The sequence below is a fragment of the Dendrobates tinctorius genome, unplaced genomic scaffold (assembly GCF_039654945.1).
Source record: "Dendrobates tinctorius isolate UK_male_01 unplaced genomic scaffold, ASM3965494v1 ptg000017l, whole genome shotgun sequence".
Classification (NCBI taxonomy): Eukaryota; Metazoa; Chordata; class Amphibia; order Anura; family Dendrobatidae; genus Dendrobates; species Dendrobates tinctorius.
In genome coordinates, this window is record NW_027361685.1 from 775,041 (window position 1) to 919,219 (window position 144,179).

Below are 144,179 nucleotides of genomic sequence, written 5' to 3' on the forward strand. Positions count from 1 at the left end.
AAATTCTTGTGGTCAGTGAGGACCACAACTTGATGTCTCGCTCCCTCCACCCAATGTCTCCACTCTTGAAATGCCCATTTCATGGCCAACAATTCCCGATTCCCCACGTCATAGTTATGTTCAGATGGGGAGAATTTTTGAGAAAAGAAGGCACAGGGATTCATCTTAGAACTCACCGGATCTCTTTGGGACAAAACGGCTCCTGCACCAATCTCAGAAGCATCTACCTCCACCTGAAATGGGAGTGAGGCATCAGGTTGCCGTAGAACCGGAGCCGAAGTGAATCTCCGCTTAAGCTTCTGAAATGCCAAAACTGCCTCTGGAGACCAATTCACCACATCAGCGCCCTTTTTGGTCAAATCAGTCAGTGGTTTAACAATACCAGAAAAAATACTTATAAATTTACGGTAGAAATTAGCAAAACCCAAAAACTTCAGGAGAGCCTTCAAAGAAGTAGGCTGAACCCAATCATAAATGGCCTGTATCTTGGCCGGGTCCATTTCAATAGCCGACGGGTACAAAATGAATCCCAAAAATGAAATCCTCTGTACACCAAAGAGGCACTTCGATCCCTTAACATACAGAGAATTTTCCCTCAAAACCGGAACACCATCAGGTCATGTTCCACATGAGAATCCCAATCACTGGAAAAGATCAAAATATCATCCAGACAAATGATCAAAAACTTATCCACAAGGTCCCGGAATATATCGTTCATAAAAGACGAAGACAGAAGTGGCATTAGCCTAAAAGCATCACCAGGTACTCAAAATGTCCCTCCTGAGTATTAAATGCTGTCTTCCATTCATCCCCGTGTTTTATGCGAATAAGATTATACGCCCCCCTGAGGTCAAGCTTGGCAAACCAACAGGCACTTTAACTCTGGAAAATAAATCAGAAATCAGGGGTAACGGGTACTGATATTTAACAGTGATTTTGTTAAGGGAATGATAGTCCATACATGGCCTTAGTGAACCATCTTTCTTGGCCACAAAAAAAAGCCAGCACCTAAAGGTGAAGAGGATGGTCTAATATGACCATTCTCCAACGACTCCTTGATATAGGATCGCATAGCATAATGTTCGGGTACCGATAAGTTGAAAAGCCGACCTTTGGGAAATTTACGCCCGGGCATTAACTCAATTGCACAGTCATAACTCCTGTGAGGAGGCAAACACGCAGACTTACTCTCACTGAATACATCAGAAAAATCAGCCAAATAGGAATATCATGAGACTGGGGAGAGCTGGAGAAAACAGGAGTGTCACTAAGAACACATTGACAACCCCAACTCACCACAGACACAGATTTCCAATGTAAAACAGGATTATGAGTTTGCAACCAAGGGAAACCCAGAACAATAGTATCATGCAAATTGTGCAACACCAAAAATTTACAATTTTCTTGGTGGTCTGGGACGACCCACATTATCACCTGGGTCCAAAACTGGGGTTTATTCTCCGCCAAAGGAGTAGCATCAATACCCCTCAAAGGGATAGGAGTCCACAGGGGTATCATGGGAAAACCACAACGTTTAGCAAAGTCTAAATCCAGCAGATTCAAAGCTGCTCCTGAATCTACAAAAGCCTTAGCGGAAAATGTAGACAAGGAGCAGATCAGGGTAATCGCCAAAAGGAACTTAGGTTGTACACTGCCTACCACAAATGTGTGAGCAAAACGCTTTTCTCGTTTAGGGCAGACAGCAATAGTACGAGAGGCGTCCCCGCAGAAAAAACACAACTTATTACGCCTTCTAAACTCCTGACATTGCGCCCTAGACAAAACCCTATCACATTGCATGGGTTCAGAAGTTCGTTCGAAAGGCGGCAACGCCTCTCGTGTAGTTTTACGCTCACGTAAACGTCGATCAATTTGAATGGCCAATGACATGGAGTTAAGACCAGAGGGGACAGGAAATCCCACCATAACATATTTTACGGTTTCTGCCCAACCCTTCCGAAAGAGAGCCGCTAGGGCATCGTCATTCCATTTAGTAAGGACCGCCCACTTTCAGAATTTTTGACAATATAACTCTGCAGAATCCTGACCCTGGTTCAATGCCAATAAGGTTTTCTCAGCTTGATCAACAGTATTAGGTTCATCATACAACAACTCCAAGGCTTGAAAAAACGTATCCACATTAGCCAGAATAGGATCTCCAGGTGTCAGAGAAAAAGCCCAATCCTAGGGATCGCCGCGCAGCAGGGAGATGACAATTTTAACCTGCTGCACCGAGCTCCCCGAGGAGTTAGGCTTCAAGGCAAGAAATAATTTACAATTATTCTTAAAATTCAGAAATTTAGACCGATCCCCAGAAAACACATCAGGAGTAGGGATTTTTGGTTCAACAGCAGAAGATTGAGCGAGATAGGCAGAAATTCCCCACACTTCAGCAGCGAGCTGCTCAACACGATAGGACAATTGCTTAGTCTCCATTTAGACAAAAAATATCCTCCTACGGCCCCAGAAAAAAAAGGAAAAAATATATGGAAAAAAAATTGACACTTAGAGTACCCTAGAGTCTACAGTTAGGCTGGTGATTCTGTTATGAATGGGTCACCGAGGAGGATAGCAGGCCCAGGCTAAGCCACAGAAAACCAGAGAGGTTGGTAACTAAGCGGATTGCAGACCCCTGATCCTATCCACACAACTAGCAGTAGCCATGGAGCATGCCTACGATGATCCTAGACGCCTCGGCACAGCCGGAGAGCTAACAGCCTAAAGAAAGAAAGGGGAAATCTAAACTGCCCTGGAGCAGACCCCAAAGGAATAGCGAGCCCCCAAACATATATTGTTGATGAAAACACAAACGCAGGCAGAAAAATAGACTGTGCAACGATGGGGCCCACTGTTATGAATGAGTCACCGAGGAGGAAGAAACAAAAAGCAAGCTAAGCCCAGAAAACCGGAGAGGTTGGTAACTAACGGATTGCAGACCCCTGATCCTATCCACACAACTAGCAGTAGCCGTGGAGCATGCCTACGGTGGTCCTAGACGCCTCATCACAGCCGGAGAACTAAATAAGCCTAAAGAAAGAAAGGGAAAATCTAAACTGCCCCAGAGCAGACCCCAAAGCAATAGACAGCCCCCAACATGTATTGACGGTGAAACAAGATGAAAGCACAAACATCAGGTGACAAGCCTCTGTCAATCAGATCAGCTCCACTACCTCCAGTAACCACCAGAGGGAGTCCAGAAAGAGAACTCGCAACCCCTTTGTCAATCTGACCAGCTCCACTATCTTCAGTAATCACCAGAGGGAAGCCAGAGAGAGAATTCACAACAGGTCCTCTTCCCTTTACCCATGCTCGTGTCCTATAGTGGATTCAACGAGAGAGGAATTTTGTGTTAAGTACCTCAATACATTTTTTTGCAGCTAAAGAACAGGGGACTTTGGTACAAAATGTTTTTTTTTTTTTTCTCATTAATCTCTAATGTGCCTTAACCCCTTTCCTACATTAGATGTACTATTCCGTCCATCTGACCTGGGACTTACAGTAAGTCCCAAGGATGGAATAGTAAATCTAACGCGATCAGCAGCACTCACTGGGGGAGCGCCGCTTATGGCAGCCGGGTGTCAGCTGATTATCACAGCTGACACTCTGCACTGTGTCAGGGGTGGTCACGGACCGCCCCTGGCACATTAACCCCTGGCACACTGCGATTAAACATGATCGCAGTGTACTGGGACATTGGAGAGAAGCATGCAGGGAGAGGGTTCCATCCGTGCTTCCCTGATACCCCCGGAGCGATGCGATGTGCTGTGTCGCTCTGAGGGTCCTCCTCCCTGCAGGCCTCCAGATCCGATATGGCCGCGGGGGCCTGCAGGGAGGCGGCTTCCTCAGTGCCTGCAGAGTGCAGGCACGGAGGAAGCCAGCAGTGCCTGTCAGATTGCTGATCTGACAGTGCTGTGCAACCTGTCAGATCAGCGATCAGACATATGACAGTGATGTCCCCCCCTGGGACAATGTAATAAAGTTAAAAAAAAAAAAAAAAAAAGTGTAAAATTAATTTATAAAAAAAAAAAATCCCTAATTCATTTTTTGGAAAAAAAAAGCAATAAAAATACACACATTTAGTATCGCTGCATCCGTAACGACCCGCCCTATAAAACTGTCCCACTAGTTAACCCCCTTGGTAAACCCCTTTAAAAAAAAAACCAATGCTTTATCATCATACCGCTGAACAAACAGTTCAATAATGCGCGATAAAAAAAGGATATGAATAAACATGGTACCGCTGAAAACGTCATCTTGTCCTGCAAAAAACGAGCCGCCATACGGCATCATCAGCGAAAAAATAATAAAATTATAGCTCGCAGAATAAAGCGATGCAAAAATAATTATTTTTTATATAAAATTGGTTTTATTACAGAAAAGCGCCAAAACATAAAAAAAGACAATTGAGGAATCGCTGTAATCGTACTGACCCGAAGAAAAAAACGCTTTATCAATTTTACCACACGTGGAACGGTGTAAACGCACCCCCCAAAAGAAATTCATGAAATGCTGGTTTTTATTCATTCTGGGTCCCAAAAATCAGAATAAAAATCAATCAAAAGACGTCACGTGCCCAAAAATGGTACCAATAAAAACGTCAACTCGTCCCGCAAAAAATAATACCTCACATGACTCGGTGGGTCAAAATATGGAAAATTATAGCTCTCAATATGTGGTGATGCAAAAACTATTTTTACAATAAAAAGCGTCCTTTAGCGTGTGACAGCTGCCAAACATAAAAACCACCATAAATAGTAAATCAAACCCCCGTTATCACCCCCTTAGTTAGGGAAAAATAAAATTTAAAAAAATGTATTTATTTCCATTTTCCGGTTAGGGCTGAGATTAGGGTTAGGGCTGAGATTAGGGGTGTGTTGGGGTTAGGGTTGGAGTTATAATTGGGGGGTTTCCACTGTTTGGGCACATCAGGTGCTCTCCAAACACAATATGGCGTCTGATCTCAATTCCAGCCAATTCTTCGCTGAAAAAGTCAAATGGTGCTCCTTCCCTTCCGAGCTCTGCCATGCGCCCAAACAGTGGTTCACCCCTACATATGGGGTACCAGTCTACTCGGGACAAATTGGACAACAACCTTTGGGGTCCAATTTCTCCTGGTACCCTTGGAAAAATAAAAATAGTGGGGACTAAAAGATCATGTTTGTGGAAAAAATATAATTTTTTTATTTTCACGCCTGGGCGTTATAAACTTCTGTGAAGCACTTGGGGGTTCAAAGGGCTCACCAGACATCTAAATAAGTTCCTTGGGGGGTCTAGTTTCCAAAATAGTGACATTTGTGGGGGTTTCCACTGTTTAGGCACAAAAGAGGCTCTCCAAATGCAACATGGGGTCCGATCTCCATTCCAGCCAAAAAGTCAAATGGAGCTGCTTCCCTTCTGAGCTCTGCCATGCGCCCAAATAGTTGTTTACCCCCACATATGGGGCATCAGCATACTCAGGGAAAATTGCACAATAACTTTTGGTGTCCTGTTTCCTTTGGAAAAATAAAAATTGGGGGTGAAAAGAATTTTAGTTTATGGCTGTACGTTATAAACTTATGTGAAGCCCTTGGGGGTTCAAAGTTCTCACCAGACATCTAGATAAGTTCCTTGGGGGGGGGGGTCTAGTTTCCAAAATGGGATCACTTGTGGGGAGTTTGCACTGTTTAGGCACATCAGGGGCTCTCCAAATGCGACATGGCGCCCCATCTCAATTCCATCCAATTTTGCGTTGAGAAAGAGTTCTGTCATGCGCCGAAACAGTGGTTCCCCCCACATCAGGTATCAGCGTACTCAGGACAAATTGCCCAATAACTTTTGCAGTCCAATTTCTCCTGTTACCCTTGGGAAAATAAAAAAATTGGACCTAAAGTAATTTTTTTGTGAAAAAGTTAAATGTTTTTTTTTTTAAACATTCAAAAAATTCCTGTGAAGCACCTGAAGGGTTAATGATCTTCTTGAATGTGGTTTTGAGCACCTTGATGGGTGCAGTTTTTAGAAAATACCCAAAAGTGACACCATTCTATCATATAGACCCCTCAAAGTGACATCAAATGTGATGTGGTCCCTAAAAATAAAATGGTGTTGTAAAAGTGAAAAATCGCTGGTCAACTTTTAACCCTTATAACTTCCTAACAAAAAAACATTTTTGGTTTCAAAATTGTGCTGATGTAAAGTAAACATGTGGGAAATGTTACTTATTAAGAAAATTCCAAGTTGGAAAATTGCAACATTTTCAAAATTTTCACCAAATTTCATATCAAAGAAATTTTACCACTAACATGAAGTACAATATGTCACGAGAAAACAATGTCAGAATCACCGGGATCCATGGAAGCGTTCCAGAGTTATGACCTCATAAAGGGACAGTGGTCATAATTGTAAAAACTGGCCCGGGCATTAACATGCAAACCACCCTTGGGGGTAAAGGGGTTAATTAATTGTTTTGATTTCTAAAACTCATTATCATTCATTTGTATGTATGCATAGATTTATATATTTTAGTTCTAACTATTTGACTTGTAATAAAATAGTGTGACAGATACGAGTTGAATTTTCATTTCTAGAATGATAAAGCTCGGTGTGACATTAGTCTTGGTAAGACGCACTTTTTTCCCCCAAAATTTGGGGGGAAAATGGGGGTGCGTCTTACAAAGCGTACATGCCTTACCGATGCTGTGGGTGTTGGCCGCAGGCTGGGATGAGGGGGGGTGTCCGGGTGCCTGGTGGTTGCTGGCTGCTGCTGCGGGTGTCTCCGGTGCCTAGCGGTACTGCGTGGGTGTCCGGCGCTGGCCGGGGTTCTGCCAACATTTTGCGACATGCCAGAGCCCCAGTACTTCCATGTTTCCCTGTGCGTGTGCTGTAGACTCCGGGAATATGGCCGGCGGCGGCGCATGCGTAGAAAATGATCTCGGGACCAAGATCTCGAGAGATGAGATCTCAGCGCTGAAATCTCTCTCAAGATATTGATCCCGAGATCACCGTCTGTGCATGCGCCGCAGCTGTGGCGGCGGCGTACAAATTATCGGAGTCCACTGCCCACGCACAGGGAAACGTGGAAGTATCGGGGCTCTGGCATGTCGCAAAGTGTTGGCAGAGCTCCGGGCAGCGCTGGACTCCCACGCAGCACCGCTGTGCATCGGAGACACCAGCAGCAGCGGCCAGCAACCACCGGAGACCCCCGCACCAGCGCCGCACATCGGAGCACCCCCTCATCCCTGCCTGCGATCTGCAGAATCACCCCACTCCTGCCTCCTCCAGCAGCGACCCTGGGACACCGCTTCACCGCAGCCACCACCCCCCGATAAGCAATAAAGACGCATGGATTTTAAGAAGCACCACCATTTTATTAAAAAATATTTTTTCCTTATTTTTCTCCGAAAAATCCAGTAACCGCAGTTGGATCTGTATCGGGCTGTGTCCACACCGTGCGGTTTATTGGGGGAACTACCTGCCGGGAAGTCCTCACCAGTAGATCAGACCCGCACTTCCGTGGAGCCCGTACAGCCGGACCAGCTGTATGTTTTGTATTTTTTTGTCCATAATTGTTTTTTCTTTCTTAAGCTGCTCCTCGCTGAGGGTCTGACTGCTGCTGTCACCACTGATGGGACAGGCGATGGTAGATTTTCCAGAGGAAAAATATCTTTGTAATGTTAGGCAATATTCACGGTTTATTTTTTGGATACTAATGGCTTACAAAATTCTGACGACCTGTGACAGAGCTGGAATGAATGTGTCACGTGGATTTATGTCTTGCTACATCAATGAAGGAATGTGCTCCTCAGACCTCCTGAAGACCACAACCCTGGATCAGACCTAAAATCACAGGACAACAAGGGGATGTGCACACGTTGCGGAATTTTCCGTGGGGAATCTACATCTTTTGACAGAATCCGCAGGTCAAAATCCTTGCGTTTTTTATGCGGATTTAGTGTGGATTTGGCCTGCGTTTTTACAGCTGTGGATTCCTATAATGGAATGGGTGTAAAAACGCTGCGGAATCCGCACAAAGAATTGACATCCTGCGGTTCCGCGCAGATTTTTCCGCAGCATGTGCACAGCGGGTTTTTTTCTCCGTAGAACAACATTGTACTGTAAACCACTTGCGGATCCGCAGGAAATCCGCAACGTGTGCACAGACCCTAAAACCTCCCCCTCCTTATCTATGAACTGCCCCAATATGGCCACAGCTGTGTATCACTCTCCCATATTGATAGTTCTGCTTCCCTTATTTCCTGCCTGTTCTGTAGAATATGTGACTCTTCACATCCTGAGTCTCGCGCATGCTGGCATAATAATCAGCAGAGTGCGATCCTCTGCATATTGGCCTGCACTCGGAGCAATGTTCTTCTATCCGGCCGGGCAGATCGGGGGGGTTTTCTCATCTGGACTCGCAATGTGACTGAACTCAGATGGGTCTGAGCAGAAAACATTGGCTGCCATCCGGCCCATCAGTGCGACATTTATAAAGATACAATTCTGTAATATGGAAAATGGTTCTGTAAAAGATTAATAGCTCATGATTAACAAAAACTGGGCTAGCACAATAATGAGAAGTGAGAACAAATCCTCCCTGTGGAGATCTGAGGTTGTGGGGTGTAATAATCACCGAGGCAGGTCACCTATGCAACTATTCTTATTCCATAAATCCAGGGTTGTACAACAAATCCATGGAGATGGCCAACATGTAATGTCCTCAGTCCACAATGTCCCCATCTTACATCTCCAAAACTCCATAGTCCATGGGGTCCATTAAACGATGGTCCGTCTTCTGGTGGCAGCGGTCGGTCTCCGGCACCTTCCGCTGAGCCTCTAGTCCGTAAACAGATGCAGCCGAAACAAAACCGCAGCGCTCCCAGAGTGAAGCGTAAATGGCCGTGCATCAACTGGCAGGGAGGCCGCAAGCGTATGTCCGGTGCTCGGCTTTCTCTGCTCTGTCTGTGTGTGGTACTCACAGTCACAGTGTGCACAGCACCTTTCTCTGTTTCTGTCATGGGGCGCAAGGCACCTTTATCTCCCGTGGTCCCGCTGTGGACAGCGAACGCAGCCTGCCGCAGCGCCGATGCTCGGTGGACGGAGCGAGCTGCTCTCTCAGCTGTGCGCTGTTGCTGGTTATCGCCAAACTGACTGCTGCAGCGCACGCTTTTCCTTTTATCCTGGGTCATGAGGTCAGTCCAGCTCCTCATTACGGCCCCATGCAACATGGGAGGCAGCCTCAACAGTTCTGGACCAGGCTCGGTACAGGTACCTGCAGCCCGGTCTTCGTCCTTACAACAGCACCACCACCAGCAGTGTCACCGAGCATCTGCACCCCGTCCCATGGAAGTGTTCAGCTCTCAGTCACCCAAACCCTAGACAGAAAGAGGAAACTACTCGCCCACTGGCCCTGGTCCTGAATAACTTCATGTACACATTCCTGGCCTTTGAAATGCTGCCATTCCATCTAATGGAGAAAAACAGTTTTAAAGAAGTGATTGTGGTGGCTGTTGTGCAGTACGTGGTTCCCATCCACCACTAATTTTTCAAGCGGGGCCACCACTGTCCAGCACACACATGTTGCAGCCAAAATCAGGTGTGCACCACCATCAGTGGCAAGGTCCAGATAACTACCGATAGGCGGAACAGTAAGCACGGGCAGGGACGTTACTGCGCAGGAGCTGTGGACAGTGACTAAACAAGAGACCGATGAGTGGTTGGGGCCGCTGAACATAAGTCTTGGCCTGGTGGGGTGCGATAAGGGCTCATGCTCACTTGCGGTGAAATCGGACAAATTCAATCTGATAAAAAAAAATCAAATTGAATTTCTACCAATGTTAATCTATGATGGTGTGCTCATCTGCGGTTTTTTTCCAGCTCAGATCGGATCAAGATCAGGCTGGAGAAAAAAATCGCAGCATGTTGCGATTGTAATCACAAATCGGATCGCATCCTGCAATAGAAGTCAATGGGTGCGATAGATAAATCGGACAGCACTCGGACCATGCGTATCCTGTCCGATTTATACGCACCGCTGTCCTTTGAAAAGCCGGCAATTCATGTCCAGCTATTGTAAAATCACACTGACAGCTCAGAAAAGAATAGATAGATATGTACACATAGAATACATAAATATATATACATGTCAGTGACACAAACACAGTGCCTTGCGAAAGTATTCGGCCCTCCGGAACTTTTCAACCTTTTCCCACATATCATGCTTCAAACATAAAGATACCAAATGTACATTTTTGGTGAAGAATCAACAAGTGGGACACAATTGTGAAGTTGAATGAAATTTATTGGTTATTTTAAATTTTTGTGGAAAGTCAAAAACTGAAAAGTGGGGCGTGCAATATTATTCGGCCCCTTTAGCTTAATACTTTGTCGCGCCACCTTTTGCTGCGATTACAGCTGCAAGTCACTTGGGGTATGTCTGTCAGTTTTGTACATGGAGAGACTGAAATTCTTACCCATTCTTCCTTGGCAAACAGCTCGAGCTCAGTGAGGTTGGATGGAGATCGTTTGTGAACAGCAGTTTTCAGCTCTTTCCACAGGATGCCGTCAATCACCACTGGGAGGACCGGTCGCCCTCCAACATACTTGGCTCGCCAGTTCTTTGGGCCTTGTGGTCCTACTCCTGGGGGGTTGGCCCTCTGCCCCAGGGGTTGCTCATTTAAATAACAGAATCTTACGATGTGGCCTGCCTTGCATCAGTGACGACAGATGGGACGTCCATCCTGGTCATAGCGATCGTTGTCACTCCCCTCGGAGTGGCAGGATCCTCTTCTTCCGTAGCCACGGGACATCCTCTGGACTGGAGGCCAGCTGGATCTTCTCCTTTGAGGACATCTGCATGGACTGCACAGTTTTGGCGAGTGCAGCCATATTTTTGGTCAGCTCTTGGACCTGAAGGCGCAGTTCTGTAGATGGATCATTATCCAAAGTCTGTGCGTCAGCCTCCGAGGGAAAGATGCTGCTTCTTGGTGGTATGTGATTGCTGGGCGCCTAGGGGGTGCTGGACGGCTGACATTTGGTTCATTCAGCACCCGGTTAGCCCTGTCTTTAAAGTCTGCAAAGTCTAGGTCAGGGTTTTGTAGGGCTATGATGCGCAGCTGTGCTCTGGGTACTGGATAGGAGTCCCTCAGTAAATTGCTCCTTTAACAACCTGTCTCCATCTTTCACACTGTCTGAGTCAATCTGCTTTATGGCTCTCAGCGCCTCCTGCAAGTTAAGAGCATAGTCCCATATACTGTCCTGCACTCTTTGCTTACACCCAAAGAATCTCATTTTTATTTCAGCTGCAGTGTGGGTGTCAAAGGTGCTTAGCTTAGCCAGAATCTTTTTAACAGTCTCTTTATCAGTGTCCTGCCAGGACTTTACTTCTCTTTGCGCTGCACCAGTTAGCTGCCCAATAAGGATGTTCACTTTTTGGTTTTCAGACAGAGGATACACCTCAAACAAGCTGCACAGTCTCTCTTTGAATTCACTCAGGGTATGTGACTCCCCTGAGTACTGCGGTAACCAGGCCACTCCCGGTATATAGGGCATGGACAGCGGCATTATGGGGACTGCTGCGCTGGTTCTTGAGGTGCTCTGGAGGTGGCGCTGGCTGCTGGATTCTGCGGTGCCATTGGAGCCGCAGCTGCGCTGGCCCCTGCATCTTGCAGCGCTGTGGGGGGTGTGGTGGCGTCCACCGCTGCATCTTCTCTTGCCTCAGACATTCTCTTCCCCCCTAGTTAACGTTTGCCAGGCCCCGTGTTTCACTGACTTACCGGTTGCCGCTCCAGAGGCTGGATGATCGGGGATACCACGACTGCAGGCCTCAGTTCCTCACTTCCCGCCCGCTGGTCTCTTCCCGCGCAGCACTTCACTTTTCGCGCTCTCTTGCAGGTTCCACCCATGAAGGCACACCCCTTTGGCTTCCCGCACGCGCCAAATGGCGGGGTAATGGCGGCAATTGCAAAATAAGTCTATGGCACACAATACAGTCTCTGGCACACAGGACCCGGTAGCACCGGGCTTCGTAAATCCTGTTTGTGACGCCAAAATGGATCGCCTGCCAGGGCAGTGGGGTTACTCAGTACCGGGCCGGTGTCTCAGAGGTACGTGTCACGGTGGCGGTGACCCGGTCTGTGGCCCTAGGAGTCCATCCAAAGGGGTGAAATGTGGCTGAATAAAGTTTATAGGTGGATGATACGTGACGCCACCTGTGGTGCTCGGCAATGAAGGGGTTAAGCCGACACTGCAGGCAGATCCTCTGGGACAGATGGTATAAGGCAGCAAGGTGTAAGAGCTCCCCACAGGTAGAGCTATAGTCCCAGGGCAGTGGTAATAGGTGTTGAGGGAGAGGGTGCAGTGTTACGCACAGAGATGTAGCAGTGCGGAAGAGGTTGCAGGAAGGAGGCAATGGCACAACAGGGTGCAGTTTCCTTTACCTTTACTTTGCTTTGTAAGTGCAGTCGAGGATCCAGATTACAGATGGAACAGGAGTTAATCAGCCTGGAAGCAACTTAGGAATCTCTTTATGCAGATGGGTTGTGTAGTCTCCTTCCTAGCGCTTATCTGAGGTACTTGCAGTACTGAGTTACACTGAAGTTCCCCTTGCTTGCTCTCTTTTAGAACTCCCCTTGTATGGCAGACAGCCGTAGCCTCCTTCTTCTCTGGCTCACATTCGTTGCTGCTGTGCCTCCGAGTCTTATGTGGGAACAGAGCATTTACAGCCTCCTGTTCCTCCGGTTTCTGTTTCCGGAACATCAGCATCCATACAACCTTGGAGACCAGAATCCCGTCCATGCGCTACAGCTAGAAGTGAGCCTGAATTCCGCTCAATCCTCCAGCTCATCTCTCCCACATCCACACACTTCGCCTTCTCCACACGAACTCACTAACTTCCCTTTCCTGGCCACAGAGAGCAGCTCCTCAGCAGTTTGGGTTCAGAGCTCACTCTGCTGGCCTGGAGTGGGAACTGTGCTGTGTGCTGGATTTACCTGACAGAGAGTTCCTTCATTGCTTCCAAGCAAGACATCACACTCCCTAGGAAGAAGGTAATGCCACTGTGGCGACCATACTCCTGGGGGTGCCACATAAGCACTCGGCTGAGTGGTTCTGTTCTGAATTTAGACGTTGGGCAGCTGAGATTTCTTGGAGTGATGCCGCCCTTTGGGGGTTCCGTAGAGGCCTGTGTGAACGTCTGAAGGATGCCCTGGCACTTCATCCTCCACCTGACTCCCTGGAGGATGCATGACCCAAGCGGTTTGTATGGATCGCAGACTGCGGTCAAGAGGCGTTATACAACTCAAAACATCGTTATTCTCCAGTCGAGGTGATACCTGGACTCCTCCTGTGGCTATGGAGGTGAGCGCTGTCACCTGTGAGGAGAAGGAAAGAAGACGCCGCCAGGAGAAGCAGTTGTGCTTCTATTGTGGGGAATCTGGATATTGGAAGAAGGACTGCCCTTCCTGTCCGTCGTCCTCCAAGGTGGCGGGAAATGACTAAGTCTGGGTAGTAGTCGAGGAGGCTACAAAGACAATCAGGTACACTTTTCCTCACTTGCAAAAATTGTGCTTCAGTTGGAACTGGAACTTGATGATGGTCCTGTTCAGACTACCGCCTTTGTTGACTGTGGTTCTGTTGTTAACCTGATTGATACCCATATTATGACTCTTAATAAGATAGGGACAGTCAGCAGGATCCTGTTAAACTTGTTACAATTGACTCGTCCCTTCTTACCCAGGATGGTATCTGTTTCAGGTCTGAACTTTTTTCTCTGAAAGTGGGTCCCACTCATGTGGAAAAACTAAGTTGTCTTGTGTTAGATAACTTGCCTGTGGGACTGGTACTGGGGATGCCTTTGCTTCAACGCCATAATCCTACCATTGATTGGGTAATGGGGGAGCTCACTCAATGGGGATGCAAGGATAAATGTTGTAACCTGAGACCTCTTGTTAACTCTGTTAAATCCGTATCTGTGTCATCTGTCGGTCTGGAAGGTATTACGGAATACCTGAAGGATTTCGAAGATGTGTTTTCCGAAAGCAAGGCTGAGGTGCTGTCACCACATAGACCATACGATTGTGCCATTGATTTACTACCTGGAGCCAAGTTACCTAAGGCTCGGTTGTTCAATTTGTCTGGGCCAGAGTGCCAAGCCGTGAAGGAGTACATAGCTGAGAGTCTCCGCAAAGGGCATATCAGGCCTTCTGTTTCACCCGTGGCAGCAGGGTTCTTCTTCTTTGAAGAAGAAAGATGGTGGTTTGCGGCCGTGCCTTGACTTTCGGGAACTTAACAAGATAACGGTTCGGAACACTTACCCGCTTCCCCTCATCCCTGACTTAAGGCCCCGTCACACACAGCGATCTTGCTAGCGAGATCGCTGATTTTGTGACACATCAGCGATCTCTCCAGCAAGATCGCTGTGTGTGACGGGGATCAGCGACCGACCCCCCTGCTGGTTATCGCTGATCGTCGTTGAATGTCCCGGGCCATTTTTTGAACGCTGGTTTCTAATGTAAACGTCAGGTAACTAGGAGCCCCGCGGCTCTTGGATACCCGCTGTTTACCTTGGAAATGAGCGTGCACGCTGGTTTCCAGGGTAAACAGCGGGTATCTAGGAGCCGTGGGGCTACTAAAAAGAGAAGCAAAATGGATTTTGGATTGTGATGCACAAGTTCCCCTTGGCCTCAATGATAGATTTAATATGTGTGGCTTTGATCTATGTTATATTTCTTTTAATCTTATATATTAATCATCTCACTGTACTCACTTTACATGTTTTGCACTTCTCAGTTAACCATTCCCTAACCCTTGTTAAAACGAAGTGGTGTATCCACCTGACAAGCATGGACCGGCAGAAGTGCTAAGCAAGTGCGAAACGGCCATAGTCCGTCAGGCTCTCTCCTCTGTATAGCTCCCTGCTACCTGCACGCCGCACTCTAATATGGTTTGATGTCACGTTTCACCATTGAATAAAATTGTAAGAAGGATCAGGGTGACAATTCTTTCAATTCCTTATGATTACTCTTATACGTATACACAATGGTGATGAATGGAAGCCCGCATTCAATACACGGGAGGGTCATATTGAAAATTTGGTGATGCCATTCAGATTAAACAATGCTCCGGCAGTCTTTAAATATTTCATTTTTTTTCTCCCCGATGGGTAGATTTGCGGTAGTTTACCTGGATTATATATTGAGTTACTCACGTCCTCTGCAGGAGCATCATGAGCATGTCAGACAGCTGGAATGGGAAAAACATTACCCAGCAATCCCTTTTTGACATTTTGAAGACTTCCATCGTTGAAAAATGTCCTAGCACCAAGAAACATAGAAGAGAAGAAGGAAGATTTGCTAAAAATCGCCTGTCTCCCGAATAAAATCATTACATGCAATCTGAAAACTTGCCTCTGTTGTGACTCGATCTGCCATGGTCTCTCTGAATTCACCATTATTTCTACTGGTGAAATTTTCCCGACCAAAACTCCCATGTCATGTTCCACCAGTTATGTTATATATGTGATTATATGCTCATACCAGAAATTATATGTGGGAAGGACGACCCAACCCCTCCACAAAAGGCTGAACTCACACCGTTCCAATACTCCATAGGGTTTTCTCCAACATGGGCTTTCACGTCACTGCACCATCAAACACAAGAAAGATTCCACACAACTGAGAATATTCCCCACAGAGGAGATTCCCCCACAGGGTCAGACTCGCATTGGACAACTACATCGGGAAGAAATCTTCTGGATTTATAAACTAAACCCCCTTACTCCAAATGGCCACAGTGAGATTACAGATGTTACAGAGCCTCCTGCTGCACCAGCCTGGGATAAGTCAGATCATCGCCGGATCCCCGAACACCTGTGACCCGGCTCCACCAGCGCTGCCGATTCCCCCCCTCCCGGGTTTACTGAATTCAGACTGTGGCACAGACCCCCATTTGACACATTAACTTTTGCCTTATTTTCCTCCTGAAACTTTGGGGTGCGTCTTATGGCCCGGTGCGGCTTATAGTCCGAAAGATACAGTATATCTTTATTCATTCTTTTAGGTGACCTCACTTCATTCATAGGCACTTTATAATATAATTATTGTATGTAATGTGTTCTGTTTTCTCATGAACTATAATTTATCTGTGTGTGACGGACTTTCTCATGAACTTTGACATTTTGTGATTTGTTGGCGTTTTTTCATTCCAAAGACATAATGATAGGGAATTTAGATTGTGAGCCCCATCGGGGACAGCGATGATAATGTGTGCAAACTGTAAAGTGCTGCGGAATATAAGTAAATAAACGTTTTTAATGAAAATCTCCATCTCCGATCGTCTCCATCAGCAGCGCAGGTACAGACACATTATACCCGGATCAGCTCTTCTGCTCGGTCTTTGGCCCCGGGTCCGGCAGCAGCTGATTTATGCATTGAGCATGGTGTAAAGGCGCCGCTCCATCAGGTGAGTGTAACACTCCCCTACTCTCATTACATCTGGTTATCAGGTAAGACCCTATTTTTCACTTGTTTGTTCCTCAGTTTCTCGACTACAAGAAATCTCTGTAACACTTTCAGGTCACTTGGCTAAAACCAATGAAGGGACTGCTGGGATCGTAACGGGGTCCATCTGAAACCCCAATGCAGAAGCCACATGTCCTGAGAACTGGACCTGCTGGACCACAAATTGTCATTTCTCCAGGTTACCAAATAAATAGTTGTCACGTAGAACCTGGAGACCCTGTCTGACATGCTCAGCATGCTCCTCCAGAGGACGGGAGGAACTCACTATATCATCCAGGAGAATTACCACAAATCTACCAATCAGTGAGAAAAATATAATTACTGACATTGTCACAGACTGCCGGAGCATTGGTTACCCCGAATGGCGGCATCAGGTTGGGTTTTCTTACAGCGAATATTGGATTTATGTTGGGGCCCCCCATCCCTGACAGCCGGTGTCGTTTCCCCTACAGAGGCTAATCCACAAGGGCACTGAGGAGCGAGACTCGGGCGAGTTTCTCCCAAGTGTGACCCCGGCCTCAGCCGGACTCTGGAAGGGGGGAAATAACCGAGATTTGGGCATTTTAGCTCCTGGTGTGGAGTCGATAGCACAATCATATGCCGCCATATAGTAGACGGCCGGTAACTGGGGAGAATTCCCTCCTGTGTGGGGTCTATTTCCCTCCAGAGAAATCACACGTTACATTCCACACATAACACTGTGTAGAGAAGGCGGCGCAGGGTAATTGTGCCAGTAGTGAGGGGCGAATAATGGCGGGAATGTCACTGAGGAGAAGGCTCCATGGAGCGTCTTCACTCCGGAGATCATGTGACCCCTGACTCCTCCCCTCCTGTGACCTCATCACAGGTCCTGTGCACAGAGCAGCCATATATGTGGAGTACGGCTCTGCAGGTTAGTGATGGGCAGTCCGGCTCTTCTGGCTCCTTTCCCCACTTTTCTCCCTCCTGTCCCTTCACTATAAAGCTTGGGCCTCATTATACAGCTGTACAGGGGTCTAGTGAAGGCTTTTTAGCCCTTTCCTCAGACTGTAGCTCCTGAGAACAGGCCCTCACTCCTGTCCCTTCACTATAAAGCCTGGGCCTCATTATACAGCTGTACAGGGGTCTAGTGAAGGCTTTTTAGCCCTTTCCTCAGACTGTAGCTCCTGAGAACAGACCCTCACTCCTGTCCCTTCACTATAAAGCCTGGGCCTCATTATACAGCTGTACAGGGGTCTAGTGAAGGCTTTTTAGCCCTTTCCTCAGACTGTAGCTCCTGGGAAGAGGCCCTCACTCCTGTCCCTTCACTATAAAGCCTGGGCCTCATTATACAGCTGTACAGGGGTCTAGTGAAGGCATTTTAGCCCTTTCCTCAGACTGTAGCTCCTGGGAAGAGGCCCTCACTCCTGTCCCTTCACTATAAAGCCTGGGCCTCATTATACAGCTGTACAGGGGTCTAGTGAAGGCTTTTTAGCCCTTTCCTCAGACTGTAGCTCCTGGACACAGGCCCTCACTCCTGTCCCTTCACTATACAGCCTGGGCCTCATTATACAGCTGTACAGGGGTCTAGTGAAGGCTTTTTAGCCCTTTCCTCAGACTGTAGCTCCTGGGAACAGGCCCTCACTCCTGTCCCTTCACTATAAAGCCTGGGCCTCATTATACAGCTGTACAGGGGTCTAGTGAAGGCTTTTTAACCCTTTCCTCACACTGTAGCTCCTGGGGACCCTCACTCCTGTCCCTTCACTATAAAGCCTGGGCCTCATTATACAGCTGTACAGGGGTCTAGTGAAGGCTTTTTAACCCTTTCCTCACACTGTAGCTCCTGTAAACAGACCCTCACTCCTGTCCCTTCACTATAAAGCCTGGGCCTCATTATACAGCTGAACAGGGGTGTAGTGAAGGCTTTTTAGCCCTTTCCTCAGACTGTAGCTCCTGGAAACACCCTCACTCCTGTCCCTTCACTATAAAGCCTGGGCCTCATTATACAGCTGAACAGGGGTGTAGTGAAGGCTTTTTAGCCCTTTCCTCAGACTGTAGCTCCTGAGAACAGACCCTCACTCCTGTCCCTTCACTATAAAGCCTGGGCCTCATTATACAGCTGTACAGGGATCTAGTGAAGGCTTTTTAGCCCTTTCCTCAGACTGTAGCACCTGGGATCAGGCCCTCACTCCTGTCCCTTCACTATAAAGCCTGGGCCTCATTATACAGCTGTACAGGGGTCTAGTGAAGGCTTTTTAGCCCTTTCCTCAGACTGTAGCTCCTGAGAACAGACCCTCACTCCTGTCCCTTCACTATAAAGCCTGGGCCTCATTATACAGCTGTACAGGGGTCTAGTGAAGGCTTTTTAGCCCTTTCCTCAGTCTGTAGCTCCTGGGAACAAGCCCTCACTCCTGTCCCTTCACTATAAAGCCTGGGCCTCATTATACTGCTGTACAGGGGTGTAGTGAAGGCGTTTTAGCCCTTTCCTCAGACTAGCTCCTGGGCACAGGCCCTCACTCCTGTCCTTTCACTATAAAGCCTGGGCCTCATTATACAGCTGTACAGGGGTCTAGTGAAGGCTTTTTAGCCCTTTCCTCAGACTGTAGCTCCTGGAAACAGACCCTCACTCCTGTCCCTTCACTATAAAGCCTGGGCCTCATTATACAGCTGAACAGGGGTGTAGTGAAGGCTTTTTAGCCCTTTCTTCAGACTGTAGCTCCTGGAAACAGACCCTCACTCCTGTCCCTTCACTATAAAGCCTGGGCCTCATTATACAGCTGAACAGGGGTGTAGTGAAGGCTTTTTAGCCCTTTCCTCAGACTGTAGCTCCTGAGAACAGACCCTCACTCCTGTCCCTTCACTATAAAGCCTGGGCCTCATTATACAACTGTACAGGGGTCTAGTGAAGGCTTTTTAGCCCTTTCCTCAGTCTGTAGCTCCTGGGAACAGGCCCTCACTCCTGTCCCTTCACTATAAAGCCTGGGCCTCATTATACAGCAGTACAGGGGTCTAGTGAAGGCTTTTTAGGCCTTTCCTCAGACTGTAGCTCCTGGGAACAGGCCCTCACTCCTGTCCCTTCACTATAAAGCCTGGGCCTCATTATACAGCTGTACAGGGGTCTAGTGAAGGCTTTTTAGGCCTTTCCTCAGACTGTAGCTCCTGGGAACAGGCCCTCACTCCTGTCCCTTCACTATAAAGCCTGGGCCTCATTATACAGCTGTACAGGGGTCTAATGAAGGCTTTTTAGCCCTTTCCTCAGACTGTAGCTCCTGGGAACAGGCCCTCACTCCTGTCCCTTCACTATAAAGCCTGGGCCTCATTATACAGCTGTACAGGGGTCTAGTGAAGGCTTTTTAGCCCTTTCCTCAGACTGTAGCTCCTGGTCACCATGTGATCTCACCATAACCGTAACAAGCTAATTAAGGTGTGAAATCTTGGTCAAAATTATCTCAGTACACAAATCTCCAAGGGTGCCCAAAGTTTTGCATCGCCTCTTTTTCCAGTTATGAAATTGTAAAAAAGTCTCTATATATATTTTATAATTATTACTTTTGCCTAAAATGCAAAGGCCATGTGTCATCTTAGAGGTTCGGCCTTTTAGAGATCATTTCATCTTCATCTTACTACTGCTCACAATAACGGTCATTTTGACCCGGGGCGCCGACACTTTTACATGCCGCTGTCAATGCTTCGTCCCGCTGGTGCTCAATATTTAATAGGGTCTCGCTATTAAACTTAATGAAAAGTTTGGTGAATTTCTTTGAGCTGTTATTACTAGAGATGAGCGAATATCGTCGGAGAAGTTGTTATTGGCTAATATCGCTTACCGAATAGCTGCATCGGGACCCCGGATCCCTGGAGCGCTCCCGATAATCAGCTGCATGTGTCGTCCTCCATGCAGGTGCTGTGACTATCACACAGCGCGACACACGCAGCTGATTATCGGGAGCGCTCCAGCACACTGAGTCCTGCACACACGGAGGCCCCTGATCATGTGACCCCTGACTCCTCCCCTCCTGTGACCTCATCACAGGTCCTGTGCACAGAGCAGTCATATATGTGGCAGACACTCCTGGATCTTCTGCTTTCTGGGCCGGTTCCTCCTGTGAGTCCTATTAACCCTTTCGCTCCCTGTATTCTCCTTTCTGACAGGACAATATCTGAATTCGGACAGTGTGACAGGAATATAAGCAATGTGGAAGGAAAAAATGACAATTTTACTTTATTTCCTCACAAAAATGTGACTTTAGCCCCAAAATTGTCAGCGTAACAAATCCTTATTTCCCCACTGTAGTTTGTAGACTCCATATACAGATCCCTTAAGTGTGAAAAGAGCTGAATTCCCCACTTAAGTTATTGCATTTTGGAAATTGCCCCCACTGGGAATTTATCTCCAGGTAAAGGCACAATTGTGTCTCCATGAGGGTTGTGCTCACAGCCCAACATCGTGTGGCCCTCCAAAGAAATGCCACCCCGCACCATTACTGACCACTGCCAAACCGGTCATGCTGAAGGATGTTGCAGGCAGCAGATCGCTCTCCACGGCGTCTCCAGACTCTGTCACATCTGTCACATGTGCTCAGTGTGAACCTGCTTCCATCTGTGAAGAGCACAGGGCGCCAGTGGTGAATTTGCCAATCCTGGTATTTTGTGGCAAATGCCAAGCGTCCTGTACGGTGTTGGGCTGTGAGCACAACTCCCATCTGTGGAGGTCGGGCCCTCAGACCATCCTCATGGAGTAGGTTTCTAACGGTTTGTGCAGACACATGAACATTTGTGGCCTGCTGAAGATCATTTTGCAGGGCTCTGGCAGTGCTCCTCCTGTTCCTCCTTGCACAAAGGTGGAGGTAGCGGTCCTGCTGCTGGGTTGTTGCCCTCCTACGACCCCCTCCACATCTCCTGGTGTACTGGCCCGTCTCCTGGTAGCACCTCCAGCCTCTAGACACTACGCTGACAGACACAGTAAACCTTGCCACAGCTCACATTGATGTGCCATCCTGGATGAGCTGCACTACCTGAGCCACTTGTGTGGGTTGTAGAGTCCGTCTAATGCTACCACGAGTGTGAAAGCACAACCAACATTCAAAAGTGACCAAAACATCAGCCAGAAACATTGGTACTGAGATGTGGTCTGTGGTCCCCACCTGCAGAACCACTCCTTTATTGAGGGTGTATTGATAATTGCCAATAATTTCCATCTGTTGCCTATTCCATTTGTACAACAGCATGTGAAATTGATTGTCAGTCAGTGTTGCTTCCTAAGTGGACAGTTTGATTTCACAGAAGTTTGATTTACTTGGAGTTATATTCTGTTGTTTAAGTGTTTCCTTTATTTTTTTGAACAGTGTATATAGATAGATAGTTTTTCTTTACGTTGGAGGGCCCAATTCCAGCTATTGCTGTGGGACCTGTGATTTCTATCTACTCCACTGTGTACAGGATAATAGAGTATAATAAAGTAGTTATGGATGTGACGTAACTAACATTGTGCAGTGACTCTGCTTTCCATATAGTGATGGATATTTCTTGTTGCTGAAACTGTGATATTTTTTCCACTTTAAACCTTTTTAAACCCCTCTGATCAGTGCGATCATACAACATTCAAGCCTCTGATGGCTCCGGTGATGCCCTGTACTACTGTAGTGCCGTGTATCATCACTGCCTGTCAGTGTAATACTAACGGCCCCATACACATGAGATCAGAGTTGGCTGAACGGACATTTGGCAGACGGCGATCTCTCCCGACTCCCCCATACACACAAATATTCCAGCTTTCCTGTGGTCTGTATGACAGAGTCGCCTCCAGACTCCTCTAGAGGAGGATTATCTACTGCAGGGGTGGGGGACATCCGGCCTGCGGGCCGTATACGGCCCGCCATATCATTTTGTGCAGCCCAGAGCCGCTTTCCCCACTTTCCCTATTTTTTGGCCGCGGGTCCTTTAAGAATTGCGCGCGGTATCTTGCCGTGCTTTTCCCATCAGTGGGGACTCGGGAGACTCCTGCTGTGCGGCTCCAGGAGAGGGAGAGTTATAATCCTGCTGCAGCAATAGACGAGGGGGCTGCATTGTCAGCGAGCCTGCACCAGGGAGACGCCGGACTCCGTGCACAGGCTCCATCCACTGCTGAGCAAGATAGCAGAGCTGAAAGTGTCACGTCCTCCTGTGCGGCTGCAGTGTGCAAGGTAATCACGATACCTCAGGCCCCATGTACCCCCATGTGCTGTATACCTCAGGCTCCATGTACCTCCATGTACTGTATACTTCAGGCCCCATGTACTACCCATGTACTGTATACCTCAGGCTCCATGTACCCCCCCTGTGCTGTATACCTCAGGCTCCATGTACCCCCCATGTGCTGTATACCTCAGGCACCATGTACCCCCCATGTGCTGTATACCTCAGGCTCCATGTACCACCCATGTGCTGTATACCTCAGTCTCCATGTACCTCCCATGTGCTGTATTCCTCAGGCTCCATGTACCCCCCCATGTGCTGTATACCTCAGTCTCCATGTACCTCCCATGTGCTGTATTCCTCAGGCTCCATGTACCCCCCCATGTGCTGTATACCTCAGGCTCCATTTACCACCCATGTGCTGTATACCTCAGGCTCCATGTACCCCCCATGTGCTATATACCTCAGGCTCCATGTATCCCCCATGTGCTGTATACCTCAGGCTCCATGTACCACCCATGTGCTGTATACCTCAGGCTCCATGTACCCCCATGTGCTGTATACATCAGGCTCCATGTACCCCCTGTGCTGTATATCTCAGGCTCCATGTACCCCCCATGTGCTGTATACCTCAGGCTCCATGTACCACCCATGTGCTGTATACCTCAGTCTCCATGTACCCCCCATGTGCTGTATACCTCAGGCTCCATGTACCACCCATGTGCTGTATACCTCAGGCTCCATGTACCACCCATGTGCTGTATACCTCAGGCTCCATGTACCACCCATGTGCTGTATACCTCAGGCTCCATGTACCCCCCATGTGCTGTATACCTCAGGCTCCATGTACCCCCCATGTGCTGTATACCTCAGGCTCCATGTACCACCCATGTGCTGTATACCCCAGGCTCCATGTACCCCCCTGTGCTGTATACCTCAGGCTCCATTTACCACCCATGTGCTGTATACCTCAGGCTCCATGTACCCCCCATGTGCTGTATACCTCAGGCTCCATGTACCCCCCTGTGCTGTATACCTCAGGCTCCATGTACCCCCCTGTGCTGTATACCTCAGGCTCCATTTACCACCCATGTGCTGTATACCTCAGGCTCCATGTACCCCCCATGTGCTGTATACCTCAGGCTCCATGTACCCACCTGTGCTGTATACCTCAGGCTCCATTTACCACCCATGTGCTGTATACCTCAGGCTCCATGTACCACCCATGTGCTGTATACCTCAGTCTCCATGTACCCCCCCATGTGCTGTATACCTCAGGCTCAATGTACCCTCCATGTGCTGTATACCTCAGGCTCCATGTACCCCCATGTGCTGTATACGTCAGGCTCCATGTACCACCCATGTGCTGTATACCTCAGGCTCCATGTACCCCCCATGAGCTGTATACCTCAGGCTCCATGTACCCCCATGTGCTGTATACGTCAGGCTCCATGTACCCCCCATGTGCTGTATACCTCAGGCTCCATGTACCCCCCATGTGCTGTATAACTCATGCTCCATGTGCTGTATACCCCAGGCTCCATGTACCCCCCTGTGCTGTATACCTCAGGCTCCATTTACCACCCATGTGCTGTATACCTCAGGCTCCATGTACCCCCCATGTGCTGTATACCTCAGGCTCCATGTACCCCCTGTGCTGTATACCTCAGGCTCCATGTACCCCCCTGTGCTGTATACCTCAGGCTCCATTTACCACCCATGTGCTGTATACCTCAGGCTCCATGTACCCCCCATGTGCTGTATACCTCAGGCTCCATGTACCCCCCTGTGCTGTATACCTCAGGCTCCATGTACCCCCCTGTGCTGTATACCTCAGGCTCCATTTACCACCCATGTGCTGTATACCTCAGGCTCCATGTACCCCCCATGTGCTGTATACCTCAGGCTCCATGTACCCCCCTGTGCTGTATACCTCAGGCTCCATTTACCACCCATGTGCTGTATACCTCAGGCTCCATGTACCACCCATGTGCTGTATACCTCAGGCTCAATGTACCCCCCCATGTGCTGTATACCTCAGGCACCATGTACCCTCCATGTGCTGTATACTTCAGGCTCCATTTACCACCCATGTGCTGTATACCTCAGGCTCCATGTACCCCCCATGTGCTGTATACCCCAGGCCCCATGTACCACCCATGTTCTGTATACCTCAAGCCCCATAAATGGGGTTACCGTAATGAGCAGGTTAGTAGCGCTCTGAACCTGCCTGGCTCCTGCATATAAAACCCCACTGCTGGGAGGAAATGAACTCTAAAGGCCCCGTCACACTCAGCGAGATCGCTGATTTTGTGACGCCACAGAGATCTCGCCAGCGACATCGCTGTGTGTGACATGCATCAGCGACCAGCCCCCCCGCCGGGTATCGCTGATTGTGCTCGAATGTCCTGGGCCATTTTTTGATCATTGGTCTCCCACTGGCCAGCGCGCATCGCTGCATGTGACAGCGAGAGACCAACGATCAACGACGCTGGGAGCTGGTATCCAAGATATATAGATACCCGCTGTTTACCTTGGATACCAGCTTACTAATGTTTAAGACAGTTATTAATGAGTGATGAGCGAGTATAGTCGTTGCTCGGGCTTTCCTGAGCATGCTCGGGTGTCCGAGTATTTTGACATGCTCGGAGATTTTAGTTTTCGTCGCCTCAGCTGCATGATTTATGGCTGCTGGACAGCCTGAATACATGTGAGGAATGCCTGTTTGTTAAGGAATCCCCACATGTATTCAGCCTGTCCAGCAGCCGCAAATCATGCAAATGTGTCGACAGAAACTAAATTTCCGAGCACGCCAAAAAACTCAGAGGACACCCGAGCATGCTCGGGAAAACCCAAGCAACAAGTATACTCGCTCATCATTATTAATGAATTTATACGACCCCGAACGCTATTATAAAATTCCAAATGGCCCTTGGCACAAAAAAGGTTCCCCACCCCGATCTACAGGAAGAACAAACGGATTATCCTCTGAAATTCAGGATGCCGGATCCTTCTCTGCCCTGACATCACCTGTCGGGAGGCCCCCAAATACATTTTATTGTCGGTCAAACGCTCCGAAATCAGTGCTTTCATGGAACTTTAGTCTAATGTGTATGTGTCAGGGGTGCTTCAGTGGCACCGCCACCTCAAGTAACAAGGACACAGATAGCGTGCACGTGAAGGACTCTTACCCGCAGCCACAGGAGTCCTGGCGTCTAACGTGGGTAGGAGCAGAGTAGCTTGAGGACCTGTGGGAGGTGGAGCAACGATGAAGAGCTAGGTTGTGACCGCAGGGAGCGGGGCTTAGCGTCCTACTGCTGCAGATGATGTAGTATACTCGCTACAGGAATACTGAAGTAGAGGAGAGGGGAACTCAGGTCAGGCAAGCCAGGAGGTCATACACAGGGCGGGCAGCGAGGTACAGGAGGGATAATCACAGAAAGGTCAATACGTAGCCGGGGTCATACACAGAGCGGGCAGCGAGGTACAGGAGGGATAATCACAGAAAGGTCAATACGTAGCCGGGGTCATACACAAAGCGGGCAGCGAGGTACAGGAGGGATAATCACAGAAAGGTCAATACGTAGCCAGGGGTCATACACAGGGCGGGCATAGAGGTACAGGAGGGATAATCACAGAAAGGTCAATACGTAGCCAGGGGTCATACACAGGGCGGGCAGCGAGGTACAGGAGGGATAATCACAGAAAGGTCAATACGTAGCCAGGGGTCATACACAGAGCGGGCAGCGAGGTACAGGAGGGATAATCACAGAAAGGTCAATACGTAGCCGGGGTCATACACAGAGCGGGCAGCGAGGTACAGGAGGGATAATCACAGAAAGGTCAATACGTAGCCGGGGTCATACACAGAGCGGGCAGCGAGGTACAGGAGGGATAATCACAGAAAGGTCAATACGTAGCCGGGGTCATACACAGGGCGGGCAGCACGGTACAGGAGGGATAATCACAGAAAGTTCAATACGTAGCCGGGGTCATACACAGAGCGGGCAGCGAGGTACAGGAGGGATAATCACAGAAAGGTCAATACGTAGCCCGGGTCATACACAGAGCGGGCAGCGAGGTACAGGAGGGATAATCACAGAAAGGTCAATACGTAGCCGGGGTCATACACAGAGCGGGCAGCGAGGTACAGGAGGTATAATCACAGAAAGGTCAATGCGTAGCCGGGGTCATACACAGAGCGGGCAGCGAGGTACAGGAGGGATAATCACAGAAAGGTCAATACGTAGCCGGGGGTCATACACAGAGCGGGCAGCGAGGTACAGGAGGGATAATCACAGAAAGGTCAATGCGTAGCCAGGGGTCATACACAGAGCGGGCAGCGAGGTACAGGAGGGATAATCACAGAAAGGTCAATACGTAGCCAGGGGTCATACACAGAGCGGGCATAGAGGTACAGGAGGGATAATCACAGAAAGGTCAATGCGTAGCCGGGGTCATACACAGAGCGGGCAGCGAGGTACAGGAGGGATAATCACAGAAAGGTCAATACGTAGCCAGGGGTCATACACAGAGCGGGCAGCGAGGTACAGGAGGGATAATCACAGAAAGGTCAATACGTAGCCAGGGGTCATACACAGAGCGGGCAGCGAGGTACAGGAGGGATAATCACAGAAAGGTCAATACGTAGCCGGGGTCATACACAGAGCGGGCAGCGAGGTACAGGAGGGATAATCACAGAAAGGTCAATGCGTAGCCAGGGGTCATTCACAGAGCGGGCAGCGAGGTACAGGAGGGATAATCACAGAAAGGTCAATACGTAGCCAGGGGTCATACACAGAGCGGGCATAGAGGTACAGGAGGGATAATCACAGAAAGGTCAATGCGTAGCCGGGGTCATACACAGAGCGGGCAGCGAGGTACAGGAGGGATAATCACAGAAAGGTCAATACGTAGCCAGGGGTCATACACAGAGCGGGCAGCGAGGTACAGGAGGGATAATCACAGAAAGGTCAATACGTAGCCAGGGGTCATACACAGAGCGGGCATAGAGGTACAGGAGGGATAATCACAGAAAGGTCAATACGTAGCCGGGGTCATACACAGGGCGTGCAGCGAGGTACAGGAGGGATAATCACAGAAAGGTCAATACGTAGCCAGGGGTCATACACAGAGCGGGCAGCAAGGTACAGAGTCAGAATACAAGAGACGTTAACCGTGACAGGACCAAGTCAAACACCAAGCAAGCATACGAAGACAGGCATGAAGCACAGACAGAACAGGGTCAGACACACTCAGCCAGGAGTATAAAGGACAGGGGACGGCTCCTCCATGAGGCTATAAGAACCCTCCCCAGATCCGCAGTATCGGAGTAACTAGGCCGCCCCATACTATCGAGTACTTGGAGGCGGGGGGCATTCAGCCAAACTCTGTCACACCTTCTTAGATGCCATGTTTGCTTCTCACAGCAGCAAGTGGTTAAACTGTCAGGGTTTTTGTTGCAGCCTCACCTGTGCCGTCCCTGCGGTGTATATCTATGTTCTGGGGCACAAAAAGATTCATTTCTTTTTAATAAATGTTTAACATGTGAAAAAGTATAAAATGTGTCTTCTGCTTTTTTCTTAATTTTTTCTTCTTACAAGAATTGTTGGAGCCAATTTTCTTTAGAAACATTTTAATATCGGCTTTTTCTGGTGTTTTTCTTGTAATATAGGAAAGCCTAAGGCCAGAAATAATCCCCATAAATCACTGTACATGGAGACTTTGGGATCAGATCATTTCTGTCCGTTGTGTTTGTGGAAACAAAAAGTCTTTTCTAAAAGCCTCAAACTTCTGTGTGTGACTCAGAGCTGAGATCTAACGGGATAGAAGATTCCAGTGCGGGGAAGACGGGAAACCTTCATATAGACGGCCGGTGGGGATGGAGGCAGTGACCGACTCTGGCCAAATCTGTCTCTAGAGCCGTAGTAGAAGATGAAGATGTCGTCCTCATCATGAAGGAGTTATTTCTCATGTCGCGTGTAATGAATCTCTCCTGCAGTATTGCTAATGCCGATTCCAGTGTCGGTAATGAGAGGAGAATTAGCGTTATGGAAGATGAGTCTATGAGGAACGTGTTCAGCTGCCGACTCCGAGGAGGAAACTGCTTGTTGTCTGTGGCCTAAATATATAGGTTTTATTAGTAGATGTCAGGGAAGAAAACTAAACCCTGTAAGATAATAAATCTCCTCATATGTTTCCCTTATTATCTCCAGTAATTGTATTATTACACAGGATTCTTATGATGTTACATCGGATCATCTTCTTCTCATTCAGGTCTCTACAATATCGGATCCTCTCAGTGAAGATCTTCTATAGAAGAGAATTTTCCTGATTTACCCATCAAGGATGGATATGGACAGAGACAAGATGGCGGAGAGGATGTTACACCTCACCCTAGAGATCCTCTTCCGTCTCACTGGAGAGGTGAGAGATTCTGATGACGTCACATTACATCATTCTTATCTATGGGAATAACAGATGGACAGAACTGGAGAGGTGAGGACTCTGGGAATGTCTGTAGTGAGATTTATTAATGTGTCTCTCCATAACCAGGATTACACAGTGGTGAAGAAGACCTCTAGTGATCGCTGTCAGGACCCTGTGTCTGAGGGATGGGGAAGACCCCTGAGCCCAATCACGGGGCCTCCACCTCACCCCCTGATCCATGAGGACATCAATGACCAGAAGATCCTAGAACTCACCTACAAGATGATTGAGCTGCTGACTGGAGAGGTGACACTGCTGGGAATGCTGGGACATTATACAGTAACGCTATGAAGGGATCGGGGGGATGACGGTATCATTGTATGTGTCAGGTTCCTATAAGGTGTCAGGATGTCGCTGTCTATTTCTCCATGGAGGAGTGGGAGTATTTAGAAGGACACAAAGATCTGTACAAGAACGTCATAATGGAGGTTCCCCAGCCCCTCACATCACCAGGTAATAGACAGGACTAAATACACACGGCCTATAATTATCTGTATGTAGAGAATGAATTCAGTCCCTGTATGTGTTTCCTCCAGATCTATCCAGTAAGAGGACAACACCAGAGAGATGTCCCCGTCCTCTTCTTCCACAGGACTGTAACCAAGAAGATCCCAGTGCTCCTCAGGGTCATCAGGTAGATGGAGAGAAGGTGTCAGGAGATCTCCCCTATGATGTGTAGACGGCTGTGAAGGTCTTGTGCTCAGTCTTGCTTTATCCACCAGTATTATATGTTTTATACTTGTGTAATGAGAGCGGTGGAGATGGCAGAATTAGAGCTGACACCAGTTACCGGAGGTAAACTTTTTACCTCCGATCACAAGTGAGTGGTCACGCTATCTTCTGACAGCGCAGGAACCCCGACTCTGTGACCGGCGGGGATGATTTTACCGCCGATCAGAAGTGCTACGTTGGTGTTTACCACACTGTCACACAGCGTGGGAAACCCCAGCTTTTGTGCTGTGCATGGTTGGCTATGTTCTGCGATTAAATCGGTGAATATTGCAAATTCAGCAAACGTGAGCCAAACCCAACATTGAAATATTCGCTCATCTCTCGCCATAGTACTGTGTGAGGAGCTGTGGGGTCGTCATACTGTGTGGGAGACCTCATACTGAGCTACATGGCCACACAGGAGAACAATGTCCTTGTGATGAGTCAGATAGAAAGTGAGAAATCCAGGCCTTTGGTCAATCTGATTGCCGTCCTCCTGAATTGATATGGTGTTGTGTGCCAGGAGGGAGACATCGGATAGTACGTTCTGAGGGAAAGCAAAGATATAATGGCAGTAAAGGTACTGTCACACTTAGCGATGCACCAGCGATCCCAACCAGCGATATGACGCGGTCAGGATCGCTGGTACATCGCTAAGTGGTCGCTAGTGAGCTGCCACACAGGCAGATCTCACCAGCGACATCGCTAGGGACGGGGGTCGCTACTTACCTGTCAGACGCGGTGGTCCTGCGTCCTCCCGCCCGGCTCCACGCTCGTCGCTCGTCTCTCCACAGGAAGCTGACGACGAGAAACAATCCAGGACGTTCTCGCGCGATCAGCGATAACCAGCGGGGGAGCGGTCGGAGGTAAGTATCAGACACAGTGATATCGCTAGCAATATCGCTATAACGTCACAAGTTATAGCGATATTGCTAGCGATATCGCTTAGTGTGACAGTACCTTAAGAATTCGGATTCCAGGCAGGGAGCATAGCGGAGACACAGAGCAGGAAGAGGTCATTAGCTCAGTTTTGCTGCACTATTGTGGCTTATAACAAAAGTTATGTACTGCCGCATGTCACCGGAAAGTTCCTGACTGCATAATGCAGAAGAAGCATTCATAAAGTGTTGTGCCTGCCGTCTGATGTATATACTTCTCATCAAGGTCTTGTTAAGTGAAGGAAAGTCTAGTTTTGAACTTTGGTCTCCCTCATTCGTCTCCATACCATCTGGTCTGGGCCTGCAACGACAGCAGCAATCTGCGGAGTCGGGAGATTGGACTCTGCCAAATATATATATATAAGTTGAAGAGCCTGGTGTTGCCCCGCCATAGTAACTAACTATGGTTAGTTATAGCAAATTATAATGATTATCCTCCATCCCATAGTCCAGTGCCCATATACCCATCACACATCCTCCATCCCATAGTCCAGTTCCCATATACCCATCACACATCCTCCATCCCATAGTCCAGTTCCCATATACCCGTCATACATATCCTCCATCCCATAGTCCAGTGCCCATATACCCGTCATACATATCCTCCATCCCATAGTCCAGTGCCCATATACCCATCACACATCCTCCATCCCATAGTCCAGTTCCCATATACCCATCATACATATCCTCCATCCCATAGTCCAGTTCCCATATACCCATCACACATCCTCCATCCCATAGTCCAGTGCCCATATACCCATCATACATATCCTCCATCCCATAGTCCAGTGCCCATATACCCATCACACATCCTCCATCCCATAGTCCAGTTCCCATATACCCATCATACATATCCTCCATCCCATAGTCCAGTGCCCATATACCCATCACACATCCTCCATCCCATAGTCCAGTGCCCATATACCCATCACACATCCTCCATCCCATAGTCCAGTGCCCATATACCCATCACACATCCTCCATCCCATAGTCCCGTGTCCATATACCCATTACACATAGACTCCATCTCATAGTCCAGTGCCCCTATACCCATCACACATGCTCCATCTTTTAGTCCTGTGCCCATACACCGATCACACATCCTCCATCCCAGAGTCCAATGTCCATATACCCATCATACATATCATCCATCCTATAGTCCAGTGCCCAAATACCCATCACACATCCTCCATCCCATAGTCCCGTGCCCATATACCCATCATACACATCCTCCATCCCATAGTCCAATGCCCATATACCCATCATACATTTCCTCCTGCCCATAGCCCCATGCCCATATACCCATCATACATAGTCCAGTGCCCATATGCCCATCATACATATCCTCCATCCAATAGTTCAGTGCCCATATACCCATCACACATCCTCCATCCCATAGGCCCGTGCCCATATACCCATCACACATCCTCCATCCCATAGGCCCGTGCCCATATACCCATCACACATCCTCCATCCCATAGTCCCAAGCTGGGTGGCGCTGAGCAGGGAGTTCCTGGAGATGTGCTGTTGTGTAACCTGGCAGTGTTGCTCTGTGTGCGGCCGCTGATGAAACGATTTTCTACGCCGCTAACAATAGAGTGTGGCAGGAATAGAGGAGGTGTTGATTCATTTCTGTTATGTGCTCTCTGCTCCTTTCTGGGGCCAGACAATGGCTGGGAGCTCATGTTCCCGGGGATGCTAGATTTCTCCCACCCGGTCAGTGTCTGCTGAGGTGTTGTGGAGTGGGAAAATTGTTGCTCATAGCAACCAATCACAGCTCAGCTTCTTTTAAACAGCTCTGGTGAAATGAAAGATGCTTAGTGATTGGTTGCTATATGGAGTGGGCGTGGCTTGATACACACACATACATACATACATACATACACTCAGCTTTATATATAGATAAAGGTTTTTTTCTTTACGTTGGAGGACCCAATTCCAGCTATTGCTGTGGGATCTGTGATTTCTATCTACTCCACTGTGTACAGGATAATAGAGTATAATAAAGTAGTTATGGACGTGACGTAACTAACATTGTGCAGTGACTCTGCTTTCCATATAGTGACGGATATTTCTTGTTGCTGAAACTGTGATATTTTTTTCCACTTTAAACCTTTTTTAAACCCCTCTGATCAGTGCGATCATACAACATACAAGCCTCTGATGGCTCCGGTGATGCCCTGTACTACTGTAGTGCCGTGTATCATCACTGCCTGTCAGTGTAATACTAACGGCCCCATACACATGAGATCAGAGTTGGCTGAACGGTCATTTGGCAGACGGCGATCTCTCCCGACTCCCCCATACACACAAATATTCCAGCTTTCCTGTGGTCTGTATGAGAGAGTCGCCTCCAGACTCCTCTAGAGGAGGATTATCTACAGGAAGAACAAACGGATTATCCTCTGAAATTCAGGATGCCGGATCCTTCTCTGCCCTGACATCATCTGTCGGGAGGCCCCCAAATACATTATATGGTCGGCCAAACCCCCCCGAAATCAGTGCTTTCATGGAACTTTAGTCTGCTGTATATGGGGGCGTTATAAGGTAACTTATTGGACGCTGCCTCTGGCCCGGCCTAATAGACCTTCATACATTGCAGCCCAGACCCCATTATTAGGCATGTAAGTATCGGAGTAACTAGGCCGCCCCATACTATCGAGTACTTGGGGGCGGGGGGCATTCAGCCAAACTCTGTCACAGCAGCAAGTGGTGAAACTGTCAGGGTTTTTGTTGCAGCCTCATCTGTGCCGTCCCTGCGGTGTACATCTATGTTCTGGGTCCCAAAAAGATTCATTTCTTTTTAATAAATGTTCAGGGTTTTTGTTGAAGCCTCAGGCTATGTGCACACGCTGCGGTTTTTGCTGCGGTTTTTGCTGCGGTTTTGGCCGCTGCGGATCTGCAGCAGTTCTGCAGACAGTGTACAGTAGCATGTTATCCTATGGGATTTACATTCTGCTGTGCAGATGCTACGGATTTTTAACTGCGGAAAAGCTGCGGTTTTGAATCCGCAGAAAGAATTGACATGTCAATGGTTTCTGCGGACTCTGCTGCGGTTTGCCGCCTATTCCATTGTCCAGGTGGCAAAACCGCAGGTAAGAATCCGCAGACCAATCCGCAGTGTGTGCACATGTGTCTTCTGCTTTTTGCTTATTTTTTTCTTCTTACAAGAATTGTTGGAGCCAATTTTTCTTTAGAAACATTTTAACCCCTTATCCCCCAAGGGTGGTTTGCACGTTCATGACCAGGCCAATTTTTACAATTCTGACCACTGTCCCTTTATGAGGTCATAACTCTGGAACGCTTCCATGGATCCCGGTGATTCTGACACTGTTTTCTCGTGACATATTGTACTTCATATTTGTGGTAAAATTTTATTCATATAACTTGTGTTTATTTGTGAAAAAAGCGGAAATTTGGCGAAAATTTTGAAAATTTCGCAATTTTCTAACTTTGAATTTTTATGCTCTTAAATCACAGAGATACGGCACACAAAAAACTTGATAAATAACATTTCCCACATGTTTACTTTACATCAGCACAATTTGGGAATCAAAATTTTTTTTAGTTAGGAAGTTATAAGGGTTAAATTTGACCAGCGATTTCTCATTTTCTACAACACCATTTTATTTTTACGGACCACATCACATCTGAAGCCACTTTGAGGGGTCTATATGATAGAAAATACCCAAAAGTGACACCATTCTAAAAACTGCACCCCTCAAGGTGCTCAAAACCACATTCAAGAAGTTTATTAACCCTTCAGGTGTTTCACAGGAATTTATTAAATATTTTTTAAAAAAAAAGAACATTTAACTTTTTTTCACAAAAAAATTACTTCAGGTCCATTTTTTTTTTATTTTACCAAGGGTAACAGGAGAAATTGGACTGCAAAAGTTATTGTGCAATTTGTCCTGAGTACGCTGATACCTGATATGTGGGGGGTACCACTGTTTCGGCACATGGCAGAACTCAGAAGGGAAGGAGCGCCGTTTGACTTTTTCAATGCAAAATTGGCTGGAATTCAGATCGGACGCAGTGTCACGTTTGGAGAGCCCCTGATGTACCTAAACAGTGGAAACCCCCCTATTCTAACTTCATCCCTAACCCCAACACACCCCTAACCATAACCCTAGCCCTAATGGGAAAATGGAAATATTTTTTTTTTATTTTATTATTTTTCCCTAAGTAAGGTGGTGATAACGGGGGGTTTGATTTACTATTTATGGCGGTTTTTATGTTTGGCGGCTGTCACACGCTAAAAGACCCTTTTTATTGTAAAAATAGTTTTTGCATCACCACATATTGAGAGCTATAATTTTTCCATATTTTGACCCACAGAGTCATGTGAGGTCTTATGTTTTGCGGGACGAGTTGACGTTTTTATTGGTACCATTTTCGGGCATGTGACATTTTTTGATCGCTTTTTATTCCGATTTTTGGGACACAGAATGAACAAAAACCAGCGTTTCCTGAATTTCTTTTGGGGGGTGCGTTTGCACCGTTCCGCGTGCGGTAAAATTGATAAAGCAGTTTTATTCTTCGGGTCAGTACAGTTACAGCGATACCTCATTTATCTCTTTTTTTATGTTTTGGCGCTTTTATGCACTGAAAACAATTTTATATAAAAAATAATTATTCTGTGAGCTATAACTTTTATAACTTTTATATTTTTTTGCTGATGATGCTGTATGGCGGCTCGTTTTTTGCGGGACAAGATGACGTTTTCAGCGGTACCATGGTTATTTATATCCGTCTTTTTGATCGCGCGTTATTGCACTTCTTGTTCGGCGGTATGATGATAAAGCATTATTTTTTGCTTCGTTTTTTATTTTTATTTTTTAAGAGGTTCAACAAAGGGGTTAATTAGTGGGACAGTTTTATAGGGCGGGTAGTTACGGATGCAGAGCTACCAAATATGTGTACTTTTATTTATTTTTTTTTTTAAAAAATGAATTTATTAGGGAATATATATATATATATATATATATATATATATATATATATATATATATATATATATATATATATATATATATATATATATTTTTTTTTTTTTTTTTTTTTTTTTTTTTAAATTTATTTAGTGATTTTTTTATAAATTATTTTTAAACTTTTTTTTTAACTTTATTACATTGTCCCAGGGGGGACATGAATGTCATGTGACAGATCGCTGATCTGTCACATCACAGATCGTTGTGAGAGATCAGCGATCTGTCACAGACAGTGCTGCAGTCTTCCTCATGCTGGCGCTTTGCAGGCATGAGGAAGCCGCCTCCCTGCAGGCCCCGAAGGTCCCCGCCGCCATTTTGGATTCGGGGACCTGCAGGGAAGGAGGCCCCCGCAGCAGTGATGCACATCGCGCTGCTGTGGGGGTCTCAGGGAAGCACGGAGGGAGCCTCCTTGCCGATGCATCCCTAAACCCCCGTTACACTGCGAACGTGTTTGATCGCAGTGTGCCAGGAGTTAACGTGTCGGGGCAGTTCGTGACCGCCCCTGATACATAGTGTCGGGTGTCAGCTGTGATAATCAGCTGACACCCGGCCGCGATCAGCTGCATTCCCCCCGTGAGTGCAGCTGATCGCGCTAGACGTACTATCCCGTCCTTGGGACTTAGGTCCCAGGTCACATGGACGGAATAGTACGTCTAATGTAGGAAAGGTGTTAATATCGGCTTTTTCTGGAGTTTTTCATGTAATATAGGAAAGACTAAGGGAGAAATAAACCCCATAAATCACTGTACATGGAGACTTTGGGATCAGATCATTTCTGTCCGTTGTGTTTGTGGAAACTAAAAATCTTTTCTAAAAGCCTCAAACTTCTGTGTGTGACTCAGAGCTGAGATCTAACGTGATGGAAGATTCCAGTGCGGGGAAGACGGGAAACCTTCATATAGACGGCCGGTGGGGATGGAGGCAGTGACCGACTCTGGCTACATCTGTCTCTAGAGCCGCAGTAGAAGATGAAGATGTCGTCCTCATCATGAAGGAGTTATTTCTCATGTCGCGTGTAATGAATATCTCCTGCAGTATTGCTAATGCCGATTCCAGTGTCGGTAATGAGACGAGAATTAGCGTTATGGAAGATGAGTCTATGAGGAACGTGTTCAGCTGCCGACTCCGAGGAGGAAACTGCTTGTTGTCTGTGGCCTAAATATATAGGTTTTATTAGTAGATGTCAGGGAAGAAAACTAAACCCTGTAAGATAATAAATCTCCTCATATGTTTCCCTTATTATCTCCAGTAATTGTATTATTACACAGGATTCTTATGGTGTTACATCGGATCATCTTCTTCTCATTCAGGTCTCTACAATATCGGATCCTCTCAGTGAAAATCTTCTACAGAAGAGAATTTTCCTGATTTACCCATCAAGGATGGATATGGACAGAGACAAGATGGCGGAGAGGATGTTACACCTCACCCTAGAGATCCTCTTCCGTCTCACTGGAGAGGTGAGAGATTCTGATGACGTCACATTACATCATTCTTATCTATGGGAATAACAGATGGACAGAACTGGAGAGGTGAGGACTCTGGGAATGTCTGTAGTGAGATTTATTAATGTGTCTCTCCATAACCAGGATTACACAGTGGTGAAGAAGACCTCTAGTGATCGCTGTCAGGACCCTGTGTCTGAGGAATGGGGAAGACTCCTGAGCCCAATCACGGGGCCTCCACCTCACGCCCTGATCCATGAGGACATCAATGACCAGAAGATCCTAGAACTCACCTACAAGATGATTGAGCTGCTGACTGGAGAGGTGACACTGCTGAGAATGCTGGGACATTATACAGTAACACTATGAAGGGATCGGGGGGATGACGGTATCATTGTGTGTGTCAGGTTCCTATAAGGTGTCAGGATGTCGCTGTCTATTTCTCCATGGAGGAGTGGGAGTATTTAGAAGGACACAGAGATCTGTACAAGGACGTCATAATGGAGGTTCCCCAGCCCCTCACATCTCCAGGTAATAGACAGGACTAAATACACACGGCCTATAATTATCTGTATGTAGAGAATGAATTCAGTCCCTGTATGTGTTTCCTCCAGATCTATCCAGTAAGAGGACAACACCAGAGAGATGTCCCCGTCCTCTTCTTCCACAGGACTGTAACCAAGAAGATCCCAGTGCTCCTCAGGATCATCAGGTAGATGGAGAGAAGGTGTCAGGAGATCTCCCCTGTGATGTGTAGACGGCTGTGAAGGTCTTGTGCTCAGTCTTGTTTTATCCACCAGTATTATATGTTTTATACTTGTGTAATGAGAACGGTGGAGATGGCAGGATTAGAGCTGATCATAGATGGGACTTCTCCATCTGTCTGTGACTTTTACAATATTTGTTTCAGGGTGAAGATCTGACCCATATTAATACTACAGAGACAGATGTGAGAGATGATGAGTGGTGTAAAGAGGAGATTCCCACATATGACTACCCAGGTGAGTAGTAACCATTGAATGCAGAGAAGTCACAGATTCCTCTCAGTCACCGGCTGTGGCTGCTTTATCGGTGGTGTAGTCCGGCCGTATTACCATGATCACCATTTTGCCTCTAGACCACAACATTCTCCTCCACCCAAAACTGTTCAAATGACTTTGGGCATTGAAAGCCCTTTTCTATAGAACTTACAACCAATTACATTGTTTTTGGTCCTAAGGAATTCAGATTACTGCACAATCTCTCCTGAAATGGGGAGCAATATTATTTCCTCTAATCTTCTGCTCAGGATTCATAGTAGCTCCAATGGTCCACCATAAATGAGGGCAACTCTGGTTTACTGTTGTGTAATCTGTATTTGTAGTTTTCAGTTAATGAGATTCTCATTCTCTGGGGCGGGGCTGTGGGCGGGGCTTTATGTGGTGCTCTGATTACATACTCATCTGTATTGGCTTATGACAGGTCGCTGACCCCTCACTGACCTGCCCCCATTATTACATAATGCATATAATAGCATTGATATTATTGGTGATAATGCCTATAATATTGTGGCTATTGTGAGGCTTAGAAAAAAATTACATCCAGCAAAATGTCACCGGCGATGGCGGCACCTGCGCAGTAGCATCTATATCAACTATATCAATTTTTATTGTTAGGAAGTTATAAGGGTTAAAAGTTGACCAGCGATTTCTCATTTTTACAACAAAATTTACAAAACCATTTTTTAGGGACCACCTCACATTTGATGTGAGTTTGGGGGGTCAATATGACAGAAAATACCTAAAAGTGACACCATTCTAAAGAGTGCACCCCTCAAGGGGCTCAAAACCACATTCAAGAAGTTTATTAACCCTTCAGGTGCTTCACAGGAATGAATGGAATGTGGAAGGAAAAAATAAACATTTACTTTTCTTTCACGCAAATTTTCCTTTACACCTAATTTTTTTTACTTTCACAAGGGTAACAGGAGAAAATGGACAATACATTTTGTTTTGCAATTTCTCCTGAGCATGCCGATACCCCATATGTGGGGGAAATCTACTGTTTGGGCGCACGGCAGGGCTCGGAAGGGAAGGCGCAGCATTTGACTTTTTGAATGTAAAATATGCTGTAATAATTAGCAGTTGCCATGTCGTGTTTGGAGAGCCCCTGATGTGCCTAAACAGTGGAAACTCCCAAAAAGGGACCCCATTTTTTAAACTAGACCCCTTAGGGAACTTATCCAGATGTGTATTGAGCACCTTGAACCCACAGGTGCTTCACAGACGTTTATAACATGGCGCCATGCAAATAAAAGAAAAAAAAAAAAAGATTTTTCACAAATCTTTTTGGCTCCATATTTTGCATTTTCATAAGGGTAACAGGAGAAATTGCTCCATACAGTTTGTTGTGCAATTTCTCCTGAGCACGCCGATACCCCATATGTGGGGGTAAACCACTGCTTGGGCGCATGGCAGAGCTTGGAAGGGAAGGAGCGCCATATTGGAGAGCAGATTTTGCTGGAATTGTTTGTGGGTGACATGTCACATTGTCAGAGCCCCTGAGGTGCCAGAACAGCATAAGCCCCCAAAAGTGACTGCATTTTACCAAATACTTCCCTGAATGAATTCTTCTAGTGGTGCAGTGAGCATACTGACACCACAGCTGTTCCATAGAAAATTATACCATTGGGCAGTGAAGAAGAAATAATTACATTTTTACCACTAAAATGTTGTTTTAACCCCAGATTTTACATTGGAAAATAGGTAGATAGGTAAAGGGTCACTACACCCAGAGATGAATTCCCTCCTGAAGTGACCCCATTTTGGAAATGACACCCCTCTGGGAATTCATCTATGGATATAGTGACCATTTTCCCTACATGGATGATTTCCAGAAACTCATAGTAGAAGTTTCACAGCAAAAATGTCATTGTAGTGCCCAATATATTGTGCCCAGCTTGTGTCTCTGGAGACCTCCCCCCACCTACCCCCGGAAATTGTTACGTCAGCTCTACTCAAATGTGTCTGTCACTAAATAAACCAAATGCTTGAATGTCAAAACAGTTCAAAAACGTGGTTCTGTGTGGAAGATTGTAAAGCCGTCATGGAGGCATAAGGCTGGCAATGATGGGCATTGTGGGTAATAATAGCGGGGATCATGCCTCATTCCTCTCTAGGAACATACACGACATCTTCTCTGGGGGTTCTTTCTTGTTTCAGTTACTGGGATGAGTGCAATAAAATGTCGCTCAGTGAGTCTTCTGACATCTTCACATTCTAAAGGACTGGCGGGGACAAAATTATCAAAAACAAGATTTTCAGTGACCTTTTCCTGATAATGAAGGAAAGTATCTGCATTTCCGGCTTTTTTGTATAACACAAAAGAATTATATGTGGCCACCTGAAACAAATACATGACTAACTTTTTATACCAGATATATGATTTTCTTGATACCTGGTATGGCTGTAGAACCTGATCTGCAAGGTCCACACCCCCATATATTTGTTGTAGTCAGTGACAGACACAGGTTTTGGAGTAGTGGATCCCTGTTGGTCTGCAGTGGCCCTTGTGGCATCTGTGTGGATCGAGCTCAGGATAAAAATATCTTTATCCTTATACTTAAGGACAAGCAGCTCTCCATTGTGTAAAGCCCCTGACTGCCCCTTTCAGAACTTTTTGCTGACCAATGATTGTGGAAACCCCTGACGGTCTTTGTGAATGGTCCCACAAGCCCCTATGTTATGTTCAACCAGACTTTTAAATAGGGGTATGCTGGTGTAGTAGTTGTCAACATACAGATTGTAGCCTTTTTGTAAAAATGGAGTTATCAGCTCCCCAACCATTTTTCCAGATGTCCCCAGATAAGTAGGGCATCCTGGTGGGTTTACTTGGCTATCTTTCCCCTCATAAATGTGAAAAGCTGATGTGTATCCGGTTGAACTCTCGCACATTTTATAGAGCTTTATTCCGAACCTTGCCCTCTTAGAAGGAATAAATTGCTTGAGGTGCAGTCTTCCTTTCAATTTTACAAGGGACTCATCAATGGAAATGTTTTCTGTTGGGGTGTAGAGCTTTAAGAACTTTTCTGTCAAGTCTTTGATGATGGGTCTGATTTTGAATAGTCTGTCATGTTCTGGGGCATCTCTGGGCAGGCATTGACTATTGTCATTAAAATGCCAAAATCTCATGAGCATTTCATAATGGGTCCTAGGAGAACGGCAGGAAACATAAGGGTGGCTTGAACAGGGCGGTTGGACCAATAGGACCGAATGCTCGTTTTTTTAACAAGCCTCATAATGAATGTAAGTCCTAAAAATGTTTTCATTTCTAGGACATTAGTTGGTGTCCATAAATTTGACCTAGCATAATCGGATCGTGGATTCTGGCTGATGAATTTGGACGCATATAAATTTGTAGGACAATATGCTCTAGCAAGCTATCTGTCAGAAAGAAATTTAAAAAAATAATTGGTCCAAAATTTTCCACCTCCACATTTATACCAAGAATGGCATTAAAATTAGGGATGAATGGAGTAGCCGAATCTGAAGCCTCCCATCTGGGAAATGCTACATCAAGAGGCAAAGCCCCTTGGACATTGGTGTGCGGCAATTCCCGAGCACTAGGGACAGCGCTAGTACTGGGCATTGTTCCCTGAGTTGGAGACATTTCTCCAGAAGCGCTATTTGTCCTTCTTGTTGTACTGGTCCTTGTGTGTGAGGATGGACCAGAATCACTGCTCATTTCTGAGCTATCACTGTCGCTGCTACTAAAGCCCTTGAAATCCACATCGCCATCTGACACTGCACTTTCTTCACTGTCAGAACATAAAAGTGCATAAGCCTCCTCTGTACTATAATACTGACGGACCATTTTATTCATTTTTATTTTTTTACCGAAAATTGAAAACTACGACGTGACCAAATAATTGGGGAAGCATTTGAGTAAAGCCTAATTCTTTAGCCTAACCCTAACTTTAGAAGAAACCCTAGCTTTAGTCCCAACACTAACCCTAACTATAGCACTAACCCTAACCTGCCTTATCTGTTTTTTACTTTATAGCACAATCGCTGACTGACACAGCTGTTGGCAGCAGCACTTGTAACACTGCTTCTCCTCTAATCTCTCACTGACAGGAGATCTGAGGAGAAACAGCGTTTTTGTGGGGCAGATCGCTCGGGAAAGTTGATTGCTGCAACAAACTTTCCTAGTGATTTGACTCATTGGCTGGTGTGACGCTGACGTCATCAGGACCTGAACAAATCAGGTCTCGATGAGGTCATGGATCACAAGAAGCGTTGTGCGGTGAAATCCCCTAGTTATAAGGTACGTGGGGTCCCGATGAGCACAAAACTGCCGACCGTAGACAAACGTCCACGCTGCACAAAGTCCTGCTAGCGCCGATGTTTATCTAACGTTGGTGGTCATGAAGCGGTTAAGTTAAGGGTACCATCATTTCTGTCCAGGCCTATTTCATGATTTTTATTTTTTTTTTAATTCTGTGGAAGCATGGTTGAAAAGCAATGTCTGACTTTCATTTGCTCATTTTCATTTTTATTTATTATTACTTTTGTCAGATTCAAGTTATTTCTGTGACCATTGTGGGTTTTTCTGTCATTAAACGAGGGGTACCAACAATTTTGACCAGTTGTGTAGGAGGAGTGAATATTTTGACTCCACAGCCACTTTCTGGAAATTAACACACAGTGGATGTTGGAGAGTGAATTACACATTTGCCATTTTATTATCCAGCACATAGTGCCCAGATTGTGCTCCAGGAGACACACACCACAAATTAAGTGGATTCTTCTCACTATAATATTGCTAAATACAGGGATCCTAAATGTTGTTTGCGCACACTGCAAGACTCCGAAGTGAGAGCGGATTTTGCCGGATTGGTTTATAGAAACCTTGCTGCTTTTCAACAGCCTTTGAGCCACTAATAGTGCGGGAACCTCTGTTTTTCCATTGACAGATGATGGACCTGAGTGGGGACTTGTTTTTTGTGAGATGAGAATTGGTATTATTTTCACCTACATAACATTGATTGGTTTCTTTATATTTGATATTTGGGAGGCAGAATGAACAAACAGTTGAACACCACACACTACTGGCTCATCCAGCAAGGTTTTCTATTAGACTGTGAACTGTCATTGTCTTGGTAAATAATTAAAGTTTTTACATAGCTTGCCGTTTTTATGGACAGTTTAAGTAGAAATGTTCAAAAATATTAAACTCAAGGATATTTTATTAAAAATAATTGATTTTTTTATCTTAGCAGATGACTGTACCAGGAGATCAGAGGGACAGCTGACATCTTCAAGTTTTAAATCTGATGATCTTGAGATCCTACAAGATACAACTGAAGTGAATGCCATTACTCCAGATATACCATCATCCATTCACAGCAAAGATCTGTCATCTGATCCTATGAAACAGGTCCCATCTTCTGATTCATTACTGACTACTAAGGAGAATCAAAGTCACAAAAGAGGCAATGAAAAACAAACTGCTCCTAAGGCAAAGAAGCTTTTTTCATGTTCAGAATGTGGGAAATGTTTTGCACGTAAATCACTGCTTGTTGCTCACCATAGAACTCACACAGGGGAGAAGCCTTTTTCATGTTCAGAATGTGGGAAGTATTTTGCACGTAAATCACTGCTTGTTACTCACCATAGAACTCACACAGGTGAGAAGCCTTTTTCATGTTCAGAATGTGGGAAATGTTTTGCACGTAAATCAAATTTTGTTATTCACCATAGAACGCACACAGGGGAGAAGCCTTTTTCCTGTTCAGAATGTGGGAAATGTTTTAATGAGAAATCTAATTTTGTTACACACCACAGAATGCACACAGGGGAGAAGCCTTTTTCCTGTTCAGAATGTGGGAAATGTTTTGCACGTAAATCGCTGCTTGTTGCTCACCATAGAACTCACACAGGGGAGAAGCCTTTTTCCTGTTCAGAATGTGGGAAATGTTTTAATCAGAAATCGGTTCTTGATAGACACCGGAGAGCTCACACAGGAAAGAAGCCTTTTTCCTGTTCAGAATGTGGGAAATGTTTTACACATAAATCAGATTTTGTTACACACCATAGAACGCACACAGGAGAGAAGCCTTTTTCATGTTCAGAATGTGGGAAATGTTTTCACAAAAAATCACTTTTTCTTATTCACCATAGAACTCACACAGGAGAGAAGCCTTTTTCCTGTTCAGAATGTGGGAAATGTTTTAACAAGAAATGGCATCTTGTTAGTCACCAGAGAACTCACACGGGGGAGAAGCCATTTTCCTGTTCAGAATGTGGGAAATGTTTTAACCAGAAAAGGAATCTTAATGAACACCAAAGAACTCACACAGGAGAGAAGCCTTTTTCCTGTTCAGAATGTGGGAAATGTTTTAACCAGAAATGGCATCTTGTTAGTCACCATAGAACTCACACGGGGGAGAAGCCATTTTCCTGTTCAGAATGTGAGAAATGTTTTAACCAGAAATGGCATCTTGATCGCCATCAGAGCAGTCACACAGGGGAGAAACCTTTTTCCTGTTCAAAATGTGGGAAATGTTTTAACCAGAAAGGTAATCTTAATGAACACCAAAGAACTCACACAGGAGAGAAGACTTTTTCATGTTCAGAATGTGGGAAATGTTTTAACCAGAAAGGGAATCTTGATATACACCAAAGAACTCACACAGGGGAGAAGCCTTTTTCCTGTTCAAAATGTGGGAAATGTTTTAACTAGAAAGGGAATCTTAATGAACACCAAAGAACTCACACAGGAGAGAAACCTTTTTCCTGTTCAGAATGTGGGAAATGTTTTAACAAGAAATGGCATCTTGTTAGTCACCAGAGAACTCACACGGGGGAGAAGCCATTTTCCTGTTCAGAATGTGGGAAATGTTTTAACCAGAAAAGGAATCTTAATGAACACCAAAGAACTCACACAGGAGAGAAGCCTTTTTCCTGTTCAGAATGTGGGAAATGTTTTAACCAGAAATGGCATCTTGTTAGTCACCAAAGAACTCACACGGGGGAGAAGCCATTTTCCTGTTCAGAATGTGGGAAATGTTTTAACCAGAAATGGCATCTTGATAGCCATCAGAGCAGTCACACAGGGGAGAAACCTTTTTCCTGTTCAAAATGTGGGAAATGTTTTAACCAGAAAGGGAACCTTAATGAACACCAAAGAAGTCACACAGGAGAGAAGACTTTTTCATGTTCAGAATGTGGGAAATGTTTTGCACATAAATCACTGCTTGTTACTCACCATAGAACTCACACAGGAGAGAAGCCTTTTTCCTGTTCAGATTGAGGGAAATATTTTATCCGGAAAGAGAATCTTGTTAGACATCAGAGCAGTCACACAGGGGAGAAGCCTTTTTCCTGTTCAGAATGTGGGAAATGTTTTGCACGTAAATCACTGCTTGTTACTCACCATAGAACTCACACAGGGGAGAAGCCTTTTTCCTGTTCAGATTGTGGGAAATATTTTAACCGGAAAGGGAATCTTGTTAGACATCAGAGCAGTCACACAGAGAAGCCTTTTTCATTTTCTTATTGTGGGAAATATTTTACTTGGAAATCAACTGTTAATAAACATCAGAGATGTCACATAAGGGAGAAGCCTTTTTTATGTTCATAATGGTGAAATAGTTTTAACGGCGAGTACTCCAGCAGCTGTGCTCTGCTTGTGAGCAACGCATTATGTCCCTGCCATGTGCTGCTTCCAAGCATAAAGCAGTTGCTGGTATCAGAGCAGGATTCAGCAAGGGAGCGCCGGGTAGGTAAGTGTAATGCTTTTTTCTTAATGTTTTGTGATGGGGCCATGGATACCAGGATGGGGGCCAATTATAAGGATTGGGCTATGCATAGCAGGACTGGAATGGGGTGCCAGTCATACCCCAAATAGTGATGGTGCCCTGCATACTAGGAAGAGATGGGGGCCCTGCATACCAGGATAAGGATGGGGGCCATGCATACTACGATGAGATGGGGCACTGCATACCAGGAGCGGGATGGGGCCAATCATGCCACAATAGGATGGGACCCTGCATACTAGGATAAGGATGGGGCCATGCATACTACGATGAGATGGGGCACTGCATACCATGAGTGGGATGGGGCCAATCATGCCACAATAGGATGGGACCCTGCATACTAGGATAAGGATGGGCCCATGCATACTAGGATAGGGATGAGGGATCTATGTATACCAGGGTAGGGATGAGGGGGCCATGTGTATCAGAATAGGGATGAGGGGACCATATATACCAGGATAAGGGATATTAAGTACAGAATTAACCACATTTTTTGCTTCAATTTTTTTTTTCCTAATTTCCTCAAAACCTAGGTGTGTCTTATAGTCCAAAAAACACGGTATATATATTTTTTTTTCTCAGTGAACTCATTCCTTATGTTTGGCCTCATTAAAATAAAAACACTCATACTCCGCTGGCGTGCCGGCTCCACTTCAGCGGTGTTGAGACTCACTGTCCCGGGGCTTATGTGAGGTTCTCACATCACACGAGCCCTGCACCCAATCAGCGGCAGCTTCACTGCTCCTTCCTTCGGACATATTGAACATCAACATGAAGCCAGGGCTGCGGCTGCTCTCTGACGGCTTCATGATGCTTGATTTGTCCGAAGGTGGGGACAGTGACATCAGCGCTGATTGGGCACAGGGCTCACATGATGTAAAAATCTCAAGAGACCCAAGAAAGCAGGTACCGACAACCTTTTTAAACATCAAAAATCCCACACAGGGAAAAGTCATTATTATACCTAGAGTGTGAGAAATGAATTACAGGAAAATCGTATTTTGTTGACCTTCAAAAATAACTCAGACGAGGAGAACCTATATATATTATTCACAAATTGTACAAAAACATGATGCACGCGGCGTGCGTTCAAGATGGAATATTATATGGGAGTTTTATAGAATAAATTCAAGGTGAGATCATTATATGGGAGTTTTATAGAATAAATTCAAGGTGAGAATATTATATGGGAGTTTTATAGAATAAATTCAAGGTGAGATTATTATATGGGAGTTTTATAGAATAAATTCAAGGTGAGAATATTATATGGGAGTTTTATAGGATAAATTCAAGGTGAGAATATTATATGGGAGTTTTATAGGATAAATTCAAGGTGAGAATATTATATGGGAGTTTTATAGGATAAATTCAAGGTGAGAATATTATATGGGAGTTTGTTAGGATAAATTCAAGGTGAGAATATTATATGGGAGTTTTATAGGATAAATTCAAGGTGAGAATATTATATGGGAGTTTTATAGGATAAATTCAAGGTGAGAATATTATATGGGAGTTTTATAGGATAAACCAAATACCAACAGAAAATAAACGACCCAAAACAAATATCAGTAAAAATAACTCCTCTTCATTAGGTAAAGTATGAAAGAATTGCTCCATATTCCGATACCCGTCGCATCTTCATTTTTCATGATCTTGCGTTGGGTGAAGGCTTATTTTTTTGTGGGCCGAGCTGACGTTTTTAATGATACCATTTTGGTGCAGATACGATCTTCTGATCGCCTGTTATTGTATTTTAATGCAATAGTGTGGCAACCAAAAAAACTTAATTCTGGCATTTTTTTACGTTTTTTCTCATTACGTCGTTTAGTGATCGGGTTAATTCATTTTTTATGTTGATAGATCGGGTGATTCTGAATGCAGCAATACCAAATATGTATATTTTTTTATTGTTTTATTTTAAATGGGGCAAAAGGGTGAATTTGAACTTTTATATTTTTTTTACATTTTTTAATATTTTTAAAAACATTTTTTTTTTACTTTTGGCATGCAGCATTGTTCCTTAATTAACCAGACAACTATTTTTTAGCAAACGAAGAATAATAGAATGTTATCTGTATATTGGCTTTAAATTTAAGTGTTGATTTCTGGTTGGTCAAGAAAACAGACTTTTGTGTGTGTAAGCCGGTGATATTGACTTTTATTGTGCGCTTATCCTTGATCACTAGTGATGTTTGCTGATATGCTAATTATGCCTTGTGTTATGGAGCCAGTTTGTTGACTTCTGTAGCAGAGAGGGAAAACTGATGCAAATAGTTTAAGTAATTAAGTAATCCTACTTGTTCTCATCTCCATTCTTACCCTTTATGTAAATACTGAATGAGGGACACTTGTTAAGTGTGCAAATAGGTTACATGCCTCTGTATAAAGAGACAAAGAGAGAAACAGCCAGAGAGATTCTGCCAAGACATCCATACATCCCAAAAGGACCAGAGACAGGACAGCAGCCATTTACATCATGGCTCCATCACGAAGGTCACGGATCTATCATTCCATAGGAAACAACCTAGGGGTTTTCAGCCTTGGTTGGAAGAATACAGATCTGCTCCATTGACCATCGCTGAACCATGGATATGTTTGGAGAAGCCAGGTTGTGTTCCTCAGATCAACTGGCCTTGCACCTTGTATGGACTCAATGGACTGTCATCTTCCTACACTTGTTGTTACCCCGTCTCTGTGTTCGTGCCACAGGTGGAGTAGTTGACAGCTGACATGTGCCGAAAAAGATGTGGGCTCAGCGACGGAGCCCACATCAATGGAAGGGAGTCCGACATTGGCGTACATTTATGCCCAATGTCGGAAAGGGATTAAAGGGGATTGTTTTTACAGAGACAGAAGTGGTAATCAATCATGTATACATACAGATAATTACAAAACTACACAGCTTCTAATGGTAAATAGTATAGAGTTAAGACAAGAAAATATCATTTGTGTAAACCATGTGTAGATATAAAAATTCAGGCAAATGTCAAATGTTGTAGCTCCACAAATAATTAAGAGTGGTGTAAGGTATGAAAGTGTGGTGTACTTAATTATTTGTACCAACTGGGGGTCTGTATGTGGGAGAGACAGGGCAAAAACTTAGAACAAGGATGAATTCTCACAACTACACAATAAGAGAAAAAAGAATAGATCTACCTGTGGCAAAATATTTTTGTAGCCCTGATCACAGCACCATGGACATGAAATTACTTGTATTAAAAAGGTAACTTCAATTCTCAGAGAAACAGAAGGATCTGGGAGTATAAACTCATGACAGCCTTTGACACTCTCAATGCAGGAATGAATGTGTCGCATGGATTCATGTCTTTTTATATCAATTAAGGAATTTTCTCCTCAGACCTTGTTGGGTATCACAACACAGAACCAGACCCCTATCAGGGGACAATAAAACTTTCACACTCCTAATATATGAACTGTTCAAATATTTATGGCCACCACTGTTTATCCCTCTCCCATAATGATAGTTCTACTTCACGTCATTTGTCTTACCTATTGCATTATGTCTGTGCTATGTGATTCTTCAGATTTTGTATTATTCTATGCCTGAAGAGACCTGAGTAGTCTGGAAAGCTTGCAATGTGTTACCATCTTTTCAGTTAGCCATTAACCCCTTTACCCCCAAGGGTGGTTTGCACGTTAATGCCCGGGCCAATTTTTACAATTCTGACCACTGTCCCTTTATGGGGTAATAACTCTGGAACGCTTCCATGGATCCCGGTGATTCTGACATTGTTTTCTCATTATATATTTTACTTCATGTTAGTGGTAAAATTTCTTTGACATGACTTGCATTTATTTGTGAAAAAAATGGAAATTTGGTGGAAAATTTTAGCGTTTTCCAATTTTGAATTTTCATGCCCATTAACCCCTTCACGACCAATGATGCCACATAGGCGTCATGAAACCTGGTTCAAATCTGACCAGTGATGCCTATGTGGCGTCATGACTTCAAAGCCCCCCTGCGGGTCGGGTGACCGGGGTCACTGAAAGGTCACCCGACCCGCAGATACAGGGGGCTTTGTAATTCACCACAGGGGGCGTGGCTTCGCCCCCACGTGGCTACGATCGCTCTGATTGGCTGTTAAAAGTGAAACAGCCAATCAGAGCGATAGTAATATTTCATCAATGAAAATTGATGAAATATTACAATCCAGCCATGTCCGACGCTGCTGTAGCATCGGACATGGCTGGAGACACCGATTCCACCCCCCCCACTGGCGATCGCCCCCCCGCAACTGAATGACTGCGGCGATCTGCCGCCGCTGTCATCATCTGCCCCCCTCCCATTCCCTCTGCTCCCCGCCAGCCTCTGATCCCTCCTCACCCCCCCGGTACCTCCTGAGTCCCCCCGTCCCTCCCGGTGTCCCTCGGGTCCGGATGATGGGCGCCGCCATCTTTGAAAATGGCGGGCGCATGCGCAGTGCGCCCCCCCGAATCTGCCGGCTGCAGATTCCATTCTTTCATTTTGATCACTCTCACAGTGATCAAAATGAAAGAAAAAGTAAATAAACCCCCTGATTATCACCCCCATAGGTAGGCAGAACTAATAAAATAAAGAAAATATTTTTATTTTTATTTTTCCATTAGGGTTAGGGTTAGGGTTGAAAAGAGGGTTAGGGTTAGGGTTGAAAAGAGGGTTAGGGTTAGGGTTAAAAAGAGGGTTAGGGTTAAAAAGAGGGTTAGGGTTAGGGTTGGAAAGAGGGCTGGGTTGGAAAGAGGGTTAGGGTTGGAAAGAGGGTTAGGGTTAGGATTGGAAAGAGGGTTAGGGTTGGAAAGAGGGTTAGGGTTGGAAAGGGTTAGGGTTGGAATTAGGGTTAGGGTTGGAATTAGGGTTAGGGTTGTGGTTAGGGTTATGGTTAGGGTTGGGATTAGGGTTCGGGGTCTGTTGGGGTTAGGGTTATGGTTAGGGTTGGAATTAGGGTTAGGGATGTGTTGGGGTTAGGGCTGTGTTTAGGGGTGTGTTGGGGTTAGGGCTGGAGTTAGAATTGAGGGGTTTCCACTGTTTAGGCACATCAGGGGGTCACCAAACGCGACATGGTGCAACCATTGATTCCAGCCAATTTTGCGTTCAAAAAGTTAAACGGTGCTTCCTCCCTTCCAAGCCCCGATGTGTGCCCAAACAGTGGTTTACCCCAACATATGGGGTATCAGCGTACTCAGGAAAAATTGCACAACAACTTTGGGTGTCTAATTTCTCCTGGTACCCTTGGGAAAATAAAAAATTGGGGGCTAAAAAAATATTTTTGTGGAAAAAATTTTTTTTTTAATTTTCACGTATCTGCGTTATAAACTTCTGTGAAGCACTTGGGGGTCCAAAGTTCTCACCAGGCATCTAGATAAGTTACTTGGGAGGTCTAGTTTCCAAAATGGGGTCACTTGTGGGGGGTTTCTATTGTTTAGGCACATCAGGGGCTCTGCAAACATAATGACGACCGCAGACCATTCCATCAAAGTCTGCATTTCAAAACGCCACTATTTCCATTCCGAGCCCTTACGTGTGCCCAAACAATAGTTCCCCCCCATATATGGGGCACCAGCGTACTCAGGACAAACTGTACAACAACTTTTGGGGTCCAATTTATCCTGCTACCCTTGTGGAAAAAAAAATTGCTGGCTAAAAATCATTTTTTTTGAGGAAAAAAAAATATTTTTTATTTTCACGGCTCTGCGTTATAAACTTCTGTGAAGCGCTTGGGGGTTCAAGGTGCTCACCACACATCTAGATAAGTTCCTTGGGGGGTCTAGTCTCCAAAATGGGGTCACTTGTGGGGGGGGTTCCACAGTTTAGGTACATCTGTTAGGTGGATTCATAACTGGCTTAGTGATCAGACCCAAAGAGTGGTCGTAAATGGCTGCACATCCAGTTGGAAGAATGTCTCAAGTGGGGTACCACAGGGCTCTGTCCTGGGCCCTGTATTGTTCAACATCTTTATCAACGATTTAGATGAAGGAATTGAGGGTAAACTGATTAAATTTGCTGATGACACAAAGCTAGGAGGGATAGCTAATACTAGAGAAGAGAGAGAGAGGATTCAAAAAGATTTAAATAAACTGGAGAAGTGGGCAGCAACTAACAGAATGGTTTTTAACAGGGAGAAATGCAAAGTACTACATCTGGGCAATAAAAATGGAAAAAGCATATATAGAATGGGAGGAATAGGGCTAAGTGACAGCACATGTGAAAAAGACTTGGGTATACTAATAGATCACAGACTGAATATGAGTCAACAGTGTGATGCAGCAGCAAAAAAGGCAAATGCAATTCTAGGATGTATTAACAGAAGCATACAGTCTAGATCACGTGAAGTCATTATTGCCCTCTACTCCTCTTTGGTCAGACCTCATCTGGAATATTGTGTCCAGTTTTGGGCACCACATTTTAAAAAAGACATCAACAAACTGGAGCAAGTTCAGAAAAGAGCGACCAGAATGGTGACCGGTCTGCAAACCCTGTCTTATGAGGAAAGGTTGCAGGATTTGGGAATGTTTAGTTTGCAAAAGAGAAGACTGAGAGGAGACTTAATAGCTGTCTACAAATATCTAAAGGGCTGTCACATTGTAGAAGGATCAACTTTATTCTCATTTGCACAAGGAAAGACTAGAAGCAATGGGATGAAACTGAATGGGAGGAGACACAGATTAGATATTAGAAAAAACTTTTTGACAGTTAGAGTGATCAATGAGTGGAACAGGCTGCCACGAGAAGTGGTGAGTTCTCCTTCAATGGAAGTCTTCAAACAGAGGCTGGACAGACATCTGACTGGGATGATTTAGCGAATCCTGCTTTGAACAGGGGGTTGGACCAGATGGCCCAGGAGGTCCCTTCCAACTCTACGATTCTATGATTCTATGATCAGGGGCTCTGCAAATGTAACATGACACCCGCAGACCATTCTATCAAAGTCAGCATTTCAAAATGTCACTACTTCCCTTCCGAGCCCCGACGTGTGCCCAAACAGTGGTTCCCCCCACATGTGGGGTACCAGCGTACTCAGGACAAACTGGACAACAAATTTTGGGGTCTAATTTATCCTGGTACCCTTGTGAAAATAAAAAATTGCGCACTAAAAAATAATTTTTTGAGGGAAAATTTTTTTTTTTTATTTTCACGGCTCTGCGTCATAAACTTTTGTGAAGCACTTGAGGGTTCCAGGTGCTCACTACACATCTAGATAAGTTCCTTAGGGGGTCTAGTTTCCAAAATGGGGTCATTTGTGGGGGAGCTCCAATGTTTAGGCACACAGGGGCTCTCCAAACACAACATGGTGTCCGCTAACGATTGGAAGTAATTTGCATTTCAAAAAGTCAAATGGCGCTCCTTCCCTTCTGAGCCCTGCCGTGTGCCCAAACAGTGGTTTCCCCCCACATATGGGGTACCAGCGTACTCAGGACAATCTGGACAACAACTTTTGTGGTCCAATTTCTCCTGTTAGCCTTGTGAAAATTAAAAATAGTGTGCTAAAAATCATTTTTGAGGAAAAAAAATTATTTTTTATTTTCACTGCTCTGTGTTATAAACTTTTGTGAAGCACTTGGGGGTTCAAAGTGCTCCCTACATGTCTACATAAGTTCCTTAGGGGGTCTAGTTTCCAAAATGGGGTCACTTGTGGGGGAGCTCCAATGTTTAGGTGCACAGGGGCTCTCCAAATGCGACATGGTGTCCGATAACGATTGGAGCTAATTTTCCATTCAAAAAGTCAAATGGTGCTCCTTGCCTTCCTGGCCATGCCGTGCACCCAAACAGTGGTTTATGACCACATATGAGGTATCGGTGTACTCAGGAGAAATTGCTCAACAAATTTTAGGATCCATTTTATCCTGTTGCCCATGCGAAAATGAAAAAACTGAGGCTAAAAGAAAATTTTTGTGAAAAAAAAGTATTTTTTTTTTTTTACAGATCAATTTGTGAAGTACCTGGGTGTTCAAAGTGATCAGTATGCATCTAGATAAGTTCCTTGGGGGGTCTAGTTTCCAAAATGGGGTCACTTGTGGAGGAGCTCCAATGTTTATGCACACAGGGGCTCTCCAAACACGACATGGCAACCGCTAAATATTCCAGCATATTTTCCATTCAAAAAGTCAAATGGCGCTCCTTCCCTTCTGAGCCGTGCCGTGCACCCAAACAGTGGTTTATGACCACATATGAGGTATCGTTGTACTCAGGAGTAATTGCCCAACAAATTTTAGGATCCATTTTATCCTGTTTCCCATGTGAAAATGAAAAAATTGATGCTAAAAGAAAATTTTTGTTGGAAAAATTAAAATGTCCATTTTTTCTTTCCACATTGCTTTAGTTCCTGTGAAACACCTGAAGGGTTAATAATCTTCTTGAATGTAGTTTTGAGTAGCTTGAGGGGTGCAGTTTTTAGAATGGTGTAACTTTTGGGTATTTTCTGCCATATAGACCCCTCAAAGTGACTTCAAATGTGAGGTGGTCCCTAAAAAAAATGGTTTTGTAAATTTTATTGTAAAAATGAGAAATCGCTGGTCAACTTTTAACCCTTATAACTTCCTAACAAAAAAATATTTTGTTTCCAAAATTGTGCTGATGTAAAGTAGACATATGGGAAATGTTTTTTAATAACTATTTTGTGTCACATAACTCTCTGGTTTAACAGAATTAAAATTCAAATTTTGAAAATTGCAAAATTTTCTAAATTTTCACCAAATTTCTGATTTTTTGACAAATAAACGCAAAAATTATCAACCTAAATTTACCACTAACATAAAGCCCAATATGTCACGAAAAAACAATCTCAGAATCGCTAGGATCCATTGAAGCGTTCCTGAGTTATTACCTCATAAAGGGACACTGGTCAGAATTGCAAAAAATGGCCTGGTCATTAAGGTCAAAATAGGCTTGGTCATGAAGGGGTTAATCACACAGATATGTCACACAAAAGACTTAATAACATTTCCCACATATCTACTTTCCATCAACACAAATTTGGAACCAAATTTTTTTTGTTAGGAAGTTATAAGAGTTAGAAGTTGACCAGCGATTTCTCATTTCTACAACACCATTTTTTTTAAGGGACCACATCACATTTGAAGTCACTTTGAGGGGTCTATATGATAGAAAATACCCAAAATTGGTACCATTTTGAAAACTGCACCCCTCAAGGTGCTCAAAACCACATGTCAGAAGTTTATTAACCCTTCTGGTGCTTCACAGGAATTTTTGGAATGTTTTAAAAAAAATTAACATTTAACTTTTTTTCATAAAAACATTACTTCAGATCCAATTATTTTTTTTCCCCAAGGGTAACAGGAAAATTTGGACTGCAAAAGTTATTGTGCAATTTATTCTGAGTACGCTGATACCTGATATGTGGGTGTAAACCACTGTTTGGGCGCATGGTTGAGCTTGGAAGGGAAGGAGCGCCATTTGACTTTTTCAACACAAAATTGGCTGGAATTGAGATTGGACGCCATGTTGCATTTGGATAGCCCCTGATGTGCCTAAACAGTGGAAACCCCCACAAGTGACCCCTTTTTGGAAAATACACCCCCCAAGGAACTTATCTAGATGTGTGATATGAACTTTGAACCTCCAGGTGTTTCACTAAAGTTTATAGCGTGTGGGCGTGAAAATATGAAAATCATTTTTTCCACAAACATGATTTTTAGTCCCCAATATTTTATTTTCCCAAGGGTAACAGTAGAAATTGGACCCCAAAAGTTGTTGTCCAATTTGTCCTGAGTACACTGATGCACCATATGTGGCAGAAAACTACTGTATGGGTGCACAGTGGGGCTCAGAAGGGAAGTAGTGACGTTTTAGAATGCTGACTTTGATGGAATGGTCTGCCGGTGTCATGTCGCGTTTGGAGAGCCCCTGATGTGCCTAAACAGTGGAAACCCCCCACAAGTGACCCCATTTTGGAAACTAGACCCCCCCCAGGAAACTTATCTAGATGTGTGGTGAGCACTTTGAACCTCAAGTGCTTCACAGAAGTTTATAATGTAGAGCCATAAAAGTAAAAAAATATTTTTTTCCACAAAAATGTTTTCTAAGCCAAATTTTTATTTTCTCAAGGGTAACAGAAGACATTAGACCCCAAGAGTTATTGTGCAAATTGTCCTGAGAATGCTGATACCCCATATGTGGGGGTAAACTACTGTTTAGGTGCATGGCAGAGCTCAGAAGGGAAGGAGCGCTAGATTTTACTGTTATGGTTTGCAGGTGCCATGACACACTGGGAGAGCCCATGAAGTGCCAGAACAGCAGAACCCCCTATAAGTGACCCCATCTTATTAATTACACCTCTCAATGAATTCATCTAGGGTTTGCAGTGATCATATAGACATCATAGGTGTGTCACAGAATTTTATACCATTGGGCAGCCATGCGGAGAGACTCGGGAGAAACGGAGCGCTATTTGCCTATTCAAGTGAATGGGTCTGTGCACATGTCAGTGTGTTTCCACGGACCGTGTGTCCATGAGCAAAACACGCTGACGTCGATTTTTAATGTCAGCGTGGGCCACAAAACAGCCAGCATACGTGCACACATAAAACACATGGATGTCATCCATGTGACATGCATTGGCATCGGGGAAGAAGCGTTACAGTAAGCACTGTTCCCCAGCGCCAGGTGCTGAACACAACTCATCATTCTCCCCTGCTTGTGCCGATCGCCAGCACAGTACCAGTACCAGAAATATCAGGACATGTGAATGAGGTGTTATAGCGGGTTTTTACGTTTGGCAGCTGTCACACACTAAAAGATGCTTTTCATTGTAAAAATAGTTTTTGCATCACCACATTTTGAGAGCTATAATTTTTTGACATTTTTTTATCGCTTTTTATTCTGATTTTTGGATGCAGAATGAACAAAAACCATCAATTCATGAATTTCTTTTGGGGGGGGGGCGTTTATACCGTTCCAGGTGTGGTAAAATTGATAAAGCAGTTTTATTCTTCGGGTCAGTACGATTACAGCAATACCTCATTTATATCATTTTTCATGTTTATACAATAAAAACTATTTTATATAAAAAAATAATTATTTTTTCATCGCTTTTTTCTGAGAGCTATAACTTTTTTATTTTTCCGCTGATGACACTGTATGGGGGCTTTTTTTTGCGGGACAAGATGACGTTTTCAGCGGTACCATGTTTATTTATTGATCACGTGTTTTTCCACTTTTCGTTTGGCGGTATGATGACAAAGCGTTGTTTCTTGTCTTTGCTTTTATGGTGTTCACTAAAGGGGTTACCTAGTGGAACAGTTTTATAGGTTGGGTCGTTATGGACGTGGCAATACCAAATATGTGTACTTTTACTGGTTAGAGTTTTTTTTAATTCAAATATTTATTTAATGTTAGAATAAATATTGACATTTTTATTATTATTTTTTATTTATTTTTTTTTATATTTTTACAATTAGTTACATGTTTTTTTATTTCATTCTATCTTTTACACTTTGTCCCACTATGGGACAGTCATTTTTTGCAGGCTGATCGCTTCTATGGCAGGCAGATGAAGCAGCATCCCCATGCTATAGAACAGGGGTGGGGAATCTTTTTTTCTTCCAAGGGCCATTTGGATATTTATACCATCCTTCGGGGGCCGTACAAGCTCCGCCCACAAAGTACATCCTGACTCTGGCACTGGTTTCATGACTTAATCTTTCATTGTATGCCCTTCAATGTTCAGTAGTGAACACTGCGTGTGTGTGCAATCAAAATACAGCTCCCTGCCCAAGAATGCGGTCCCTGAGAATCTGCTCGGGGGCCTGATAAAAGGTCATCGAGGGCCGTAAATGGCCCTGGGGCCTGAGGTTCCCCACCCCTGCTATAGAAGCTGTCAGCGCTGCACTCAGTGCCCAGACACTGAGAGACTGCCTGACTTGCACTGCGCATGACCAAGAAGTTTCTTAGCTCTGGTCGTGACAACATCGGGTTACCATGGCAGTGATCGCGACCTCGCATCACGTTGTAGGGTCTCCGATCCAAAGGCAGAGGGACTGTCAGCCCTCTGCCTGCTCCTGGAATGCTGTGATCATGTTCAATTGCAGTATTTCGGGGGTTAAAATGGCAGGAGTGGTCTGTGACTGCTCCTGGCACTTAGTGCTGGGTGTCAGCTGTGAGAATCAGCTGACACCCGGCCGCGATCGGCCGTACACCACCTGTGTGTGCGGCCGATCCCCGAGACATTCTATTCCGTCAATGGTCAAATTGGCCCAGGGCACATGGACGGAATAGTACGTCTGATGTCAGAAAGGGGTTAAACACAATACCACCCCTCTTATTTATTGTATTATGCTGCATTAGAAACTAAATAATTACGGCATGATGAAAATCAGCTTAAAGTTTCATGGAGCAATGTCTACCTTTCCCTCTTACCCCCCTTAGTTCGTATGATCCCTATTTTTTGTGCTTCAGTTTTCCTTGGTTTTTCTTTTTCTCTAGGAGCCAAGTCATATGTGACGCCCCTATCACCGACTCTATGGTCTCTGCGCTGACTGTAGGACTTGTAGCTGTTTAACATTTAATAACAATTCATTGGTTATAAAGAAGCTGTCCGGTTGAGTTATGAAACGAGCCGTGTCCTCCTGATTCTCCCCTTCTGAATTCAGATCTGACAATGACAATTTTACTTGTCCCTTGTTTCTACGATATCTACAAGTTTTCCTTTTACCGCTACATGTTATTGATACATAAAAGTTTCAGGACTCGGAAACATTATTTCTGCAAATATAAAGATGCGTGATATTTTGTTAGGCCAATTGTCTGATACTTAGAGGAAGCTTAGCAGCAATTTCAATATCTAAGACATATCTAAACACTATTACGGATTACACACAGTCACAGAAATTGCATTATGAACTGTGGCCCTCATTCAGTGACAGCTCTTTTTTCTTGTCTCTTGTACTCCTGCACCGGGTCATCTCTTACAATGGTCCAACGTTATCTACAAGCATTGATGGATTCCATTGTCCTTGATCTCTTGTTTCCATAGGTGCAATATCTTGGTGGAATCTCTCACCGTGCTCATCGCTCACGACTTCACAGTTTGGTTGAAAAATGTCTTGATGCGAATGTAAGAAATGAATCTTTAAGGACATGTACAGCCAAGATCCTGACACAGTGCGGAAAATAAGTATTTGATACGCTGCCGATTTTGCAAGTTTTCCGTCCTACAAAGAATGGAGAAGTCTGTAATATTTATCACAGGTACAATTCAACGGTGAGAGAAAATCCAAAAATAAAAAAAAAACAGAAAATCACATTGTATGATTTTAAAATAATGAAATTGCATTTTATTGCATGAAATAAGTGTATGATCACCGACCAACCACCAAGAATTCAGATTCTCACAGACCTGTTAGTTTTTCTTTAAAAAGCCCTTCTACTCTGCTCTCACCTGTATTAATTGCAACCAGTTTGAACTTGTTATCTGTATAAAAGACACCTTTCCAGATAATCAGTCACAAGCCAATCTCTCCACCATGGCCAAGACCAAAGAGCTGTCTAAGGACACCAGGGACAATATTGTAGATCTGCACAAGGCTGGGGTGGGCTGCAGCACAATAGGCAAGCAGCTTGGTGAGAAGGCAACAATTGTTGACAAAATTATTAGAAAATGGAAGAAACACAAGTTGACTGTCAGTCTTCTTCGGTCTGGGGCTACATGCAAGATCTCATCTCGTGGGGTAAGGAAGATTCTGAGAAAGGTCAGAAAGCCCAGAACTACATGGTAAGACTTGGTCAATGACCTGAAGAGAGCTGGGATCACAGGACCGGGCCTGTGCATAGCTAATCAGCTACCTAGTGTTCACTGGTGGATACAGACTGACCTGCAGGTAGCCGCCAGGTACCACTCCTGGGCAGAACCCAATATTGCAGCTGCAGACCCCAGGGGTCAGGTTCGCTGACATTGAATAGGGATATGTCTCTGTTCAGACTAGTAAGTTCTGGTACCTCTACAGAACGGTTACTGACACTGATTAGGGCAAGGTTAAGACACTCTGGTCTATGATACTGGAACAGGGTTTGGCCGAACACAGACCAGATGACAATGTTCAGGCACTGGCCACTCATGGACAAGCTTCAAGCACTGGTCGCTCCGGGAATGAGATTCAGGCCATGGCCTTTCTGGATCCAGGGGACTACGGATACAGGACGTGCTACACCAGAATGAGTTTCAGACACTGGCTGCTCTGGGACCAGGGGATGACGGATTCAGGACTGGCCACACTGAGGCAAGGAATACAGGTTTAGGACACTGGCCAAACCAGGACCAGGGGACCTCATAACTCACTAGTAGTACACCTTACTGACTAATGATTCTACACGTTGCATGGCGAATCCCTAAGGGAGAGGGAGTCTTTTATATAGGATGACTCCCAGCAATTAGCTGGAAGCCATCTTCCAGGTGTAGTAATTATACTAAACATCTCTGAGCAACAAGCTAAGAGTATTTAGTATATACTTGCCATGCCCCTTTAAGAATGGGGGAGTGCGCGCATGGGTGTACTAGGTGCATCGCTTAGAGCTGCGGCGCTCACACAACCAGGAAGCAGGAGAACGCTGAGGATTGTGCCGAGGGTCTGAGGCAGTGAGTAAGCTGGCATCCCACCATGCAGGGGTGCCAGTAATAGAGCTACAGGCACACTATGCCATCATGGATTAAAATCTTTCCGGGCACGCAAGGTCCTGCTACTCACACCAGCATATGTCAAGGCCCATTAGAAGTTTGCCAATGGCCATCTGGATGATCCAGAGGAGGCAAGGGAGAATGTCACTTGGTCAGATAAGACCAAAATAGAAATTTTTGCTATCATCACCACCCGCCATGTTTGGAGGAAGAAGAAGGATGAGTGCAAATCCAAGAACACCGTTCCAACCATGAAGCACAGTGGGGGGGAAACATCATACTTTAGGGGTGTCTTTCTGCAAAACAGACAAGATGACTTCACCGTATTTAAGGGAGCATGGATGGGTCAAGGATCGAGAGATTTTAGCCAAACACCTCCTTCCCTCAGTTGGAACATTGAAAATGGGTCGTGGCTGGGTCTTCCAGCATGGCAATGACCCAAAACACAGCAAGAGGAACTAAGGAGCATTTCAAGGTCCTGGAGTGGCCTAGCCAGTCTCAAATCCTGAACCCAACAGAAAATCTTTGGAGGGAGCTTAAAATCAATGTTGCCCAGCGACAGCCCTGAAACCTGAAGGATTAGGAGAAGATCTGTATGGAAGTATGGGCCAAAATCCCTGCTGCAGTGTGTGCAAACTTGGTCAAGAACTACAGGAAACGTCTGACCTCTGTAATTACAAACAAAGGTTTCTGTACCAAATATTAAAACAGTTATCCACTACCCTAATTCGTTTAATTTTGTATTCATTAATCTTACTATTATGTGCCAGTAATGGATCCATACTCTTATTATAGTAATATATACCTTTATGAGGCAGATAGCATCACTTGGTGTCTGCTCGATGTAACTCTGATGTTTATCAATCACTTCTTGTTCCCCGGCGTACTGCGCTCTAATACTACAAGCTCCATTATGCGTTGCAGTGGCCTGTGAGCCAGCACTTAGCACGCCTTCTCCATTTTCCACACAAACTCCTCCCTGCCTCCTCACCATCACCATATGTATATACACACATACTGTATATATGTATACATAGACATATGCATACACATTTCCTATTCTTTGTCATGTTTGTCACACTTACATGTATCAGATCACCAAACAAATGTAAATATTAGCCAAAGTTAACACAAAATGCAGTTTTTTAATGAAGATCTTTATTATATAGGGAAAAAGAAATCCAAACCTCCAGGGCCCTGTGTGAAAAAGTGATTGCCCCTAAATCTCATAACTGGTTGGGCCACTCTTAGCAGCAACAACTGCTTGCAATAACTGGCAGTGAGTTTCTGGAGGAATTTTGACTACTCATCTTAGTAGAATTTCCGAGCATGGACCGCCTTTTTAAGGTAATGACACAACAGCATCTCAATTGCATAGCTCCCAACCATCCCAGATTCAGCTGGACTGTCATGTCCCATCTCAGCTGTTCTCCCAACCTCTATATTCCTCTCTTCGACATTTTCATTGCTCCTGTAGCTCCTCCTGCTCAGAGGGATTGGCTGCTTCTCTGCTAAGTGCATAAATTAGATTATATATATTCACTTCCTCTCCCTTCAGTGATTGGTCTCCCCAGGAGTATCAGCTTCCATCTCAATCTCCACAGGCTGCTGCTTTACCAGTGAGCCACAGCTCACAACGCTGGAGATGGGAGAATTTGGTCATATTGACCGCTATATTGCCGGCAATGAACTCAGAAGCAGAGTATACATATCCATAGCAATACATTGTGTATAAGAATGCTTTTTATGGTGCCTGTATACTGAGGGGAAGAAAAATATATATTTTTATTCTTATAAAAGTATTTAAAATAATAAGCAATTACAAAAATGTATTTTTTAATGTTAGACTCCCAGATCCTGAACCCACAGCCTCAACATTACTGACAGGCACTGTAAGCTGCTGAGCCACAAGCTCCGGTGAAGTGGCTGCAGGATTGTGTGCACTTGATCCATATTCCAGGCTCTGACTACAGGCAGATTATTCCGATAGAAATACACTGCTGTGTACAATGGATATTTCTGTATTCTAGAGGAGAATAAGAGATTTTTTTCATCCTATAAAATTACTAATAATAATGAAAAACACTTGATAATGAAAAAAATGTCATTTTTAATGCGTTTTTTTAAAAATAAGAAGCATCACAAATCAGTGAATTACCCGGACATAGTTGTGCCAATATAACTGTAATGACCCGCAGAACACAGCGATCAGATTATTTACAGGAATCGGTAAATTACGGGAGAAACAAAATGGCGTAATTTATATTTTTCTCTATAAAACCCATAAAATAATGTGATAAAGCTGTAATGCGGAGGACGTGTTCACACGTAGCGTAAATGCTGCGTTCTTTCTTCTGTAAATGTCTGACCCAGATGACGTAGTGACAATCTTCTCTGATTATTGCGCGTTTGCTGCGCTTCTTCTTTTTTGCATTTTCCCCCATATTTGATGTTATTTGGCAGATATGAAGCCGCATTTAACACTTGTTTAATAGTACAGAAAAGCTTTGATTCTGCGCTTATAAATGTGACGGCGGTTTTCTCTTCATACATTTTTTTTCTTAATACGTTTTTTTCAGAAGAAGCCTATAAAGGGAAAACGCATCAAAGCCCCGGAGGTCGGCAGGGTCTTCAGACCACAGAGAGCGCAGATTTCATGAGAACTGTGGCGCTATCAGACTCCAACAGTCAGTATCCTCCATGGTGTAACAGTCAGGATTCCTCTAGATTCTCGTCTCTCCGCCTGGTTACAGCTGTTCTTCCTTTCTCCCCTTTTCTATCCTCGCCTTTCCCATTCCTTCTCTTCCCCTCCCGCCTCTTAAATGTTTTATATATAAGGTATTACATGTGTCCCGTAACCCCTATCCCGGCCTATCCGGTGCAGACCAATCTTTTTCATTTTCTTTCTATCCCTTTAATTTTTCCCTTTTCCCCATTTTCCTTAACCCCTTCACGACTAGTACGGTGCAGGTAGCTTCTCTCCCTTTGATGTTGGCTCAAGTGGTGAGCCGGCATCTTTCCCAGGTTTTGACTTTCTGACTATTAATTAACATCTGTGTATACCAGTGTCTGTTCACATTGGACCAAAGTACCGATGAAACAGGGACTAAAGGCTCTAATCTTTTGACTATATATAAAATCTATGTATACTAGTGCTTGCTCATATTGGTATAATAGGGTCTATAGGTTTTGACCTTTCAACTATATACAAAACCTGTGCATATTAGTGCCTGTTCACATTGGTCCATAATACCGATATAATAGGGTCCATAGGTTTTGACCGTTGATTAGATATAAAACCTGTGTATACCTGCGCCTGTTCACATTGGACCAAAATATCGGTATAATTTGAAATCTTGTGGATTAGATATATAAAATCTGGGTTCATGAGTGCCTGTTCACATTGGACCAAAACATCGGTACAATTTTATTGACATTGGCTATGCAATGTTTAACCTTTTTATGACATCTGGGTTTTGTGTGTTAGGCCGGGGTCACACTAACCGACGCAAAATACGGTCAGTATTTTACATGCGTAATACGGATGAATGGCCCCTAAACAGTGCTCCGTATGTCATCCGTAATCAAGGTGTGGTCGCGTATTTTGCGCATGTAAGCATCCGTATGGTGAGATTTTCTCGCAGGCTTGCAAAATGGACATGTAATGGAGCCCTATGACAGGGTTTATAACATAAACCAAAGAATAGATATAGACACACAGAATGCATATACATGTATATATATGTATTCTATGTGTATATATCTATTCTTTCGTTTCTTTATTAAACCTGTCAGTGTGAGTTTACTGTATAGCGCACTGAATTGCCGGCTTTTCTAAAAGACACTGGGTGCGTATTTCTCGCAAGTCACATGTGTGGTCCGTGTGTAATCCGTATTTTTTGCGCGCCCATAGACTTGCATTGGTGTATTACGGCCGTAGTACGCTGACAGTCCCAGCATGCTGCGAGTGGCACGGAGCGTAGAATACGGATGAGAAATATACGGCTGGTGCGAGGGACCCCATAGAGAATTATTGGTCCGTGTGTAATGCATGCTTCTAGCGCCTCTCACTCGCCTGTATTCCTCGCCAGTGTGACCCCGGCCTTATCGTTCCACTATTTCAACACCGGTATATTGACACCTTTTTTTTTTTTCTTTGTGGTCATTAGATGTGTAGCTGTGTTGTAAATGCAGACGCAGCAGAGAGATCTCTAAGTCTCTGGAATGAGCTGTGAATAGCGGTTATCCTGCGTAAGCGCAATCAGTCAGACAGTCTTAGATCTTATACCGTGCCAGTCACTTTCGGGGTACGTACGCTGGCACCTGCGCTCTGGATGGAATTCAGCCCTGACAGGGGTTATACAATGCAATCATTGGCCGCCTATGTGTCCTACAGCCTCTTTGGTAGGTGTTAGCGCAGCTGCGCTCGATTACTAATCTAATTGATGTGTAAAAGACACAACTAACAGTCAGTACCCCTGATGAAGCCACAACTGGTGGCGACACGCGGCGGGGCTCAGGACGCTCAGGCTCCGCGCCACCTCTGACTCGTAATTTTTATATGACTAATTTAAAGCTGAGCTCAGTATTGTTTGCAGGCGGCTATTGTTAGCCTGTGCTATCTAATTTCAGCATGCCTGATGAATCGTGACAATTTGAGTTATTCTTAGGGAAGTATGCATACCTCTTAGGATGTTGCTAATATCATTGTATTAGGGGGCTACTCAAGCCGGATAGTGTTTTTGGGCTTGTTAGCACGTTTTTTACAGGCGTATTATATTCTCTGCTACCTGGTTCAAATCATCTTTATCTGTATGGACAATACATGCTGTTTAACTCCTTTGTGACCACTTGTATTTATGGTATGTGCTTCATTCATTCTTATGAACTAGTCTTTGTACATAGCCTTTATATTGTGGTCTGCTGTCTATATACACACTTGGTTCTCTATTGAGTTACTGAATGTGGAGCCATGAGGGTCTGGCTCTATTTTGAGCCTAGATTTTCATGTCACACGTGTGACCAATTTTAATGTTTTTAATGATTGGGTGTTTTGGTTTGTGTGTCTAAATAAAGATTGTTACAATTTTTGCTAAATCCTATGTTGGGTGATCCCCAGTGTGTGGCCTATATCTTCTCTCTTCTTTGTACATTGGCATCAATCTTGTATAGGTCTGGTTGGATCCCCTTTTATATCTCAGTGGTGCCCCCTTGTGTGTAATTTTAATTTGCATCTTTCGCAACACACGTCAGCTCAAGTGAGGTATTCTGCTACATACAGGAGATCTGCTCATCGCCTGCATGTAGCAGTGCCGACCGAGTTATGGCCGCTTCTAGTCTCCCATGGAAACTAATGAAGCAGGCCAAAAGTTACAAAAAAAGTTTTTAAAAATATTAAAAAAATATAAAAGTTCAAATTCCCCCCCCCCTTTCGCCCTATTCAAAATAGAACAATAGAAAAATCAAACATACTTAAATTTGGTATTGCCGAGTTCACAATCGCCCGATCTATCAATAAAAAAAGGAATAACCCGATCAGTTGACGGTGTAGTGAGAAAAAGAGTCAAAATGCCAGAATTAAGGTTTTTTGGTCGCCGCGAAATTGAATTAAAATGCAATAACGGATGATCAAAAGATCGTATCTGCACCAACATGGGATCAATAAAAACATCAGCTGGGCGCACAAACAATAAGCCCTCACCCAACCCAAGATCATGAAAATGGCGCAATGTTTTTTCCCAAAAAATTTTGGATTTTTTTTCACCACTTAAATACAAAAGAACTGAGACATGTTTGGTGTCTATGACCTTGTAATGACCTGGAGAATCATAATGGCAGGGCAGTCTTAGCATTTGGGGAATATGGTAGAAAGTAAATCCAAAAAAAGTTGTGGAGTTGCACTTTTTTTTGCAATGTCACCGCACTTGGAATTTTTTCCCCATTTTTGAGTACACGATATGGTGAAACCAATGATGTCGTTCCAAAGCACAACTTGTTCCGCAAAAAACAAGCCCTAACATGGCCATACTGACGGAAACATAAAAAAGTTATGGCTGTGGGAAGAAGGGGGGCGAAAAACAGAAACGCAAAAATGAAAAAAGGCAAGGTCTGTAAGGGGTTAAAAAAAACCCCTATTTTTCCTTCCCCATTCTCCCCTTTATTCTGCCTCTCTCTTTCATGACTTTACATTTCTCTTTTTTGCTGTTGTTTTGTTCTCGTCTGTATTACTGGGTATTTATAATCTGTCTCTCCCCTTTTTCTTTACCCCATTTATGTAAATAAATCCTTAATAAAAACTACTTTACCATAAAAGGCGCCCGCTGTGCACCCAAGGCACGCGGCTGATCTGTGCCGATTTGGGGCTTTTCTCTCTCTAATAAAATCGCAGGTAAAAAACTGCAGAAACTTTATTAAGTGCAGAATCAAAGCTTTTCTGTCCTCTAAAAAGCGCAATAAAACCGCGGCTTCACATCTGCACCAAGAACGCATCAAATAAGGGAGAGAAGATCGTTATTGTAGATGGTGCGGATCCTGCAGAAAACAAAAAACACCGTATTTCTGCAATGTGTGAACACGGCCTTACAGACACAAATAAGCCGGGTGTCGTATAGTGACGCTACATAATGAGAACGTTCTGGAGGCTCCGACTGTGAATGACGGCACAAAAAATAATCCCCAGGTCCCACGCACGCAGGACCAGAGACCCAGGAATCCACCTGCTCATCTCTAGTCCCAACTGTCCCGGATACAGCAGACAGTCCCGGATTTGGGTCTACGCCCTGCAGTCTCAGGCGTCTGCTGAATTTCCCTCACTACCAGTGTCCCTCTGACAACTCCTCCTGCCGGGGGAGAAAGCAGTGGTAAATGGCCGTGGATTAGGGTGAGGCCAAAATTTGCAGCAATGCGTGCTGCATGCTCTGTGCCTCTTTTTGTGTTTCAAAAGTTGTGAGGTGTGCACAGTTACTTGGTGTAACACTGGTGGATGTGGACCCACTGCACCATCAACCAGGCTCCGTACACCTCGTACACACCTGGCTCTGCTCCGTACACCTCGTACACACCCGGATCTGCTCCGTACACCTCGTACACACTCGGCTCTGCTCCGTACACCTCGTACTCAAAAGACTCCGCTCCGTACACCTCGTACTCAAAAGACTCCGCTCCGTACACCTCGTACACACCCGGCTCCGCTCCGTACACCTCGTACACACCCGGCTCCGCTCCGTACACCTCGTACACATGCGGCTCCGCTCCGTACACCTCGTACACACGCGGCTCCGCTCCGTACACACGCGGCTCCGCTCCGTACACCTCGTACACACGCGGCTCCGCTCCGTACACCTCGTACACACACGGCTCTGCTCCGTACACCTCGTACTCAAAAGACTCCGCTCCGTACACCTCGAACACACACGGCTCCGCTCCGTACACCTTGTACACACACGGCTCCGCTCCGTACACCTCGTACACACACGGCTCCGCTCCGTACACCTTGTACACACACGGCTCCGCTCCGTACACCTTGTACACACACGGCTCTGCTCCGTACACCTCGTGCACACACGGCTCCGCTCCGTACACCTTGTACACACACGGCTCCACTCCGCACACCTTGTACACACACTGCTCTGCTCCGTACACCTCGTACTCAAAAGACTCCGCTCCGTACACCTCGTACACACACGGCTCCGTACACCTCGTACACACACGGCTCCGCTCCGTACACCTTGTTCACACGGCTCCGCTCTGTACACCTCGCACATACACGGCTCCGCTCCGCACACCTTGTACACACACGGTAATATGGAAAAAAATTCCAGCATCCAGATCAGTAATTAGATTAAAAAATTTTTTATTCCTTTATTCCAAAATTTAAAAAAATCATAAGATTCTCCATCATGATAAGAGACGCATCAGGACGTGTAGTTGGACGCGTTTCGGACAAAAAAACAGTCCTTATTCTAAGACAACACATAATACATCTGAACACATGCTTATAAAGGGAAACAAAGGAAGTCAAGGAACAATCAAGACTAAACATAGCCAGCTGATTAATAGAGGGTAGCAAGTCACACACGGCTCTGCTCCGTACACCTCGTACTCAAAAGACTCCGCTCCGTACACCTCGTACACACACGGCTCCGCTCCGTACACCTCGTACACACGCGGCTCCGCTCCGTACACCTTGTACACACACAGCTCCGCTCCGTACACCTTGTACACACACAGCTCCGCTCCGTACACCTCGTACACACACGGCTCCGCTCCGTATACCTCATATACACACAGCTCCGCTCCGTACACCTCGTACACACACGGCTCCGCTCCGTACACCTTGTACACACACGGCTCCGCTCCGTACACCTCGTACACACACGGCACCGCTCCGTACACTTCGTACACACACGGCTCCGCTCCGTACACCTCGTACACACACGGCTCCGCTCCGTACACCTTGTACACACACGGCTCTGCTACATCCACCCTGTAAACCCCTTCTGACCCCACACAGAAACTTCCCCTCATCCAGCACCATGACAACCAGCACAGCAGAGTCCTGCACACTGAGGCCCCTGATCATGTGACTCCTCCCCTCCTGTGACCTCATCACAGGTCCTGTGTGCACAGAGTGGTCATATATGTGGCAGACGCTCCTGGACCTTCCGCTTTCTGGGCTGGTTCCTCCTGTGAGTCCTATTAACCCTTTCGCCCCCTGTCTTCTCCTTTCTGACAGGACAATCTCTGAATTCGGACAGTGTGACAGGAATTTCAACAATGTGGAAGGAAGAAATGACAATTTTCCTGTTTTCCTCACAGAAATGTGACTTTTCCCCCCAATGTATCATTGTCCTAAAGGTGACAGGAGCGCTGAGGCCGCACAGTGCGCCGTGTCTCCTGAGTGCCGATACCCCACAGGCTCGGGAGGGAAGGGACGCCATTGTGGCTGGGATAGACGGTGGACGCCGTGTGACGTGTGAAGAGCTCTGACACCAGAACAGCAGAGACCCCACAAGTGGCCCCATGTTACCCCCTCCACCTCTGGGGGGCTCATCTAGGGGGCAGGGAGGATTATTAACCCTCAGGGGGTCACAGAATTGTGTAACATTGAGCGGAGGAATGAAATGTTCCCAGTAAAATGTCGCTCTGTCCCCAAGTCTGTAATTATCAAACGGGAGAAGAGGAGAAAACAGAAACCACTTGTTCCACAATTTCCCCTGAGTGCCGATACCCCATAAGGGGCCGGACACTCCTCAGGAGGGAAGGAGCGCCGTCTGACAGGGCAGAGTCTGCTCTTATGGTGTTAGGGGCCATGTCACATTATCAGAGCCCCCAATAAGAGGCGCCATGTTACACCCCCCACCTCTCAATTACTCATCTTTCTCCCAGAATTTTATACCATTGGGCGATGAGGAAAAAATAATTACATTTTACCACAAAAAATAGTTTTCTCCCCAGAGCAGCCATAGAAGCTGTCAGTGCTGAGAGAGACTGGATTGTTACAGGAGCCTGAAGAAGGAGCCGCTGTGCTCTGCAAGCTGCAAACATACTATCATCTGGTTATAAAGGCGTCACTCCGAGAATAGTCATATCATCATTGGGCAGAAAAGTCTTCACATCCATCTTGTAATATAGGAAAGTCTAAGGCCAGAAATAATCCCCATAAATCACTGTACATGGAGACTTTGGGATCAGATCATTTCTGTCCGTTGTGTTTGTGGAAACAAAAAATCTTTTCTAAAAGCCTCAAACTTCTGTGTGTGACTCAGAGCTGAGATCTAACGTGAGAGAAGATTCCAGTGCGGGGAAGACGGGAAACCTTCATATAGACGGCCGGTGGGGATGGAGGCAGTGACCGACTCTGGCCACATCTGTCTCTAGAGCCGCAGTAGAAGATGAAGATGTCGTCCTCATCATGAAGGAGTTATTTCTCATGTCGCGTGTAATGAATATCTCCTGCAGTATTGCTAATGCCGATTCCAGTGTCGGTAATGAGACGAGAATTAGCGTTATGGAAGATGAGTCTATGAGGAACGTGTTCAGCTGCCGACTCCGAGGAGGAAACTGCTTGTTGTCTGGGGCCTAAATATATAGGTTTTACATAAGTTCCCTTCATCCAGCAGGATGACAACCAGCACAGCAGAGTCCTGCACACACTGAGGCCCCTGATCATGTGACCCCTGACTCCTCCCCTCCTGTGACCTCATCACAGGTCCTGTGCACATAGCAGCCATATATGTGGAGTGCGGCTCTGCAGGTTAGTGATGGGCAGTCCGGCTTTTCTTGCTCCTTTCCCCATTTTTCTCACTCCTGTCCCTTCACTATAAAGCCTGGGCCTCATTATACAGCTGTACAGGGGTCTAGTGAAGGCTTTTTAGCCCTTTCCTCAGTCTGTAGCTCCTGGGCACAGGCCCTCACTCCTGTCCCTTCACTATAAAGCCTGGACCTCATTATACAGCTGTACAGGGGTCTAGTGAAGGCTTTTTAGCCCTTTCCTCAATCTGTAGCTCCTGGGCACAGGCCCTCACTCCTGTCCCTTCACTATAAAGCCTGGACCTCATTATACAGCTGTACGGGGGTCTAGTGAAGGCTTTTTAGCCCTTTCCTCAGTCTAGCTCCTGGGAACAGGCCCTCACTCCTGTCCCTTCACTATAAAGCCTGGGCCTCATTATACAGCTGTACAGGGGTCTAGTGAAGGCTTTTTAGCCCTTTCCTCAGTCTGTAGCTCCTGGGCACAGGCCCTCACTCCTGTCCCTTCACTATAAAGCCTGGGCCTCATTATACAGCTGTACGGGGGTCTAGTGAAGGCTTTTTAGCCCTTTCCTCAGTCTGTAGCTCCTGGGCACAGGCCCTCACTCCTGTCCCTTCACTATAAAGCCTGGGCCTCATTATACAGCTGTACAGGGGTCTAGTGAAGGCTTTTTAGCCCTTTCCTCAGACTGTAGCTCCTGGGAACAGGCCCTCACTCCTGTCCCTTCACTATAAAGCCTGGGCCTCATTATACAGCTGTACAGGGGTCTAGTGAAGGCTTTTTAGCTCTTTCCTCAGACTGTAGCTCCTGGGAACAGGCCCTCACTCCTGTCCCTTCACTATAAAGCCTGGGCCTCATTATACAGCTGTACAGGGGTCTAGTGAAGGCTTTTTAGCCCTTTCCTCAGACTGTAGCTCCTGGGAACAGACCCTCACTCCTGTCCCTTCACTATAAAGCCTGGGCCTCATTATACAGCTGTACAGGGGTCTAGTGAAGGCTTTTTAGCTCTTTCCTCAGACTGTAGCTCCTGGGAACAGGCCCTCACTCCTGTCCCTTCACTATAAAGCCTAGGCCTCATTATACAGCTGTACAGGGGTCTAGTGAAGGCTTTTTAGCCCTTTCCTCAGTCTGTAGCTCCTGGGCACAGGCCCTCACTCCTGTCCCTTCACTATAAAGCCTGGGCCTCATTATACAGCTGTACGGGGGTCTAGTGAAGGCTTTTTATCCCTTTCCTCAGTCTGTAGCTCCTGGGCACAGGCCCTCACTCCTGTCCCTTCACTATAAAGCCTGGGCCTCATTATACAGCTGTACAGGGGTCTAGTGAAGGCTTTTTAGCCCTTTCCTCAGTCTGTAGCTCCTGGGCACAGGCCCTCACTCCTGTCCCTTCACTATAAAGCCTGGGCCTCATTATACAGCTGTACGGGGGTCTAGTGAAGGCTTTTTATCCCTTTCCTCAGACTGTAGCTCCTGGGAACAGGCCCTCACTCCTGTCCCTTCACTATAAAGCCTGGGCCTCATTATACAGCTGTACAGGGGTCTAGTGAAGGCTTTTTAGCCCTTTCCTCAGTCTGTAGCTCCTGGGCACAGGCCCTCACTCCTGTCCCTTCACTATAAAGCCTGGACCTCATTATACAGCTGTACGGGGGTCTAGTGAAGGCTTTTTAGCCCTTTCCTCAGTCTAGCTCCTGGGAACAGGCCCTCACTCCTGTCCCTTCACTATAAAGCCTGGGCCTCATTATACAGCTGTACAGGGGTCTAGTGAAGGCTTTTTAGCCCTTTCCTCAGTCTGTAGCTCCTGGGCACAGGCCCTCACTCCAGTCCCTTCACTATAAAGCCTGGACCTCATTATACAGCTGTACAGGGGTCTAGTGAAGGCTTTTTAGCCCTTTCCTCAGTCTGTAGCTCCTGGGCACAGGCCCTCACTCCTGTCCCTTCACTATAAAGCCTGGGCCTCATTATACAGCTGTACGGGGGTCTAGTGAAGGCTTTTTAGCCCTTTCCTCAGTCTGTAGCTCCTGGGCACAGGCCCTCACTCCTGTCCCTTCACTATAAAGCCTGGGCCTCATTATACAGCTGTACAGGGGTCTAGTGAAGGCTTTTTAGCCCTTTCCTCAGACTGTAGCTCCTGGGAACAGGCCCTCACTCCTGTCCCTTCACTATAAAGCCTGGGCCTCATTATACAGCTGTACAGGGGTCTAGTGAAGGCTTTTTAGCCCTTTCCTCAGTCTGTAGCTCCTGGGCACAGGCCCTCACTCCTGTCCCTTCACTATAAAGCCTGGGCCTCATTATACAGCTGTACGGGGGTCTAGTGAAGGCTTTTTATCCCTTTCCTCAGTCTGTAGCTCCTGGGCACAGGCCCTCACTCCTGTCCCTTCACTATAAAGCCTGGGCCTCATTATACAGCTGTACAGGGGTCTAGTGAAGGCTTTTTAGCCCTTTCCTCAGTCTGTAGCTCCTGGGCACAGGCCCTCACTCCTGTCCCTTCACTATAAAGCCTGGGCCTCATTATACAGCTGTACGGGGGTCTAGTGAAGGCTTTTTAGCCCTTTCCTCAGTCTGTAGCTGCTGGGCACAGGCCCTCACTCCTGTCCCTTCACTATAAAGCCTGGGCCTCATTATACAGCTGTACAGGGGTCTAGTGAAGGCTTTTTAGCCCTTTCCTCAGTCTGTAGCTCCTGGGCACAGGCCCTCACTCCTGTCCCTTCACTATAAAGCCTGGGCCTCATTATACAGCTGTACGGGGGTCTAGTGAAGGCTTTTTATCCCTTTCCTCAGACTGTAGCTCCTGGGATCAGGCCCTCACTCCTGTCCCTTCACTATAAAGCCTGGGCCTCATTATACAGCTGCACAGGGGTCTAGTGAAGGCTTTTTAGCCCTTTCCTCAGACTGTAGCTCCTGGTAACAGACCCTCACTCCTGTCACTTCACTATAAAGCCTGGGCCTCATTATACAGCTGTACAGGGGTCTAGTGAAGGCTTTTTAGCCCTTTCCTCAGTCTCTAGCTCCTGGGCACAGGCCCTCACTCCTGTCCCTCCACTATAAAGCCTGGGCCTCATTATACAGCTTACAGTGTTCTAGTGAAGGCTTTTTAGCCCTTTCCTCAGTCTCTAGCTCCTGGGATCAGGCCCTCACTCCTGTCCCTTCACTATAAAGCCTGGGCCTCATTATACAGCCGTACAGGGGTCTAGTGAAGGCTTTTTAGCCCTTTCCTCAGACTAGCTCCTGGGCACAGGCCCTCACTCCTGTCCCTTCACTATAAAGCCTGGGCCTCATTATACGGCTGTACAGGGGTCTAGTGAAGGCTTTTTAGCCCTTTCCTCAGACTGTAGCTCCTGGAAACAGGCCCTCACTCCTGTCCCTTCACTATAAAGCCTGGGCCTCATTATACAGCTGTACAGGGGTCTAGTGAAGGCTTTTTAGCCCTTTCCTCAGACTGTAGCTCCTGGGAACAGGCCCTCACTCCTGTCCCTTCACTATAAAGCCTGGGCCTCATTATACGGCTGTACAGGGGTCTAGTGAAGGCTTTTTAGCCCTTTCCTCAGTCTCTAGCTCCTGGGCACAGGCCCTCACTCCTGTCCCTTCACTATAAAGCCTGGGTCTCATTATACAGCTGTACAGGGGTCTAGTGAAGGCTTTTTAGCCCTTTCCTCAGACTGTAGCTCCTGGGATCAGGCCTTCACTCCTGTCCCTTCACTATAAAGCCTTGGTCTCATTATACAGCTGTACAGGGGTCTAGTGAAGGCTTCATAGCCCTTTCCTCAGACTGTAGCTCCTGGGATCAGGCCTTCACTCCTGTCCCTTCACTATAAAGCCTTGGCCTCATTATACAGCTGTACAGGGGTCTAGTGAAGGCTTTTTAGCCCTTTCCTCAGACTGTAGCTCCTGGGCTCAGGCCCTCACTCCTGTCCCTTCAATATAAAGCCTGGGCCTCATTATACAGCTGTACAGTGGTCTAGTGAAGGCTTTTTAGCCCTTTCCTCAGACTGTAACTCCTGGGAACAGGCCCTCTCCCGTACCTTCACTATAAAGTGTGGGGTGCAGCACGCAAGCATCCCATAAGCAAAGCATCACAGAAGCTAAGCATCCAGCAAAACGGCAGTTATACATGGCAGTTAGTCAGGGCAGGAGTCAGGTAACCCACACTTTGCTCTCCCCTTTAACCATGTGCTTTATTTTTATCTTCCTGTGTTCCCTTGCCATCCACATTCACCACCCTATCCCCCCTCCATCATGACTCGTACACATCATCCCCTCTATACTTCCCTTTCCCATGTACAGCTCACATGTGCTCCTCACCTTCCTGAGAAACCTCAGCCCATCTTTCCCAAACACATCGCAGAAAAAAACTACTTACAATTCCAACAACTATTTGCTCTTTATCTTCCTACTCCTACTGATTTCAGGGGACATCTCCCCCAACCCTGGTCCACCATCCCCCAACCTCAACCCCTACCACATATCGAAACCATAATAATCTTATTAACATTACTTGCACTCCCTCATCTCCATCTTTTAATTGTGCCCTCTGGAATCCACGGTCTGCTTGTAACAAGCTTCCTTTCCTACACAACTACTTTTTGAACAACTCTCTTAATCTGTTGGCCCTCACTGAAACCTGGATTCAGGATTCTGACACTGTCTCTCCTGCTGCCATTTCCTACGGTGGCTTACAATTCTCTCACTCCCCGAGACCCACAAACAGACATGGTGGTGGAGTCAGCATACTCCTGTCCCCACAATGCACTTTCCAGGTCATCCCCCCCGTTCCATCACTCATTCCCTTTTGAGGTCCACACCATCAGGCTCTTCCGTCCCCTCTCCCTCCGGGTAGCGGTCATATACCGGCCCCCAGGCTCACCCACCCACTTCCTTGACCACTTTTCAGCCGGGCTGCCGCACTTCATGTCCTCAGAACTTCCAACCCTCATCCTAGGAGACTTCAACATCCCCATTAACAGCCCTACTTCCACATCTGCATCCCAGCTTCTATCACTAACCACCTCTCTAGGCCTCTCGCAGCTTTCAACCTCTGAGACACACAAGGACAGTAACACCCTTGATCTGGTCTTTGTCCGGCTCTGCTCAATCTCCCACCTAAATAACTCACCGCTTCCACTCTCTGACCACAACATTCTCTCCTTCACACTCACAAATCCTCGCCCACCCCAGCTCACTCCTACCTCCCACACAGTCAGAAATCTACAAGCCATTAACCCTCAGACACTTTCAGATTCCCTACACTCATCACTGTCCCCTATCTCCTCTTTTTCCTGTCCTAATCTGGCTGTTCATCACTACAATGACACGCTTAGAAGCACCCTTGACCAAGTAGCTCCCCTCACCCTCAGAACCTCCAAACACTGAGTAAAACAGCCCTGGCTCACATCACAAACTCATCTTCTCCAGCGATGCTCTAGGAGTGCTGAACGCCTATGGAGAAAAACCCTCACACCAGAAGACTTCATCCACTTCAAATTTATGTTAAGAACCTATAACGCTGCCCTTCACCTCGCCAAACAGACCTACTTCACCACCCTGATCTCCTCACTAGTCAACAACCCCAAGAAACTTTTTGACACTTTTCACTCCCTCCTCAGGCCAAAAGCACAAGCCCCTATCACAGACATTTGTGCTGATGACCTGGCCTCCCACTTTACAGAAAAAATAGATAATATCCGTCAGGAAATCTGCTCCCAACCACCAAGTCCTGTGACTCCCATCCCTTCCTGCATCTTCCCTGGCTCACTTTCCACATTTGATCCCATCACAGAAGAAGAAGTCTCCAGACTCCTCTCTTCTTCTCGTCCGACTACATGCACTACCGACCCCATGCCCTCACATCTCCTCCAGTCTCTCTCTCCAGTCGTCACAACCCACCTAACTACAATCTTTAATCTCTCCCTCTCCTCGGGCATTTTCCCATCCTCCTTCAAACACGCCATTGTTACTCCATTACTAAAGAAACCTGCTCTTGACCCATCCTGCACAAACAACTACAGACCAGTCTCCAATCTCCCCTTCATCTCTAAACTTTTGGAGCGCCTAGTTTACTCTCGCCTTACCCGTTACCTCTCCACTCACTCCCTTCTAGACCCTTCACAGTCCGGCTTCTGCCCCCTACATTCGACTGAAACTGCACTTATCAAAGTGACCAATGACCTTCTGACAGAAAAACGTAACGGTGACCACTCTCTGCTCATTCTTCTCGATCTATCTGCAGCTTTCGACACTGTTGACCACCATCTCCTACTCTCTAGGCTCCAGTCACTAGGCATTAAGGACACTGCACTCTCCTGGTTCTCTTCTTATCTCTCTGACCACTCCTTCAGTGTTTTGTTCTCTGGCTCCACGTCATCTCCTCTTCCTCTTGCTGTCGGGGTACCTCAGGGCTCAGTCCTTGGCCCCCTTCTTTTCTCTCTCTACACGGCCCCAATTGGACAGACCATCAGCAGATTTGGCTTTCAGTACCATCTTTATGCTGATGACACACAACTATGTACGTATTCCCCCGACCTTACCCCCTCTGTACTACAGAACGCCAGTGACTGTCTGTCCGCAGTCTCCAACGTCATGTCCACTCTCTATCTGAAACTCAACCTCTCTAAAACTGAACTTCTTCTGCTCCCGCCGTCTACTAACCTCCCTTAAATCTGACATTTCCCTCTCCTTGGGTAGAACCACAATAACAACCCTGCAGAAGGCGCGCTGTCTGGGTGTTATGTTTGACACCAATCTCTACTTCACATCCCATGTACAATCTCTTGGCCGCTCTTGCCGCTTACACCTAAAGAACATCTCTAGAATTCGCCCTTTTCTCACCATGGAAACAACAAAAACCCTCACTGTAGCATTGATCCACTCCCGCCTGGATTACTGCAATGCTCTATTAATTGTCCTCCCCGTCACTCGACTATCCCCTCTCCAGTCCATAATGCAGCAGCCAGTGTCATCCATCTGGCTAAGCGGTACTCGGACGTGTCCGCTCTTCGTCAGTCATTACACTGGCTGCCCATTCATTATAGGATCCGATTCAAAGTACTTATTCTCACCCACAAAGCTCTCCATGGTGCGGCACCCCCCTACATCTCCTCCCTCATTTCTTTCTATCGGCCTAGCCAATCGCTGCGCTCTGCAAACGACTTTCGACTAACCTCTGCACTAATCCGTACCTCCCACTCCCGACTCCAAGACTTCTCCCGTGCTGCTCCTATACTCTGGAATGCTCTACCCCAAGAAATTAGGACTAACCACAGTTTTAGGCGCTCCTTCAAAACACATTTGTTCAGAGTGGCTTATCACGTTCGCTAATCAAAGTCATTCTATGTGTAAGTGTGTGTGTGTAGCCCATTCACTATCTTCATCCATCCTTCACTCCGTCAAGATGGCTGGACCATCATTGTAAATATACAATTGTAAATTCACACCTGTACTTTGTATCTCCCCCACCTCATTGTAGATTGTAAGCTCTCACGAGCAGGGTCATCTTATTTCGTCCTATTTTGCTTTAATTATTGTATTGTTGTTGTTACTTATGACTTGTGTTTTGAAACTGTTAAACTGTAAAGCGCTGCAGAATATGTTGGCGCTATATAAATAAAGATTATTATTATTATTGAAGATTACAGTGCGGGGAAGCCGGGAAACCTTCATATAGACGGCCGGTGGGGATGGAGGCAGTGACCGACTCTGGCCAAATCTGTTTCTAGAGCCGTAGTAGAAGATGAAGATGTCATCCTCATCATGAAGGAGTTATTTCTCATGTCGCGTGTAATGAATATCTCCTGCAGTATTGCTGATGCCGATTCCAGTGTCGGTAATGAGACGAGAATTAGCGTTATGGAAGATGAGTCTATGAGGAACGTGTTCAGCTGCCGACTCCGAGGAGGAAACTGCTTGTTGTCTGGGGCCTAAATATATAGGTTTTATTAGTAGATGTCAGGGAAGAAAACTAAACCCTGTAAGATAATAAATCTCCTCATATGTTTCCCTTATTATCTCCAGTAATTGTATTATTACACAGGATTCTTATGATGTTACATCGGATCATCTTCTTCTCATTCAGGTCTCTACAATATCGGATCCTCTCAGTGAAGATCTTCTACAGAAGAGAATTTTCCTGATTTACCCATCAAGGATGGATATGGACAGAGACAAGATGGCGGAGAGGATATTGCACCTCACCCTAGAGATCCTCTTCCGTCTCACTGGAGAGGTGAGAGATTCTGATGACGTCACATTACATCATTCTTATCTATGGGAGTAACAGATGGACAGAACTGGAGAGGTGAGGACTCTGGAAATGTCTGTAGTGAGATTTATTAATGTGTCTCTCCATAACCAGGATTACACAGTGGTGAAGAAGACCTCTAGTGATTGCTGTCAGGACCCTGTGTCTGAGGGATGGGGAAGACCCCTGAGCCCAATCACGGGGCCTCCACCTCACCTCCTGATCCATGAGGACATCAATGACCAGAAGATCCTAGAACTCATCTACAAGATGATTGAGCTGCTGACTGGAGAGGTGACACTGCTGGGAATGCTGGGACATTATACAGTAACACTATGAAGGGATCGGGGGGATGACAGTATCATTGTATGTGTCAGGTTCCTATAAGGTGTCAGGATGTCGCTGTCTATTTCTCCATGGAGGAGTGGGAGTATTTAGAAGGACACAGAGATCTGTACAAGGACATCATAATGGAGGTTCCCCAGCCCCTCACATCACCAGGTAATAGACAGGACTAATTACACACGGCCTATAATTATCTGTATGTAGAGAATGAATTCAGTCCCTGTATGTGTTTCCTCCAGATCTGTCCAGTGAGAGGACAACACCAGAGAGATGTCCCCATCCTCTTCTTCCACAGGACTGTAACCAAGAAGATCCCAGTGCTCCTCAGGATCATCAGGTAGATGGAGAGAAGGTGTCAGGAGATCTCCCCTATGATGTGTAGACGGCTGTGAAGGTCTTGTGCTCAGTCTTGTTTTATCCACCAGTATTATATGTTTTATACTTGTGTAATGAGAATGGTGGAGATGGCAGGATTAGAGCTGATCATAGATGGGACTTCTCCATCTGTCTGTGACTTTTACAATATTTGTTTCAGGGTGAAGATCTGACCCATATTAATACTACAGAGACATATGTGAGGGGTGATGAGCGGTGTAATGAGGAGATTCCCACATATGACTACCCAGGTGAGTAGTAACCACTGAATGCAGAGAAGTCACAGATTCCTCTCAGTCACCGGCTGTGGCTGCTTTATCGGTGGTGTAGTCCGGCCGTATTACCATGATCACCATTTTGCCTCTAGACCACAACATTCTCCTCCACCCTAAACTGTTCAAATGACTTTGGGCATTGAAAGCCCTTTTCTATAGAACTTACAACCTATTACATTGTTTTTGACCCTAAGGAATTTAGATTACTGCACAATCTCTCCTGAAATGGGGAGCAATATTATTTTCTTTGTGCAGTGGATGATTTTGCAAACTCCCCTCTCCCGCTCTCTGACCACAATCTTCTTTCATTCTCTATCAAGAACTGCCAGGCCGCTCAGGTCACCCCCACTGTCCATACTTATAGAGACATACAGGCCATTAACACCCAGAAACTTATGAAGAACTTGCATTCTTCATTGGCCCCTATCTCCTCCCTCTCCTGTCCTGATTCTGCATTGAAGCATTACAATGAAACACTTCAAACTGCCCTGGATGAATTTGCACCCCCTATAAATAGAACACCACAACACAGATGGCGACAACCCTGGCACACGGTGCAAACACGTTTCCTGCAGCGGCTCCAGGTGCGCCGAACGTCTGTGGAGAAAATCCAATCTACACGAAGATTTCATCCATTATAAGTTTATGCTTAGAACATACAACACTGCCCTTCACCTCTCCAAACAAACCTATTTCAACACCCTCATCACCTCACTGTCCAATAACCCGAAACGTCTCTTTGACACTTATCATTCTATACTCAACCCAAGAGTACAGGCCCCAACCACGGAGCTCTGAGCTGACGATCTGGCCAATTACTTCAAAGAAAAAATTGACCAGATTCGACAGGAAATTATCTCCCAATCACCTCATACCATGCACTGTCCTCCCTCCCCCACTGCATCTAGCTCACTCTCTGATTTTGAACCAGTAACAGAAGAAGAAGTAAGCAGGCTCCTTGAATCTTCTCGCCCAACCTTTTGCATCAGTGACCCATTTCCGTCACATCTCCTCCAGTCCCTTTCCCCTGCTGTCACCCCTCACCTAACTAAAATATTTAACCTCTCTCTTTCTCTTCTGGTATCTTTCCCTCATTTAAGCATGCCATCATACATCCACTACTTAAAAAACCATCCCTCGACCAAAACTGTGCCGCTAACTATAGACCTGTCTCTAATCTTCCCTTCATCTCTAAACTCCTGGAACGCATGGTCCACTCCCGTCTTATCCGCTATCTCTCTGATAACTCTCTTCTCGACCCTCTCCAATCCGGTTTACGCTCCTTACACTCTACTGAAACTGCCCTCAATAAAGTCTCTAATGATCTACTAACAGCTAAACCAAATGGTCATTACTCCATGCTAATTCTCTTGGATCTCTCTGCAGCATTCGACACTGTGGATCATCAGCTCCTCCTCCTCACTATGCTCCGTTCCATTGGCCTCAAGGACACCGTTCTCTCCTGGTTCTCCTCCTATCTCTCTGACCGCTCCTTTACTGTATCTTTTGCCGGTTCCTCCTCCTCTCACCTTCCCCTTACTGTTGGGGTTCCTCAAGGATCGGTTCTAGGCCCCCTCCTCTTCTCCTTGTACACTGCCCCTATTGGTCAAACAATCAGTAGATTTGGTTTCCAGTACCATCTCTATGCTGATGACACACAATTATACACTTCTTCTCCTGACATCACACCAGTCTTTCTAGAAAACACCGGCGATTGTCTAAACGCTGCGTCTAACATCATGTCCTCACTATATCTGACACTGAACCTGTCAAAGACTGAACTCCTTGTATTTCCTCCCTCTACTAATGTACCTATACCCGACATTGCCATTTCTGTGTGTGGCTCCGTTATTACTCCCCAGCAACATGCCCGCTGTCTTGGGGTCATACTTGATTCCGAGCTTTCCTTTGCCCTCCACATTCGATCACTGGCTCGCTCTTGTCATCTGCACCTCAAAAACATTTCTAGAATTCGACCTTTTCTTTTGCAAAAACTCTTACTGTTTCTCTTATTCATTCTCGTCTCGACTATTGTAACTCTCTTCTAATCGGTCTCCCTCTTACCAAACTCTCCCCTCTCCAATCTGTCTTGAATGCTGCAGCCAGGATCATATTCCTCCCCAATCGTTACACCGATGCCTCTACCTTGTGACAGTCATTACACTGGCTACCCATCCACTCCAGAATCCAGTACAAACTTATTACCCTCACCCTCAAAGCCCTCCATGGCTCAGCACCACCCTACATCTCCTCCCTTGTTTCAGTATACCACCCTACCCGCGCCCTCCGTTCTGCTGATGACCTGAGGTTAGCATCCTCAATAATCAGAACCTCCCACTCCCGTCTCCAAGACTTTACACGTGCCGCGCCAATTCTTTGGAATGCACTTCCCAGGTCAATACGATTAGTCCCCAGTCCCCACAATTTTAAGCGTGCTCTAAAAACGCATTTATTCAGACTGGCCTATCACCTCAACACATTAATCTAATCTATCCCTGTGTGGCACAGCCAAAAGTTTTACCATAACCAGGTTCCCCGCATCATGTTCCCACATGCTTTATGCATTCATTAGCCCTCTGTGTCTGTACTGTTACACACTTAACATTATGGCTGGTCCATACAATCAGGGCAACTGTTACCACCCACCTTTCGTGTCTACCTCTTTCCTCATAGATTGTAAGCTTGCGAGCAGGGCCCTCATTCCTCTTGGCATTTGTTATAATCTATGTGATTATTGTTATGCTGTAATGTGCTGCAGAATATGTCGGCGCTATAGAAATAAAATGTATTATTATTATTATTTTCTCTGATCTTCTGGTCAGGATTCATAGTAGCTCCAATGGTCCACCATAAATGAATTCAACTCTGGTTTACTGTTGTGTAATCTGTATTTGTAGTTTTCAGTAATGAGATTCTCGTGCTCTGGGGCGGGGCTGTGGGCGGGGCTTTATGCGGTGCTCTGATTACATATTCATCTGTATTGGCTTATGACAGGTCGCTGATCCCTCACTGACCTGCCCCCATTATTACATAATGCATATAATAGCATTGATGTTATTGTTGATAATGCCTATAATATTGTGGCTATTGTGAGGCTTAGAAAACAATTATATCCAGCACAATGTCACCGGCGATGGCGGCGTCATTTGACTTTTTGAATGTAAAATATGCTGGAATAATTAGCGGTTGCCATGTCGTGTTTGGAGAGCCCCTGATGTGCCTAAACAGTGGAAACCCCCAACAAGTGACCCCATTTTGAAACTAGACCCTTTAGGCAACTTATCCAGATGTGTATTGAGCACCTTGAACCCACAGGTGCTTTACAGAAGTTTATTGCGTAGAGCCATGGAAATAAAAAAAAATAAAATTTTTCCTAAATCTTTTTACCTCGATATATATTTTAGTTTGTCCTGAGTATGCTGACACCCCCATATGTGGGGGTAAACCACTGTTTGGGTGCATGGCAGAGCTCGGAAGGGAAGGAGCGCCATATTGGAGAGCAGATTTTGCTGGAAGTGTTTGTGGGTGACATGTCACATTGTCAGAGCCCCTGAGGTGCCAGAACAGCATAAGCCCCCAAAAGTGACTGCATTTTACCAAATACTTCCCTGAATGAATTCTTCTAGTGGTGCAGTGAGCATACTGACCCCACAGCTGTTCCATAGAAAATTATACCATTGGGCAGTGAAGAAAAAATAATTACATTTTAACCACTAAAATATTGTTTTAACCCCAGATTTTACATTGGAAAATAGGTAGATAGGTAAATGGTCATCATAGGTAAACCTATGGGTGTACATAGATGAATTTGCAAGGGGTGTCATTTCCAATTCCCAGAGGGGTGTCATTTCCAAAATGGGGTCACTTCAGGAGAGATTCTGCTTTTATGACACTTTGGAGAGCCGCTAAGTGCCAAAACAACAGAATTCCCCCTGAAGTGACCCCATTTTGCAAATGACACCCCTCTGGGAATTCATCTATGGATATAGTGACCATTTTCACTACATGGATGATTTCCAGAAACTCATAGTGGAAGATTCAGAGCAAAAATTGCAAAAATGTCATTGTAGTGCCCAATATATTGTGCCCAGCTTGTGTCTCTGGAGACCTCCCCCCACCTACCCCCGGAAATTGTTAAGTCAGCTCTACTCAAATGTGTCTGTCACTAAGTAAACCAAATGCTTGAATGTCAAAACAGTTCAAAAACGTGGTTCTGTGTGGAAGATTGTAAAGCCGTCATGGAGGCATAAGGCTGGCAGTGATGGGCATTGTGGGTAATAATAGCGGGGATCATGCCTCATTCCTCTCTAGGAACATACACGACATCTTCTCTGGGGGTTCTTTCTTGTTTCAGTTACTGGGATGAGTGCAATAAAATGTCGCTCAGTGAGTCTTCTGACATCTTCAGATTCTAAAGGATTGGCGCGGACAAAATTTTCAAAAACAAGATTTACATGACCTTTTCCTGATAATCAAGGAAAGTATCTGCATTTCCGGCTTTTTTGTGTAACACAAAAGAATTATATGTGGCCACCTGAAACAAATACATGACTAACTTTTTATACCAGGTATATGATTTTCTTGATACCTGGTATGGCTGTAGAACCTGATCTGCAAGGTCCACACCCCATATATTTGTTGTAGTCAATGACAGACACAGGTTTTGGAGTGGTGGATCCCTGTTGGTCTGCAGTGGCCCTTGTGGCATCTGTGTGGATCGAGCTCAGGATAAAAATATCTTTTTCATCCTTATACTTAAGGACAAGCAGCTCTCCATTGCATAAAGCCCCTGACTGCCCCATTCGAAAATGTTCTTTGACCAATGATTGTGGAAACCCCTGATGGTTTTTGAGAATGGTCCCACAAGCCCCTATGTTATGTTCAACCAGACTTTTAAATAGAGGTATGCTGGTGTAGTAGTTGTCAACATACAGATTGTAGCCTTTTTGTAAAAAAAGGCTCAAAATGATTTTTCCAGATGTCCCCAGATAAGTAGGGCATCCTGGTGGGTTTAGTTGGCTGTCTTTCCCCTCATAAATGTGAAAAGCTGATGTGTATCCGGTTGAACTCACGCACATTTTATAGAGCTTTATTCCGAACTTTGCCCTCTTAGAAGGAATAAATTGCTTGAGGTGCAGTCTTCCTTTGAATTTTACAAGGGACTCATCAATGGAAATGTTTTCTGTTGGGGTGTAGAGCTTTAAGAACTTTTCTGTCAAGTCTTCGATGATGGGTCTGATTTTGTATATTCTGTCATGTTCTGGGGCATTTCTGGGCAGGCATTGACTATTGTCATTATAATGCCAAAATCTCATGAGCATTTCATAACGGGTCCTAGGAAGAACGGCAAAAACATAGGGGTGGCTTGAACAGGGCTTTTTTAACAAGACACATAGCGAATGTAAGTCCTAAAAAAAATTTCATTTCTAGTTGGTGTCCTTAAATTTGATCTATGAATTGGGACGCATATAAATTTGTAGGACAATATGCTCTAGCAAGCTATCTGTCATAAATAAATTAAAAAAATAATTGGTCCAAAATTTTCCACCTCCACATTTATACCAGGAATGGCATTAAAATTAGGGATGAATGGAGTAGCCGAATCTGAAGCCTCCCATCTGGGAAATGCTACATCAAGAGGCAAAGCCCCTTGGACATTGGTGTGCGCCAATTCACGAGCACTAGGGACAGCGCTAGTACTGGGCATTGTTCCCTGAGTTGGAGACATTTCTCCAGAAGCGCTATTTGTCCTTCTTGTTGTACTGGTCCTTGTGTGTGAGGATGGACCAGAATCACTGCTCATTTCTGAGCTATCACTGTCGCTGCTACTAAAGCCCTCGAAATCCACATCACCATCTGACACTGCACTTTCTTCGCTGTCAGAACATAAAAGTGCATAAGCCTCCTCTGCAGTATACTACTGACTGGCCATTTTATTTATTTATTTTTTTTTTCGTAAATAGAAAACTACGACATGACGTGACCAAATTATTGGGCAGGCAATTGAGAAAAGTCTAATTCTTTACCCTATCCCTAACTTTAGAATAAACCCTAACAGTAACCCTAACTTTAGTCCCAACACTAACCCTAACTATAGCACTAACCCTAACCTGCCTTATCTGTTTTTTACTTTATAGCAAAATCGCTGACTGACACAGCTCTTGGCAGCAGCACTTGTAAGGCTACTTTCACACTAGCGTTTCCTGGAGCTGTGGAGGGATGCGCATGGCCGCCCCTCCTCCGGTCAGCTCCGCCTATGGGCGCATGACGCTGCATGCGACCTGCGTATCCTATCTTTAGCATTGGGTACGCAGGCCGTGCGCAGGTATGTATTTGCTGGCGCATGCGTCCTGTTGACGGTGCGCCGAGCGCACCAAAATGCAACACGGTTAAAGTTTTTTGCATAGCTTGCCATTTTTATGGACAATTTAAAGAGGTTGTCCACTACTTTTTAGTAACCCCCCTATTGTATCCCCCGGGGCCCATAATGATTTTTGTAATTACCTTGCGTTGCCAATTCTGCCTGTGAGCGGCGCTATGCGGGCGGCTGAGTCCGAGTCATGTGACCGCCAGGCTACAGCCGCCGCTAACATCCGCTGTCACGTCAATTTCCTGACTATGGAAATTGATGTGACATCATCAGCAGGCGTGACCCAGTATCAACACACTGCTGTCACTCATCAAGAGTCACAGTAGTGTGTGGGCGGTGCTGCATCACACATCACAGCCCCGTCACTCTGCAGCGTCTGTCTCCTCACCCATCAAGAGTGACGGGGCTGTGTAGGGGTTGGACAGGCTGTCTGCCAGCTGTGCGAGGGGTGGACAGGCCATGCAGGGGTCTGCGGGCTGCTGTGCGGGGGGCCACCGTGCAGGGGTCTGCAGGCTGTCTGCTGGCTGTACGGGAGGTGAAGGAGCTGAGCGGGGTCTGCGGCCTGTCTGCCAGCTGTGCGGGGGGTGGGCGGGCTGTGTGGGGGTATGCAGGCTGTCTGCTGGTGCCGGCTCTGCGGGGGGTGGAAGGGTCGTGCGGGGGTCTGTGGGCTGCTGTGCGGGGGGTGGTGGGCGTTCTGTGCTGGGGTCTGCAGGCTGTCTGCTGGCTGTGCAGGGGGTGGACGGGCCGTGCGGTGGTCTGCCGGCTTTGCGGGAGGGTGGGCGGGCTGTTTGGGTGTTGCCAGGGCTGTGCGGGGGAGTCTGCGAGCTGTGCTGGCGGTGTCGGGGCTGTGCGGGGGGGTGTGTGCGCGTGCGTGTGTATGCAGGCAAGCATCATCCAGTGGGACTACAAGTCCCATCAGGTGATGCTTGCTACACTGTCAGTGAGTGACACATTAGCCAATGATGGGACAGAAGTAGTCCCATCATCCGGCTAATGTGTTGAAAGTGAAAAAAAAAAAAACCACATACTGAACATACAACATATAGAATATACATATAACATACAACACATAACATAGAGTATATACTTACCAATCACCTAGTTCCCCGAAGCCATCAATCTTCTGTAATAAAAATAAAATAATAAAGCAACCTATACTCACCTTTCCGCTGTAGTCCAGATAATAACGAGGGTCCCACGACGATCTCCCGTGTAGAGCAGCCGCATCAGCTGATGCGACCGCTCTCCAGGGGCCCCAGCAATGAAATGATAGACGGAGGTAATCCTCCGCTGTGTATCCCTCCGCCGCCGGGAAAGTGGGCCCGTAACCCTAACCCAAGCCCTAACCCTAATTCTCATGCCGCATTGCTAAAAAGTGAGAGCCTGAACTCATGTAACCTCAGTGATGCACTGCAGGAGCCATTGTCTCCTGTCAGTTCACCACTGGGAGGCACTATAGAGCGGCCACATCACCTGATGTCACTGTTCTATAGGGGAGATCGTCGTGGGACACTCGTTATTAATTGGACTGTGCCGGACAGGGAGTATACGGTTTGTTTATTTTTTTACTTTTTATTAGAGGAGACCGAGGGTGTCGCTTGGATCTGGGCGTGCAATAAAAATATGATATCCATGTTGTGTTTTATTTAATTAAAATACTTTATTCTTATGTGTGTGGTTTTTTTTAACCCTTTATTTCTATAAGATTAATAATGGAAAGGCTGACGCCACTCCATTATTAACCGGGCTTAATGTCATTTTCCAATAGCAAGGTGACATTAACCCCTTATTACCCCTTATTACCCCATATCCCACCGCTACACGGGAGTGGGAAGAGAGGAGGGGCTAAGTGCCAGAATTGGCGCATCTTATATATGCGCCATTTCTGGGGCGGCTGCAGGCTGGTATTTGTAGCTGGGGGGGTCCAATATCCATGGCTCCTTCCTAGGCTATGAATATCAGCCCGCAGTATAAAATTTAGGGGGACCCCCACGTCATTTTCTTGGGGGGTCCCCTATTTTAATAGCCAGTAAAGGCTATGAAGACAGCTGCGGGCTGATATTCATAGCCTGGGAAAAGGCCATGGGTATTGTCCCATTCCCAGGCAAAAAATATTGGCCCCCGGCAGTCGGCTTTCCTCCTCTGGTGCAGAAAATTGCGCTGGAGCCCACGCCATTTTTTTTTTTACTTTCTAAAATGAAACATAGTTCATTAATAAACATGGATATGGAAATATCTATGGATATCTATGGAAAAATCTATGGAAATATCTATGGAAATAAAGTATCTATGGAAAAATCTATATATAAATCCATATATCTATCCCATATCTATCTTTCTATCTAGCTATCTATCCCATATCTATCTATCTATCTACGTGTGTAATGAAGTGTGGGTTGGACAAGTGTAAATGAGGAGGTTGGACAGAAATGACAACACAAATCTTTCTTTTTTTGTTAAATAACATCTTTATTTAGGTTACAAAAACACATACAATCCACATGTAAAAAAGCACATGAAAAACCGCATGACAAACGCATCAATAACGCACCTGCATTTTCTGCCAACAGCTGTGGATTCTGTGTGGAATAATCCGCCCTGGAATCCGCCCGGTGTGCACACAGCCTTATAGCTCTCAGCACTATAACGGTGTGTACATGGGGACTTATTATTAAGAACGCCTGTGTCTGTGCACGCTCCTGTGTGTGCGCTCATGATGCTTGCAATGTGTTTTATGTGAACATGTGGCGGATTGTGCTGTGGATTTTTCTGTGTGGATTTTGCTATATCCACAGGTACAATGACCGGCGTTTTATCTGCAGATTTATAGCGGATTTTGTGCGGCTTCCACCTGCATTTTGACACCTGCGGATTCTTATAATGGAACAGGTGAAAAACGCTGCGGAATCCGACATTCTACAGAAATGAACCCTCAGCGTTTATGCTGCTGATTTTCTGCACCATGTGCACAGCAGTTTTTGTTTTACATTGACTATAATGGTACTGTACAATGCAGGAGAATCTGCTGCTGATCCACAGGGCCAAATCCGCTGCAGATCCACAGTAGAATCCACAACGTGTGCACAGACCCTTACAATAAGATGCTTCAGATTGAAGAGAGAGGAGGGAGAGGTTTGGGTGTGTTTTGGAGTGGGTGTGCAAGGTGCTGGCTTAGGCCTCTCTCACACTACAGTTTTTTGTGTCAGTTAAAATCCGCCAAAAAGGCGGACAAGCGGATCCGTTCTTAACTGATGTGAACGGATGCCACAGGATCCGTTTTTTGACAGATCCGCAAAATGAGGAAATTTAAAGGAACCGCTGGTCAGAGAGAGAGAGAATTTTTTTTTTTGTCCGGCACCCAGACAGAATTTTGGGTTAAATCAGTGTCTGGAGGATCCGCCGCCCAAAAAAACGTTGCAAGCTCCGTTTGGAAATCTTTGAGGATGTTGACGGACACCAACATTGTGGCGGATCCTCATAAAAACAGATGCAACGGACGGCAATCTGTCAAGATCCGCCAATAATGAAAGTCAATGGGGAAAAAAACGTATCCGCAAAGAAAAATGGCGGATCCGTTTTTTTTCCAAATCGGCGGATCTTGACTGATTGTCAAAAATGGAAGTGTGAAAGAGGCCTTACAGGCCAGTGCAATGCATCATGGAACTTGTAGTATTAGAGCACAGTAAGTCGGGAGAAAGAAAGTTGTCAATTAACCCCATGAGAGCTGGAACCAGCACTGAAAATGTGCTGCGAGAGGATGATAAAAGGTAATATTGCTAAAATAAACACAGTGGATGTTTTTAGTGGCACATAATAGCAAGATTTATGAAAAAAAAGTTACAGTAGTGGACAACTTCTTTAAGTAGAAATGTTCAAAAATATAAAACTCAATGATATTTTATGAAAGAAAATTGTTTTTTGTCTTGGTAGATGACTGTACCAGGATATCAGAGGGACAGCTGACAGCTTCAATTTTTAAATCTGATGATCTTGAGATCCTACAAAATACGACTGAAGTGATTGCTGTTACTCCAGATATATCATCATCCATTCACAGCAAAGATCGGTCATCTGATCCTATGAAACAGGTCCCATCTTCTGATTCATTACCGACTACTAAGGAAAATCAAAGTCACAAAAAAGGCATTAAAAAACAAACTGCTCCTAAAGCAAAAAATTCATTTTCATGTTCAGAATGTGGGAAATGTTTTCACAAGAAATCTCATTTTGTTACACACCAGAGAACTCACACAGGGGAGAAGCCTTTTTCATGTTCAGAATGTGGGAAATGTTTTAACCAGAAAGGGAATCTTGATGAACACCATAGAACTCACACAGGAGAGAAGCCTTTTTCATGTTCAGAATGTGGGAAATGTTTTAACCGGAAATCAAGTTTGGTTGATCACCATAGAACTCACATGGGGGAGAAGCCTTTTTCCTGTTCAGATTGTGGGAAATGTTTTAACCAGAAATCACATTTTGTTAACCACCAGAGAATTCACACAGGGGAGAAGCCTTTTTCCTGTTCAGAATGTGGGAAATGTTTTAACCGGAAATCAAGTTTGGTTGATCACCATAGAACTCACACTGGGGAGAATCCTTTTTCCTGTTCAGATTGTGGGAAATGTTTTAACCAGAAATCACATTTTGTTAACCACCAGAGAATTCACACAGGGGAGAAGCCTTTTTCCTGTTCAGAATGTGGGAAATGTTTTAACCAGAAAGGGGATCTTGTTAAGCACCAAAGAACTCACACAGGGGAGAAGCCTTTTTCCTGTTCAGAATGTGGGAAATGTTTTAACCAGAAAGGGGATCTTGTTAAGCACCAAAGAACTCACACAGGAGAAAAGCCTTTTTGATGTTCAGAATGTGGGAAATGTTTTACTCAGATTTTAAGTCTTGTTACACATGAGAGAATTCACACAGCAGAGAAGCCATATTCATGTTCAGAATGTGGGAAATGTTTTAAATGGAAAATACAGTTGTGGCCAAAAGTATTGACCCCCCCTGCAATTCTGTCAGATAACACTCAGTTTCTTCCTGAAAATGATTGCAAACACAAATTCTTTGGTATTATCTTCATTTAATTTGTCTTAAATGAAAAAACACAAAAGAGAATGAAGCAAAAAGCGAAACATTGATCATTTCACACAAAACTCCAAAAATGGGCCAGACAAAAGTATTGGCACCCTCAGCCTAATACTTGGTTGCACAACCTTTAGCCAAAATAACTGCGACCAACCGCTTCCGGTAACCATAAATGAGTTTCTTACAATGCTCTGCTGGAATTTTAGACCATTCTTCTTTGGCAAACTGCTCCAGGTCCCTGATATTTGAAGGGTGCCTTCTCCAAACTGCCATTTTTAGATCTCTCCACAGGTGTTCTATGGGATTCAGGTCTGGACTCATTGCTGGCCACCTTAGAAGTCTCCAGTGCTTTCTCTCAAACCATTTTCTAGTGCTTTTTGAAGTGTGTTTTGGGTCATTGTCCTGCTGGAAGACCCATGACCTCTGAGGGAGACCCAGCTTTCTCACACTGGACCCTACATTATGCTGAAAAATTTGTTGGTAGTCTTCTGACTTCATAATGCCATGCACACTGTCAAGCAGTCCAGTGCCAGAGGCAGCAAAGCAACCCCAAAACATCAGGGAACCTCCGCCATGTTTGACTGTAGGGACCGTGTTCTTTTCTTTGAATGCCTCTTTTTTCTCCTGTAAACTCTATGTTGATGCCTTTGCCCAAAAAGCTCTACTTTTGTCTCATCTGACCAGAGAACATTCTTCTAAATCGTTTTAGGCTTTTTCAGGTAAGTTTTGGCAAACTCCAGCCTGGCTTTTTTATGTCTCGGGGTAAGAAGTGGGGTCTTCCTGGGTCTCCTACCATACAGTCCCTTTTCATTCAGATGCCGACGGATAGTACAGGTTTACACTGTTGTACCCTCAGACTCCAGGGCAGCTTGAACTTGTTTGGATGTTAGTCGAGGTTCTTTAACATCCGCACAATCTTGCGTTGAAATCTCTTGTCAATTTTTCTTTTCTGTCCACATCTAGAGAGGTTAGCCACAGTGCCATGGGCTTTAAACTTCTTAATGACACTGCGCACGGTAGACACAGGAACATTCAGGTCTTTGGAGATGGACTTGTAGCCTAGAGATTGCTCATGCTTCCTCTTTGGTCTTCTATCTTTTCTCCATGCTCAATGTGGTACACACAAGGACACAGGACAGAGGTTGAGTCAACTTTAATCCATGTCAACTGGCTGTGAGTGTGATTTAGTTATTGCCAAAACCTGTTAGGTGCCACAGGTAAGTTACATGTGCTGTTAATTACACAAATTAGAGAAGCATCACATGATTTTTCGAACAGTGTCAATACTTTTGTCCACCCTCTTTTATGTATGGTGTGGAATTATATCCAATTTGGCTTTAGGACAATTCTTTTTGTGTTTTTTCATTTAAGACAAATTAAATGAAGATAATAATACCAAAGAATTTGTGTTTGCAATCATTTTCAGGAAGAAACTGAGTATTATCTGACAGAATTGCAGGGGTGTCAATACTTTTGGCCACAACTGTAGATCTTGAACGCCATCAAAGAACACACACAGGGGAGAAGCCTTTTTTGCTGTTCAGAATGTGGGAAATGTTTTAACCGGAAAGCTATTCTTGTTAGACATCAGAGCAGTCACACAGAGGAGAAGCAATTTTCATTTTCTTAATGTGGGAAATATTTTACTTGGAAATCAACTGTTAATAAACATCAGAGACGTCACATAGGGGAGAAGCCTTTTTTATGTTCATAATGTTGGAATAGTTTTAACCAAAATAGAATTTTCTTAAATGGGTTGTCTCTTGTCATTCCTCATGTTTTCTGATAAAAGGATAAAACTAAACTTTATTAATTCAAAATGTAAAACTATACCCATAATTCACCCCCTTAAGGTTAGTCAGTAGGTGACTAATAGAAAAAACATGTACCCCAAAGTTCAGTATATAAGGTGAGGTGACGTATACTGTGACGGAGTCAGCTTCAGCTGAACTGATTTCTAGAGTGGACCCTCTGGGTCGTGGCACCCACCCACCTAGGGCGAGCTGACCTTGTGAGGGACCACCACCTATACAGGGAGTGTCAGGGCAAGACCAAGGGGGTGAGCCACCGCGACTGCTGGAACCAGACGGCCGGCTCAAGAAAGATACGTGTTAGTGTCTGGCAACAGGGAACGTGCAGGGTACAAGACATATCAAAGCGTGGTCACAGGGTTTCTTCAATAAAGCATGGTCTCAGGGTTTAATCAGGAACAAGACATACTTACAAGGACAAAGTGAAACATAGCAAGGTGCGTGCATTGGCACGACAAGGTCCAAGGCATGATACGTGCTAGGTGGCACTCCAGGGTTCCCGCAAGGGCTAGATGGCATTGGACATCTGGCAACGATCGACAGGCTCCGGACATTAGTCTGCAGTCATCAGGTTCCGGACCTCTGGCAGCGATCGGCAGGCTCCGGACATCCGCCAGGCAAGCCAGGGTTCAGGCAAGGAGGGACGCCAGAGTTCAAGACATGGTGCATGTTAGGAGACACGCCAAGGTCCAAGGCAGGGGTCCAGACAGCATGAGTGCTGGGAGAAACCAGGGTCCAAGGCAAAGTTCAAGGCAGGGCGCGTGCTAGGGGGCACACCAGGGTCCAAGGCAGGGTGCAAGGCAAGGTGCGTGTTAGGGGCTATGCCAGGTTCAGACTAGGGCAAGGGCCTGCATGTGCTAGGAGGCATGCCAGGATTCAGGCTAGGGCCTGTGCATGCTAGGAGGCACGCCAGGGTTCATGGCAGGACCTGCGGGTGCTTTAGAGATGCACGGCGAGGTATGTCAAGGAGCAACCTAGGGCCTGCGCGTGCCAAGATGGCACACAGTGCAGCGACAGCGTGAGTGCAAGGAAGCACAGAGCACGGCTGGGGCACTGGCTAGCTGGTCAGGCTGAGGCTCAGACTGGCGAGCACGGCTGAGGCACAACAGTGGACACAGCTAAGTCACTAACCGACATGCACGACAGGCACAAGCAGGCGGGCACAGCTAAGGCAGGCATGGCTGAGGCACAAACAGGAGGGAGAGGGAAGGCCAGGTGCGTGCAGAGGGCTCACGAAGAAGCAAGGCAAGGCAAAGTACAAATCAAGGAGCAGAACGTAGGCTGAAGCACAGAGCCGGGTACAAGAAAGGGAAGCAGAGCGTATGCTAGAGCCCAGAGCCAAGTCAGAGACATAGAGCAGTGTACAGATAGGTAGTGGAATGTATGCTGAGGCACAGAGCCAGGTACAAGGGAAAAGCGGAGCATATGCCAAAGCACAGAGCCGGGTATATGGCAAAGCACAGAGTACAAGATAAGACTTGTGCTAAAGGAGTACAGAAGGTCAGAATGAAAAGATAGAGCTCAAGACAGATTGGATTGGAGAAGCAGGAAGCTCATCTGCATATTTCCGGTGTATTCTGGGAAGAGGAGAAGAGTCGCCTTAAGCTGATCGATCGCTGGGACTTGCCGCGTCTCGCTATTTGAGGACATCGCAAAACCGGGGATTGGAGAAGCAGGAAGCTCATCTGCATATTTCCGGTGCATTCTGGGAAGAGAAGAAGAGTCGCCTTAAGCTGATCGATCGCTGGGACTTGCCGGGTCTCGCTGTTTGAGGACATCGCAAAAGCAGGGATTGGAGAAGCAGGAAGCTCATCTGCATATTTCCGGTGTATTCTGGGAAGAGGAGAAGAGTCGCCTTAAGCTGATCGATCGTTGGGACTTGCCGCGTCTCGCTGTTTGAGGACATCGCAAAACCAGGGATTGGAGAAGCAGGAAGCTCATCTACATATTTCCGATGCATTTTGGGAAGAGGAAAAGAGTCGCCTTAAGCTGATCGATCGCTGGGACTTGCCGGGTCTCGCTGTTTGAGGACATCGCAAAACCATGGATTGGAGAAACAGGAAGCTCATCTGCATATTTACGGTGCATTCTGGGAAGAGGAGAAGAGTCGCCTTAAGCTGATCGATCGCTGGGACTTGCCGAGTCTCGCTGTTTGAGGACATCGCAAAACCACCCATCATAGACTGCATCGGCAATAGCAATATGGAAGAGAAGAAAATCCACATGGTCACCTGCAACACATGCTACATGTTTATGGATCTGCCGGCCCAAAAACTCAACTTTACCTGTCAGAAGTGCAAACTTGTTGCCCTCTTAGAGGAAAAGGTGCAGGGACTGGAAGAAAGAATAGCAACATTGAAGGTAATTTAAGAACATGAGGACTTCTTGGATGAAGCAGAAGCAATCATTCAGGATACGGAAAGTGAGAAAAGCTTCAGAGCACATACAGAGGCTGAAAAGTGGAGCCATGTGACGAAAAGAAGCAAACGGATCAAGTGGTCACCCACACAGCTTAGCAACCAATATGAAGCCCTCATGCTGGAGAACAAAAATAGCACAGCTCAGGATGATACCGTATCTCCAAGAGAAGACACACTATCAACAAAAGAAGTTACTCTGTCAACAAAAGCGGAAACAAAAGACACTCAAAAACACTCACGAGCAACAAGCAGTGCGTCCGGAAAGAAAAGAAGAGTGGTAGTTATGGGCGACTCACTACTAAGAGGCACGGGGGCAACTATCTGCAGACCGGACATAACCGCAAGAGAAGTATGCTACCTCCCAGGAGCAAAAATCAAGGATGTGGCCAACAGGATACCAACTATCCTCAAATCCAAGGATGATGACCCTTTCCTACTGATACATGTAGGCACAAATGACACAGCAATAAATGACCTACCAACTATCTGCGTGAATTACCTCTACGATGGACTTCTCGCAAGAGATGGAATACACCTCACAAAACCTGGGAATCACACATTCGCCAGAAAACTTGCAACACTCATCAGGAGGGATTTAAACTAGAAGAAGAGGGGATGGGAGGAAAAACAGCAGACAAGAACATGCAGAAGGACAAACTAATCAAGGATACTAGATGTGGTAAAGAGGACCCAAGACAGGGTACTCAGAAGGAAGCTAAGAAAAAGGAAGCAAAACTTCTTTCCTGCATGCTGACCAACGCACAGAGCCTGACCAATGAGATTGAAGATCTGGAGTTGGTAATGTATGAGGAAAAATACGACATAGTAGGAATAACTGAGACATGGTTAGACGACAGCTATGACTGGGCGGCTAACTTGCAAGGATATGATTTGTTTAGGAGGGATCATAGAAAAAGGAAAGGGGGTGGAGTCTGTCCATATATAAAGTCCACTTTAAAGCCCACACTAAGAAGATATTCAAGAGGGAAATGAAGAGGTGGAGTCTCTATGGGTGGAGATACAAGGAGGGAAAAGTAATAAAATCCTCATAGGGGTTTGTTATAAGCCACCAAATATAACAGAAGCCACTGAAAATGTATTATTGAAACAAATAGACAAAGCAGCAAATCCCAATGAGGTGATTATTATGGGGGACTTCAACTACCCCGACATAGACCGGGAAACTGAAACCTGCGGATCTCAGAAAGGAAACCAATTTCTGTCGGTGACCAAGGATAATTCTCTGTCACCACTTGTGCAGGGCCCAACTAGAGGGACAGCCCTTCTGGACTTAATGTTAAGCCACAGGCCAGATAGAATAACAGAAGTCCGAGTCGATGGCACCGAGGGAACAGTGACCACAATATAACACAATTCCACTTGTCCTTCAGTAAGGTGCCCTGGAAGGGGGTTACCAAAACGCTGAATTTCAGGAAAGCAAAGTTTGATCAGCTTAGAGAGGAGCTTCGCCGAATTGATTGGGACAATGTCCTCAAAAATAGGAGCACAGAAAATAAATGGGAAATATTTAAATCAGTTTTACACACCCACTGCGAGCTAGCCATACCGTACAGAAATAAAAGGGCTAGGAACAGGAGAACACCAATGTGGCTAAATAAGGATGTAAAAAGGGCAATAAAGAACAAGAACAAGGCATTTAGGAAGCTAAACAAGAAGGCAATGAAGAAGCATTAAAAAGTTATAGAGAAAAAAATAAAATGTGTAAAAAACAAATACATTTAGCAAAAGTGGAAACTGATAGACTCATTGCTAAGGAAAGTAAAACAAACCCCAAACTATTCTTTAATTATATAAACAGTAAAAAGATTCAAATTGATGGTGCCGGGCCTTTAAAGAACAACAAGGGTGAAATCATAGAGCGCGATGTGGGAAAAGCAAATGTTTTAAATACTTTTTTCTCAACAGTGTTCACACAGGAAAAGGATTTGCCAGGCGAAATGCAGAGTGATAATGTAAACTCCCCATTAAGTATTACCTGCCTAACCCAGGAAGAAGTGCAGAACCGCCTTAGTAAGATGAAAATGGACAAATCACCAGGCCCTGATGGCATTCACCCTCGGGTAATGAGGGAGTTAAGTAATGTGATAGACAGGCCTCTATTCCTTATATTTAAAGACTCTATAGAAACAGGGTCTGTTCCTTTTTATTGGCGGCAAGCAAATGTGGTACCAATATTAAAAAAGGGGTGTAAAAGGGAACCTGGAAACTATAGGCCGGTAAGCTTAACATCTGTTGTGGGTAAAATTTTTGAAGGGTTTCTAAGGGATACCATTATGGGATATCTCAATGTTAATAAATGTTTAACTCCATATCAACATGGATTTTGAAGGATCGCTCCTGTCAGACTAACCTGATCAGCTTCTATGAGGATGTAAGCTCTCAAATGGACCAAGGAGAATCATTGGATGTCATTTATCTCGACTTCTCTAAAGCATTTGACACTGTCCCACATAAAAGATTGGTCAGTAAGATGAGAAAGCTTGGGCTAGGGGAAAATGTGTGTAGATGGGTAGGTAGCTGGCTTAGTGATAGAAAACAAAGAGTGGTTATTAATGGGGCATCCTCAGATTGGGCCAGGGTTACTAGTGGGGCACCACAGGGGTCTGTATTGGGCCCCCTACTATGTAATATATTTATTAATGATCTAGTGGATGGCTTACACAGTAAAATATCAGTATTTGCAGATGATACAAAACTATGTAAGGTAGTTAAAACAAAGGAGGACAGTTTGCAACTACAGACAGATTTGAGTAAATTGGAGAATTGGGCTGAAAAATGGCAAATGAGGTTTAACACAGATAAGTGTAAGGTTATGCACATGGGAAGGAGAAACAGATGCTACAATTACTTACTAAATGGGAAACTGCTGGGGAAATCAGACATGGAAAAAGACTTAGGCATCTTAGTCAATAAGAAGCTAAATTGGAGTGCCCAGTGTCAGGCAGCTGCCACCAAAGCAAATAGGGTCATGGGATGCATCAGAAGAGGTCTGGGGACACAAGATGAAAACATAATTCTCCCTCTGTACAAAATCACTCGTCAGACCACACTTGGAGTATTGTGTGCAATTTTGGACGCCGGTGCTCAAGAAAGACATTACTGAACTTGAAAGGGTTCAAAGGCGGGCTACTAGAATGATAAATGGAGTTGGTTCACTACAATACCCAGAAAGGTTATCAAAATTAGGTCTATTTACTCTAGAAAAGAGAAGACTTAGGGGAGACCTAATATATATGTGCAAGTATATCAGAGGGCAATGCAGAGATCTCTCCAATGAACTGTTTGTACCAAGGACTGTGACAAGAACAAGGGGGCATTCTCTTCGTTTGGAGGAAAGACAATTTCTGCACCAGCATAGAAGAGGGTTCTTCACGGTAAGAGCAGTGAGGCTCTGGAATTCTCTTCCTGAGGAAGTGGTGATGGCCAACTCACTGAATGAATTTAAGAAAGGAATGGATGCTTTTCTTGTGAGTAACAGTATAGAAGGTTATGAATAACAGAATATTATAGGTAGATGGTTGACCCAGCTTAGGAGTCGGGAAGGAATTTTTTTCCCTACTGAGAAAATTGGCTTCTACTCTGTGGGTTTTTTGCCTTCCCCAGGATCAACAATGCAGAACAGCTGCACTAAAAATAGGCTGAACTAGATGGACATAAGGTCTTCCTTCAGCCTTCAAAACTATGTTACTATGTAACTATATGCCAGCTCACCCCTGTATATGCCATGCACAACCTTCATATGCCAGCTCTCCCCTGTATGTGCCACACACAACATCCATATGCCAGCTCACCCCTGTATATGCAACGCGCAACCTCCATATGCTACTTCCCCCTGACACATACCATCAACCACCTCTCATATTTTTGCCTCTGTGCAAAAAGCAGTATTCCTGGCCCTTCACCTCTGCAGATCTGATAGTTACCAATGAATGATGTCGCCACCCACTCCTGTCATCGCTGCAGCACCCCTGGTATACAGCAGGTCTTCATCTTCAGCAGCTCATCGGGTCTCCAGCAGACAGCAATTCGTCAGGTCTACAGCAGGCAGCAGCTCATCGGGTCTACAGCAGGCAGCAGCTCATCGGGTCTACAGCAGGCAGCAGCTCATTGGGTCTACAGCAGGCAGCAGCTCATCGGGTCTACAGCAGGCAGCAGCTCATTGGGTCTACAGTAGGCAGCAGCTCGTCGGGTCTACAGTAGGCAGCAGCTCATTGGGTCTACAGCAGGCAGCAGCTCATCAGGTCTACAGCAGGCAGCAGCTCATCGGGTCTACAGCAGGCAGCAGCTCATCAGGCCTCCAGGAGCATGTCCGGTATCCTGTCCTGATCTCCTGCAGCTCCTCTTGTATGCACAGTGTAACCATCCGAGACCTGTTATGCCGGAAGTGAACAGTACAGCATCCGACATAATAGGGCTAGCGATAGTGTAAATGGAGCTCAGCGAATAGCCCTGGCCTCTAATAAAATGGCGCCTGGCCACAACTACAGCTGTAAATTGAGCAGCCCACAGAGGCGTACCTGGTTCACAGCTCATGTGGCTGCAATGTTAGAGATATGGTCGGCGTCCGATCGCTGTCTCCTATGCCCATGGACTTCATAGAATCATAGAATCGTCGAGTTGGAAGGGACCTCCTGGGCCATCTGGTCCAACCCCCTGCTCAAAGCAGGATTCGCTAAATCATCCCAGTCATATGTCTGTCCAGCCTCTGTTTGAAGACTTCCATTGAAGGAGAACTCACCACTTCTCGTGGCAGCCTGTTCCACTCATTGATCACTCTAACTGTCAAAAAGTTTTTTCTAATATCTAATCTGTGTCTCTTCCCATTCAGTTTCATCCCATTGCTTCTAGTCTTTCCTTGTGCAAATGAGAATAAAGTTGATCCTTCTACAATGTGACAGCCCTTTAGATATTTGTAGACAGCTATTAAGTCTCCTCTCAGTCTTCTCTTTTGCAAACTAAACATTCCCAAATCCTGCAACCTTTCCTCATAAGACAGGGTTTGCAGACCGGTCACCATTCTGGTCGCTCTTTTCTGAACTTGCTCCAGTTTGTTGATGTCTTTTTTAAAATGTGGTGCCCAAAACTGGACACACTATTCCAGATGAGGTCTGACCAAAGAGGAGTAGAGGGAAATAATGACTTCACGTGATCTAGACTGTATGCTTCTGTTAATACATCCTAGAATTGCATTTGCCTTTTTTGCTGCTGCATCACACTGTTGACTCATATTCAGTCTGTGATCTATTAGTATACCCAAGTCTTTTTCACATGTGCTGTCACTTAGCCCTATTCCTCCCATTCTATATATGCTTTTTTCATTTTTATTGCCCAGATGTAGTACTTTGCATTTCTCCCTGTTAAAAACCATTCTGTTAGTTGCTGCCCACTTCTCCAGTTTATTTAAATCTTTTTGAATCCTCTCTCTCTCTTCTCTAGTATTTGCTATCCCTCCTAGCTTTGTGTCATCAGCAAATTTAATCAGTTTACCCTCAATTCCTTCATCTAAATCGTTGATAAAGATGTTGAACAATACAGGGCCCAGGACAGAGCCCTGTGGTACCCCACTTGAGACATTCTTCCAACTGGATGTGCAGCCATTTACGACCACTCTTTGGGTCCGATCACTAAGCCAGTTATGAATCCACCTAACAGTTGCCTTGTCCATTCCATACTTAGTTATTTTATCAATAAGGATTGTATGAGAGACTTTGTCAAATGCTTTGCTGAAGTCAAGATATACTATATCTACAGCATTTCCTTGATCCACCCAATCAGTGATACCGTCATAGAAGGAAATTAAGTTAGTCTGACATGACTTATTAGTTAGAAACCCATGCTGACTCTGTTTAATCACTTCATTCTTATCCAGGTATTGACATACATGTTGTTTAATAATTTGTTCAAAGATCTTTCCTGGTATAGAAGTCAGACTCACCGGCCTATAGTTGCCTGGGTCCACCTTCTTCCCCTTTTTGAAGATAGGAACAACATTTGCTCTTCTCCAGTCTTCTGGCACTTCTCCTGTTCTCCAAGAATTTTCAAAGATTATGGAGAGGGGTTCAAAAATTTCTTCTGCTATCTCCTTCAGTACTCTGGGGTGTAATTCATCTGGACCTGGAGATTTGAATTCATTTAGGTTAGCTAAGTGTTTCCTCACTATCTTTCTGTTTATAGATATCCTGGATTCTTCTATTCCCTTAATAGGACAGTGAATAACAGTTGATGTTGCATTTCCTTTCTGAGAGAAAACAGATGCAAAATAGGAATTTAAAAGTTCAGCCTTCTCAACATCCTGTCTTACCATTTCATCATTTTCATCCTGTAAAAATCCTATAGCATCTTTGACTTTTCTTTTACTTTTGACATATCCCCAAAATCCTTTATTATTGCTTTTGACATCTCTTGCAAGCCTCAGTTCATTTTCAGCTTTAGCTAATCTGATTTGTGCCCTGCAGGTTCTGCAGACAGCATTATATTCTTCTTTCGATATGCCTCCCTCTTTCCATTTTATAAACATTTTTTTCTTCCTTTTTAGCATGTGCTTAAGTTCTGTGTTCATCCATCCTGGTTTCCTTAAATGCTTCCTATTCTTCCCTCTTTTCGGAATTGTTAACAACTGTGCTTTGAGAATTTCATTTTTCAAGATTTCCCATCCTTCCTGGACATTTTTGTCTTTAAGGATATCCAGCCATTGGATCCCTCCAATTCTCTTTCTGAATCCCTTAAAATCTGCCTTTCTGAAATCTAACCTTGACGTCTGAGTCTTCACAGGTCTTCCACCTCTAGTAATCCAAAATTCTAAAATAGCATGGTCGCTACCTCCTAGGGTCCCAGCCACTTTTACCTCCTCAACCATTTCCTCCCTGTTTATAAGGATTAGATCCAAGGTAGCAGTTCCCCTTGTTTTCTCCCTTACCTTTTGGAAGATAAAGTTGTCAGCAAGAGAGGATAAGAATTTCCTTGACCTGTTAGTTTTGCCCGAGAGAGATTCCCAACAAATGTCTGGATAGTTGAAATCTCCCATGACAACTAAGTCATATTTTTTGGAGAACTTGGCCATCTGATGCATAAAGAGTTCATCTATATCTTCGGCTTGCACAGGCGGCCTGTAGTAAATGCCTACAATGGTGTCCTTTCCATTGTTCTGTCCTTGTATTCTTACCCAAACAGTTTCCACAGAACTCCCAGTCTCTGAAGCTTCAATCTCTGTGCAGATATACGCGTTTCGAACATACAATGCGACACCCCCTCCTCGTTTATCAAGTCTGTTTCTTGCAAATAAGTTGTATCCTTCTAGTCTTGTATTCCAATCATGTGTATTGTCCCACCAAGTTTCAGTGATTCCAATTACATCATATTTCTGTTCCTGTGTTAGTAGTTCCAATTCTCCTTGTTTGTTGCCCATGCTTTGTGCATTAGTATAGAAACATTTTAGTTTGTGATTGGTTTCTCTTTCTCCAATATTTTTATTAATTAGATTCTTTCGTCTTTGTTCTTCCTTTCCACTTCTAATAGCAGAGTTCTCAATAGCATTTGTCAGGTGTATGGCTTTTTCTGGTCTTTTGCTTCCCTTCCCATGTTGTTCTAGTTTAAAGCTCTCCTTACAAGTGTAGCAAGGCGACTTCCAAATACATGCTTTCCAGTCTTCGTAAGGTGCACCCCATCTCTAGCAAGTAGTCCATCGTATAAGTAGTTCACTCCGTGATCCAGAAATCCAAATCGTTGCTGACGGCACCATCGACGTAGCCAGTTGTTCACCTGCAGAATCTTATTCCACCTCCTTGTTCCATGGCCATCCACTGGGAGGATGGAAGAGAAGACCACCTGCGCTCCCAGTTCTTTCACTTTCTTACCTAAGTCTTCAAAGTCTCTGCAGATGAATTCCAGGTCGTTTCTTGCGGTGTCATTTGTCCCCACATGTAGTAGCAGGAATGGGTAGTCATCTGTAGGTCTGAAGAGTCCTGATATCCTGTCAGACACATCTTTAATTTTTGCACCTGGAAGACAGCACATTTCTCTTGTAGTTATATCCGGTCTGCAGATAGCGTCCTCTGTTCCTCTCAGCAGGGAATCCCCCATGACCACCACTCTCCGTTTCTTCTTCACAACATTTTTCTTTCTCCATCCAGGAGGACTCTGAAGGCGTACAAGGTTGCTGTTTGTTGGCAAAGTCTTATCCTGATGTATTTCTTCATCGTTTTCCTGCGTGAGAGCCTGGTACTGGTTTCTGAGCAGTATGGGTGCTGACTGCCTCCTGATCCTCCTGCTTCTCTGGGTCACATGTCTCCATTCCTCTGTTTCTTCAGGTGCACTTCGAATTTCTTCTCTTTCTGTAACATGAAGAGATAATTCTGCTCTGTCCAAGAACTCTTCACCTTCCTTAATGATCTTCAACGTAGCTAACCTCTCTTCGAGATTTTGCAACTTTTCCTCCAACAGGGACACAAGCTTGCATTTGTGGCATGTGAAGTTTGGCTTTTCCACTGGTAAATCTGTGAACATGTAGCAAGAAATGCAGCTCACCAAATGGCTCCTGGCCTCTTCCATCTTGAGATTTCTTAAAAACGATGAAAGATGAGCCAAATTTCGCGCGCCGATTTCCTCTTTTCAGCTGCAACCGCCAAAACCCAGTGATCGTTGAGCTCGCGGAGACTCTTCACTTATCCCAGAAGGCACTGGGAATATGCAAATGATCTCCTCAAGACTCTTCCCCTGGACTTCCGTATCTGAGGACCGAAAGTGACGTCCAGCAGCCATTACAGACCTGCATGGTAAACTGGCAGCGCCCAGTGGCTGCACTAAAACAGTAAAAAAAAATAAACATAACAGTCAAGCTTAGGTGAAAACATCTTTTCACATAATTTTCATTTTTATAATAAATTATCAAAAATCACGGCACCTTCCCATTAATCTCATTTCAACCTTGATAGTGACACTCTCTTAGGATACATTTTACTCTATGATGGCACTTTTGCACATAGCCACTAGATGGAGCTACATTTGACTGCATTTTTATATCTACACATGATTTACAAAAATTATATTTTCTTGTATTAACTCTATACTATTTAACATTAGAAGCTGTGTATTTCTGTAATCATTTGTACGTATACATGATTGATTACCACTTCTGTCTCTGTAAAAACAAACCCCTTTAACCCCTTTCTGACATCAGACGTAAATGTATGTGGATGTTGAACTCCCTCCCTTTGATAAGGGCTCCAGCACTGATCCCACATCTTTTCTGGCACATGTCAGCAAGCGCATCGGAAATCCCGCCCATCAGTGACCCCGTCACGATTGTGGGTCACCGATGCGTTGGCCTCCAGCAGAAGTCTATGGTTGTCACTGCCGGATTGCTATGAGCGCCACCGACTAGCCGAAAATGCATGGACCAGGGATCGTCCTGCCAAACTCCCGCTCTCCTTATAACATGGGCAAAACGCTATTCAGGCAACATAGGGTGAGGGTAAAACAGTGTGGCAATGCTTTACTGAGCCACAAAACAGGCAGATAACACATAGAACAGTCCCAGGAAAATACCCAAGATGGGGCACATTGCAGAGTGTCACCCTTCTACTGACCCGCCAGGGTGATATCAGCTGTGACTCTAGATCTTCCAAGGTCACTACCGCACCTGTGGCACGCACACAAAGAGTAGGTAATGACAAGCGTAGGAAGATGACAGTCCATACAAGGCCAGTTGATTTGAGGATCACAATCTGGCTTCTCCAAATGTATCCAAGGTTCAATGGAGCAGATCTGTATTCTTCCAACCGAGGCTGAAAACCCCTAGGTTGTTTCCTATAGAATGATAGATCCGTGTCCCTCGTAATGGAGTCATGATGTAAAATGGCTGCTGTCCTGTCTCTGGTCCTTTTAAGATGTATGGATGTCTTGGCAGAATCTCTGCCTGTTTCTCTCTCAGTCTCTTTATACAGAGGCAAGTAACCTATTTTTAGACTTAACAAGTGTCCCTCATTCATTATTTACATGAAGGGTAAGAATGGAGATGAGATCAAGTAGCATTACTTGATTATTTAAACTATTTGCATAGTTTTTCCCTCTCTGCTTTAGAAGTCAACAAACTGGCTCCATAATACAATGTATAATTAGCATATCAGCAAACATCACTAGTGATCAAGTATAAGCACACAATAAAAGTCAATATTATCAGCTTACACAAACAAAAGTCTGTTTTCTTGACTAACTAGAAAATAACACTTAAATTTGAAAGCCAACATACAGATAACATTCTATTATTCTTCTTTTGCTAAAAAATAGTCATCTGGTTAATTAAGATACAATGCTGTATGTCTTCACAATGCCAAAAGTAGAAAAAAGTTTAAAAAATATAGAAAAAATATATAAAAGTTCAAATCACCCCTCTTTCACCCATTCAAAATAAAACAATACAAAGAAAATAAAACATATTTGGTATCGCCGCTTTCAGAATTGGCCGATCTATCAATATAAAAAAAGAATTAAATGATCGCTAAATAGTATAATGAGAAAAAGCCAAAACGCCAGAATTACGTTTTTTTGCTCGCCTCAACATTACATTAAAATGCAATTACAGCCGATCAAAAGATCATATCTGCACCAAAATGGTATTCATTAAAAGCGTCAGCTCGGCACACAAAAAGTAAGCCCAAACCCAGCCCAAAATCATGAAAAATGGAGATGCAACAAGTATCGGAAAATGGCGCAATTGTTTTATACTTTACCTAATAAAGATGAGATATTTTTACTGATAAATGTTTATTTTCTGTTGATATTTGGTTTATCCTATAAAACTCCCATATAATATTCTCACCTTGAATTTATCCTATAAAACTCCCAAATAATATTCTCACCTTGAATTTATCCTATAAAACTCCCATATAATATTCTCACCTTGAATTTATCCTATAAAACTCCCATATAATATTCCATCCTTGAACGCACGCCGCGTGCATAATGTTTTTGTACAATCTGTGAATAATATATACAGGTTCTCCTCGTCTGAGTTATTTTTGAAGGTCAACAAAATACGATTTTCCTGTAATTCATTTCTCGCACTCTCGGTATAATAATGACTTTTCCCTGTGTGGGATTTTTGATAAAAAGGTTGACAACTAGTTGGACAACCCCGTCTCATTCCTCATGTTTGGTCCTGTTAAAATAAAAACACTTATACAAACCTCCCATGCTGGCTCCGTTTCAGTGGTGTCGGTACTTGCGTTCTTCGGTCTCTTTTGAGGTTTTTACGTCATGTGAGCCCTGTGCCCAATCAGCGCTGACGTCACTGTCCCCACCTTCAGACAAATCAAGCATCATGAGGCCGTCAGAGAGCAGCCGCAGCCCTGGCTTCCTGTTGATGTTCAGTCCAAAGGAAGGAACAGTGAAGCTGCCGCTGATTGGGTGCAGGGCTCGTGTGATATGACAACCTCACATAAGCCCCGGGACAGTGAGTCTCGACACCGCTGAAGTGGAGCCGGCACGCCAGCAGAGTATGAGTGGTTTTATTTTAATGAGGCCAAACATGAGGAATGAGTTCACTGAGAAAAAATCCCCATCCCTATTGCCCCCATCTCATCCTGGTATGCAGGGCCCCATCCCTATTCTGGTATGCATGGCCCCATCAAATAGCATAAAAAAAAATTACAGTTACCTACCCGGTGCTCCTTCACAGCATCCTGCTCCGGTGCCAGCAACTGCTTTATGTTTGTAAGCAGCACATGGCAGGGACGTCATGCGTTGCTCACAAGCAGAGCACAGCTGCCGGAGTACTCACCGAGACTGTGCGCACAGAGAGCAGTGAGTATTCATTCCTCTTCAGTAGCGCGCAGTGTCAGCCACCGACTTCCTGCTGCTGCCGGAAGTCACATGTGCCACTAGTCAAGAGAAATGAATATTCATTGGATTCATCAATTATTCATCGGGAGACTATTTAATATTGAACTATATTCAAGCGGAACTAGACGAAGAAAAACCTAAAATCATGTATCATGTTATCCGAAACAGTCAGAAAACTAGCGAGATATTGGCAGATCCCAGACCTCAAACTATATACTTTGTAAGATTATAAGCCACTCCAGTGTCAGGAATAGATAGTATGTGAAAATACCGTATATACCGCTCAGGGAACACTTACCTGTCAGAGATAATTTCCATATTCATACTAAATAATGGCACAGATCTCCCAGAAATTATGATTGCACATACCTCTAGTCTTTATAACGATATTGCACTCATTCCCTGACAGACCGCAGCATGGCCATTAGGTAGAAGCTGCTAATGATCCTTGGAGCAGGTAAGTTTTCCCTGAGTGGTACATATTGGGCTGACTGAAAACTGAGTTTAGTCTAGGACAATTTGTCTGCAATACTAATTACAATTTATACTTGTGTATAAGCCGACCTGAGTATAAGCTGACCCGCCTAATTTTGACACAAAAACCTCGGAAAACTTATTGACTCGAGTATAAGCCTAGGGTGGAAAATGTAGTTGCTACTGGTAAATTTCAAAAATAAAAATAGATACCAATTAAAGTAAAATTAATTGAGACATCAGTAGGTTAAATGTTTTTGAATATCCATATTGAATCAGGAGCCCCATATAATGCTCCATACAGTTCATGATGGCCCCATAAGATGTTCCATACAAAATACGCCCCATATAATGCTGCACAAAGGTTAATAAAGGCTCCATAAGATGCTCTATAGAATAATATGCCCCATATGCTGCTCCATAAAAGTTATGGCCCCATAAGATGCTCCATTGATTATGCCCCATATGCTGCTCCATAAAGGTTATGGCCCTATAAGATGCTCCATAAAGGTTATGGCCCCATAAGACGTTCCATAGATTATGCCCCATATGCTGCTCCATAGATTATGCCCCATATGCTGCCCCTGTCACGGTCCAATTCTTGGATCCGTGTCAGATTATGCATTCCTTCCCGTAAACCTTTTTTTTCCTTTTCAGGCTTCTGGGGCTTAATATGGGTTTCTGCCCCCGGTGGCCACAAGTGTCACTACAGCCTGATAGGTTCTATTGGTTGCCTTTTGCTCCCGGTGGTCACTGGGGTTATTGCATGTTTTTGGTCCCTGCTCATGTGACCGCTCCTCCTTTGCTATATGAGGTCAGCTGGTCTATCAGCAGGTGTTGGTGATAGCAGCTTTTCCTTAGTTGGATTCCAACCACGGTGAAGGGAGCAGCTGGCTGAGGTGTTAAGCCACTGCTGAAACCTGGTGAAGTGGGCAGCTGGCTCTGAGGTGTAGAGCCACTGCTGAAACTGGTGTTGAACTCTGTCTGCCCGGTGTCTGCAGCAGAGTGAGATGGTGAAGGTGGCAGCTGGCTGAGGTGTCGAGCCACTGCGAAAAGTTAATCCGGTGATGCACTCTGCTGCCCGGTGCTGCAGCAGAGCAAGATAAGTGTTTTTGGTGTTTTCCCATTTGTATATTTTCCTTGGTGTGTATTAGTACAGCGGTGGGGACCAGTGTCCGCATCACCCAGTTCCCTAGAAAGGGATAGGTGCAGGGTGAGTTAGGGACACAGGTATCCTGCTCGGCGACAGGTGAAGAGCCTATATAGGGAACGCTAGGAGTGTTCAGGGACACTGCCTCAGGGGAGTGAGGGAGGTCTCCACATCCCCGTTTCCTATTGCAGGGCCCACCATTGTAACTGTTTTCCCTTCCCCTTTGTCTTGTTGTTTGTTACCGGCCTGTGGGTCGTGTCACACAGGACAGTTACACGTGTTGGTCTTGTTGTTTTAGTTACCGACCTGCGGGTCGTGTCACACAGGACAGGTACATGTGACAGCCCCATAAGTCGCTCCATAGAATAGGCCCCACATGCTGCCCCATAAGATGCTCCATAGATTATGCCCCAATATGCTGCCCCATAAGATGCTGCATAGATTATGCCCCCATATGCTGCCCCATAAGATGCTCCATAGATTATGCCCCCATATGCTGCCCCATAAGATGCTCCATAGAATAAGCCCCATATGCTGGTGCAAATAAAAAAAATGACATACTCACCTCTCGTCGCTGGGGGCCAGGTGCCGGTGTCCTGAGCAGGTGGGGACACCGGCGATCTATGTGGGACGGATGCTGGTGTCAACGCTGGGTCAGGACCCGGCACCTGAGATATTCATCTGTCCCCATTCCAATTCTGCTCGCCGCTATCTGCCGGGTCCTCTGTCAGTGACCTTCAGGCAGCAGAGGGCGCACACTAACTACATCATCGCACCCTCTGCTGCCTGAATGTCACTGACAGAGGACCCAGCAAACAGCGGCAAGCAGCGTTGGAACGGGGACAGGTGAATATCGCATATAGTTACCCCCTCCTGGCGCGGTCTCTGCAGCCCTGTTCTCACGCCTGCCTTCAGCGGTCACGTGGTATTGCTCATTAAAGTCATGAATATGCACATATTCATGACTTTAATGAGCGGTACCACGTGACCGCTGAAGGAAGGTGCCTGAGAGCATGGGACAAGCAGGGGGGCTGCAGAGACACGCCAGGGGTGGGTCAGTATGATCTGACACCCCCCGCTCCCTCTCCTCCGCCAACCTTCTGGCATTTATGACTCATGTATAAGCAGAGAGGGGGACTTTTAGCCCAAAAAAATGGGATGAAAATCTCGGCTTATACGCGAGTATATACAGTAACAGCAGTTACAATACCAAACTAGGGCAGTCCCTATAGGAGAAAAAACACAAGCATCTGTACTGTATTTTCACATACTATCTATTCCTGACACTTGAGTGGCTTATAAACTTACCAAGTATATAGTTTGAGGTCTGGGATCTGCCAATATGTGGCTAGTTTTCTGACTGTTTTGGATAACATGATACATGATTTTAGTTTTTTTGTATAGTCTCGCTTGAATATAGGTCAATATTAAATAGTCTCCTGATGAGTCGCCTTTGGCGAGGACGATGAAACCCATAGAAATGAGAGGCTTGGAGAGTGAGTGTGTACACGTCACCTCACCCTATATACTGAACTGTGGGATATATGTTTTTCTATTAGTCATCTATTGACTAACCTTCAGGGGTGAATTATGGGTATAGTTTTAGATTTGGAATTAATAAAGTTTAGTTTTATCCTTTTGTCAGCAAACATGAGGAATGACAAGAGACAACCCATTTAAGAAGATTTAATTTTGGTTAAAACTATTCCAACATTATGAACATAAAAAAGGCTTCTCCCCTATGTGACGTCTCTGATGTTTATTAACACTTGATTTCCAAGTATATTTCCCACATTAAGAAAATGAAAAAGGCTTCTCCTCTGTGTGACTGCTCTGATGGCGATCAAGAAGCACTTTCTGGTTAAAATATTTCCCACAATCTGAACAGGAAAAAGGCTTCTCCCCTGTGTGAGTTCTATGGTGAATAACCAAATTTGATTTCCGGTTAAAACATTTCCTACATTCTGAACATGAAAAAGGTTTCTCCCCTGTGTGAATTCTCTGGTGATTAACCACTTGTGATTTCCGGATAAAACATTTCTTACATTCTGAACATGAAAAAGGTTTCTCCCCTCTGTGAGTTCTTTGGTGCCTAACCAATTCTGATTTGTTGACAAAACATTTCCCACATTCTGAACAGGAAAAAGGCTTCTCCCCTGTGTGAATTCTCTGGTGATTAACCAATTGTGATTTCCGGTTAAAACATTTCCCACATTCTGAACAGGAAAAAGGCTTCTCTCCTGTGTGGATTCTCTGGTGCTTAACACAATCTGATTTACTGTTAAAACATTTCCCACATTCTGAACAGGAAACAGGCTTCTCCCCTGTGTGAGTTCTAAGGTGACTAATAAGATGCTCTTTCTTGTTAAAACATTTCCCACATTCCAAACAGGAAAAAGGCTTCTCCCCTGTGTGAGTTCTATGGTGATTAACCAAATCTGATTTCCGGTTAAAACATTTCCCACATAATGAACAGGAAAAAGGCTTCTCCCCTGTGTGAGTTTTTTGGTGCCTAACCACTTCTGATCTATTGATAAAACATTTCCCACATTCTGAACAGGAAAAAGGCTTCTCCCCGGTGTGAGTTCTATGGTGATTAACCAATTGTGATTTCCAGTTGAAACATTTCCCACATTCTGAACAGGAAAAAGGCTTCTCCCCTGTGTGAGTTCTTTGGTGCCCAACCAATTCTGATTTATCGATAAAACATTTCCCACATTGAGAACATGAAAAAGGCTTCTCTCCTGTGTGAGTTCTCTGGTGAGTAACAAAATGAGATTTCTTGTTAAAACATTTCCCACATTCTGAACATGAAAATGACTTTTTTGCTTTAGGAGCAGTTTGTTTTTTACTGCCTCTTTTGTGACTTTTATTTTCCTTAGTAGTCAGTAATGAATCAGAAGATGGGACCTGTTTCATAGGATAAGATGACAGATCTTTGCTGTAAATGGATGATGGTATATCTGGAGTAATGGCATTCACTTCAGTTGTATCTTGTAGGATCTCAAGATCATCAGATTTAAAAATTGAAGATGTCAGCTGTCCCTCTGATCTCCTGGTACAGTCATCTGCTAAGATAAAAAACATCCTTGAGTTTTATATTTTTAAACATTTCTACTTAAACTGTCCATAAAAATGGCAAGCTATGTAAAAAACTTTAATTATTTACCAAGACAATAACTGTTCACAGTCTAATAGAAAACCTTGTTGGATGAACCAGTAGTGTGCGGTGTTCAACTGTTTGTTCATTCTGCCTCCCAAATATCAAATAAAAAGAAACCAATCAATGTTATGTAGGTGAAAATAATACCAATTCTTATCTCACAAAAAATAAGTCCCCACTCAGGTCCATAATTTGTCAATAGAAAAACAGATAAGGCAGGCTACAGTTAGTGCTATAGTTAGGGTTAGTGTTGGGGTAAAGTTAGGGTTAGTGTCATGCTAAAGTTAGTTACTGTTAGGCTAAAGAATTAGGCTTTTCTCAATTGTCTCCCCAATAATTTGGTCACGTCAGTCATGTCAGAGATTTCTATTTCCGGAAAAAGAAAAACAAATAAAATGTCCCGTCAGTATTATAGTGCAGAGGAGGCTTATGCACTTTTTATGTTCTGACAGTGAAGAAAGTGCAGTGTCAGATGGCGATGTGGATTTCGAGGGCTTTAGTAGCAGCGACAGTGATAGCTCAGAAATGAGCAGTGATTCTGGTCCATCCTCACACACAAGGACCAGTACAACAAGAAGGACAAATAGCGCTTCTGGAGAAATGTCTCCAACTCAGGGAACAATGCCCAGTACTAGCGCTGTCCCTAGTGCTCGTGAATTGGTGCACACCGATGTCCAAGGGGCTTTGCCTCTTGATGTAGCATTTCCCAGATGGGAGGCTTCGGATTCAGCTACTCCATTCATCCCTAATTTTAATGCCATTCCTGGTATAAATGTGGAGGTGGAAAATTTGGGACCAATTATTTTTTTAGTTTGTTTCTGACCGATAGCTTGCTAGCGCATATTGTCCTACAGATTTATATGTGTCCCAATTCATCAGCCAGAATCCACGATCCTATTATGCTAGGTCAAATTTATGGAAGCAACTAATGTCCTAGAAATTAAAACATTTTTAGGACTTACATTCGCTATGGGGCTTGTTAAAGAAATGAGCATTCAGTCCTATTGGTCCAACTGCCCTGTTCAAGTCACACCCTACTTATCTGCGGACATCCAGAAAAATCGTTTGGGAGCTGATAACTCCTTTTTTACAAAAAGGCTGCAATCTGTATGTTGACAACTACTACACCAGCATACCTCTATTTAAAAGTCTGGTTGAACATAACATAGGGGCTTGTGGGACCATTTGGAAAAACCGTCAGGGGTTTCCACAATCATTGGTCAGAAAAAAGTTCTGAAAGGGGCAGTCAGGGGCTTTACCCAATGGAGAGCTGCTTGCCCTTAAGTATAAGGATAAAAATGATATTTTTATCCTGAGCTCGATCCACACAGATGCCACAAGGGCCACTGCAGACCAACAGGGATCCACTACTCCAAAACCTGTGTCTGTCATTGACTACAACAAATATATGGGGTCAGCGTCGGACTGGAACACCTTGGGCCCACCAGAGAAAATCATTCTTGGGGCCCACTATGTAGCTGCATAGAGTTAAATACCAGACCACCAATTGTGCGGTAAAACACGCTAATATCTATAATAATCTATATCTATAATATAAGGTTGTACATGTCTTAATTATGTAGCAGGAGTTGGGGTAGCCCCCTCATAGAATATAAAGCAGCCCCCTCATAGAATATAATGTAGACCCCTCATAGAATATAATGCAGCCATCTCATAGAATATAATGCAGCCATCTCATAGAATATAATGCAGCCATCTCATAGAATATAATACTGCCCCCCTCATAGGGTATAATGCACCCCCTCATAGGGTATAATGCACCCCCTCATAGGGTATAATACTGCCCCCTCATAGGGTATAATACTGCCCCCCTCATAGGGTATAATGCACCCCCTCATAGGGTATAATGCACCCCCTCATAGGGTATAATGCACCCCCTCATAGGGTATAATACTGCCCCCTCATAGGGTATAATACTGCCCCCCTCATAGGGAATAATGCACCCCCTCATAGGGTATAATACTGCCCCCCTCATAGGGTATAATACTGCCCCCCTCATAGGGTATAATACTGCCCCCCTCATAGGGTATAATACTGCCCCCCTCATAGGGAATAATGCACCCCCTCATAGGGTATAATACTGCCCCCCTCATAGGGTATAATACTGCCCCCCTCATAGGGTATAATACTGCCCCCCTCATAGGGTATAATGCACCCCCTCATAGGGTATAATACTGCCCCCCTCATAGGGAATAATGCACCCCCTCATAGGGTATAATACTGCCCCCCTCATAGGGTATAATACTGCCCCCCTCATAGGGTATAATGCACCCCCTCATAGGGTATAATACTGCCCCCCTCATAGGGTATAATACTGCCCCCCTCATAGGGTATAATGCACCCCCTCATAGGGTATAATGCACCCCCTCATAGGGTATAATACTGCCCCCCTCATAGGGTATAATACTGCCCCCCTCATAGGGAATAATGCACCCCCTCATAGGGAATAATACTGCCCCCTCATAGGGAATACTGCTATATAGATATATAGATATAGAGTTAGATAGATATAGATAGAAAGATAGATGTAGAAATAGATAGATATAGAGATAGATAGTAGATAATGGATAGAAAGTAGATAATGGATAGATATAGATAGAAAGATTCATAGAGATAGATAGAGATAGATAGAGATAGATAGAGATAGATATAAAGATAGATATAGAAAGAAATATAGATAGATAGATCGATAGGTAGATAGATATAGAGATAGATAGAAAATAGATAATGGATAGATAGATATAGAGATAGATAGCTATAGATAGAAAGATATAGAGATAGATAGATATATAGATAGAGATAGATAATAGATAGAGATAGATAATAGATAGAGATATACAGATATAATAATAATATAGACATATATAGATAGATATAGAGATAAATATATATAGATGGCTATAAATAAAAATAGATATAGAGATATATATAGAGATAGATATAGAGATAGATAGATATAGAGATAGATATAGAGACAGATAGATATAGAGAGATAGATATAGAGATAATAGCTAGATATAGAGATATGTATAGAGATAGATATAGAGTTAGAAAGATAGATAGATATAGAGAGAGAGATATAGAGATAGATAGCGATAGCTAGATAGATAGATGGATAGATAGATATAGATGATAGATATAATAGATAGATATAGAGATAGATGGATAGATCAATAGATAGATAGATAAAGAGAGATAGAGATAGATAGATAATGAGATATAGAGATAGATATAGAGATATAGTGTTAGATAGAAAGATAGATATAGAGATAGATAGATATGGATATAGAGATAACAGATAGATATAGAGATAGATAGATATAGAGATAGATAGATAGATAGATATATAGATAGCTATAGAGAGAGAGATATAGAGATAGATATAGAGAGAAACAGATATAGATATAGAGATAGATATAGAGATAGATATAGAGATACAGTAGGTAGATAGATATAGAGATAATAGATATAGAGATAGATAGATATAGATATAAAGATAGATAGAGAGCGGTAGATAGAGAGAGATAGATATAGAGAGAGATAGATACAGAGATCGATAAATAGATAGAGAGATAGATATAGATAATAGATAGAGATAGATAGATAAAGATAGATAATAAATATAGAGATAACAGATAGATAGAAAGATATAGAGATAGGTAGATATAGATAATAGAGATAGCTAGATAGATAGACATAATAGATAGATATAGATATAGATAGATATAGAGATAGATAGAAAGATAGATATAGAGATAGAAAGATAGATATAGAGATAGAGCGATAGATAGATAGAGATAGAGAAAGATAGATAGATATAGAGATAGAAAGATAGATAGAAAAACAGAGAGATAGATATAGAGATAGAGATAAATAAATAGATAGATATAGAGAGAAATAGATATAGATATAGAGATAATAGATATATATATAGAGATAGATAGATATAGATATAGAGAGAGATAGATACAGAGAAAAGATATAGAGATAAATAGATAGAGAAAGATAGATATATAGATATAGAGATAGAAAGATAGATATAGAGATAGAGCGATAGATAGATATACAGAGAGAGATATAGAGATAGATATAGAGAGAACTAGATATAGAGATAGAGATAGATATAGGGATAGATAGAGATAGATATATAGATATAGATATAGAGATAGATATAGAGATAGAGCGATAGATAGCGAGAGATATAGATATAGAGATAGATACAGAGAAAAGATATAGAGATAGATAACGGATAGATAAATAGATAGATAGGTATAGAGATAGATATAGATATTAGATAGAGATATATATATATAGATAAAGATAGATAGATATAGATGGTAGCTAGATAGATAATAAATATAGAGATAATAGATATAGAGATAGATAGAGTAAGATAGATAGATATAGAGATAGATAGATAGACATAATAGATAGATATAGAGATAGATAGATAGACATAATAGATAGATATAGAGATATATAGAAAGATATAGAGATAGATAGATATAGAGATAGATGTAGAGATAGAAAGATAGATATAAAGATAGAGCGATAGATAGAGATAGATATAGAAATAGATAGATATAGATAATAGATAGAGATATAGAGATAGATATAGATAATAGATAGAGATAGAAAGATAGATAGATATAAGAGAGATATATAGATAGATAGATAGATAGAGACAGATAGAGAGAGCGAGAGAGATATATAAAAAAAAAAACAAAACACAATACTCACCTCTCCTCCTCGCTCCCACGCTGATCCCGGCTTCAGTGTCAGGAGCTGTCCCCTCTGCCAGACACACAGCGGGTGTGTGATGTAGTGACGTCATCGCCCACTGGTTGTGAGTCAGGAGCAGAGAGGACTGAGGGCGGCGCCGGCCCTGATGCAGAGCGGCTTACTGGGCTGGGGGCGGGGCCTCTGGGGGTGGAGACCTGAAATGATATGCTTCGCGGTGAATATTCATTTCTCTTTAGCAGCGGGGACAGGGGCTCCTGCCTCCTGACACCCGCTGCTGCTCCGCTGGCAGGGGCCCCCATAGCAGCTGCATGGTGTGCGACACACCACTGGCTGGGGGCCCCTGGAACAGCGGGGGCCCTAGGCAACTGCTGGCCCTGTATGCCAGCAGGTGCCAGGGCCCACCAGATGCCAGGGCCCACCGGAGAATCCACCGGTTCTCCGGTGGGCCAGTCCGACGCTGTATGGGCTGTGGACCTTGCAGATCAGGTTCTACAGCCATACCAGGTATCAAGAAAATCATAGATCTGGTATAAAAGTTAGTCATGTATTTGTTTCAGGTGGCCACATATAATTCTTTTGTGTTATACAAAAAAGCCGGAAATGCAGATACTTTTCTTGATTATCAGGAAAAGGTCACTGAATATCTTGTTTTTGATAATTTTGTCCCCGCCAATCCTTTAGAATGTGAAGATGTGAGAAGACTCACTGAGCGACATTTTATTGCACTCATCCCAGTAACTGAAACAAGAAAGAACCCCCAGAGAAGATGTCGTGTATGTTCCTAGAGAGGAATGAGGCATGATCCCCGCTATTATTACCCACAATGCCCATCACTGCCAGCCTTATGCCTCCATGACGGCTTTACAATCTTCCACACAGAACCACGTTTTTGAACTGTTTTGACATTCAAGCATTTGGTTTATTTAGTGACAGACACATTTGAGTAGAGCTGACTTAACAATTTCCGGGGGTAGGTGGGGGGAGGTCTCCAGAGACACAAGCTGGGCACAATATGTTATTGTGAGGCTTAGAAAAAAAACTACTTCCAGCAAAATGTCACCAGTCATGGCGGCGCCTGCACAGTAGCATCTATAAGTAAGAGATAGAGGCTACTGGACAGGGGCCGGTGGTGTCATTTTGCTGGATGTAATTTTTTTGCAAGCCTCACAATAGCCACAATATTATAGGCATTATCACCAATAATATCAATGCTATTATATGCATTATGTAATAATGGGGGCAGGTCAGTGAGGGGTCAGCGACCTGTCATAAGCCAATACAGATGAATATGTAATCAGAGCACCACATAAAGCCCCGCCCACAGCCCCGCCCCAGAGCACGAGAATTTCATTAACTGAAAACTACAAATACAGATTAAACAACAGTAAACCAGAGTTGCCCTCATTTATGGTGGACCATTGGAGCTACTATGGATCCTGAGCAGAAGATTAGAGATAATAATATTGCTCCCCATTTCAGGAGAGATTGTGCAGTAATCTGAATTCCTTAGGATCAGAAACAATGTAATTTATGACGTGGAGTGACTCCATGACACCAGGGCTGGAGCCAACACATCTCCTGCAGGCGGGAATAAATGTATATTACAGCCATCAGCCACGCACAGCTTAGAGATCTATCAGGGCACAGGTGGAATGTTTGCCCTGTAGATTATCACAATCCTCCCTGAAGTTAGTTGGTTTTAATACAAATTGAAAAGTCAGGATAAAGGGAAACTCTGCTGTTATTGGACAGAAATCCACACTTGGCCTCACTGCACATTTACTGGTGTCGCTCATAAAAGGGAAGTTTGGCCAGAAAGACTGGACCTGGTCTTGTAGGGACCATGAGACATTCAGCAGCACAGAAGGGAGAGAAGATTCATCCGATAAGATCTCAGGGATCTAGGAAGCCAACAGCATCATTACCCTCCGCTTTCTCTTACAGGCCCAGCATAAGATTTTTCTTCAAGTGATTTTCTATCTTGTCAGCACATTCTACGTACGCTGTCATTTGGCTTTATAGTTACAGATCTGGGCAGGTAACGGTCAGCGTCTCCTAATGTGAAGGACAGAATGGCTAATGAAATCAATTATTAAACCTTATATACAGTAAGTCAGTTCACATATGGTGTACCAAGATGGCGTCTGTGTCTTCAGACAACACCCTGCAATGAATCCTTGGAATGCAGAAGCTGAGATACTGGATACCATATATGGAAGTGAAGGTGAAATGGACCTATCATAGACTGACACTGGCTACTCAGAAGATTGTGTGACACCCATTTCCTGTCTCTCTGTCATAAGAATAAACTTCAGTTGTGTGCAAGCCTTTCCTGAGAAAGGAGTAGACATCTAACTCTGCGTTCGGTGTGACTCTTTAAGCGCGCACTCGGCCTATATTAGGTCAGGTACAAGCAATCATATAGATCTTGCTTTAAGGGATCACCCTCACATTAATCCCAGGGGGTATGTGGATACTCCAGGTTATAAGTTCTATAAAAAAGGGCTTTCAATGCCCAAAGTCATTTGAACAGTTTTGGGTGGAGGAGAATGTTGTGGTCTAGAGGCAAAATGGTGATCATGGTAATACGGCCGGACTACACCACCGATAAAGCAGCCACAGCCGGTGACTGAGAGGAATCTGTGACTTCTCTGCATTCAGTGGTTACTACTCACCTGGGTAGTCATATGTGGGAATCTCCTCTTTACACCACTCATCATCTCTCACATATGTCTCTGTAGTATTAATATGGGTCAGATCTTCACCCTGAAACAAATATTGTAAAAGTGACAGACAGATGGAGAAGTCCCATCTATGATCAGCTCTAATCCTGCCATCTCCACCGTTCTCATTACACAAGTATAAAACATGTAATACTGGTGGATAAAACAAGACTGAGCACAAGACCTTCACAGCCGTCTACACATCACAGGGGAGATCTCCTGACACCTTCTCTCCATCTACCTGATGATCCTGAGGAGCACTGGGATCTTCTTGTTTACAGTCCTGTGGAAGAAGAGGACGGGGACATCTCTCTGGTGTTGTCCTCTTACTGGACAGATCTGGAGGAAACACATACAGGGACTGAATTCATTCTCTACATACAGATAATTATAGGCCGTGTGTATTTAGTCCTGTCTATTACCTGGTGATGTGAGGGGCTGGGGAACCTCCATTATGACGTCCTTGTACAGATCTCTGTGTCCTTCTAAATACTCCCACTCCTCCATGGAGAAATAGACAGCGACATCCTGACACCTTATAGGAACCTGATACATAGAATGATACCGTCATCCCCTCGATCCCTTCATAGTGTTACTGTATAATGTCCCAGCATTCCCAGCAGTGTCACCTCTACAGTCAGCAGCTCAATCATCTTGTAGATGAGTTCTAGGATCTTCTGGTCATTGATGTCCTCATGGATCAGGGGGTGAGGTGGAGGCCCCGTGATTGGGCTCAGGGGTCTTCCACATCCCTCAGACACAGGGTCCTGACAGCGATCACTAGAGGTCTTCTTCACCACTGTGTAATCCTGGTTATGGAGAGACACATTAATAAATCTCACTCCAGACATTTCCAGAGTCCTCACCTCTCCAGTTCTGTCCATCTCTTATTCCCATAGATAAGAATGATGTAATGTGACGTCATCAGAATCTCTCACCTCTCCAGTGAGACGGAAGAGGATCTCTAGGGTGAGGTGTAACATCCTCTCCGCCATCTTGTCTCTGTCCATATCCATCCTTGATGGGGAAATCAGGAAAATTCTCTTCTGTAGAAGATCTTCACTGAGAGGATCCGATATTGTAGAGACCTGAATGAGAAGAAGATGATCCGATGTAACATCATAAGAATCCTGTGTAATAATACAATTACTGGAGATAATAAGGGAAACATATGAGGAGATTTATTATCTTACAGGGTTTAGTTTTCTCCCCTGACATCTACTAATAAAACCTATATATTTAGACCACAGACAACAAGCAGTTTCCTCCTCGGAGTCGGCAGCTGAACACGTTCCTCATAGACTCATCTTCCATAACGCTAATTCTCGTCTCATTACCAACACTGGAATCGGCATTAGCAATACTGCAGGAGATATTCATCACACGCGACATGAGAAATAACTCCTTCATGATGAGGACGACATCTTCATCTCCTACTACGGCTCTAGAGACAGATGTGGCCAGAGTCGGTCACTGCCTCCATCCCCACCGGCCGTCTATATGAAGGTTCCCCGTCTTCCCCGCACTGGAATCTTCTCTCCCGTTAGATCTCAGCTCTGAGTCACACACAGAAGTTTGAGGCTTTTAGAAAAGATTTTTAGTTTCCACAAACACAGCGGACAGAAATGATCTGATCCCAAAGTCTCCATGTGCAGTGATTTATGGGGTTTATTTCTGGCCTTAGGCTTTCCTATATTACAAGAAAAACTCCAGAAAAAGCCGATATTAAAATGTTTCTAAAGAAAATTGGCTCCAACAATTCTTGTAAGAAGAAAAAAATATGTAAAAAGCAGAAGACACATTTTATAATTTTTAACATGTTAAACATTTATTAAAAGGAAATGAATCTTTTTGGGCCCCAGAACATAGATGTACACCGCAGGGACGACACAGATGAGGCTTTAACAAAAACCCTGACAGTTTCACCACTTGCTGCTGTGAAAAGCAAACATGGCATCTAAGAAGGTGTGACAGAGTTCGGCTGAATGCCCCCCGCCTCCAAGTACTCGATAGTATGGGGCGGCCTAGTTACTCCGATACTTACATGCCTAATAATGGGGTCTGGGCTGCAATGTATGAAGGTCTATTAGGCCGGGCCAGAGGCAGCGTCCAATAAGTTACCTTATAACGCCCCCATACACATTACACTAAAGTTCCATGAAAGCACTGATTTCGGGGGGTTTGGCCGACCATATAATGTATTTGGGGGCCTCCCGACAGATGATGTCAGGGCAGAGAAGGATCCGGCATCCTGAATTTCAGAGGATAATCCGTTTGTTCTTCCTGTAGATAATCCTCCTCTAGAGGAGTCTGGAGGCGACTCTCTCATACAGACCACAGGAAAGCTGGAATATTTGTGTGTATGGGGGAGTCGGGAGAGATCGCCATCTGCCAAATGACCGTTCAGCCAACTCTGATCTCATGTGTATGGGGCCGTTAGTATTACACTGACAGGCAGTGATGATACACGGCACTACAGTAGTACAGGGCATCACCGGAGCCATCAGAGGCTTGTATGTTGTGTGATCGCACTGATCAGAGGGGTTTAAAAAAGGTTTAAAGTGGAAAAAATATCACAGTTTCACCAACAAGAAATATCCATCACTATATGGAAAGCAGAGTCACTGCACAATGTTAGTTACGTCACGTCCATAACTACTTTATTATACTCTATTATCCTGTACACAGTGGAGTAGATAGAAATCACAGATCCCACAGCAATAGCTGGAATTGGACCATCCAACGTAAAGAACAAAAAATCTCTCTATCTATATACACTGTTCAAAAAAATAAAGGGAACACTTAAACAACAGAATATAACTCCAAGTAAATCAAACTTCTGTGAAATCAAACTGTCCACTTAGGAAGCAACACTGATTGACAATCAATTTCACATGCTGTTGTGCAAATGGAATAGACAACAGATGGAAATTATTGGCAATTATCAAGACACACTCAGTAAAGGAGTGGTTCTGCAGGTGGGGACCACAGACCACATCTCAGTACCAATGCTTTCTGGCTGATGTTTTGGTCACTTTTGAATGTTGGTTGTGCTTTCACACTCGTGGTAGCATGAGACGGACTCTACAACCCACACAAGTGGCTCAGGTAGTGCAGCTCATCCAGGATGGCACATCAATGCGAGCTGTGGCAAGAAGGTTTGTTGTGTCTGTCAGCGTAGTGTCCAGAGGCTGGAGGCACTAACAGGAGACAGGCCAGTACACCAGGAGATGTGGAGGGGGTCGTAGGAGGGCATCAACCCAGCAGCAGGACCGCTACCTCCACCTTTATGCAAGGAGGAACAGGAGGAACACTGCCAGAGCCCTGCAAAATGATCTCCAGCAGGCCACAAATGTGCATGTGTCTGCACAAACGGTTAGAAACTGACTCCATTAGGATGGTCTGAGGGCCCGACGTCCACAGATGGGGGTTGTGCTCACAGCCCAACACCGTACAGGACACTTGGCATTTGCCACAGAACACCAGGATTGGCAAATTCACCACTGGCGCCCTGTGCTCTTCACAGATAAAAGCAGGTTCACACTGAGCACATGTGACAGACGTGACAGAGTCTGGAGACGCCGTGGAGAGCGATCTGCTGCCTGCAACATCCTTCAGCATGACCGGTTTGGCAGTGGTCAGTAATGGTGCGGGGTGGCATTTCTTTGGAGGCCACACGATGTTGGGCTGTGAGCACAACCCCCATGGAGACACAATTGTGCCTTTACCTGGAGATAAATTCCCAGTGGGGGCAATTTCCAAAATGCAATAACTTAAGTGGGGAATTCAACTCTTTTCGTACTTAAGGGATCTGTATATGGAGTCTACAAACTACAGTGGGGAAATAAGGATTTGTTACGCTGACAATTTTGGGGTAAAGTCACATTTTTGTGAGGAAATAAAGCAAAATTGTCATTTTTTCCTTCCACATTGCTTATATTCCTGTCACACTATCCGAATTCAGATATTGTCCTGTCAGAAAGGAGAATACAGGGAGCGAAAGGGTTAATAGGACTCACAGGAGGAACCGGCCCAGAAAGCAGAAGATCCAGGAGTGTCCGCCACATATATGACCGCTCTGTGCACAGGACCTGTGATGAGGTCACAGGAGGGGAGGAGTCAGGGGTCACATGATCAGGGGCCTCAGTGTGTGCAGGACTCAGTGTGCTGGAGCGCTCCCGATAATCAGCTGCGTGTGTCGCGCTGTGTGATAGTCACAGCACCTGCATGGAGGGCGACACATGCAGCTGATTATCGGGAGCGCTCCAGGGATCCGGGGTCCCGATGCAGCTATTCGGTAAGGCATGTTTCACACATCAGTTTTTTGTTCAGTCAAAATCCGCTAAAATGGCGGATAGCGGATCCGTTCCTGTACTGACCACAACGTTTGTCACCGGACCGTTATTTTAACGGATCCGTCAAAGGAAGAATTTTAAAGGAACCGCTGCACGGGGAAGGGGGGAAGGAGAGAGAGAGCGAGAGAAATTTTTCAGCCGCCAGAACAGAGTTTAGGGTTAAATTTCCGGCTGAGTGAAGTCTTTCGGGCATGCGCAGTGAGAAGTGCAGATCCTGCCGCCCGAAAAAACGTTGCATGGTCCGTTCGGGCTTTATTCTCATTTGCACAAGGAAAGACTAGAAGCAATGGGATGAAACTGAATGGGAGGAGACACAGATTAGATATTAGAAAAAACTTTTTGACAGTTAGAGTGATCAATGAGTGGAACAGGCTGCCACGAGAAGTGGTGAGTTCTCCTTCAATGGAAGTCTTCAAACAGAGGCTGGACAAACATCTGACTGGGATGATTTAGTGAATCCTGCTTTGAGCAGGGGGTTGGACCAGATGGCCCAGGAGGTCCCTTCCAGCTCTACCATTCTATGATTCTATGTCGGCGGACTTCAAAATTTTGGTGGATCCGCAAAAAGACGGATCCATCGGATGGCCATCTGTCAAGATCCACCAGTAATGCAACTCAATGGGAAGAAAAACGGATCTGTCAAGAAAAATGACGTATCCGGTTTTTTTTGCAAAACAGCGGACTTTGACTGATGGACACAAACGGATGTGTGAAAACAGGCCTAAGTGATATTAGCCAATAACAACTTCTCCGACGATATTCGCTCATCTCTAGTAATAACAGCTCAAAGGAATTCACCGAACTTTTCATTAAGTTTAATAGCGAGACCCTATTAAATATTGAGCACCAGCGGGATGAAGCATTGACAGCGGCATGTAAAAGTGTGGGCGCCCCGGGTCAAAATGACTGTTATTGTGAGCAGTAGTAAGAAGAAGATGAAATGATCTCTAAAAGGCCGAACCTCTAAGATAACACATGGCCTTTGTATTTTAGGCAAAAATAATAATAAAACATATACAGTATATATATATATATATATATAGACTTTTTTACAATTTCATAATTGCAAAAAGGAAAAAAGGGCGATGCAAAACTTTGGGCACCCTTGGAGATTTGTGTACTGAGATAATTTTGACCAAGGTTTCACATCTTAATTAGCTTGTTAGGGTTATGTGAGATCACATGGTGACCAAGAGCTACAGTCTGAGGAAAGGGCTAAAAAGCCTTCACTAGACCCCTGTACAGCTGTATAATGAGGCCCAGGCTTTATAGTGAAGGGACAGGAGTGAGGGCCTGTTCCCAGGTGCTACAGTCTGAGGAAAGGGCTAAAAAGCCTTCACTAGACCCCTGTACAGCTGTATAATGAGGCCCAGGCTTTATAGTGAAGGGACAGGAGTGAGGATCTGTGCCCAGGAGCTACAGTCTGAGGAAAGGGCTAAAAAGCCTTCACTAGACCCCTGTACAGCTGTATAATGAGGTCCAGGCTTTATAGTGAAGGGACAGGAGTGAGGGTCTGTGCCCAGGAGCTACAGTCTGAGGAAAGGGCTAAAAAGCCTTCACTAGACCCCTGTACAGCTGTATAATGAGGTCCAGGCTTTATAGTGAAGGGACAGGAGTGAGGGTCTGTGCCCAGGAGCTACAGTCTGAGGAAAGGGCTAAAAAGCCTTCACTAGACCCCTGTACAACTGTATAATGAGGCCCAGGCTTTATAGTGAAGGGACAGGAGTGAGGGCCTGATCCCAGGAGCTACAGTCTGAGGAAAGGGCTAAAAAGCATTCACTAGACCCCTGTACAGCTGTATAATGAGGCCCAGGCTTTATAGTGAAGGGACAGGAGTGAGGGCCTGTTCCCAGGAGCTACAGTCTGAGGAAAGGGCTAAAAAGCGTTCACTAGACCCCTGTACAGCTGTATAATGAGGCCCAGGCTTTATAGTGAAGGGACAGGAGTGAGGGCCTGTTCCCAGGAGCTACAGTCTGAGGAAAGGGCTAAAAAGCCTTCACTAGACCCCTGTACAGCTGTATAATGAGGCCCAGGCTTTATAGTGAAGGGACAGGAGTGAGGGCCTGTTCCCAGGAGCTACAGTCTGAGGAAAGGGCTAAAAAGCCTTCACTAGACCCCTGTACAGCTGTATAATGAGACCTAGGCTTTATAGTGAAGGGACAAGAGTGAGGGCCTGTTCCCAGGAGCTACAGTCTGAGGAAAGGGCTGAAAAGCCTTCACTAGACCTCTGTACAGCTGTATAATGAGGCCCAGGCTTTATAGTGAAGGGACAGGAGTGAGGGTCTGTGCCCAGGAGCTACAGTCTGAGGAAAGGGCTAAAAAGCCTTCACTAGACCCCTGTACAGCTGTATAATGAGGTCCAGGCTTTATAGTGAAGGGACAGGAGTGAGGGTCTGTGCCCAGGAGCTACAGTCTGAGGAAAGGGCTAAAAAGCCTTCACTAGACCCCTGTACAGCTGTATAATGAGGTCCAGGCTTTATAGTGAAGGGACAGGAGTGAGGGTCTGTGCCCAGGAGCTACAGTCTGAGGAAAGGGCTAAAAAGCCTTCACTAGACCCCTGTACAGCTGTATAATGAGGCCCAGGCTTTATAGTGAAGGTACAGGAGTGAGGGCCTGTTCCCAGGAGCTACAGTCTGAGGAAAGGGCTAAAAAGCCTTCACTAGACCCCTGTACAACTGTATAATGAGGCCCAGGCTTTATAGTGAAGGGACAGGAGTGAGGGCCTGTTCCCAGGAGCTACAGTCTGAGGAAAGGGCTAAAAAGCCTTCACTAGACCCCTGTACAGCTGTATAATGAGGTCCAGGCTTTATAGTGAAGGGACAGGAGTGAGGGTCTGTGCCCAGGAGCTACAGTCTGAGGAAAGGGCTAAAAAGCCTTCACTAGACCCCTGTACAGCTGTATAATGAGGCCCAGGCTTTATAGTGAAGGGACAGGAGTGAGGACCTGTTCCCAGGAGCTACAGTCTGAGGAAAGGGCTAAAAAGCCTTCACTAGACCCCTGTAAAGCTGTATAATAAAGCCCAGGCTTTATAGTGAAGGGACAGGAGTGAGGGCCTGTTCCCAGGAGCTACAGTCTGAGGAAAGGGGCTAAAAAGCCTTCACTAGACCCCTATACAGCTGTATAATGAGGCCCAGGCTTTATAGTGAAGGGACAGGAGGGAGAAAACTGGGGAAAGGAGCCAGAAGAGCCGGACTGCCCATCACTAACCTGCAGAGCCGCACTCCACATATATGGCTGCTCTGTGCACAGGACCTGTGATGAGGTCACAGGAGGGGAGGAGTCAGGGGTCACATGATCTCCGGAGTGCAGACCTCCATGGAGCCTTCTCCTCAGTCAGTGACATTCCCGCCATTATTTGCCCCTCACTACTGGCACAATTACTCCGCGCCGCCTTCTCTACACAGTGTTATGTGTGGAATGTAACGTGTGAATTCTCTGGAGGGAAATAGACCCCACACATGAGGGAATTATCACCAGTTACCGGCCGTCTACTATATGGCGGCATATGATTGTGCTATCGACTCCACACCAGGAGCTAAAATGCCCAAATCTCTAATGTAACCGCTATAAGAGAAGATATAACAAATTTCCCCTAAACTCACACAGCGGAGGAGGCCTCACTTGGAGCAATGTGACTCGCGCACAGAAAATCTATTCCCGGTTCTGTGATTAGTTATCGGCCGACAGGAAGAAGAAAGGTCTGAATTACAGCCCAGACTGGAGGAGAAACTGCAGGAGTGAGAATTGGCCAATCAGCGCTCTTCACCCCTATACTTATCTACACAAATACAAGATATGAAATGACAATTAGACGCCATTCTCACCACCAGAACGGAGAGGCGCTAACTTGGAGTAAAGCCGCGTTTTATCACCATGCCAATAAGCCTAATAAGATGCCGCTCGTAAGCTCAGAATGAGAGAGTCACTGCATATAATCTCCTCTATAAAAGACCCTAAGGGTCAGACCTCAGCCCACCCCGATGTCATGTATAGCACTTATAATGAATACCCCCAGAGTTTGTATTCGCCCCCACAATCACCCCCCTCACTACTGGAGTCATTCCTTCACACACTACATCTACCTAACCTGACTGAGTCCGCGGCACAACAACTCCATTTACACATCTCTGAGGAGGAAATAGTTTCAACAATCAAAAAACTAAAAAGAGGAAAGGCCCCGGGGCCGGATGGTCTTACAGCAATATATTATAAAAAATGCAGCGATGTGCTGACACCACATATAAAAACCTCTGTAATTCACTACTAAATGGCTCACAGCTGCCCCCTGAGCTCTACGTGGCGCATGTAACCGTAATCCCTAATCCTAAGAAAGATCATCTCACAACAAATTATAGACCTATATCCCTCTTATACATTGACTTCAAAATCTTTACATCCGTTGTGACTAACAGGACCAATAAAATCCTCCCTCACCTCATCCATCGGGATCAGGTTGGTTTTATACCAGCGCGACAGGCCCCAGATAATATTAGGAGAGCGTTAAATATTATTCATACAACTAACCTACAGCGAAAGCGACTTCTCCTGCTTGCATTAGATACTGAGAGGGCTTTCGATTCGGTGTCCTGGACATATCTCTTTACGGTTCTATCTGAAGTCGGATTCTCCCCTAAACTTATAAAGTGCCTCCAATTGTTATATGATAGCCCTATCGCTTATGTAAAACTCCCGTCACCACACCCCCCTCCAATTAATATTCAGAGGGTACCAGGCAGGGCTGTCCTCTATCTCCGGATCTTTTTGCACTTACAATGGAACCCATTGTGGAAGCAATAAGGAGAGATCAGAATATCCTGGGCCCTGAGAATATGGGACACCAATATAAAGTCAGCCTCTTTGCGGATGATCTCCTGCTAACATTAATACGTCCCCACACTACACTCCCTCACTTGTTTTCTCTCCTTCACGAATTTGAGAAGATCTCAGGGTTAAAGTTTAACATTGATAAATCCAAAGCATTATTTGTACATTTTCCTAAGACAGAGCAAACTAATATAGCCTCCCATTTTGGGTTTATAGACAAAGAACATTATCTAACATATCTGGGTATGAACTTAACAGCCAACAGGTCACCTCTGTTTAGGTGGAATTACACTCCACTGATCCAAAACTTCCAGAGGGACCTGGATAGATGGGCTTCCTCAAAGTTATCCTGACCCGGCAGAACACATGCATTAAAAATGGTGTCACGGCCTCGCTTCTTATATCTATTTAGGTCCCTCCCAATTATGGTACCAGCCAGAATGTTCACTCATTTACACTCTACGATGTCTAAGTTTCTTTGGCTCAGAAAACAACCCAGAATTGTGCAAAAACTGATGTTCCATCACAGAAAAGAAGGGGGTTTATCCCTCCCTAATTTTACACTTTATTACAAGTCGGCACAAATAAGTGCGTGTTCATATCCCAATAGTCCGAGATGGGTTATTCTGGAATCATTTCTCTCCAAACCATTCTTTTTATCAGGCCTAATGTGGACCACAGACCGACTTCCACAGGGGTTAATGAATGTGGCTCCTTTTACAGTCCTCTCGTTGCTTCTTTGGAGGTAAGTCCGGTTAAATATAACTTACAATCAAGCCCTTCTCCCCTGACAGCTATATTACAAAACCCCATGTTCCCGCCAGGCCTTGAGCCACAAATTTTTTTCTTGGTGGAAGCTGAAAGGTATTCATATACTTAAACATTTGTGTTCCCCATTTAATATCTTACTTGACAGACAGGAATTTGTTCAAAAATTTGAACCTCCAGTTAGGGAGGTAATGCGACTGAACCAGATCTTCCACGTTGCAAAGCAGATCCTCCCGAGCGGTACTACTCTCAGGGCAACGAGTTTTGAAAATAAATGTTTAAATGACCCTTTGGGCAGGGGAACGATCTCATTGATCTACTATGCTATAAATTCTTCACAAAATGATAAAAAATTGAAGTATACAGTATGTTACAGTGGGAGGAGGATTTGAGGTTTGAACAGTCAATTGATGAATGGTATCGTAGCTGTGACACCCTATCAAGAGGTAGTCACCAGACTTCCCTTCTTGAGACGTATGTGGTACAGTAAAGGGTTTTTTTACTGGATGTGAGATACATTTCTCCAAGCAGGTTAATGTTTGGCTGGGTTTTTCCCTAAAGACAGGACCTGCAATGATGTCATGGTCACGTGATCAGCCCATGTGATATTTACCTCACTTGTAGGAGGGGTTATGGGCTATGTAATGGAGGTTGGTGTTTGGCACATGGTGAGTGTGTGTCTGGAAGTTACAGGAGCTTGGCTAGACTTAGCATGAACTTGTATACAGGATCCCCATGCTGCAGGACTATAGCAGGAAGACTCTCAACAACCCTGGGAATGGCACCTGGCGGATGCCGCAAACCTGGAAGCCACTTAGTTAAGCCCATCCCGTGCAAGGGGTGAGTCTGGGACCAGTGGTTCTCCAAGCTGGAGTATATTTATGTTTTTCCTTACTTTCTGTTAATCTCCTGTTTGCAATGTGACATTAAACTTGGACTTTAAGCCTGTGTGTTGCCTCGTTACTGCAGCCCTGCCATTACCTACAAGAGTGATTCCCTACAATCGGTGGAGAATGCGGGCAAACGCAGTGAGGCCAGGCTGTTTTTCTTATTTTTGATTTGTACCCCAGCCTATGTCCTGGGTGAAACGAATGGCACAGACCCAGGCGGGGAACTTTCCAGAAATGGAGGCCACGGTAAAATCGCTCATAGAGGCCATGCGACAGCAGCAGCAGGTTATGCAGCAGCAGGCTACACAGCAGAAGCAGGCTATGCAGCAGCAGCAGGAGGTCATGCGGCAACAGCAGCAGGAGGCCATGCGACAGCAGGCTATTCAGCAGCAGGCTATGCAGCAGCAGCAGGAAACCAATCAGACATTGATACAGCATATCACGACAGCGCAGACAAAAGGAACTAACCGGGGAATCTATGATGTCCGGAAAGTGGTTCGTACAGCGGTTTTCAAAATGGAGAAGTCAGACGATGTGGAGGCGTACCTGGAGATGTTCGAAGGAGTCGCTGAGAGAGAAGCTACCCCGGACCAGTGGGCAGAAATCTTCACTCCGTTTCTAGCCCCAGGACCTTTGAAAGTGTATCAGGACCTACCCACGCAGCAAAGAGCGGACTACACGGTCGTCAAGGGTCGTCAAGGTACGTCTTGGGGTAAATGTGTTAGTTCAGGCGCAGCGGGTACACCAGTGGGAGTTTACCCCCTCCAAGCTGGCTCGGTCCCAGTATTACGACCTGATGCACCTGTTGCGAAAGTGGTTGCAGCCTGAGGTGTTGTCCCCCACGGCCATGCTGGACCACATAGTGACTGATAAGTTTTGGAGGGCATTGCCCCCCCCTCCAGACATGGGTCAGACAGGCATCCCCTACTAATGCCATGCAGATGATAGACCTCACAGAAAGAGCTACAGGGAGGGACTCCCCAGAAGGTAACAGGAAGATTCCCTAAGTCTCCACCCTTTGTTCGGTGAACGGAGCCCAGGAAGGCAGCTCAGGACTTATCTGGGGAAGTAAGGAAGGAGCCTCATAATCATATGAGAGCTTATTGCCCCCACCTGGCTGAGCCCATGGACACAAACTTTGGGTACCGCCAATCTCACTATGCCGAACCGATGTGTGCAATGGGCACCCCGAAAGGTCCCAATATGGAACATTTGTGTCGGGTTGAAATGGAAGGCACCCCGGCTGTGGCCCTATTGGACTCAGGGAGTCTTATAACCCTGGTACGAGCCAGCTGGATACAAACCAGAGAGTATACGGGTCGGAAAATAGGGGTGTTGTGTATATGGGGACTTAAAAGACTATCCCACCACACTAGTGGTGATAAACACACCAGCGGGAAGGCAGTGCCACAAGGTGAGGGTTGTGACTAATCTGCACTATGAAGTGATAATTGGAAGAGACTTTCCTTTAGTATCTGTGATGTGTTCATCTGTTGTCCCACCCATGGAGCAACTGCCAGCACCAGAGGCAACCAGGTTACATTCTCCAGAAGTAGGGCATGAACCTGGTGGCCCGGAGGAAGAAGTGCTGGCGGTAGGGGTAACCTTCCCTTCGGTGGAGGAGTGGAAGAATTCTCCCATAGAAGTATTGGCTGGAGAGGTGGAAGACTTCCCGCCAGGACCCGAGTTGTCAGACTTGAATGTAACAGGTGATAATTTTGGTACGGTGCAACTCCGAGACCCTACTTTGGCCCGGGCCAGAGAAAATTAACTGTTTGTTAATGGGGAACCTCAACAATCTGGGGCAGCTACAGTGTTGCCACGCTTTGAGCTGAACCAAGATTTGTTGTACCAAGTGGAGAAAATACGTGGGGAAATGGTAGAACAGTTACTGGTACCTCAGGCATATCGTAGGCTGGTAATGGACTTAGCGCATGCACATGTACTTGGGGGCATTTGGGCCAAAAGAAAACCCTAGACCAAATTCTGCAGCGGTTCTACTGGCTAGGGGTCCTTGAAGAAGTTAAACGGTACTGTAATTCCTGTCCAGTGTGCCAGGTAAGCAGTCCCCAGCCTCACTTTCGGAGTCCCTTTCGGAGTCCCTTGGTGCCTTTACCAATCATAGAGGTACCCTTCGAAAGAGTGGCAATGGATCTGGTCGGGCCTCTCAATAAGTCGGCAAAGGGACACCAACACATCTTGGTAGTTCTAGATTATGCTACCTGATATCCTGAGGCCATTCCTCTGCGCCACACATCAGCTAAGCTTATAACAAAGTAACTCATGGGTATGTTTTCGTGGGTGGGAATTCCTCAATAAATTAATAACAGAACAAGGAACCCCCTTTATTTAAAAAATTATGAAGGAACTCTGCCGTTTGCTAAATGTTAAACAGTTGCGCACATCGGTCTATCATCTCCAAACAGATGGTCTGGTAGAAAGAGTCAATAAGACGCTGAAGAACATGTTAAAAAAAGCAGTTTCCAAAGATGGGAAGGACTGGGATCTCTTATTGCCATATTTGTTGTTTGCAGTGCGGGAGGTGCCTCAGGCATCTACGGGGTTCTCGCCCTATGAACACTTGTACGGCAGACATCCACGGGGCTTACTCGATATAGCCAAAGAGGCCTGGGAGAACCAACCTACCCGCCACAAAAGTGTGATAGAACATGTTGCAAAAATGCAAGACAGAATGGAGACAGTCCTATACTTAGTCCGGGAACATATAGAGGCAGCACAACAGTCACAGAGTCGGGTCTATAACCGGGAGGCTCGGGTAAGAACCTTTAGCCCTGGGGATCGGGTGTAGGTACTTGTGGCTACTGTAGATAGCAAATTTCTTGCAAGGTGGCAGGGACCCTACGAGATCATTGAAAGGGTGGGGCCAATAGAAAACAAGGTACACCAGCCAGGACGGAGAAAGCCAGAACAGGTTTACCATGTAAATTTGCTTAAACCATGGAAAGATAGGGAAAGCCTTGGTGGGGATAGTCTGCTGCCTGCGTTTCAGATGGAGAAGGCTCCATCACCTCGGGGCAAGGCAGGAGAAGCCAAACCCGCAGTCAAAATTGCAGACTCTTTGTCTCCTAGACAATTTCAGGAGGTCCGGGAGGTCATTAGCCTAAATACAGATGTCTTTTCGGAGCTCCCCAGACGCACCTCCCTAATCCAACATGACATTGTCACGGAGCCACAGGTCAAAGTCCGACTAAAGCCATATCGGGTGCCTGATGCCCAGCGACAAGCCATCTCGGAAGAGGTAAAAACTATGCTACAGTTAGGGGTCATAGAAGAGTCCCAAAGTGAGTGGGCCAGTCCAATAGTCCTAATATCCAAGCCTGATGGGTCGCTAAGATTCTGTAATGATGTTAGAAAACTTAATGACATTTCAAAGTTTGTCGCCTACCCTATGCCTTGGGTTGACGAGTTGATAGAGCGATTTTGGCAGGCACGGTATTTTACAACTCTGGACCTCACAAATGGTTATTGGCAGGTACCTCTAACAGAGGCGGCGAAGGAAAAAACGGCTTTTGTAACACCCGAGGGGCTGTTCCAGTATAAGGTGTTACCCTTTGGATTGCATGGCGCACCAGCAACGTTCCAGCGATTAATGGATATTGTTCTCTGTCCCCATCGCCGTTATGCCTCAGCCTATCTAGACGATATTATTGTGTACGGCACTGACTGGGAAAGTCACTTAGACTCTCTGCGACAAGCAAGGCTAACTGCCAACCCAAAGAAGTGTTCCATAGGGTTGGAGGAAGCTCGGTACTTGGGTTACGTCATTGGGAGAGTTCTCAAGCCTCAAGTAAACAAAGTGGAGGCAATTCAGAACTGGCCCCGTCCCCTCACAACAAAACAGGTAAAAGCCTTTTTAGGTTTGGTGGGATATTACAGGCGGTTCATTCCCAACTTTGCAACCCTGTCTGCGCCTTTAACAGACTGCTTAAAAGGGAGGAAATCTGTGATGGTCCACTGGAATGATCAGTTAGAGGAGGCCTTTACAAAGTTAAAAGGGATACTGTGTGGTACACCAGTCCTGATCACTCCAAATTTCAAAAAAGAGTTTGTTGTGCAGACGGATGCCTCTGAGATAGGGCTCGGGGCCGTCCTGTCCCAGTAGGAAGAGCATCCCGTTAGTTTCCTAAGCCGGAAGCTTACCCCAGCTGAAACTAGGTACAGTATTGTGGAGAGAGAGTGACTGGCCATTAAGTGGGCACTGGAGTCATTGTGCTACTATTTGCTGGGGAGAACATTTCGGTTGGTGACAGATCATTCACCTCTTACGTGGATGAGTCAAGCTAATGAGAGGAATGCCCGAGTCACCAGGTGGTTCTTGTCCCTGCAGAATTTTAAATTTTCAGTAGAACATCGGACAGGCAGACTACAGGGGAATGCAGATGCCGTGTCCAGAGTTCACTGTATGTCATGTGTCCACCCCCTTAGGGTTGAACATAGGAGGGAGGTATGTGGTACAGTAAAGGGTGTTTTATTGGATGGGAGATACATTTCTCCCAGCAGATTAATGTTTGGCTGGGATTTTCCCTAAAGACAGGACCTGCGATGATGTCATGGTCACGTGATCATCAGCCCATGTGATGTTTACCTCACTTGTAGGAGGGGTTATGGGCTATGTAATGGAGGTTGGTGTTTGGCACAAGGTGAGTGTGTGTCTGGAAGTGACAGGACCTTGGCTGGACTTAGCCTGAACACGTACACAGGATTCCCGTGCTGCAGGACCAGAGCAGCAAGACTCTCAACAACCCTGGGAATGGCACCTGGCGGTTGCCACGGACCTGTCAGCCACTTAGTTAAGCCCGTCTCGTGCAAGTGGTGAGTCTGGGACCAGTGGTTCTCCCAGCTGGAGTATATTTCTGTTTTTCCTTACTTTCTGTTAATCTGCTGTTTACAACGTGACATTAAAACACTGAAATTGGACTTTAAGCCTGTGTGTTGCCTCGTTACTGCAGCCCTGCCACTACCTACAAGAGCGAATCCCTACACCTCCTTAAAACTATTGCACAGAGTCTATTATGTACCGGAAAAAATTCACAGCATTTTTCCTAGAATCTCGGGAGACTGTTTTAGGGGCTGTGGAATATCTGGTGACATGAGACATATTTGGTGGTCTTCTATGGTGGTTTCTGGGCTTTGGGAGAAGGTGAAGCGTCTGATAGCACAGATGTATGGTGGACCGGTTGATCTGGAACCTCCTACCCTTTTACTGGGAACCAGGCCTTCCCAGCTTCTAAAAAGCTTTCAGAAGCTAGTAAACTACTTATGTATGGCCACTAAAATCCACATTGCGGCGAAGTGGAAGTCGCCCTCACTGCCAATATCTATGGTGAAAGAGAAGATGAACGACATTATGTTATTCTCATTTGTGGCCCCAGCGTTTCTTGTAGAATAAATCCCTTTCTCACACAGTCCTGTAGTAATGACTTTGTTCTCACGTTTTGTAGGAGGGTTCGTCTGACTCCATCTTATGTTATCAGTATAAGTGCGAGAGATGAGAGACCGACGACCGCAGTTTTACCGTGTGTGTCCGGCGTCAGTTCTACAGTGTGAGAGATGCAGGGTCTGTGACCGAAGCTGGGGGTATACGGGTGTATACAGCATACACAGAGGGTCTGTGACCGAGGCTGGGGGTATACGGGTGTATACAGCATACACAGGGGTCTGCGACCAAAGCTGGGGGTATACGGGTGTATACAGCGTACACAGGGGGGTCCGTGACCGAAGCTGGGGGTATACAGGTGTATACAGCGTACACAGGGGTGTGTGACCAAAACTGGGAATATACGAGTGTATACAGAGTAAACAGGAGTCTGCGACCGAAGCTGGGGGTATATGGGTATATACAGTGTACACAGGGGTCTGTTACCGAAGCTGGAGATATACGGGTGTATACAGCATACACTGAGGGGTCTGCGACCGAAGCTGGGGGTATACGGGTGTATACAGCATACACAGGGGGGTCTGTGACCGAGGCTGGGGGTATACGGGTGTATACAGCATACACAGGGGTCTGCGACCAAAGCTGGGGGTATACGGGTGTATACAGCGTACACAGGGGGGTCCGTGACCGAAGCTGGGGGTATACAGGTGTATACAGCGTACACAGGGGTGTGTGACCAAAACTGGGAATATACGAGTGTATACAGAGTAAACAGGAGTCTGCGACCGAAGCTGGGGGTATATGGGTATATACAGTGTACACAGGGGTCTGTTACCGAAGCTGGAGATATACGGGTGTATACAGCATACACTGAGGGGTCTGCGACCGAAGCTGGGGGTGTACAGAGTAGACAGAGAGGTCCACACAAACGCGGTTTCGCTCCGTACACCTCGTACACACGCGGCTCCGCTCCGTACACCTCGTACACACACGGCTCCGCTCCGTACACCTCGTACACACACGGCTCCGCTCCGTACACCTCGTACACACACGGCTCCGCTCCGTACACCTCGTACACACACGGCTCTGCTCCGTACACCTCGTACACACGCAGCTCTGCTACATCCACCCTGTAAACCCCTCCTGACCCCACACATAAACTTCCCCTCATCCAGCACCATGACAACCAGCACAGCAGAGTCCTGCACCCACTGAGGCCCCTGATCATGTGACCCCTGACTCCTCCCCTCCTGTGACCTCATCACAGGTCCTGTGCGCACAGAGCAGCTGTAGAAATCTCCGGCCTCGGGGGTCTCACCAGACTTCGCTCTTTTCTTGCAGGGACCGCAGTGGATTTCATCCTGGATCCATAGAGCTGAATAGAGGAGCGATGTTCCTTCACTCTGATGGGAATTGATGGTGACGTTTGTCCAACATCCACGTTACTGAGTAAATCCCCCCAGGACTGCAGCCGGTAAAGACCCCGATATCCACAGGTGTCCCCTCTAATTGGGGGAAAGGGATAGAAAAGCCTCTTATCCCGAGGGGAAACCCTGTACATGGAGACATCGGCCTCAGATCTCTCCTGTCCTGTTCTTCCAGAAAAGCCTCAAACTTCTGTGTGTGACTCAGAGCTGAGATCTAACGTGAGAGAAGATTCCAGTGCGGGGAAGACGGGAAACCTTCATATAGACGGCCGGTGGGGATGGAGGCAGTGACCGACTCTGGCCACATCTGTCTCTAGAGCCGCAGTAGAAGATGAAGATGTCGTCCTCATCATGAAGGAGTTATTTCTCATGTCGCGTGTAATGAATCTCTCCTGCAGTATTGCTAATGCCGATTCCAGTGTCGGTAATGAGACGAGAATTAGCGTTATGGAAGAGGAGTCTATGAGGAACGTGTTCAGCTGCCGACTCCGAGGAGGAAACTGCTTGTTGTCTGTGGCCTAAATATATAGGTTTTATTAGTAGATGTCAGGGAAGAAAACTAAACCCTGTAAGATAATAAATCTCCTCATATGTTTCCCTTATTATCTCCAGTAATTGTATTATTACACAGGATTCTTATGATGTTACATCGGATCATCTTCTTCTCATTCAGGTCTCTACAATATCGGATCCTCTCAGTGAAGATCTTCTACAGAAGAGAATTTTCCTGATTTACCCATCAAGGATGGATATGGACAGAGACAAGATGGCGGAGAGGATGTTACACCTCACCCTAGAGATCCTCTTCCATCTCACTGGAGAGGTGAGAGATTCTGATGACGTCACATTACATCATTCTTATCTATGGGAATAACAGATGGACAGAACTGGAGAGGTGAGGACTCTGGGAATGTCTGTAGTGAGATTTATTACTGTGTCTCTCCATAACCAGGATTACACAGTGGTGAAGAAGACCTCCAGTGATCGCTGTCAGGACCCTGTGTCTGAGGGATGGGGAAGACCCCTGAGCCCAATCACGGGGCCTCCACTTCACCCCCTGATCCATGAGGACATCAATGACCAGAAGATCCTAGAACTCACCTACAAGATGACTGAGCTGCTGACTGGAGAGGTGACACTGCTGGGAATGCTGGGACATTATACAGTAACACTATGAAGGGATCGGGGGGATGACGGTATCATTGTATGTGTCAGGTTCCTATAAGGTGTCAGGATGTCGCTGTCTATTTCTCCATGGAGGAGTGGGAGTATTTAGAAGGACACAGAGATCTCTACAAGGACATCATAATGGAGGTTCCCCAGCCCCTCACATCACCAGGTAATAGACAGGACTAAATACACACGGCCTATAATTATCTGTATGTAGAGAATGAATTCAGTCCCTGTATGTGTTTCTTCCAGATCTATCCAGTAAGAGGACAACACCAGAGAGATGTCCCCGTCCTCTTCTTCCACAGGACTGGAAACAAGAAGATCCCAGTGCTCCTCAGGATCATCAGGTAGATGGAGAGAAGGTGTCAGGAGAACTCCCCTATGATGTGTAGACGGCTGTGAAGGTCTTGTGCTCAGTCTTGTTTTATCCACCAGTATTATATGTTTTATACTTGTGTAATGAGAACGGTGGAGATGGCAGGATTAGAACTGATCATAGATGGGACTTCTCCATCTGTCGGTGACTTTTACAATATTTGTTTCAGGGTGAAGATCTGACCCATATTAATACTACAGAGACATATGTGAGAGATGATGAGCGGTGTAAAGAGGAGATTCCCACATATGACTACCCAGGTGAGTAGTAACCACTGAATGCAGAGAAGTCACAGATTCCTCTCAGTCACCGGCTGTGGCTGCTTTATCGGTGGTGTAGTCCGGCCGTATTACCATGATCACCATTTTGTCTCTAGACCACAACATTCTCCTCCACCCAAAACTGTTCACATGACTTTGGGCAGTGAAAGCCCTTTTCTATAGAACTTACAACCAATTACGTTGTTTCTGATCCTAAGGAATTCAGATTACTGCACAATCTCTCCTGAAATGGGGAGCAATATTATTTTCTCTAATCTTCTGCTCAGGATTCATAGTAGCTCCAATGGTCCACCATAAATGAGGGCAACTCTGGTTTACTGTTGTGTAATCTGTATTTGTAGTTTTCAGTGAATGAGATTCTCGTGCTCTGGGGCGGGGCTGTGGGTGGGGCTGTGGGCGGGGCTTTATGTGGTGCTCTGATTACATATTCATCTGTATTGGCCTATGACAGGTCGCTGACCCCTCACTGACCTGCCCCCATTATTACATAATGCATATAATAGCATTGATATTATTGGTGATAATGCCTATAATATTGTGGCTATTGTGAGGCTTAGAAAGAAATTACATCCAGTAAAATGTCACCGGTGATGGCGGTGCCTGCGCAGTAGCCTCTATATCAACTATATCAATTTTTTTTTTCATTAGGAAGTTATAAGGGTTAAAAGTTGACCAGCGATTTCTGATTTTTACAACAAAATTTACAAAACCATTTTTTAGGGACCACCTCACATTTGAAGTGAGTTTGGGGGTCAATATGACAGAAAATACCCAAAAGTGACACCATTCTAAAAACTGCACCCCTCCAGGTGCTCAAAACCACATTCAAGAAGCTAATTAACCCTTCCGGTGCTTCACAGGAATGAATGGAATATGGAAGGAAAAAATAAATATTTACTTTACTTTTCCATTAGACCTATTTTTTTTTTTTCACTTTCGCCAGGGTAAAAAGAGAAAATGGACTATACATTTTGTTTTGCAATTTCTCCTGAGAATGCTGATACCTCATATGTGGGGGAAATCTACTGTTTGGGCGCGCGGCAGGGCTCAGAAGGGAAGGCGCGCCATTTGATTTTTTGAATGTAAAATCTACTGTAATAATTAGCGGTTGCCATGTTGCGTTTGAAGAGCCCCTGATGTGTGTAACCAGTGGAAACCCCCAACAAGTGACCCCATTTTGGAAACTAGACCCTTTAGGGAACTTATCCAGATGTGTGTTGAGCACCTTGAACCCATAGGTGCTTCACAGAAGTTTATAACATGGCGCCATGCAAATAAAAAAAAATAATATTTTTCACAAATCTTTAGCTCCATATTTTGCATTTTCATAAGGGGAACAGGAGAAATTGCTCCATACAATTTGTTGTGCAATTTCTCCTGAGCTCGCCGATACCCCATATGTGGGAGAATACTACTGTTTGGGCGCATGGCAGAGCTTGGAAGGGAAGGAGCGACATATTGGAGAGCAGATTTTGCTGGAAGTGTTTGTGGGTGACATGTCACATTGTCAGAGCCCCTGAGGTGCCAGAACAGCATAAGCCCCCAAAAGTGACTGCATTTTACCAAATACTTCCCTGAATGAATTCTTCTAGTGGTGCAGTGAGCATACTGACCCCACAGCTGTTCCATAGAAAATTATACCTTTGGACAGTGAAGAAAAAATAATTACTGTATTTTTCGGACTATAAGACGCACCCCAAATTTTCAAAAGGAAAATAGGGGAGAAAAATGTGCAAAATGGGGGTCCGTCTTACATCCGAATTCAGCTTACCGGTGGTCCAGGCTGGTGCGGTGGCCTCCAGAAACTCCCATTCCAGGCTGGTGTGGCAGCAGTGCTCTGTGCTTGGGTGGAAGTGCTCTGCGCTGGGTCGGCAGCGCTGCACCTGTGGCGGCGGCAGCGCTCTGTGCTGGGGCAGCGGCACTCTGTGCTGCGTGGGGGGCTTTTCAGCCATTTTGTCAAAGCCTTAGGCCCCTGCAGCTCCATTGATGTGATGGCCTCCGGGAGAATGGCAGCTGGGGGCGGCACATGCTCAGATTTAGATCTCGGCAACGAGATCTCGGGGCAAGATCTGAATCTGAGCATTCGCCGTTCACAGCGGCCATTTTTCTGGAGACCACCGCATCACAGCAATGGAACTGTGTGGGTCTCTGGACTTTGACAAAATTCCAGTGGAGCCCTCCAGGAAGCACAGAGCGCCGCCGCCACAGCATTTGTAAGTATATTCCTACTATAAGACGCATCCCCATTTCCCCACAAAATTTTTTGGCAAAAAGTGCGTCTTATAGTCCTAAAAATATGGTACATTTTTATCACTAAAATGTTGTTTTAACCCCAGATATTACATTGGAAATTAGGTAGATAGGTAAATGGTCACTACACCCTTAGATGAATTCACAGAGGAGTGTCATTTCTAATTCCCAGAGGGGTGTCATTTCTAAAATGGGGTCACTTCAGGAGGATTCTGCTGTTGTGGCACTTTGGAGAGCCGCTAAGTGCCAGAACAAGAGAATCCCCCTGAAGTGACCCCATTTTGGAAATGACACCCCTCTGGGAATTCATCTATGGATATAGTGACCATTTTCACTACATGGATGATTTCCAGAAACACGTAGTGGAAGTTTCAGAGCAAAAATTGCAAAAATGTCATTGTAGTGCCCAATATATTGTGCCCAGCTTGTGTCTCTGGAGACCTCCCCCCACCTACCCCCGGAAATTGTTAAGTCAGCTCTACTCAAATGTGTCTGTCACTAAATAAACCAAATGCTTGAATGGCAAAACAGTTCAAAAATGTGGTTCTGTGTGGAAGATTGTAAAGCCGTCATGGAGGCATAAGGCTGGCAGTGATGGGCATTGTGGGTAATAATAGCGGGGATCATGCCTCATTCCTCTCTAGGAACATACACTACATCTTCTCTGGGGGTTCTTTCTTGTTTCAGTTACTGGGATGAGTGCAATAAAATGTCGCTCAGTGAGTCTTCTCACATCTTCAGATTCTAAAGGATTGTCAGGGACAAAATTTTCAAAAACAAGATTTTCAGTGACCTTTTCCTGATAATCAAGGAAAGTATCTGCATTTCCAGCTTTTTTGTATAACACAAAAGAATTATATGTGGCCACCTGAAACAAATACATGACTAACTTTTTATACCAGATCTATGATTTTCTTGATACCTGGTATGGCTGTAGAACCTGATCTGCAAGGTCCACACCCCCATATATTTGTTGTAGTCAATGACAGACACAGGTTTTGGAGTATTGGATCCCTGTTGGTCTGCAGTGGTCCTTGTGGCATCTGTGTGGATCGAGCTCAGGATAAAAATATTTTTTTTATCCTTATACTTAATGGCAAGCAGCTCTCCATTGTGTAAAGCCCCTGACTGCCCCTTTCGGAAATTTTCTTTGACCAATCATTGTGGAACCCCCTGATGGTTTTTGCGACTGGTCCCACAAGCCCCTATGTTATGTTCAACCAGACTTTTAAATAGGGGTATGCTGGTGTAGTAGTTGTCAACATACAGATTGTAGCCGTTTTGTAAAAAAAAAAGGCTCAAAACCATTTTCCAGACGTACCCCAATAAGTAGGGCCTCCTGGTGGGTTTAGTTCGCTGTCTTTCCCCTCATAAATGTGAAAAGCTGATGTGTATCCGGTTGAACTCTCGCACATTTTATAGAGCTTTATTCCGAACCTTGCCCTCTTAAAAGGAATAAATTGCTTGAGGTGTAGTCTTCCCTTGAATTTTACAAGGGACTCATCAATGGAAATGTTTTCTGTTCGGGTGTAGAGCTTTAAGAACTTTTCTGTCAAGTTTCCGATGATGGGTCTGACTTTGAATAGTCTGTCGTGTTCTGGGGCATTTCTGGGCAGGCACTGACTATTGTGATTAAAATGCCAAAACCTCATGAGCATTTCATAACGGGTCCTAGGAAGAACAGCAGAAAACATAGGGGTGGCTTGGACAGGCCGGTTGGACAAATAGGACCGAATGCTCGTTTTTTAACAAGCCCCATAGTGAATGTAAGACCTAAAAATGTTTTCATTTCTAGGATATTAGTTGGTGTCCATAAATTTGACCTAGCATAATAGGATTGTGGATTCTGGCTGATGAATTGGGACACATCTGGGAAATGCTACATCAAGAGGCAAAACCCTTGGACATTGGTGTGCGCCAATTCACGAGCACTAGGGACAGCGCTAGTACTGGGCATTGTTCCCTGAGTTGGAGACATTTCTCCAGAAGCGCTATTTGTCCTTCTTGTTGTACTGGTCCTTGTGTGTGAGGATGGACCAGAATCACTGCTCATTTCTGAGTTATCACTGTCGCTGCTACTAAAGCCCTCGAAATCCACATCGTCATCTGACACTGCACTTTCTTCACTGTCAGAACATAAAAGTGTATAAGCCTCCTCTGCGCTATAATACTGACGGGCCATTTCATTCATTTTTTTTTTTTTCCTGGAAATAGAAAACATTGACGTGACCAAATTATTGGGGAGACAATTGAGAAATGCCTAATTCTTTAGCATAACCCTAACTTTAGAATAAACACTAACTTTAGTCCCAACACTAACCCTAACTATAGCACTAACCCTAACCTGCCTTATCTGTATTGTTACTTTATAGCACAATCGCTGACTGACACAGCTGTTGGCAGCAGCACTTGTAACACTGTTTCTCCTTTAATCTCTCACTGACAGGAGATCTGAAGAGAAACAGCGTTTTTATGGGGCAGATCGCCCGGGAAAGTTCACTGCTACAACAAACTTTCCTAGTGA

The 144,179-nt window shown here is 45.1% G+C and overlaps 3 protein-coding genes across 3 annotated transcripts in view; all 3 read left to right on the forward strand.

Annotated features, from left to right (window-relative positions):
* Nucleotides 1–29,431: 29,431 nt before the first annotated feature.
* Nucleotides 29,432–37,568, forward strand: LOC141082373 (uncharacterized). Its single transcript, XM_073566312.1, has 4 exons — nt 29,432–29,564; nt 29,648–29,745; nt 37,065–37,214; nt 37,344–37,568. The coding sequence occupies exons 1-4, from the start codon at nt 29,432–29,434 to the stop codon at nt 37,566–37,568; spliced, it is 606 nt and encodes a 201-aa protein (XP_073422413.1).
* Nucleotides 37,569–37,811: 243 nt separating this feature from the next.
* Nucleotides 37,812–92,940, forward strand: LOC141082234 (uncharacterized). Its single transcript, XM_073566173.1, has 3 exons — nt 37,812–37,911; nt 79,977–80,067; nt 90,392–92,940. The coding sequence occupies exon 3, from the start codon at nt 90,541–90,543 to the stop codon at nt 91,318–91,320; it is 780 nt and encodes a 259-aa protein (XP_073422274.1). The 5' UTR covers nt 37,812–37,911; nt 79,977–80,067; nt 90,392–90,540; the 3' UTR covers nt 91,321–92,940.
* A 45,877-nt stretch (nt 92,941–138,817) lies between these two features.
* Nucleotides 138,818–144,179, forward strand: part of LOC141082233 (uncharacterized) — a 7,494-nt gene continuing 2,132 nt past the window's right edge. The window contains exons 1-3 of the mRNA XM_073566172.1: nt 138,818–138,914; nt 138,998–139,095; nt 139,294–139,384. Of these exons, the coding sequence (XP_073422273.1) occupies nt 138,830–138,914; nt 138,998–139,095; nt 139,294–139,384 (274 nt within the window). The 5' untranslated portion in view covers nt 138,818–138,829. The remainder of the gene's footprint in view (nt 138,915–138,997; nt 139,096–139,293; nt 139,385–144,179) is intronic.

Bases quoted from the DNA above. Each gene is read 5' to 3' on its own strand.
- LOC141082373 (XM_073566312.1), top strand. From the start codon at position 29,432: ATGTGTCAGGTTCCTATAAGGTGTCAGGATGTCGCTGTCTATTTCTCC. The intron at 29,565-29,647 runs GTAATAGACAGG...TGTTTCCTCCAG, and splicing joins CCAGCCCCTCACATCACCAG to ATCTATCCAGTAAGAGGACA. The intron at 29,746-37,064 runs GTAGATGGAGAG...CTTCTCATTCAG, and splicing joins GTGCTCCTCAGGGTCATCAG to GTCTCTACAATATCGGATCC.
- LOC141082234 (XM_073566173.1), top strand. From the start codon at position 90,541: ATGAAACAGGTCCCATCTTCTGATTCATTACCGACTACTAAGGAAAAT.